This window comes from Chrysemys picta, chromosome 2, assembly GCF_011386835.1.
Source record: "Chrysemys picta bellii isolate R12L10 chromosome 2, ASM1138683v2, whole genome shotgun sequence".
NCBI classification, from domain to species: domain Eukaryota; kingdom Metazoa; phylum Chordata; order Testudines; family Emydidae; genus Chrysemys; species Chrysemys picta.
Window position 1 is genome coordinate 151,856,054 of NC_088792.1, and position 111,695 is coordinate 151,967,748.

Here is a 111,695-nt window from a genome sequence, read left to right on the forward strand (position 1 = left end):
GATCTAGGAGTTTCTCCTGCAGCTCCTAGAAAACCAACAGACGCAGAAGGAAGTGCAGGTGGAGCTACAGATGCAGCAGCAGCAATACCTGTGAGAGATCCTGCAAAGGGAAATCAACCCAGGATCTGCTATGCCCATGGACAAAAAGAGCAGAGAAGGAGAGCATGCCTGGGCTGTGCTGAGAAGGTTAGCCCAGGGAGAAGGGCATGAGAAAGTGTACAAGCGTGGCCTAAGGCCAAGATGGGAGCAAGAGTTCTTTGTTTTGGGGGCAGAGAAGCAGGCCACATCAAAAGACACGGCCTGCTTAGGAAATTGCTGAGTGGCTGAAGGAGGGGCCAGGGCCCTAAGAAGTTGGAAAGAAAGGAGAAGGAGAAGGTGTCCTCTGACACAAACCCCCATGAGGCAGGCAAGGTGGAGGTGGCTGGGGTGGCCATGGACCTTGCAGACCCTCCACCAGTATGTCACAGAGCTACTCTCTGTGGATCACCCCGCTCAATGAGTGTTCATTCTAGGAAGCAAGCCGGCTAGACAGTAAAACAGCAGAGGCTGCTCCCAATGCTACACTCGGTTTCTCAGAAAGGAGTAGACTTTATGGGCAGAAGAGACCGTTAGAGCATCTAATCTGACCCCCTGCATATCACAGGCCTTTCTGCACCATATGGGGCAGGCAGAGCTCTGCCTGGGCGCAGGGGGAATGGGATGGGGGTAGATCAAGGAAAGGGGGGAGGGGAATGGGTGTGAGGGAAAGAGCTCCTGTCCCAGATGAAGGAATTTGGGGGCAGAGGAAAGGACCCTGCTCCACAGAGAGGGGAGAGGGTTTCTGTGAGTGCCAGGGGGCTCCATTTCCCCTTCCACTAGCTCCCCATTTACAGAGAGCCAGAGCAGTACCTGCAGCAGAGAGCGGGAGTTGCTGGTGGCCTCAGAGGCACAGGCCCTGCAGCGCCTCGGGAACCTGGCGCAAGTGCCGCATGATACGGAGCTGGCGCATCACATTGGCCGTGACGTCCTCCTGCTGCAAGGGAACGAGAACCTGTCTGAGACTCAGACGCCTCCGAGGAATCAGGGGGGATTAACGGCCCCTGGAACCAGCAGCATTTCCACCCAGCCCCTGCCCACCTCTGAGGGATGGATTCCCCCTCCTGACCCACAGGATGGAGTCTTCTTGTCCTTCCTAGTGACCTCCAGTGGCAACCCCCCTCCTTGTATGGGGAGCTCCTGCCACTTCCCCCACTGTGCCCCTGACAGCTGTTCCACCTCCAATCCACAGCTCAAGTTCTCAGACCCCTCTCCTCCAGCCCCACCCAGGTTGGGTAGGGAGGGGACTGTAGCGGGGGGAGCAGGAGGGATTGTGGCAGCAGTGAAGTGGGATGTTGGGAGGTTGAGACCTTTCCCCAAGTCACCCCAGCCACTAATGCTGAAGCCGCAGGATGGCAGCCCTGGTGAATGGGACGGATCGGCAGCCCCTGCTGAGTAGGGTTACCATACGTCCGGTTTTTCCCGGACGTGTCCTGCTTTTCGGCAATCAAACGCCCGTCCAGGGGGAATTGCCGAAAAGCCAAACATGTCCGGGAAAATGCCGGCCGGGCACTTCCCCTCCCGCGGCTGCTCTGCTCTGCTCCTCCCCTCTCAGACTTTAAGAGCCGAGCTGCCCGAGCCAGCGCTACCGGCTTCGGGCAACCCCCCCTGCCTCCGGACCCCCAGCCGCTGGCCAGGCACTTCCCTTCCCGGGCTCCAGCTGAGCTGCTCCGCTCCTCCCCTCTCAGACTGTAAGAGCCGAGCTGCCCGAGCCAGCGCTACTGGCTTCGGGCAGCCCCCCCTGCCTCCGGACCCCGAGCCACGGGCCAGGCACTTCCCTTCCCGGGCTCCAGTTGCGCTGGGGAAGCGCCAACCGGGGGCGCAGAGTCTGGGGGCTGCCCGGCAAACCGTGAAGCCGGTAGCGCTGGGGCAGCCCTTTCCCCATGGCTGGGAGTGGGAGGAAGGAGGGGGCTGAGTTAGGGCGGGGAAGGGGTGGAGTTGGGGCGGGGCTAGGGGTGGGGAAATGGGCGGGGCCAGGGTCCATGGAGGGTCCTCTTTTTTTATTTATTAGACATGGTAACCCTACTGCTGACTGAATCCTCCTGTTCTCTCCAGAAGGGGTCCAGCCTTGCCAGCAGCAGGACAAGCGTCCCCTGCCCATGTGCCTCAGCCTTGCCTGGTCAGATGCCATCACCAGTCAGTCCTTGGCCTCCCAGGCTGCCAGTGATGGGAGCAACTCTGGATGGTGGCTCGGGTGACACAGACACCAGACCACTAGGAATTGGGTGCGGCCCTGTGGGACAGGAGAGTCTCGCAGAGGGCACTTGGGGGACTCTCCTGCCCTTCCCAAGAGCGATAGCACCCTGTCCTAAGAACATAAGTCTGGGATGAGGCAAAGCTTGTCATTAATTAACCTGGCTAAAGAGCTGGGTGGAGCTGCTCCGGAGACAAGCTGGCTCGCTCCTGCTCATGGAGGTGAATTCATCTCCCTTCCCAGGAGCACCTGCTCTCCCTTTCATTCCCCACCAGGCTCCTTGTGCCAGGCCAGCGAATGGCCACAGGATAGGAATGAGGCCTGGGTCCCGCCCCAATCTCCTGAGTCTAATGCAGCTGCTCAACTTTTCCCCCCATCAGCTGCTGGGTTTCCCCCAGGAGGGAGTAGGTGACAGGGAGAGAGAGACACACACATTTGTCCTTCTGGTTGCAGGGCTTGTGTCCTTCCAATCCCATTGGTGGCTGCACAGTGGGCAGAGTCCTCGCTGCGTGCCCGGCCCAACAGAATTGTAGGGCGTGGTGTGGAACACAGAAAGAGATAGAGAGACTCATCCTCCAGCCGGGGTCAGTCTGAGAGAAATTGGCTGGGGTCCCAGTCTCACTCTTCTAGCGGGTGCCATTTCCCAGCTGGGTTCCTTACCCCTCTGGTGAAGCAGCAGCTGGTAGAGACGGTAAACCCCCTCCCTGGCCTGCCGGCTGATGTCCTTGGCTGGGTCACTGACGGACAGAGCCAGCTGTGCCATGTGGTCACCCATCCTGGGGAATTCCGCTGAGTTCTAATGGACGGGAGAGGGAGAGGAGACTCCATCAGCATTTTCATGTTAGCTCCCAATCCCCCCCGGGCCAGGACTCTCCTTCCCCTCAGCCCCTCTGCAGGAGATGCTAGAGGATAGGAGCTAGAGCCAGACCCTTAATTTCCTCTGCCCCCAAGGAAGCCTGGAGCACAGGGCTGTGGACAGGGCCCTCCATGAGGACTTGCTTCCCCAGCTGCTCCAGGATGACAGGGAGGCATGAACCTGGAGCACAGTCCCCTTAAAAGCCCAGAGTCACCACTTAACTAGGACAAGAAGAACTTGACTCAAGCCAGGCTCACTCTCTGCTCTGACTCTGCCTCCCCAAGAGGAACACTCCTAACCCACAGCCCCTGCAGCAGCAGATCCTACAGCCCGTCAGAGCCAGATCACCTACCCCTGGAGTCAGGAAGCTGGGGTCAGAGGTCACTTATGTCAAACTCAGGGAGGGTGATGGTGAATCTGAGCAGGGCCGTGCTGCTCTTAACGGCCCTGGCTCTCTCTCGCGGCACCCTGGACACGATCCAGTAGTTAATGTGCTGTGGGGAAAGGAGGCATTGCACTGACTGCCCTGACCAAGGATGCCCACTGGGGGCCCGGCTAGGAGGACAGACTGGAAAATGGATCTAAGAGTGAAGGTAAAATTGCCCCCACCCCTCTCATCGGGCTCACCTCCAAGATGTACTGGAGCCTGTCGGTGTCTGGGGACTCTGCCAGCAGGTTCCCCAGCATGGCGTCCAGGAGGTCTGGCAAGACCCTAGGCAGATCCTGAAAGCAAGGGAGAGCCATGGGTCAGAGTTAGGGAAACTGGGGCTAAACTTGCCACAGGATGGGAAGTGGGGTCTCTGGGAAGCACTGGTGAGACCCCCAAACACATATCCTGGCCTCTCTCCTTCACATCCCACTGCAGGCAATTAGCAAGGACTCATGGCAGGATGACAGCTGGCTCTTCAATCCATGACTTTAGCATGATCTACCTGTACTTGCGCGGTGTCCTTCTCCATGCCCAGGGTGAAGACGGCGTGCAGGGCAGCTCGGAGGAGGTGGGTCTCCAGCTCTGGCTCCAGGGCAGGTGTCATGGTGCTGGCAAGAGAGAGGAGCCGGTATTAGACTGTGCAGTACGGGGATGGGACTGGCACCAACACGCAGGTGAAACTGCAGGGAAATAGGCACAGGCTGGCAAGAAGGGAAACTGAGGCACCGAGCCAGGGAATGACAAGGCCAAGGTTTCTCACACAGACAGTGGCAGGGCAGGAATAGCCCCTGTTCCCTGCATCCTGCTGCCCCTCCTGTATCTGATCCTGGGCGTGAGCCTCTCCCCAACAAAAACAAGAGTCTGTCTTATTGATAAGGGACAGAGAAACTCGACCAGCAGCAGGGGGTGCAGAACACTGGCCTAATGCGGGGGTGACAGCACCTCCGGTATCCTGACATCCCGGCACTTTACATACCTTCCTGGATCCTCCCAACCCCCCTGGTCTGTAGGGGCTGCTACCCCAACCCTACTGATGGGAAACAGGCCTGGGGTGGGGAAGCTACTGGCTCAGGGTCACACCAAGTGTCAGAGCCAGGGATGGGACCCAGCAGTCCTTATTTCCAGGCCCCTTCACTAACCACTGCTGCACACTCCCTCACATAGCTGGCAATTACAACCAGGCCTTCATGTCCGGTCCCCCTGCTTTGAGAGGGAGTGTGCTCCGCTGGAGTGACTGGAGCAGGGAACTGGGAGTCAGGACTCCTGGGTTCCATTGCTGGTTTCCTATTGACGTGTGGGACTTTGGGCAAGTTGCTCCCCGCTCTAGGCTCTGTCCCCAGCAATCAAATGGGGATTTCATACTTTCCCACTATTGGAAAGTGCTGGGAGAATCCCCCAGCAAAAGCTGCTCTGACAGTGCTAAGCAGCATCTGACCATTAGAGGTCAGAGCGCACTGCCCAGGAGGAGGAGTGTTTGGTTCTGGGCTGTTGGAGTACGGGCTTTCAACCATCTGTGCACACATATTATACTAATTGCATCTAGACCACATCTCCCTAGTTTGTTTGTGAGAATGTCCTTATTAACACCAAGATGGATCACATCTACTGTTTACCCACCTCCACTAGTCCCGTAACCCTGCCAAAGAAGGAGGTAGCATTGGTTTGGAATGATTTGTTCTTGACAAGTCCATGCTCACTAGTCCTAAGAACCAAATTGTCCTGTAGGTGCTGACAAACTGATTGTTTAATAAGGAGTTCCAGTATCTTTCCAGGTATGTTAATGGATGGGAAGACGTTCTTTTTCAGGGATCTCTGACGAGAACTGGGGCACAGCACGTAGTTTGTTGAGGCCATAAAATGGAGACAGGCACCTCTTCTCTTCTCCCAGCACCCCAGATACCTAAAAGGGTGGGACTCACATCCCTCAATGAGCTTTAAAAAAGACAATGGTTACAATGTGGCCCCAACCATTTCTGGTTTCTGCAGACTAGATGTTTTAGCAAAGTTTAGAATTCCTTGGTGCTCAACACCATGAAACTCCCCTTTCTCCTTTACAAAGGGCTTTAACACCCCTTATCTCACCCAGGCTCTCGACTGCCCAAAGTTGGAGAATTGTCCCTGTTCCCATTGTAGAGCACTCCCCACGACACACACACAGAGTCCGCCTGGTGGTGGGAGGGGAACAGAGGAAAGGACAAAAGAAGTAAGAGAAGAAGAGAAAGGAGGGAGGGATGGAGGAAAAGGTAAAACAAAAAGGACAAACCCTAATGTCCCCAGTGATTCTAAGGGACAAAATCCCAGGTGGGGAATAAAATTCGGCCACCTTAAGCTAGTGTTTTCCATGCCTAGAATTCAGCTGGTGCCAGATGCATCAGACTGAACAGGTTCCAAACCTCTCGGAGGCTCTTACCTTCTAAACAGGGACGTCTGTTTTCTAGTAAAATCAGGAAAAAGAAAGGAGAAAACTCAAAAGAGGTTCCTCCTGGCGCTCATGTACGTGACCCCTAATACTCTCTCAGTCCTCAAAGAGAGACCTCGAGAAGGAGACTTCCTGAAGGAAAGCTACAGGGGACTCAGAGGTTTCCCTGGCCCTGCGCCTCTGTCCTGCCTGGCTGATGTCAGCATCTCTCTGTGAGGTCACCACCTCCCAAGCACCTTTGACCAATAGGCTGAGGTCCTGCAAAAGGCCTTTGTGATGTCACTCCCACACACACCCCTCCCCTGCAGTGCTAATGTCCTGCCGCAGGCCAGACACTTTGGAGGTTTGAGCTATTCTCTGTGGATCACCTCACTCAATGAGTGTTCATTCTAGGAAGTAAGCCGGCTAGACAGTAAAACGTCAGATGCTGCTCCCAATACTACACTCGGTTTCTCAGAAATGAGTAGACTTTATGGCCAGAAGAGACAGTTAGAGCATCTAATCTGACCCCCTGCATATCACAGGCCTCCTGTCTACCACAATAGCTACTTTTGGGGTAAACACATTCCAGAAAGGCATCTAGTCTTTATTAAAGGACATCAAGAGACGGAGAATCCACCACTTTCCTTGGTAGCTTCTTCCTGTGGTCAGTCATCCTCGCTGTTGAATATTTGTGCCTTATTTGTCATAGGAATTTGTCTCTTTTCACCTTCCAGCCATTCCCAAACCTCAGCCAGCATTTGTAGCTGACAAATCTCACGAATTGTCACAGATTGCGGTGTTACTAGAGGAGGTTTTGGAATTAACTGATAAGTCACTGGGACCAGATGGCATTCACCCAAGAGTTCTGAAAGAACTCAGATGTGAAATTGCGGAACTACTAATTATGGTTTGTAACCTGTCCTTTAAATCAGCTTCTGTATCCATGACTGGAAGATAGCTAATGTAACGCCAATATTTAAAAAGGGCACTATTGGTGATCCCGGCAATTACAGACCAGTAAGTCTAATGTCAGTAACGGGCAAATTAGTTGAAACAATTGTAAAGAATAAAATTGTCAGATACATAGAAGAACATAAATTGTTGGGCAAAAGTCAACATAGTTTAGGTAAAGGGAAATCATGTCTTACTAATCTATTAGAGTTCTTTGAAGGGGTCAACAAACATGTGGGCAAGGGGGATCCAGTGGACATAGTGTACTTAGATTTCCAGAAAGCCTTTGACAAGGTCCCTCACCAAAGGGTCTTATGTAAATTAAGTTGTCATGGGATAAGAGGGAAGATCCTTTCATGGATTGAGAACTGGTTAAAAGACAGGGAACAAAGGGTAGGAATAAATGGTAAATTTTCAGAATGGAGAGGGGTAACTAGTGATGTTCCCCAAGGGTCAGTCCTAGGACCAATGCTATTCAACTTATTCATAAATGATCTGGAGAAAAGGGTAAAAAGTGAGGTGGCAAAGTTTGCAGATGATACTAAAGTGCTCAAGATAGTTAAGACCAAAGCAGACTGTGAAGAACTTCAAAAAGATCTCCCAAAACTAAGTGATTGGGCAACAAAATGACAAATGAAATTTAATGTGGACAACATAAAGTAATGCACATTGGGAAAAATAACCCCAACTATACATACAATATGATGGGGGCTAATTTAGCTACAACGAATCAGGAAAAAGATCTTGGAGTCATCGTGGATAGTTCTCTGAAGACTTCCACGCAGTGTGCAGCGGCAGTCAAAAAAGCAAACAGGATGTTAGGAATCATTAAAAAGGGAATAGAGAATAAGACGGAGAATATCTTATTGCCCTTATATAAATCCATGGTACACCCACATCTTGAATACTGTGTACAGATGTGGTCTCCTCATCTCAAAAAAAATATACTGGCATTAGAAAAGGTTCAGAGAAGGGCAATTAAAATGATTAGAGGTTTGGAAGGGGTCCCATATGAGGAGAGATTAAAGAGGCTAGGACTTTTCAGCTTGGAAAAGAGGAGACTATGGGGGGATATGATAGAGGTATATGAAATCATGAGTGATGTGAAGAAAGTGAATAAGGAAAAGTTATTTACTTGTTCCCATAATATAAGAACTCCATTAGTAACCTCCCTCCAGCCTAACAGTTCACCTTTCAGTACGACCCGTTGTAGTCTCCCCTTTAACCAATTCCTTATCCACCTTTCAATTTTCATATTGATCTTCATCTTTTCCAATTTAGCTAATAATTCCCCATGTGGAACCGTATCAAATGCCTTACTGAAATCGAGGTAAATTAGATCCACTGCATTTCCTTTGTCTAAAAAATCTGTGACCTTCTCAAAGAAGGAGATCAGGTTGGTTTGGCACGCTCTACCTTTTTTAAAGCCATGTTGTATTTTGTCCCAATTACCATTGACCTCAATGTCCTTAACTACTTTCTCCTTCAAAACATTTTCTGAGAACTTCCATACTACAGATGTCAAACTAACAGGCCTGTAGTTACCCGGATCACTTTTTTCCCCTTTCTTAAAGCTAGGAACTATGTTAGCAATTCTCCAGTCATACGGAACAACCCCTGAGTTTACTGATTCATTAACATTTTTTGCTAATGGGCTTGCAATTTCATATGCCAGTTCCTTTAATATTCTTGGATGAAGATTATCTGGGACCCCCGATTTAGTCCCATTAAACTGTTCGAGTTTGGCTTCTACCTCGGATGTGGTAATATCTACCTCCATATCCTCATTCCCATTTGTCATCCTACCATTATCTCTAAGCTCCTCATTAGCCTCTTAAAGACTGAGGCAAAGTATTTGTTTAGATATTGGGCCATGCCTAGATTATCCTTAACCTCCACTCCATCCTCAGGGTTTAGTGGTCCCACTTCTTTCTTTGTTTTCTTCTTATTTATATGGCTATAGAACCTTTTACACCTTTTACTATTGGTTTGAATTCCCTTTGCAAGGTCCAACTCTACATGGCTTTCGGCCTTTCTCACTTTGTCCCTACATTTTCTGACCTCAGTAAGGTAGCTTTCCTTGCTGATCACTCCCATCTTCCACACCTTGTAGGCTTTCTGCTTTTTCTTAATCATCTCTCTGAGATGCTTGCTCATCCAACTTGGTCTACAACTCCTGCCTATGAATTTCCCCCCCTTTCTTGGGATGCAGGCTTCTGATAGTTTCTGCAACTTTGACTTGAAGTAATTCCAGGCCTTCTCCACCTTTAGATCGACAAGTTCTTCAGTCCAATCCACTTCCCTATCTAATTCCCTTAATTTTTTAAAGTTAGCCCTTTTGAAATCAAAAACCCTAGTCACAGATCTATTTTTGTTTACCCTTACATTTAGTTTAAACTGAATTAGCTCATGATCGCTCAAACCAAGGCTGTCCCCTACAACCATTTCTTCTAAGAGATCCTCACTACCCACACCAAATCTAAAATGGCATCCCCTCTTCTTGGTTCTTCAACTACTTGGTGAAGGAATCCATCAGCTATCACATCTAGGAAAATCTGAGCCCTATTATATTACTAGCACTTGTCCTCCAGTCTATATCTGGGAAGTTAAAGTCTCCCATGATCACACAATTCCCATTAGTATTTACTTCATTAAAAACATTAAAGAGGTCTCTATCCCTATCCAAATCAGACTCCTGTTCTAACAGACAGCAAACCCCCCAAAGACAGGGATAGAGCCCAGAAATCGAGATGGTGGGGAAATTTCATTGAAACCGTTTCTGTCCGAAAATCCCATTCAAACTAAACCACTTTGTTTCTTGAAATCATATCAAGTGGCATGAAAATTCTTTGCAAAAATATTTTGTTGCAAAACAAAAGCATCTTCTGTGTCACAGTGTGTTAAATTGTCTCGTCGCACACAAAGAGGAGACACTTAGATCTCAAAAATTAGATAAGATGTTTCAGTCTGAGCTAAGTAGTTGCTGCTCTTAACAATTGCAACATAATAAAATACAAATAAAATAGACTATTTCGGCCATTCTATTATGTCCTAATCTGATCTGAGTAAACGTGATAGGACACCTCATCTTATGCACTGCTCCTAGTGACACTCTCCAATAGATCCCCATCCTCCACCCGTCGGGAGGTAGGTAGGAGCAGATTGTTATCCCTACTTGAAAGAGGGAGAAGCTAAGGCTGAGAAAGGAGAATTGACTTGTCTTAAGTCACACAGCCAGTCCGTGGCAGAGTTGGGAATAGGACCCAAGAGCCCTGATTTTCAAACTAACCATCGGATCTTGAATTTCAGACATTGAATGACCTGAATAAAGTGCTCTCAAGTGAGTTCCAGACCAGCAAGAGTTCATAGTAATTATTCAGCAAGTATTTTAGGAGAACTGGAATGGTAGAGAAAATAATGAACTGCAGAGAAGCAGCAAAATTTGTCGAACATATGACTGGTTATGACTATTTACTTGGTCTTAAAAGAAAACAACAGGGACCTGAGTCTCCTCCCTGTAAATAACCCCCTGCTCAGCCAATCACGGTAGAGACCGAGGGGCGGGAGGATGAGGGTTCTCAACAGAGAGCCCAAAGGATGGCTCAGGTCACCGCTGGGGATCACTGTCTGATCATTATTTCACTGTCATTATTTCAACGCCACATTTTTCGGTGGACCTCCCACAATGGGAGTTGTAGAGCACCCCCCACGACACACACACACCCCTCCTGGTGGTGGGAGGGGAACGGGGAAAGGACAAAAGAAGTAAGAGATGAAGAGAAAGGAGGGAGGGATGGAGGAAAAGGTAAAAGAAAAAGGACAAACCTTAATGTCCCCAGAGAGTCTAAGGGACAAAATCCCAGGTGGGGAATAAAATTTGGCCACCTTAAGCTAGTGTTTTCCATGCCTAAAATTCAGCTGGCGCCAGATGCATCAGACTCAACAGGTTCCAAACCTCTCGGAGGCTCTTACCTTCTAAACAGGGACGTCAGTTTTCTAGTGAAATCAGGAAAAAGAAAGGCGAAAACTCAAAAGAGGTTCCTCCTGGTGCTCACATACATGAACCCAAATACTCTCTCAGACCTCAAAGAGAGATCTCGAGAAGGGGACTTGCTGAAGCAAAGCCACAGGGGTCTCTGAGGTTTCCCTGGCCCTGCGCCCCTGTCCTGCCTGGCTGATGTCAGCATCCCTCTGTGAGGTCACCACCTCCCCTGCACCTTTGGCCAATAGGCTGAGGTCCTGCAAAAGGCCTTTGTGATGTCACTGCCACACCCACCCCTCCCCTGCAGTGCTAATGTCCTGCCACAGGGCTGACACTCTGGAGGTTTGAGCTACTCCCTGTGGATCACCCCACTCAATGAGTGTTCATTCAAGAAAGCAAGCCGGCTAGACAGTAAAACATCACAAGCTGCTCCCAATGCTACACTCCGTTTCTCAGAAATGAGTAGACTTTATGGGCAGCAGAGACCGTTAGAGCATCTAATCTGAACCCCTGCATATCACAGGCCTCCTGTCTACCACAATAGTACTTTTGGGGCAAACACATTCTGGAAAGGCATCTAGTCTTTATTAATGACATCAAGAGATGGAGAATCCACCACTTTCCTTGGTAGCTTCTTCCTGTGGTCAATCATCCTCGCTGTTGAATATTTGTGCCTTATTTGTCATAGGAATTTGTCTCTTTTCACCTTCCAGCCATTGGGTCTTGTTCTGCCTTTCTCTGCTAGACTAGAGAGCCCTTTAATACCCAGTATTTTCTCTCCATTAAGGCACTTCAACACTTCAATGAAGTCCCCTTCAATCTTCTTTTGATAAGCTAAACAGGTTGAGCTCTTTCAATAGCTCACTAGAAGGCATTTTTCTCCAGCCCTCAGAACATTTCATGGCTCTTTGCTGCCCCAGCTCCAATTTCTAGGACCATCTTTTTCAAAGGAGGAAACCAAGACTGGAGGCAGTATTCCAATAGCAGTCTCACTGCTGCTGTGTCACCTCCCTATCCTACTCACGGCTCTGCTCCTACGTCTAATGATGGCTTTAGCCCTGTTCACCACAGCATCACACTGGGAGCTCATGTTGAGTGGCTTCTCCACTCTGGCCCCTAAATCCTTTTCAGAGTCACTGCTTTTCTGGATCCACGTCCCCATTCTGGAGGTGTGGCCGGCGTGCCTTGTTGCCACGTATAGGACCTTGCATTGGGCTCTGCTCAAACTTGTTTTCTTTGAATGGGTCCAGCTGGCCGAATGAGCCAGATCGCTCTGTATCACTGCCCTCTCCCCATCAGGAATTACCACTCTGCCTGTATTTTGTCACCCCCCAATCTTATCCGCAGTGATTCTATGTTTTCTCCCAATTTATTGATAACAATTATTTTTAAAAATTAGTCCTTGAGAGCTTCTTCAGACCCTTAGTACCCAGGACCTGCTCCCCACATCACAGTGAGAAATGCTGTCCAGCCCTGCTGGTACATAGGGGATAAGCACAGAACAAACGTACCTTTAGGAGCTGTGTTGTCCATAGGCTCTGAACAACATGTGGGGGTCAGCAGATTACAAACGCACGACAGACCTGTAGTGTAGACAGGTCCCAACTGTGTCTCGGTTTCCCACCCTGTAAAATGGGGAGAACAAACAAAACCTTGATTAGCTCCATTTGATAGCTGGGGAAACCGAGGCACCCAGCGGTGCAGAGACTCGCTCATGGTCCCAAAGCCAGGAATAGAAAACAGCAGATCTGATAGCCAGGCCTGGGACCTAACCCTGGTTTTCCTGGCCTTGCTGCTCTAAGTTTAGTCACAGCCGCCATGTCTTTTCCCCCGTGTCCCTTAACCCCACGTCACTGCAGAAGAGAGATTTTCTGGTAGCCAGCTGGCTCTCCTGCATGTGGATGTCGTTCCAAAAGACGTGCTCTGGCTCAGTCCCATGCTATGGTTGGCTGAAGGAACCACTTGGTCACATTCTAGCCCTGAGTTATACAGGAGGGGCGACTAGATGCACATAATGGTCCTTTCTGACCTGAACCTTTATCAATCGCTACATTTTCTGCTGCTAGGAAGAGAACTCTGGACCTATTTTCTCTCATTCACTTTCAGTCGGAATAATTTCAATCCAGGCCAAAGGATTTCCTCTTCCATTGTGTCTTCAGCACCTTTGGGAGCAACCAGTTACTGTTACCCACAGGTTTCCAGTTTCAACCTGTCCCTGGGTGAGATGGCCAGGAAAGGGGTTGGAGCTCAACTGCACCTAGCCCAGGTGATGCAGCTCCCTAGGGCGAAGGGAAGAAGTGTGGGGGTCACGTGACAAGATGCAGCCTGTGACTAGGACCCAGGCCTGCTGAGAGATAGAAGGGCAGCCTGTACTCAGCCAGGAGAGAGACCCCAAGGGAAGCAGGCATGGGAGGGGCTTGGAGCGTCCTTTAAAGGTCAGGGACAAGCTGGGAAGGGGCCAGGCTGAGCACTAAGGACAAGGCCCTAGGAGGGAAAGACAGGGCAGTTTAGGAGATGGGGCAGATAGTCCAGTTGGTTTCGGCTCCCAGGACCAGACACCCAGAGGTAAAGGTGATTGTCGGGGCTTCTGTCCTTCTTCCCCAGTGTAGATTTGATAGTGGAGAAGACTGATGCCGTAAGGGGGAAGTGAGTTACCCCAAGGTCACCCAGTGAGTTTATATCACAAATGCATACTCGGAAGGATCCAATAGAAACATGGATTTTCCAGTCTCTTCTTTCTAGGAGTCCCCAGGGCTAAGGTAAAACCCCTGCGGCCCCTCCCCATTCTGCTCACCTCCAAGATGTGCTGGAGTTTGCCTGTGCTGGGGGGTGCTGTCAGCAGGATCGAGACCTCGTCATCCATGTTCTCTGGGCAGGTCTTGCTCAGAGCCTGCCAGCGGAGGGAGACCAGGGGTCAGGAGCCTGCATTACCACCGGTGTGCCATTGACCAAGAGCTGGCTGAGGTAAGCGCCGCCTGGCCGGAGCTCGCACCCAGAAACCCTGCCCCAGGTCGGAACCCCCTCCCACACCCAAATTCCCTCCCAGACCCCACACCCGCACCCCAATCCCCTACCCCAGCCCTGAGCCCCCTCCCGCACCCAAACTCCCTCCCAGACTCTGCACCCCAACCCTCTGCCCCAGCCCGGATCCCCCTCTGGCACCCCAACCCCCTAATCTCCAGCCCAATCCCAGAGCCCGCATCCCCACCGGAGCCCTCACCCCTCCCTGCACTCCAACCCCCAGCTCCAGCCCAGTGAAAGTGAGTGAGGGTGTGAGAGCGAACGACTGAGAGAGGTGGGCTGGGCTGGAGTGAGTGGGGGTGGGGCCGTAGAGAAGGGCATGAAAGGGGTTGGATCAAGGGCGTTTGGTTTTGTGCAAGTAGAAAGTTGGCAACCCTACTTAAGGACCTTTGAAAAGCAGCCTCCTTAGCACCGCTCCTGATACCAGGGGCCAAGGCGCCCCCGGACATGAGAACCACAATAGGCCAGAGCAAAACGCTGCGTTAGAAATCGGAGCTCAGGCTGCCAAGCGAACGATAGCTGACAGACAGGAGATGTGGGAATTAAGGTTGTGCCTTCAGCCAGCAACTGGTGTTCATCCGTTTGCACCACACACACACCTGTAGGCAGGGCCACTATTTCCTTGTCTGTCTGCCTGTTTAGCGTCTCTCGGTCCTTACTGTGCCCATCACCGTGGTGTCTGAGTGGCAAACCAAGGGTTTGACGTGTGCATATGAAACTGCCTGACTGGAAGGACGTGGTTTGGTGTGGATCAGTGACTGCTGGGGCGATTGGTGGCAGAAGGCTCTGAGGGCCTGGCTCATTCCGACCTGGCTCATTCCAATGGCTTCTACAGCTGAGAGCAGCCCAGTCTCCTGCCTGGGTCCGACGCAAACCAGGAAGTACAGGACCACGGTTAATAAGAACAGCTCAAAAGATCATTTTCGCTGACCCAGCCCTGCACAGATTTCCAGCTTAGGTTTGCATTTTCAGCAAAAGTTCTTCTTCATTATTTTCTCCCAACCCCCTTCTGCCTCCATAATAGCCAGCCACCCCGTCAGTCGCATCCTGGGGCGCTCCAGGGACAGCGTATGTGCGTGTATGTGTACGTCTGTATATATATGTATGTGTACATGTGCGTGTGTATGTGTGTACATGTACCCCAGTCAGATGTATACATCTGGATTTCCTTTGAAAGAATTTTCAAATTGAGCTGATCAAGTGCAATGGCAAAGCACCCAATTCCTCTGCCCCCCCCCCAACTGCCTTCGCTGCTTTAACGTACAACCTGCTCCGCTGGCACCTCTGACTCCTGAAAGCCCTAACGCTCCAGGGGAGCAGGCCATGCCCTGCCCTGCCCTGGCTGCCCCGGGTGTTACCTCGGAGGGAATCATTCCAGATTCCAATGAGTGGCAGGTCCAGGGAAGAGCCTTATCTGGGGGGAGGCTGTACCAGACCCACCCGACCCAGGCAGGCTCCCAGGTATTCTCTGCTCGGGGCTGATAGGGCTTCTTAGCAGTTTCTCTCCAAACAAATTCCAGTTCAAGACACCTGAGAGCTCCACAGCAGGGCAGCATCCCCAGAGCGCAGCAGGGCGGGGGTTAGGGGGAGCAGTCGGTAGCAGCACCTGCCCCTCGTACGGCAGGAGCGAGAAGTGCCAGCCTCTCTGAACAGAGCAGCAGCGTTCAGCCTGGGCCAGAAGTGCTGCAGTGATGGGTAAGAGCTGGCTCGGAGAGCCAGAGGGTCTGTGGGGCAGCTCTGGGCCCTTCTGCTCCGCACTAGGGCCGGGTGGGCGTGTTCAGCTGGGATTGGAACCCACCAGCACTTGTGGGTATGAATGCGGGGCTGGAACGCAACGTGGGGCTCTCCCACCTCGCCCGGGGGTGACTGGGGGGGAAGGGCAGAGAGACACCTGGGCTGAGACTCAGAGGAGCAGAGACCCCAGCTCCAGGGAGACAGTCACTCCTGCCCAGCCGGGTAAAATTGCCCAGCTGTGTGACAGCCCCCCCATCCCCGAGGGGTTCCCCCCCCCCCCCGGTATGTCACAGCAGGGTAATGTGCGTACTGAACGGCAGGGGTTGCCAGAGGCTGGGAGAGGCCTTTGGGGATGGAGGAAGCAGCACTAAGGTACATGCCAACCTCCCTACAGAGGAGGGGCCGTGCCCCACAGGTGTGGGGCAGGGAGCTGGGACACTGCGCGGTGGGTCATTGCTGGCCCAGGCCCTTCCTAGATGGAGGCCGAGGCATTTCCTTCAAGTCACCTTCCACTGCAGCTTGGCCACAGGCCCCCATAGCCACTAGCCCAGTCAGGGATCCCAAGTGGGGATTTTCACGGCTGGCTCCTCCCTGCCGCCAGCAGCTCTTCACTGCCAGGGAATTCCTGAAATCCTGTGCGCCCCTCCCCCACCCACCTCCTGGGGCTGTGAGTGCCCCCCCGGACAAACCCCCCCCCCAGAGCTCTGAGTGCCCCTGGCCAGTCCCTCCCCTCAGCCCCCCCCCCCACTTCCTGGGGCTCTGAGTGCCCTCAGCCAGTCCCCCTCCTACACCCCGGGGCTGAGTGACCTTGGCCAACCCCCCGTCCCTTCAGGAGGAACTCCCAGTATCTACCCAGCCCCCACACCTCAGGGTTCCCCTCCCTGCGGCGCTGTGGCCATACCCCCACCAGGGCCGGCTTTAGGCCAATTCAACCAATTCCCCTGAATCGGGCCCCGGGCCCAAGCCCTGGTACCGTGTACCGGCAAGAGCCGGTGCGCTGTATCAGGGTGGCTCAGCTTCCCCGGGGGGCAATTATAGGACCTAGGGCTCCCAGCAGGGGCCGGAGCCCCAGGCCCTTTAAGTTGCCACTAGACCCCCACTGCTGGAGCCCTGGGGTAGGGCTGCGGGGCTCTGGGGGCTATTTAAAAAGTCCGGGGCTCCCGCTGCCTCTACCAACCCGGCCATTTAAATAGCCACTGGAGCCCCGCTGCTTCCCCAGAGCTCCCGTGGCTATTTAAAGGGCCGGGGCGGTAGAAGCAGGGGAGCCCTGGGCCCTTTAAATAGCCCCCAGAGCCCTGGGATAGCGGGGGGCTCGGGGGCTATTTAAAGGGGCGGGGCTCCAGCTGCCTCTGCTGCACCCCGTCCCCGCACCAGCCCGCACCCCCTGCCCTGCCCGCAGCCAGCCCCCTCTCCAGCCAGCCCTGCACCCCCTGTCCGCAGCCAGCCCCTGCTGCACCCCTGCCCTACCTCCAGCCCCGCCACCCCTGTTCTGCCCGCACCAGCCCTGCCCCCCTGCCCTGCCTGCAGCCAGCCCTGCACCCCCTGCCCACAGCCAGCCTCTGCCGCACCCCCTGTCCTGTCTCCAGGCAACCCCTGCCGCACCCCCCTGCGGCCCTGCCCAAAGCCAGCCAGCCCCACACACCCCTGTCTCCAGCCAGCCCCGCACCCCTTGCCCTGCCTGCAGCCAGACCCTACCTCCAGTGAGCCCCTGCCCTGCCTCCAGCCAGCCCCATGTCCACTGGTGCCCTGCAGTTCCCAGGGCAGTAACCCTGCACACCTGCTTCAATGAGGGGGGCTGGGAGCAGCTGGGACCCACACATGTGCACACCACTAGGGTGACCAGACAGCAAGTGTGAAAAATCGGGACAGGGGGTGGGGGATAATAGGATCCTATAAGAAAAAGACCCAAAAATCGGGACTGTCCCTATAAAATCAGGACATCTGGTCACCCTAGCACAACCCCGGGGAGTGGCGGCGACCCAGACACGTGAAATGGAGCTCATTAATAACCGATCAACAGCATATATGATGCAATGTACAGAATATATAATTTTATTATTTATATAGTTATGGAAAGTAAATAATACATGGAAGAAATGAAAGGCTTTTTTTTACATTATTTTTTTTGTTAGTCATCCCTGCCGGGGCCCCACCAAAAATGTTCCAATTGGGCCCCCCCCTTCCTAAAGCCGGCCCTGGCTGTAGTTCATTGTCCCGAGCCATTGCACATGATGGGTGGATCACATACCAAGTGTTGGAGTCATCCATTGTACTGCAGTCCTATTCCTTAGGAGCAAGGAGTTGTCTAGCTGCAAAATTTGTACCAGTTGTGCATTCGCTGCATGTAGACAAGCCCCACTCTGAGAACTGGCTTGAGGGCATTTCCATGTTTGTCTATTCATGCCACCAGATCATCTCTACCTTGCTTACAAGTTAAGTGTCTTTTCCACCCACTTGGCAGATTAAAGCGAAGTTCTGTCTGGCACATGCATCGCTGACAACGATTCTGCAATCAGAACCCAGGTCGGTAGTTCTTTTGATGATGCGTCAGCCAGAGTAGAAACCAACTCACTCTCCCGAAGCGGACATGGTCCAAGTTCACTGCCTGGGGGGAGGGGGAGGGAGGGCCTTGTCAATTTGAAGTGTAAACTGTTGAGGGCAAGGCCCATCTCTTATGTGTGTTTGTCCAATATCCAGCACAAGAGAGTCCCAGTCTCAACTGGGGCCTGCAGGCACTCCCCAAATATCAGTAAGAGTCTGGTCTGTTGCTGTAACCCCTTCCCCCCAAAGCCTACAAAAACCTCAGAATCCTTTGAGCCCAGAAATTCCTTTTCCTTGGCTCGCTCTGGACATTCACTAACGTGTTTATAGGCTAATAAGTGACCTTCCTGCCTCTGCATTTGTATCTGTTGTCCCGTAAGCTCACTCACCATGGGTTCTGCGTACCCTGCCCAAATTTATAGGAACAGTCCCGATATTTGGGGCTTTTTTATATGGGCTCCTATTCCTCCCATCCCGTCCCGATTTTTCACACTTGCTATCTGGTCACTCTAGCCCCAGGGTATGAGAGAGACAAGGTATGTGAGGGACTATCTTTTATTGGACTAACTTCTGTTGGAGAGAGGGAGACAGAGAGACAAACTTTCAAGCCACACAGATTTCCTCTTCAAGTCTGTGTGGCTCAAAAGCTTGTCTCTCTCTCCAACAGAAGTTGGTCCAATAAAAGATATTCCCTCACCCACCTTGTTTCTCTAAACTCAGTACAAGCTTTAACATAGCATCACTGGGAAGACAGAGAGTGGAGCTCAGAGGTAAAGTGCCTCACATATACTGCTTATGTTTATTTGACAACCAAGGGCCCAGAATACTTTGCAAGCCATATAGAACACTGAAGAAATGCAACCACCTCTGGGGTGGAAGGCAACAGCATCTGTAAAACAGGGGACTTGGATGCAAGTGACTATTGATTGATAGACCCCAGTGCTCAGGGGATGCACATGGAGGGGTTTGCTTGAGCAGAGGATGTTTTTCTGTCCATGACCAGAGAGACCCACCCAGTACATTGCAGCTTGACTCAATTTACTCACAGCATCGAGGCAGAATATGCCGCTTCAGTTTGATGCTACACGTGGTCTAAGGGAGACTGTAACTCCATACCTGACACTTCCCAGAATTCAGCCTGGAGGAAATGGCTGTAAGCCTGGAGGGCTGGGCAAAGAGGCACAGCACAACCCTGGACCCTCACTAGTCTTCCTAGATGCAGGGATGGGAGCATCCTTGAACTTAGGTCAGTCAATGAAATCCCTCACAACAGGGTAAGGGATCTCTTGCAGGCCAGGCAGCATAGCAAGACAGCTAGATTGTACCATGGAAATCAATTCGAGCTGTAGGTGCTCAGAACTTCGGAATGTGCCTAAATTTATGTCAGAGATCCACAAGATATTTTAAACAGTCCCTTGGATGAGCCCCTACTGTGTAGCAGGCACCCACAAGGGTCCGCACATATCCTTACGGGCAGGCCACCAGGACTCCTTCACACCATGTGCTCTGCCCAGGCAGCAAGTCTAACTAGATGGTCTCTGACCAGGAGGCTTTATGCTCTTCTGGGAACAATGCACCCCAGCACGGCTTTGCAATGACACCAGGGAACCTTTTCAAAGAAGGAGGGTTTGTTCATCAGCTGGGACTCAGCATTGGGAAGTCCTAAGGTCAGCACAGAGAAATGCAACTTAAGAAAGTCCAACCTGGCCAAGCCAATGCAATCAGCCAGCCAAGCTGCTATGGATTCCGGTCTGTGTCAGTCCCAGGAGAGAACTCTATGTCTCTCAAAGGGGTCATCTTTACTCCAGCCATCTGACACCCCCTGTGTTATTAAGCTGGGGCCTTTGCTCTGCTTCCCAGCCAAGAGAGGGGTATGTGTGTGTGGGGGGGGTGGGGGGTTCTCCTCCTTCTTGGCTGGTAGGTGGGAATGCCCTGGCCCTTGGGGCTCCCGCTATCTTCTCGGATTCTCCATTGATATGGGTCAGTTTGAGCTCATTCCCCAACTACCCCAGACCAGACAGTTAGTGACAGAAACTCCTCAAGCCTCCCGGTTCTGCCCCAAGAGCAGATTTAATCCTTTTTCACCCCCTGGTTAGCACTGCAAAGTACAGAGGGAAACTGAGGCATGAAAAAAATATATTACAAACCATTCCCATGTTGTCACATCTCAGGCACTCCAATTGGGATGTTCTGACCTTGGACTGCAAGCGCTTCAGAGAAAGATTTTACCCTGTCTGTCTGCAGAGCCACATTCACACAAAGTTGCGACGGCAAGAACAGCAGGCAGCCCCTGCAAACCAGACACTGCTCTGTCCAGCCCACCAACCACCAGTCCTACAGTCCTGAAGAGACCAGAGTTGCAGTGCTTGACATATCACTTGCACCTTCCAGCAACTGGACCAGGCAAAAGTGAAAACCCCTTTTATTCCAAGAGTCCTGGCCAGGCACCATTTCTACAGGGTAAGCTGTCAGCCCTGTGAACAAGTGCTACTTCCTTAGAGAGGATTGTAAGGACATGGACCAGTGCACAGCTGGGCCGCTGGAGCATTTCAAGGGTAGACAAGCCCTTCATCTGTAAGGAAGGAGCGGATCAGCTGTTGCTAGCTACAAAGCTAGAGCCAACCCACAGAGCAACCAGATTTAACTTTGGCCACTTGATCCTTCTTTAGAGAGGACTTCAACAAAAAGAGGGCAGTAAAGGAATGAGATGAAAAACAAGGAAGATTGAGGCTCTTGGGCTGGAGGTGTGGAATGTTTCCCCAAAGGAAATATTCCCTTTGGGTTGGCACATTCCAGAAAGAAAGAAGCCCCACTGCCTGAATCACAGAGAGAACCTAGTGTCCCTTGAAAATACACCACATGTTTGTGCCCCTGGACACAGGGTTACAGGAAACTTTCCCGCCAAAAGCCAGGCTCCTCCGTGAAGTTCGCAGCCCCTTCTATCCTCCTCCACTGCCCCACAGAGTCCCACTGCCACCCACAGGCTTCCAGCCCCGAGGCAGAATCTAGTACAGCGTCAACAGGGCTCCTCAGAACCAGGCCTGCCCCATCTCCCATAGTCAGTAAATGAAGTAACCCCTACCTGCTGCCAGCGCACGGGCCAGAGGGAGGTTCCTGCCATCCGCTTTGCCCTCAGCGCTCCTGTTGGCTGGGCCAGTTCTCTCCCCCAACTGCCTTTCCCCTTGAACAGGGCTCCCCACCTCAACTCAGCCCCATCCTATGCCCAGGGCTTGGGTTGCTGAGCACTGCTCCCAGCTGCTGCCAGTTCCCTAATCAGGGGCCCTTGCATTAACCCTTTCCTTGCCAATCACTAGACAGGGTCCAAATGCAACAACCCCACACTGTCATGTAGCTCTGCGGCTCCCTCCGGCAGCTACACCGCCTGTAGGTTTTATGTGTCTGCAAGTTAATGGCCCCAGACACTTCATTTAGGCACCTAATTCCCATTGAAAGTCACAGGGATTTAGGCACCCAATTTGCTTAGACACTTTTGAAAGTCCCACTACACGCCCCAATAACTTTGTAAATCTGGACTTTGGTCCTTTAGCTCAAGTGGGTGAGACTTTTTAGCTCCAAAGATCCTGGGTTCAGTCCCCACAGATGCCCCAGCAAGGGGCCAGGATGCCAGACAATTTGAGGAAACATCTTTTGTGTGTGGACGCAAGGCAGTTCACCACAAAAAAATTCAGGTTAATCTGACCTTCTGCACCCCCTATGTCCTGCTCCTGTTTAGTTACCTGTAAAATGGGGATAGGAATAATTACCTCGCTCAGAGGGTTTGCAACATGTTAAAGTAGCTCAAGTGCTTTGAAATCCTTAGGCAGATAAAAGACCATATTTTTATCTCTGGCCTTATCAGCGCTGCAGGGTTTTTTGCCCTTCCCCATTCATTTTAGCTACTCTGCACTTAGGGTTTGATCTTAGTCCCCTATCAACTGAAAAATTCCCACTGATCTTATTGGAATCATAGAAATGTAGGGCTGGAAGGGAACTCAGGAAGTCATCAAGTCCAGCCCTCTGTGCTGAGGTAGGGCCACATAAATCTAGACCAGGGGTCGGCAACCTATGGCACATGAGCCGATTTTGAGTGGCATGCAGCTCCCTGCCACGGTCCCGGCCCTCAGCCCCACCTCCCCGCCCACCACTCTCCCTTGCGGGGGCAGGAGCAGCCAAGCTTCCCCCCTCCCCCGCTTTTTCCCCCAGCGTGGTGCTTTCCTGCTCTCCGTCCCTGGCCAATCAGCTGATGGCCCTAGAGAGGGGGAGGGGGAAGAGCGGCAGCGTGCACACAGCTCCATAGAGGACCCAGAGAGAGGTAGGGACAGAGCCTGGGGGAAGGGGGTGGAACAGGGCATATCCCTTCCAGCCCCCTGCCATGAGCACCCTACGGGCCGAGCACCCCAGCCCTCTGCCCTGTACCCCCCCCCACCCCAACACACACCCAGCCTTCTGCCCTGCACCCCCACAGCCCCATTCCTCTGCCCTGAACCCCCCCCACACACACTCAGCCTTCTGCCCTGCACCCCCACACACACCCAGCCCTCTGCCCTGATCCCTGAACCCCCCCCTCCACACCCCAGCCTTCTGCCCTGCACCCCCTCCCCGAGTCCTCTGCCCTGACCCCTGAAACACCCGCCCCCAGGTCTGGGGTCCCGGCTGCAGGCCCTGATCAGCCCACTGCCGGTCTAGGTGAACAGAACCCCAGGCTGGCAGCGAGCTGAGCAGGCTGGTGACGTAAGATCAGCATTTTAATTTAATTTTAAATGACGCTTCTTAAACATTTTGAAAACCTTGTTTACTTTACATACAATAGTTTAGTTATATAATATAGACTTATAGAAAGAGACCTTCTAAAAACGTTAACATGTATTACCGGCACACGACACCTTAAATTAGAGTGAATAAATGAAGACTCAGCACATCACTTCTGAAAGGTTACCTACCCCTGATCTAGACCATCCCTGACAAGTGTTTGTCCAGCCTGTTCTTCAAAACCTCCCATGATGGGGATGCCACCACCTTCCTTGGAAGCTAGTCCAGAGCTTAGCTATGCTTAGAATTAGATAATTTTTCCTAATTGGAAAAATTGGAGCAGGATCAAGCCTTAACTCATTTGAAAGAGAATCTGGGAGAGAAGCCAAAGCGTGAATTTTAAATAGTTCCCGTAGATTCATAGCTTTCAAGTCCAGACGGGAACGTTACGATCAACAAACCACCCAGAAAAGCAGGGCAGCTGGGAAATTGGCTGTAAAGGCTCAATAACTCCTTATCCATCCCTTGGGATGGGATTCCAATGGGAGTTAGGCACCTAAATACCTTTGTGAGTACCCCCTCCCTTAGCCCCTCAAGCCCTGTTATATGCCAGGGGGTGGATTTGCTCAGTATCTTGCTTTTTATACTGATTGGATTGCAGCAGCTTACTTACTTTCTCTTTAGTATTAGCCCTTGTAGCGTCAGGAACATATTTACCTGCACTTGCTGGGGCAATCTAAAGTAAACAGATGGGTGGGTAGCTGCTATATTACATGTGAGCGTTATTATTGCTCATTGTTCACTAATTTAGGAGGAAGGAAATGTGAGCTGTGTTCAAGGGCTTTTAGGAATATTAGCATTGGGTTTCCTTTCTGAGAAATTTGCCATAGAACTTCAGGTCAGAAGGGACCATTACGATAATCAGCTAGGGAGAGATGCTTAGTGGATAGCGCACAGGAGCCCTGGGTTCTGTTTCCCAGCTCCGCCACTGGGCTGCTGCGTGACCTTGGGCAAGTCATTTCACTTCTCCGGGCCTCATTTTCCCCCAGTGATAGTGCTACTTACCTCCTTTGTAAAGCACTATGAGATCGATTGATGCAAAAGCGCTGTATAAGAGCTAGGTATCCAGTCTGACGTGCTACAGAACATAGGCCAGAGAATTTTTGCCCAGCAATTCCTGTGTGGAACTTGTGGTTGAACTAGGGCATGGCTTTTAGCAAGACGTTAGCGGCTGATGTAAAGGCTGCAACGGATGGAGAATCCACCACATCCCTTGGGCAAGCTGTTCCAATGGTTAATTACCCTCCCCTGTTAAAAATGTGCAGCTCATTTCCAGTTTGAGCCTTGCTAACTTTAAAGTAATTTAGTGAAGAAAATGTAACAAGTGCATGGCCAAGCAAGTATTTGCAGACTGTTTGGGCATGATTTAGTCAGCAAAGTCAGGCACATTTTGTAACACTGGGATGTGAGGGAGGGTGGGTTAAATCACAGGTGAGTGTTGGAATGGGGAAAGGATCCAGAAGTCAGCTCTGATCCTCTGCCCTGCTCTGAGCTCAGCTACACTTGTCTGATATAGTAACAAACTCTTCCAGGGAGTCCCCGCCAATCCTGACCCGACTGCGTGCTAACAGCTGCCTGTTTGGATAGTGTTGGGCGTGAGTAAATCCATGTCTGATGAGTGATGACATCATAGCAGAATTTCACAGTCCATTGCTAACCTCAAGCACTCAACAGCTGACCTGCCAACACCAAGCTGGTGCTTGGTGCCTGCCTCACTCGCTTGATGTCAATGGAATTCCACCAGGGATGAAATCTAAGCCTTTGGGTTTCGATTGGAATTAAGAGCTTTCGTCGTGACCAGGCATGGAAAATGAGTGGGGCTGGCTCAAGAGTTTGCCAAAGATCTTTTCTTACATCAGAGGCCTGTTCCCTTGTTATAAGGGGTTATATACTCTAAAACGGCTACCCACAACAGGTCTTTATAGCTTAGAAAACTGGGCAGCTTTGTAAGTTTGGCAGGTGGGAGAATACCAAATGCAGCCCTGCTTGTTTCTGCTCAGGGCTAGACTAGTTATGATAAGGAACGAAAACACACACACACACACACACACACACACACACACACACACACACACACACACACCCTGCAGATGCCTGCATTTTCCAGGGGAAAGTCTAAGGCTTTGTTTTCAGTGCAAAAAAAGTGGTTCTTTTACACTGAGGTAGCTATCTTGATGTGAAACCATAGTGGAGACAAGACACAGGTCATTTTTTTCTTGCTGGAGCTAGCTGATGTCAACCCTATAACTCCACACCTGGGATTTTACCTACATTGAGGTAAAAATTCTGCGTGCCTTCCCGCCAGCAGGATTTTAAAACACGCCTCTTTTTGCAGTGGAAACAGCCTGGGAGGCTCGGGAGATGTGGCTCTGTCACACCTGGAGGTGCTTGGGCTGCAGATCTCTTCCATTGCCTTTCTCATGAAGAGCAAAATTCATTTACTGAAGAACAAACATTTCCCTTACACTTGAACTTCAAAGGTTTCCCGTCCCTGCAAAATGTGGCCCCGATGGTATAAGCTGATTGACAGCGAGAAGTGATGCGATTGTCACTCTCATACAGAGGACTTGCTGCAGTGGAAGAAACCAATGGGCCATGAAGACCAGGGGCCAGTCTATAGCAGTGGCTAGGAACGGCAGCTTCAAAAGATGTTGAGGAACGACCGTCGACCACAGTGCCCCTAGCCGCACGGTCCCACCACAACCACATGGGAAGCTTTATCATGACAGCTGCAGGCACTGGCCAAGTTTTGAAATCTCCCGTTGACGCCAGACTCATTTAAATAGACGAATATGGAAACATTCTTACAATGGGCAGCGCTGAAGCAACAGCACATAGAAAAGCGAGCCTGGCTTTATTTCCCACCTTAGATATATCCAGAATATCATGTCTTCACTTGCCTCATCTTGTTGGAGAACTTTTTGCATTACTCAAAGAAACTGGCAGTTTTCTTAGCCTTAAATGATGGGGAAGGGCCCTTCACCCTAAAAACCCTTCTCTAAAGCACTGTTAATAAAAGTGTGAACACTCTGAACAGGACCACTTCCATTTTCAGATAATCAGGTTTCACTTCGTTGCTACTGCTGATGTCAAACTTATTGTATTACCCAATAGCACCTGAGGCCCCAGCCAAGATCGGGGCCCCATTGTGCTAAGCGCCATATAGACATATAGCAAGATACTGTCCTTGACACAAAGAACTTATGATTTAAAACAAGACAAAATGTGGGAGGTGAAACTGAGGCAGACAGACAATGATTGCACAGCCATAGTGGAGTGAGAAATAGAACTGGCAAGCGAAGAATGTTCATTAGTGTATTAGGTAGATACGTGAGGGGGAGAACTAGTGGAGGATTTGGGAATAGAACCCAGGTCTCCTAACTCCCCATCTAGTGCTCCAGCCACTAGACAGCACTGCTTCCCTAAAGCCTCTTCCAGGACTGGGAGGCCCCTGGCTTTCTAATGTTAAGAAAGCATTGACTGAAACGGGATATGTGTGTAAAATCACATTTGTGCATCATACAGAATCAAAAACAGGGCAAACACCCTACTTCTTATCTTGGTTTCCTTTAGAAACATTAAAGTGGCTTATAGAGGATTAAGCAATCCTTGAATGAGAGGTGCTAATCGAGTGTGTATGTAGTTTCTCTTCATACAGCTTGAAATGTACAAACTCCAGCACCAGAGCTTAATGGTCCATGGTATGTCAGGAGGGTCCCACTGTCTCAAACCCTCCCCTACCCTCACTGTGGCTCCAATACAACTAAATGAGTCTGCACTGAAGGGCCTGTATGCTCACAGGGGGGTCTCAGGCACCATCACGTCAGCAAGACACCATGTAGGCAGAAGGGGATGGTCTGTGTGGATCCTTTGAAGGCTGGGCCTTAATTAAGGTTCTGTCCATGTGGGTCTCTTTGCGAGATGAGATTAAGACATTCTGAAATTATTTGAAAAGAACCACACAAGCCCAACCAGATAAAGTTGTGCCTTGGGGAACAGTTTTTATTTGTAGGAATAATCATCGTGCCATGGGGAAGCTGGAAGTACAATACCACACTAAGAAAAATGGTATGAAAAGTACAAAAATAAGGAATCCTATGTACGGCAGTAAATTACTAAAAATAAATATTGTAAACACACAAACAACAGAACAGCTGAAATCTACAGTCAATCATTGCTGCTAATAGCTGAACGATCTTTGGCTTTAAATCAAATCTCCTTCGGCCCCCTAAGGAGCCCATTCTGAGACCTCATTAAGATGCACTTTTCTTTGTTTCAGGCCAATAAAAAGAGTCCAGACTGTCTCTGGGACTAGCTCACATTTTACAGGAAGTCTGTGAAATAACCTCTCTCTATCTGAAATATACTATGAATCTTGCAACACAGGGTCACCTCCAGAAGGTAACGCTCCATCTTTAATGACTGCTTTAAAGCAATAAGGAATAAGAATTCTTATCTCTTTCATAGCACTCTCCTCCATAGATCTCAAAGTGCTTTGCACAAGGATATGCATTATTATCCCCATTTTACAGATGGGGAAACCGAGGCATAGATATTTTTTTTTTAAAAGGCCCTAATTTTTAGTGGGATTGAACATCCACAAAGCCAGCTGAGTTCAGTTGGGGTTTTGAAGATATTCAATATATCTGAGAAAAGGTTATGCAGAGAATCAGTGGCAGAGTTGGGACTAGAACCCAGGTTTTCTGAGTCCTACTATCCACTGGACTATGTTGCCTCTGAAATATTCTACTGCAATTTAGAGACTTATTAGATCATGTGTGTTGCTTAAAGGCAGATTTCACTATAATTTGCCCCTGGCCTAGCTCATTCTGCTCTGAGATCTGCATGTTAAGGTTCTTCCTACCATGCACAATATTTTACAGTTTGTCAAATAAAAAATCCCATCCAAGGTAACAGCCAAATGAATAATTTGTAAGGTAGAAAGAATGATTCTCTCTCTTATACCTGGCAACTAACATCAGGGAGAAAATAGGTGCCGGCTTGCTAAAAGATGAATCCCTGCCTTTCTGGAGAAGAAATAAACCTTACATCAAAGAGAACAAAGAAAATGCATCTTAATCGGAACAAAAAATAAGCCACCCTGAAAAGTGTTGCAAAATTTTCTTAGTGGAGGAGTGTTGAGAATCAACGCCTGTCAACATGATCTGATCTTCCTTTCTCATTTTGACACACATGAATATAACATCCCATTGTAATTTCTGGTTTAGAAGTTACAATCCTGCTTTGTTATGTGTCTCAGTTCCATTTCACATTGGCCAGCTTCTGAACCAAGAACAACGTCCTCCTGAAAAAGCTGCATTCACAACCTGCCATCAGCTATAAATTCTTAATACAGTTCTCCTAGCTCCTAAACTGGAAGGAATGGTAAGACAGCAGCAGCTTTCTACATGTACTGATGCTTTCTCTTTCGATACAGAAATGTACACAAACTGTACTCTTAATGCGAACAGAGGAAATATTCTGCATAGACACAACTGAGCCATATGCCGAAGACGTATTTTCAGTTACATGGTCTGGAGATGATCTGCATGTTTCAAGTATAATTTTTGTTTCAGGTGAACTGGGAACACATTGGATTCTGGTTTGTATCGGAGTCAAAGTGGGCATGAAAAGAGGGCAGGAGCCTCTGCTGCAGCTTAAGTCAAGTGTACCCAGTGCATCCCTAAGAAGCTGTACAGGGAGGTACAACAGGCAGTGTTTTTAAGAGAGATGGGCCCTGAACTATCCACCCCGGATCGAAATTTTGAGGAAGCTTGGAGACAGCCTTCGCAACTAGCCCATTGCTCTGTAACTGGGCAAACCCAAAACTCAGATGGGAATTCCCTCTGAACTTTGAGAAAGTTTGGATCTGGCTCCCATAACTTGGTAGCATAGAGATTTTAAAACAATACTTCCCACATGGAAAGGCTTTCCTTTTGCACTCACGAGCTCCCACCTCTTTGAAGATCTCATTTGAACCTACGTTGGGGAGAAATTCCAGGAGCCACATAACTACACACTTGTCAGGACAAGAAAGCTTGAAGATAGTTGTGAGCTCCTGGGAACTTATCCTGCCGCCATTAAGCCTGTTCCATTTGCAAGAGAGCAGGTAGTTGGTGCTGAGCACCTCCTAAAACGTGCCGAGAAGCCCTCCACTCCTCAAGTCAATGGGAATGAAGGGTGCTCAGCAATTCTGGATCTGACCCTCATTCCAAGAGCCTAATGTAGCTTTCATAGAATATCAGGGTTGGAAGGGACCTCAGGAGGTCATCTAGTCCAACCCCCTGCTCAAAGCAGCACCAATCCCCAATTTTTACCCCAGTTCCCTATGTGGCACCCTCAAGGATTAAACTCACAACCCTGGGTTTAGTAGGCCAATGCTCAAACCACTGAGATATATCTCCCCTCCTTCCTTGCTCACCCAATTAAGTGCCATTGACTCCAATAGGACTACTCACCAAGGCCCAGATCCAGCAAAACACTAGCACCTACTTAGCTTGAAGTGCATGAGTAGTCCCATTGACATCATGAGATTGCTACTATGCACCTACTTCAGGGGGCACTACAGGGCCGAGCTCTGCAAAGCACTTAATCTAATGCCCATTTAAAAAAAAAAAAAAAAAAAAAACACGGTGAAAGGACTTCCATTCACTTCAGTGGGCATTGGGATGGTCCCATAAGCAAGGGGTGAAGGACCATGGCTAGGGGCTGGTTCCATCTTGCAACCCCTTATTCATGCACAGTGCCGTAACAAGGGCGAGGTGAGTGAGGCACTTGCCTCGGGGGTGCAAAGTGGGGGGTGCAGCTAAGCCGCGATCAGCGGTGCTTCGGCGGCAGCTCTACCGCCGCCGCTTCTTTGGCGGCAGGTCCCTGAGTCCCTCTCGGAGGGAAGGACCTGCCGCTGAATTGCCGCCACCGCCTAATTCATTCTTCGGCGGCAATTCAGCAGCGGGTCCTTCCCTCCGAGAGGGACTCAGGGACCCGCCGCCGAAGAGCCTGGAGCTGGCCCTTGCCTCGGGTGCAAAAATTCCTTGTTACGGCTCTGTTCGTGCAAGTCAATCCACTCGCGTCAATGCAACTCCTCAGGTGAGAATTAAACCATTTGCACAGTCGTAACCCACTCTACTGCAAGGAAAGGGAGAAGACAACATTGCCAAGCCCTGGAATCAGCAGAACACTTAAACATACCCTTAAGTTTAAGTGTGTGCTTATAACCCCTTAAGTCACGTGCCCAAGTGCTTTGCTGAACCAGACCCCAAATCAGCTACAAAGAGGGACTGCCCTAGCACCCACTATGTCATTGATTGCAAAGAAAGCATCTGTGGTAAAAATGAACTCATTCACTACTGGTGAAATATAGTGTATTTCAAAAAGAGGTACACTGCTGGATAATCCCTTGTCTTCAAGTTTATAAATATACCCACCGACTGTAACCCTCTTCACTGTACAGTAGATATAATCAAAGCAAAAATGCCTTGATCAGTAGGCAAATACTAGAAATCCCAGTAAAAGAATAACACACAACTGCTTGGTATTGGATTAGATGGTTTTCTGTTTTTTTTTTTTTAAAAAGATAATTTATTTAAATGCATCTAAAGTTTCTAAACTGGATGATACTCTTACATTATTTCTGTACACATCATTTTTGATTTTTCCATTTATTTTATATTGTAATCTTGTAGCTTATAAAAAATATAAGCATTTAAAATGCCAAGAGACACGTGTGGCGTGCTTTAAAATGGCGCTATTGGAATTGACAGCCACATAGAGATTCTTTTGGTAAAGAAGTTACCCCAAGCAGTATAAAAATATACAAAAAAAAACCCCAACCCACACACACACACAAAAATTCTATATCCCTCCAAACTGATGGTCAGTTTGAGGTTTTCACGTGTACATCACCAGACATGTGTTACCTCGTGTTAAATATTTACAAAAAAGTTTATGTGAGTCCTCACGCACCCCCGCACAATTGTGTGTGTGAATTTGCTGGTTTTGGAAACAAGAAATTGCAGAATTTAATCCGTCTGCACGGTTTTCTGTTGGCAAAATTATTAACTCTTTATCATAAAAAGCGAAGTGGTGGGGAGAGTTCTGCTGCACAGAGCAAACCTGCTGTTAGCTTTGGGGACGCCAATTTGGAAAACCACGATTTTGATATTTGGGGTCACAAAATTACCCTTATTTCTTTGCCACTGAGCTCCTGTACCCACACACGTGTTTAACTATAAGCAGGTGAGTTCTGCCATCAACGGCAGTGGGTTACTCATGTGCTTCAAGCAAAACACGGTGCCTGTTTGCAGGACTGGGACCGAATCTTGTAAGAAATTCGGACCTGAACCCCAACTCCTGATGAAGTCAATGGTAAAACTCCAGTTGCTTTCAATGGGAGCTGGAGGTGGTGGCGAAGAATAACGTATATTTGCAGAATAAAATGTTTAACCCTTTAGATTAGAAACAGTTAGGGCCTAATCCTGGTTTATTCCAGTGAGTAAACCAAGGACCTGTTCCTTCACTGCTAAAGTCAATGGGAATTTTGTCATTGACTTCAGTGTAAGCAGAATTAGGATCGTGCTTGCCTCAATAGGGGCCTGCTTCCACGAGCAATGATTACTCGTGAGTCAGAACGAGCAGGATCAGACTCTGAACTGACCAATTAATTTGTTCTCTGGCCGCCACTATTTCTTTTAGTGCACTGAATACATGGCCTTCATACTTCCATTTCCCCTGATGATACAAGACCTGAAATGACTGCACCCCTCCCATATAGCTGTCCTCAGAAATTTCAGTCCTTCCACCCTGCTTCCAGACAGTTATTTTAATTAATAATAATAAAAGAGCATTCTGCGCTAGTCTCTCAAACCACATTAAAACTAGTCAATAACAATCCCCGTTGATGACTATATAAATAAAAGACGTAAGATCTCTCGAAACATAAATACAGTGCATAAATCCAGACGTGACCTATGGGGTTTTTACGAATAAAGATACAGAGCTAGTTCACAGACAAAAATAAAACCAAACTCACCACATCAATTGAGGGCACAGTGTTGAAACCGTTGTGGAAGAGAAACCATTCACTTCAGCGATGGTTTTTTCTATGCACGCATGCGCCAGTAGGGGTCGCCATTGGCTACACATGTCAAGTACTACATTTAATTGATAGAGGAGAAGCTGGGAAATGGGACTACACCCTGAGTCCCCAAGTATTTCCAGGCACATGCTCTGCTGGTCGAATTAAAGAAGCACCTTTAACTCGATCCAGCAGGTACTTTAATATTACTCACCACTCCATACGGACACTTTGTATCCTTCGGCACAGATTCAAACACACTGATTTAAATGCTGCACCCTGTGCTTTTAAGAGCATTACCATGACTTTCATGGAAATAACACAGCCTTGATCAGGGTAAAAGACTAGTGGAGGTCTTTAACCCAATCTTAAAAGAGGTTTTGCTTTCTAGTGTGCTTATGTTAAGACTTGGACATCTACAAATAGGTATTGTTTACTATCAAAGTGACAATGCAGTGTCTTGATTGCTCTGGCATTATCCTTCTACTGCTACAGAACAAACAAACACCATTGTGGCTGGGGAGGGAGGTTTAGTATTTTAAATAGGCTGCGGTGAAACAAAAGGGCTTTGACTGGAAACGTAGCTACACGCCCTGACGACACTTTTAGCTTTACTCGAAAGGTAGTTTGATGGCATGCAATAGAACTCCTAAGAAAATAACTTCGAACACACGGCATCTCAGGTCTCAGTGGTGGTATCTCAATAGAACAAGTAAAGCTAAAAATCTGCGTGTTGAGGAGCAGGAGAAGGGGTGTGTGTTGGAGGGTGGGAAGGGGTCTGCTGGTTTTGCTCTGTTAAATCCAAGCCTTCCGAACAACTCCTCTTATCGCTGCCCGGCCTCCCGGATCCGGCACGCCACCGCTGTGATGAGTGCCGCTCCCTTGCCGCTGCCATCTTCTGACTGGAGGAAGGTCACTTCGCACTTCGGGGTCAGCTGCTTCACCGTTTCGTGCATGATGGAAGAGAAGCTGCAGTGGGTGGTGGAGGACAGGAGTGAGTATATCTATGATGCTCCCCATCTCAACCCTAGATTTTGGCCTCAGTTTATTTTAATCTCGGCTAAGAGGATGGTCAGAAGAACAAAGAACTCCCACAATGACCACCTGCATGAATCAACTGTGGGGAATGAACTTGAGACCTCTGGATCTAACCGCATGGTCTCTACTGTGTAAGCTAAAGGAGTAAGGCACCCATAAACCTCTCTACGTGGGCAGCCAATAGATGGAAACAGGGACCCACTCTGTATTGAGGTGGGTTACATAAGACACCATCTAACAGTATAAACTTGGACCTGAGCAGTCAGGCTGTGGACTAGGGAGATCCTCTGGGACACAGTGAGGAACAACACTTCCCAGTCCAGCAGAGAGCCATTCCATGCCACTAGAACAGCCTCAGGGCTATAGCAGTTGGTACCTGCTCTTCGTGAACGAGAACAACCTAGCGGGTCCATATAGCAGCAGCTCCACTGGCCTCCACGCTCCTTCTACCACTTCCCCTGGGTTGGTAGCTGAGGAGGCTGGGTTTAGCTCAGTGAGTCTCCGGCATGATGGACCCAAGGGGGTAAAGCGCCTTTCGTCCCTGACTTTCGAAAAGCTGAACTTTTCAAAATGGCATCCTCAAAGCTGATCTAGCCCATAATGCACTGCACTAACTGCACAAGCCATCCCGGGGCAGAAGAAAGAATGCTTCCTGAGCCCTGCACTGACCCAATTAGCAATGAAAATGTAGACATAGCAACACAGCTATTCACAAACGAATGTCAGTCATAGAAATCCAAGACCAGCTGGATACAGTCTTTAAAGCATGTCTCATGGTCTCAAAAGTAGATCTCCCAGCCCTTTGCTAAGTGACCAAAGACAAGGGTGCTTCTACCCCTTCCATGCAGAACATATTCCATCATCTAATGGATCACAACTTCACACACACCCCCACAACCCACCCCAGGTTTGGCCTATTAATTTCATCCCACTGTTTTAGGGCTGGTTGAGAAATGGTCGCATATTTTTGGCAAAAGATTTAGAACCAAAAAATCTCAATTTTACATGGATTTTTTACAATTTTTTCATCTCAATAAAGTAATTTGTTTTGATACAAATTTTTCCCTTTCATTCCTCTCCTTTTTCAGTCCCTTGGGAAAGAGAAAGGGGGAAAAACCAATACCCCAAAAGTGAACATTTTTTCATTTCAATGTGAAGCCAATGTTTGGTTTCCATGGGGAAAAAAAAATACCGAACAATATGAATATTTTTGGATTATCCAAAAAAAGGTGGATGAAAAGTTTTCAACCAGCCCTGGTTCTTATGTCTGCCATTGTAGCCTGCTTGTGACTGTCATATCTGCCTGCAACGTCCCCTTTGAACAACCTCTGACCTATGGGGACTCTCACCCAGGGTAACTTACTGAGGATGCAGTTTGTAGAGTGTCCCGTCCACACCAACTGTGACCTTAAGGAAGTCCAGCTTGCGGTTCTCCCGGATTTTATCCACCACCGCTGCCATACCAGCGCCACAGAGCTGAGCAGCACGCCTGGCTACCACAGTGCACACCTCCTTCACAATGATGCTGTCATCACACGTGCTCTCCAGGCCCAGGTGCTGGAGGATGGAGCGGACCTGGAGCAGGGCTAGGCAATCGCTGGAGGAAGGCAGATAGGGCAGGAGAGGCATTAGAGACCTAAAGAAAGCCTTCTGTCAACATCAGAATGCAGACACAGTCTGGACTCAGGATGCCCTTGGAAGTATAGTTCTAATCTAAAGAATGACGTTAATTCATTCCTTCTCGTGTAATAACAGCTTCTGCAGGCCAGGTTCTGCCTTCAGTGCAGCCCCACTGCTTGCACTGGGCGTAACTGATCGGAACTTGGCAAAGAATCCTGTTGATGATGCACAAGGAAGAAGAGATTTTCCAACTCATTCTCCTGCAGCTGAGCTGTCTCCACGCGGCTAAGAGAGTGAGAAGCAACCAGGTCTAGATTTTTAAAGCCTTATGCTTAACAATCTGTCCCACCTTGTATTTAGCTTGGACACTCTGGTTACCACCTCCGGACCTGAGGAAGAACTCCATGAAGCTCAAAAGCTTGTCCCTTCTGCCCATTCAAATTGGTCCAATAAAAGATAGGATCTCACCTGCCTTGTCTCATTTAGATTTTGAAAAGGTATTTAGGTGATGCTCCACTCAGCGCTGCAACACCTAAGAGACTTAGGAGCCAGGCTCATTTTCAAGAGCACCTAAGTCACTCAAAGTGCCTTTCAAACGTAATGCTTCTATTTGTCACTCAGATCAGCAGAGCTGACTGAATACCCAGGAGGCAGATATGTTGGGTAGTAAAGGGGCAGCATTTCCTGTACACTGGGAGTTCCAAAGAGGTCTAAGGAAATTAGATGCCCCAGTCCCACTGGATTTTAATGAGATCTGGGTACCTAAATCCCTTTGACAACTTTGAAAATCCCTGTTTTTCCACTCAGCAGACCTCACTAGCGTGAACTAAGTTTACATCATAATCAGAGTGGTGATTTCATCATAAAGCCCCCGATTATGAGCGCAGAAGTAGCTCCTCCAGTTAACAATAGCTTGTTAATATCTAGTGCAGCGGGAATAGAGAGAACTCTGCACTCACAGCTTGGTTCATCCTCCACCACCCAAAAAACCCACCCCATGGACAGTGTTCACAGCCAGAGCCCTGGGATTCTATCCAGTTATTTACATGTACACCTAAGAATTTGGAAGAATTCTGGATCTAATGTGACTTGGATGAAATTCCACTGACTTCCTTAGAACTATATTACTAGATCACTCCCGGTTGCTGCTTGCGCTGCAGATGTTTGACTCTCACACTAAAACTCCATAAGGGATTCCAATCAGGAATCAGAGCCTCTTCCTACCCATTCCCACCTCCCCCCAGTGCTTTAATGGAGGACATTTTTTAAAAACGGCAACAATTAAAGATCAACACCGCAGCTGAGCAGGACATGCAAGGCAACATCCGTGAGCAACCACACAACAAACTGGAGCGCGTGCGCGCAAGAAGGGAAATTATTTCAGGAAGGAAACAATGGGTCAGTGATATTACAAAAAAATAGAGATTAACAGTCACTGCTGTATGGGGGACTGGTTTTAATGCAGCATGAAAACCCTCGGCATGACATTGCTCTGCAAGAAGCAGATCCTGCAAGGGACTGAGCGGGGTAAGTGGGAGCTAGAATCCAGCAAGCTGATGAACGCTGAAAACCACAACTGGGCAAAATGTTTTGTCTGACACTGGGTGGGGAGGGAAGGCGTGGGGGGCAAAAATAATACAGATTTGGCAACACACAAACATTTCGCCAATCATTTCAATTAAAAAAAAATCTGAAAAATATTCGTGTTTTGTTCCAAAATGTCCTTTAATTTTATTAAAAACTCAAAAAGTTACAAAAAGGCTTGAAATCAAAACAAATTGTTTAGTTTCAGGTCAAATGAAACTTCGGTCAATGAACCGCATAGTAATTTTTTTTTCAATTTTTCCATTTGCCAGCTGTACTCAAGAGCTTGCTAAATTTCACTGGATATACTTTCCCCAACTCAATTACATCCCATCTGTAGGCAAGGGGCAAGAGTCTTCGTTCATCCACCTTCCCAACTCCTCCCTTCTGCGTCTGGAATCTCACCTCTCAATTTGAGACAGGAACTTGGTCTCGAATATCCCCCTGGTCTTCAGCCTTTCGGATATCCGCCCCCGGAACAGCAGCCCCCTCTTGGTGAAGTCGATCAGGATATTTCGGACAATCTCGCCCAGGTACATCCCGCTGATCATTTTCTCAAACCTGGAGTTGAAAAGGCACAGCTGAGCGTGGGGTAGGAAGGACAGGGTAGGGGGTAAGGCAAAGGACTGGGACTCTGGAGATCTTGGTTCCATGCTCAGCTCTGCCACAGATTCCCTGTGTAATCTCAGGCAAGTCACTGAATCTCCCCCCCAGTACCTCAGTTCCCCACCTGTACAATGAAGATAACAATCCTTCCTATCTCGCAGGGTGCTGGAAGGACAAAACCCATTTACAATTGAGAGGCACTCGCCTGCCCTTCATTGCTGTAGTAGCGAAGTACAAAGACAGCTTCAAATGGGGTGATTTGGAGGTGTCATCACATGGGCTGGACTCTGGCATCTGCATCATCTGATGTGCACTTAGAGGTTACTTAGTGGGAGGAGCCCTGCTCAGCATTAAGAACGTGAAATGCTCAACTGCAGTGGGGTGAGAACCACCTGGCTCTAGGATGGGGTTTGTAGAGGAATTCTAGGCTGCCCTTTAAATACTTTGTGCCTCTCACAGCACTTTCTTTCCAAGGATCGCAAAACAATGGGCTGGATTTTCCTGACACTTAACAAGGGTGCAAATCAGTGTAAACGCCACAGACTTCAGCAGAGTTACTCCTGCTTCGCACCTGGGGGCGAGTGAGAGGAGTATCCGGCCCAGTGAGTTAAATCTGACACCATTCCTGTCAAGTTGTAGCATGATCCCACCATGTTGTGGGTGGAAAACAGAGGCACAGAGAGATGAAAAAGAAACATCCCAAGTTCTAGCCTTGGTTTATTTTAAATTCTGCCGAGGTGATGGTCAGAAAAACAGGGAGGAATCTTTATGATGCTCAGGTACCATGTAATGAAGCTAATGGGACAAATCCTAGCCCCTGGCTGGTAGCTCAGGATGTGCTAGGCCAGGGGTTCTCAAACTGGAGGTCGCGAGGTGATTACATGGGGGGTCGCGAGCTGTCAGCCTCCACCCCAAACCCCACTTTGTCTCGAGCATTTATAATGGTGTTAAATATACAAAAAAGTGTTTTTAATTTATAAGGGAGGGGGGTGTCACACTCAGAGGCTTGCTATGTGAAAGTGGTCACCAGGACAAAAGTTTGAGAACCACTGTGCTAGAGAGATCCCTTAATGCCATGTGTTCTCCAAGAGAGTGTGGAAAGCATGACTGTCCTCAAGGCCCTGCACGCACACACACACACACACACACCTTTGTTTCCCGGCATTGAGAGAAAGTTCGTCCACCGCCACATCGAATTCTGTCCGGAAGTCATCCAAGCAGCCGTTGTCCCCAAACGCCCCCCACTCCATGTTAATGCACATTCTGCCCTCTTCACCCTCCACCAGCTCCACGTTCCTCATCTCCTCCATGTAGCAGGCGTTGCTGCCCGTGCCTGTGGCAGAAGAGCACAGAAAGGTCTAAAGGCTCATGAAACATCTCTTGCTTTGAGGGGAATACAAGGGAAAGCAAAAAAAAGGTTGCAAGATAAGAGCTGTACTACTACTGGTAGTTAATAGAGACTCGTTCAGCTCAAGCAGGGGAGAGACCTATCCCAGACGCTGTCAGTGCCTGGTGTAGCATACAGCCGTGATGTCTATAGTGTGCAGTCACCCATCTATTACTATATATGATCTGTTGCTATCATCTTACCTGCTAAATGCTGGGGCAGGGGTGGGGAACCTTTTTTCTATGATGGGCCATTGACCCACAGGAAAAAACAAAAAAAAAAAATCAATCGCTGGCCACACACAAGAATCATAGAATATCAGGGTTGGAAGGGACCTCAGGAGGTCATCTAGTCCAATCCCCTGCTCAAAAGGATCACAAAACCATGCGCTGGATTTTCCTGCCACTTAACAAGGATGTAAATCAGTGTAAACGCCACAGACTTCAGCAGAGTTACTCCTGATTCGCATCTGGGGGTGAGTGAGAGGCATATCTGGCCCAGTGAGTTAACCCTGACACCATCCCTGTCAAGTTGTAGCATGATCCCACCAAGTAAAAAGCAACTTAAATTTAGTGGGTTTTTTTAGAGACAGAAATATAAAAAACTTTCAACTCACCCACCCAGGGGGGCACGGAGGCTCAGGGCTCCCCCCACAGCGGGGCGAGCCGGCGCTCGCAGCACCAGCCCTGCAGGAAGGCACTGGAACTTGCCACAGGCTGGATGAAATTAAGCAGCAGGCTGAATCCAGCCCATGGGTTGTAGGTTCCCCACCCCGTGCTAAAGCTTGCTAAAAGTCACTTTGGCGGAATCTAAATTTTCCATGAGATCATGTCGTTTTCAACAACAAAATTTTGCCAAGGAGAAAATGGACACTATTTCCATTTTGACATTTTTGGAACAGAATTTTGGTTTTTCTTTTCTAAACTGATTTTATATCATCCAAAAATTGGAAAAAAGTTGACATTGAAAGAAAAAGCCATTTAAATTGACCCCAAGCAATTTTTCTCCAAAATTTTTGTTCCATGGAAATTTTGAAATTCGATGTTTTGTTCCAATTCGGAAGAAAAACAAATTTTGAAATAGCAGAAAATTCCAGTTTACGCTCTGCTGAAGGTCAAATATTCTGCTGACAATTCCACTTAAATCAATGGAGCAGAGGGGGAGGGATAGCTCAGTGGTTTGAGCATTGGCCTGCTAAACCCAGGGTTGTGAGTTCAATCCTTGAGTGGGCCACTTAGGGATCTGGGGCAAAATCAGTACTTGGTCCTGCTAGTGCAGGCAGGGGGCTGGACTCAATGACCTTTCAGGGTCCCTTCCAGTTCTGTGAGATAGGTATAATCTGGTAGATCACTGCCCAGTATGAGTTCAGAGGTGCTAAATTAAGAAGTTTTTTTTGTTAGAAAGTGGGCAATAGGGTTTAGGGGTTTTACCATTACTCTGTGCAGCCCTGTCAATGCAAATTTCACAGTCTTATGTGACACCTGTGTCTACTATCTCTGCAGCATCGCCTACACAATGGCCGTTCTCTTGAGCTTAAACAGCTTGGGAAAAAGCAATGAGGGTTACGTGAGCCTCTCAAGAATGAAGCGAGAAGATCACCCTGATGCATTAGGCCTGTCAAAACATGCCACCCACGAAACCTAAAGTATTCACCAGGAGGAATTCTTTATCAATACCAGCATCCTTTATAGTCTTTCACCATGGAAGGTAATAAAGTCACATCTGCTTGTACCACATCTGAATTTGGTTCCAAATACTCAAGGAAATGAAGCTGGTTGGGGGTGAGGAAGGCAAAATATTTCCACTGACTGCCATTTTTCACTAAAATTTCAAATATTTTAACATTTTTCCAACCATTGGTGGAAAATTCTGATGTGTACTAGATCTCCGGGGAATAGCTAAAAGATACAGGACATGAGGGGAGTACAGAATAGGAACGGGTACGGGGAAAAGAGATTGGTTTGTTATGTAAAGCTTCAGTTCTTACCAACGATGAGCCCGACTTCACAATAAGGATCTTCATAACCACAGGTCATCATGGTGCCTACTGTGTCATTCACCACTGCTACCACATCCAGATCAAACTCCTGGGGAAGAAAGGGCTACCATGCATTATTCTGGAAGAACCAGCACCTTTTATGCTCCCTTTCACTGTTGCAATCAGAGCAACATCCTCAACGTGAATGATGCAGAGCAGAAAGGGCCTGACTTTTTGAAGTCTCCCTATGTAGGTTTAATACAACTCCCATTACTGGAATCAAAGCAACTAAGGGTATGTCTACCCTGCAATTAGACACATGCGGCTGACCCATGCCAGATGACCTGAGCTCAGGCTATTAAAGGGGCTGTTTAATTGCGGTGCAGATGTTCAGGCTCGGGCTGGAGCCCGACTATGGGACCCTCCAACTTTGCAGGTTGGGAGGGTCCCAGAGCTTGGGCTCCAGCCTGATTCAGAACGTCTCGCTGCTATTTTTAGCCTCGTGGCACAGGACATGGACTCAGACTCGCAGACGTGTCTCCTCCCCCCCAGTGTAGACTTACCTTAGATGGCCATATTTAGAACTTAGGACTGTTCATCTACAGAGCCAAGCACTTCAGGAAACTAGGCCTCATCCAAAATACCCCAAACAAGGTAAAACTGCCTGTAACTTGGCTCATTTACATTGGCAGGTTGAAGAGCCGGGATGACCTTGCTACGGTTAGAACCTGCAGCTGTAAGAATTTCCCCCAATGCCCTTTTTCAGAGCATGTTATGTGTCCCCGAATTCACAGCAGCACAGCACACCTAAATCTGCTACCGCTGCCAGCTAGGGGACTTAGTCCAATCGCTCAAGCTGTAGAGACCCTTGCTCTTAGCTCTGAAGATCCCGTGTCCAACCCTTAGTGAGGAGTAAGATACGACAGTCATTTAGCCATTTTCTGACCTTATGCTCAGCCAAGTAAATTTCCTTTCTAGCTGCAGTGAGAATTCCAAACAGATCTGGATTATCTGAGTGACTAGTTGCAAATTCTCCCTTTCATTCATGCACTGATCGCTCAGATCAGTGGTCCCATGGATATTCACCTCTCTCCTATGAATAGCTTCTTTCAGCAGGTTCACCACATCTTCTCCTTCACAGCCAGTAGCTTTGAACCCTTTAGTCCATTTCAGGAGTATCCCCTTAACAAGAGAACAAAAGATACAATAAACCAGAGGGGAAGAGAGTGCAGAATAGTTAGCAGCAAGCAAAGACTTACAGTCACTTAAGATCTGCTCTGGTAAGAGTGCTCTTTATAGCTAAATCAGTTCACGTACACGGCTAAAGGGGACCCTAGTCAAGATTTAAGATCGACTCGTAATTTTAGGTGCCCAACAGGTGGTAACTTAAAAGGGTCTGATTTTGAGAGTAGGTCTATTAGCCAAGATGATCAGGGACGCAAGCTCATGCTCGGGGTGACCCTAAACCTCTGACTGCCAGAGGCCAGGAAGGGAAGACAGGGGTGGATCACCCCAGCTGTCCTGTTCTGTACAACCCCTCTCTAGGCCTGACCATCACTGCTCTGACCACTAGGTCTGACCACTGCTTGCATCCCGGCCCACGACAGGAAACTAAGGACAACCAGGGAATAATGTTGTGTTGCACCCTCTTTATCTTCATTTGATCTATTTAGATTGTAAGCTCTTTGGGGCAAGCACCTCTCCTTTGATGTGCCCAGCATTGCTTGTGGGTGGAATTAATAAAAACACACATAGTAATACAATGACATTTAAAAACTAATCACAGACGAGAGTATGACAAGTCACAGGACATCCCTCGATGGAGAGCAACCTGGAAGGGACAGAGATGAGGACCAAGAGAGTACACTTTGTGAAAGACATCCATGGGCAGCTATCCTCTGGTAGGATTTAGCCCCTGGATTGGTGGGGCACAATGAAGATGAGATTAGAATGGTCAGAGAGGTGCAAAGAGAATTTCAATAGTTAGGAAGGTAACTAAGGAGGAGGTTGATGATGGTCCATCTTGGAGCAGAACTGCTGTGCCAACGGTGTTCTGGAAGACTATGGAAGAGGGAACTACAATAGGATGGAAAGGAGTTAGGATATGATCAAAATTTCAGGTCAGGTAGGGCCAAGATAAGGAGAAATGTCTAGAGGTGGCAACAAGTGAGACAGGAAAAAGAAGTTTGAAAACAAGGATGTCATCTTCTAATCCTTCCCTCTGTTTCTGAACAGTGTAGCAATACAGGCTTGTTAGTAGGTACAGATACCAGGTAGCTAGATATAGGTTACCTCATCAAGGTTATTCTGTTGGCAAGGGAAAGAGAAGGTGAATCCCATAGGAAGTGACACGCCCTTCATTCCCATGTATTCCAGGAAGTCCGAAATGCAGTGGACGATGTGATCAAACAGCTGTAGACAGACAACCAGAGGCAGTTGCTTTAATAACTGCAGAAAACTTGATTAAATACCAAGCTACCAGCTAAGTAAGAGTGTGTCTGCTGGTACTAGCAAAGGCCAATGGGCTACCACTTCAACTTAGCTGCATAACCAAGTAGTGAAAAATCCATCTCCATGGAGGTCTTCCTCCTGTAGCTAATTATACAGCGGCACCTATATATATATATTCAGGCATCTCCTAAATTTTGACTAATATTTGTCAAAATTTAGGAGATGCCTGAATCCAGAGTTTGGGGCTGGGTTACCCGTCACCCCATCTGCAATGGGATACAAACCCCACCCCCTCTCAGCCCCAAAGTTATCACCTGAAGTTTCAGGCTTTTCTCCTTCAGCCCCCTTTTCTTTATTTAAAAGATTTGTCTCTGCATTTCATGCACAGGTTAAAAAACAAAACAAAATTCAACATTAATACAGTGTTCTTCACCCAGAGGAATGCAAAAGCACTTTACAAACTTAAGAGACACGTGCCTTATAGTGACAGGTTACAGAAACTCAATCTATTTGGTTTATCCAAGAGATGGTCAAGAAGTGACTTGATTATGGTCTGTAAACACCTACACCCGGGGAAGAGATTTCAGAGAGCAGCCAGTTCTAATCGAGCAGAAAAAGGCAGAACATGATCTAAGGGTTGGAAGCTGAAGCTAAAACAAATTCAGACTAAAAAAAAAAAGTGCTCTTTATTTCTGAACAGTGAGGTTAGCTCACCATTGGAGCAACTGACCCAGGGATGTGGTGCATTTGAAGCCTTTAAATCAACACCTGGTCTCTTTTTAAAAAATTATGCTATAGCGGAAACAGAAGTTACGGGTTTGATGCAGAAGTTATTAGGCAAGGTTCTTTGGCCCCTGTTATGCAGGAGATCAGACCAGATGATCACAACAGTCCCATCTGGCTTTGAAATTGATCAGCCTGTGAATCTGGGGGCTGATCTGCAATGCCGAGGTCACGCTCCACTCTCGCTGATGCAGTGGGTGTTGAGGAGGCTCAATCTCTCCAAAGAGGTGTTTAGCACCTCACGAGAGGGGACATCATTTTTGCCCAACACTGAAATGCAGCCAGCTCTGGGATGGAAGCACACAGCTATTCCACCAGCAACCAGCACAGAGCTACACTAGAATTAAGGTTGTGTTCGCTCAGTTATCCTTATCTAAGGGCTTCTCTACACTATGGGTCTACACCATGGGTCTATGGCATGCTGTAGGAACTTCAGCTCCCCGCTGACTATAAGGTAGGTCAACTGAAGCATCCTTCCATCACCCTATCTACTTCTACCCCCTGAGTTAGGTTGACTTAACTATGGTAGGGTTACCATATCTCGTAAATAAAAAAAGAGGACCCTCCACGGGCCCTGGCCCCGCCCATTTCCCCACCCCTAGCCCTGCCCCAACTCCGCCCCTTCCCCACCCTAACTCCGCCCCCTCCTCCCTCCCACTCCCAGCCAGGGGGAAAAGGCTGCCCCAGTGCTACCGGCTTCAGGGTTTGCCGGGCAGCCCCAGACCCTGCGCCCCCAGCCGGCGCTTCCCCAGCGCAGCTGGAGCCCGGGAGGGGAAGCACCCAGCCGGGGGTGCAGGGTCTGGAGGCTGCCTGGCAAACCGTGAAGCCAGTAGCGCTCGGGCTTTGGGCAGCCCCTATGCCTCCGGACCCTGCGCCCCAGCCGGGCACTTCCCCTCCCGGGCTCCGGCGGTGCAGCGTCCGGAAGCACGGGGGCTGCCCGAAGCCGGTAGCGCTCGGGCAGCCCGGCTCTTAAACAGAGCGGCGGCTGGAGGCTCTGCTCCTCTTCGGCTCTGTGTAACTTACACAGTGTCAGTTACACAGAGCCCCCACGGCTGGAGGCTCTGCTCGTCTTCAGCTCTATAAGAGCCGGGCTGCCCAAGCGCTACCGGCTTTGGGCAGCCCCCGTGCCTCCGGACCCTGCGCCGCCGGAGCCCGGGCGGGGAAGTGCCCGGCTGGGGGCGCAGGGTCTGGAGGCACGGGGGCTGCCTGAAGCTGGTAGCGCTCGGGCAGCCCGGCTCTTAAACAGAGCCGAAGAGTCGGGGAGGAGTAGAGCCGCCATTTTCCCGGACATGTTCAGCTTTTTGGCAATTCCCCCCGGACGGGGGTTTGACTGCCAAAAAGCCGGACATGTCCAGGAAAAAGGGGACGTATGGTAACCCTAAACTATGGCCCCTCAGGGGTGTCGATTTTTCAGCCTAAATTTTAAGTGTACGCCAGGCCTAACTGAAATTGCAGGGGAAAATTTTATAAGCAGTATGAAAATTCTTCTTCAGTACCCTCTTCATTTGCTCAGTGCCGGGCTAAATTCTCTGCTGCCTGAATTCTACCAAGGGCAATGGGTTTACAACAGGAAGGAATTTGGATCATGCTGATTTCCCAACATTTGCTGCTCTATTTTAGAACTTCTGTGATTTACTCTGTAGTGAGGGGTATGGAGGGGAATACTTCAGTGAGTCATTTCAACGCATTGTGGTGGGGAGGGTTAGGGGAGAATCTCCTTTTCTTAGAGCCTTGTTTTGCTTGGTTTTTTCAGATTCAGGTGATGGGTCTATTAAGTTTCAGGGACAAAGCAAGAGCTTGAGCGGTCAGGCTGGCTGCTAGAACAGCTGGATTCCTTGGAAGAAGGCCTTGTGACAGGAGATATGGGCAAGGATGGATTAACAGAGCCACATGGGCATCATATAGTCAATGCAAGATAGGAATGCTGAATGCAGGGGGCTGCTCTACAACAATGGACCTGGGCCCATGGTTTTGATCTTACTCTGCCACCGGCTGTGAAATATTAGCGAGGCTTATTTCTTCTGTCTTTTAACAGGAACAAAGCTACCAGCTGAACTGAGACACAAAATCTCATCTTCTTTCATGGTCTGAATACTCACATGGCGTTAATACATCACACCTACACCCTGCTCCCGTTCGCCTAACCAAGCCCGCTTGCCTTGGTCCCTTATTATCATGATAACAGTGACAAGTGGGCACAGAACAGCAGCATCTTTACACTCATTTTATATTGGGGCAAATGGCAACATAGTGCCCAGAATTTGCTCCAGTGCAACTACTGAGGAATACTACTACACCCAAAACAGCCTGAAATACTTTGCAGAATTATGCTTAAGTCACCAGGTGACTCTGGGAAGTCACTCAACTTCTGTGCCTCAGTTTCCCTACCTGTAAAACACGATCTTTGCCGCTTTTGCGAAGAGTCTGCGTTCTATGGATGGAGAGCACTATTGCAGTGGTATGAGTTATTTGAAATGGTTTTGATGGTTTCTACGGATAGGCATTACGAGTGCATCCATCTTTGGCGTCCAAGCATGTCGGTCTGCTGGACTGTGTAATTTCAGATCCCAAATCACACTATAATAATAGCATTTCTGTAGAACTTTTCATCCATAGATGTCAAAGCACGTCACAAAGGTGGAGCGGTTTCACCACCCCATTTTAAAGACTGAGGCACGTAAGGGGCCTGTCCAAGGTAACAAACAGGCTGCGGCAAAAGCCATGGCTAGAAGCCAGGTCCCCCTGCTCCCACCCCATACCCTAACCACCAAAACACTTCAGGTGAGACGCCACCTCTTCTTTCAAGCTGGCCCTTGCTCACCTCCTCTCCTGTCCCCTGCATGATCTCCTGCGGGATTGAGTAGATCTTATTGTGCATCTCAACGCCACGCCTAATCCCATTCCGCACACGCACCAGCAGCACACGGAAATTCGTTCCCCCAAGATCCAAGGCCAAGAAGTCTCCTTTTTCTGAAACCCAAACGAAGGCAGTTACCACACTATCCACAGCGGCTGCCAGTGAATGATGTGCCCAGATCACCCCAAAGACCCAGCCAGCCCCAACCTCTCATCTACAGGCAGTGGAGCAACCAAGGAATGCAAAGTAAAGGGGGAGTAGGCAAGACAATGGGCCTGGATATGGGGGGGTTAATTCCAACCCGTGGAAACTGAAGTTATGGGAGTTAAACCAGTGAGAGATCAGAATCCTCCCTCTGAACTCTTCTGGAGAATCGGAATGAACCATGGATGACCAATTCTCTGTCCCCATTATGTTATGTACCATGACAATGCATAGACATCTCAACTGAGATCAGAGCTTCCCTGTGCTAGGTGCTTCAATCTAAATGGACAAGACAGAGAAGGTGTGGGAGGGGAAGCAGGGGCACAGAGCATGGAAGTGACCTGCTTATGGTCATGCAGCAAGGTCAGTGGGAGCATCAGGAGTAGAACCCAGATGAACAAAGTCCTAGTCCAGTGCTCTAGCCACTCGGCCACGTTGCCTCGAAAGCTGTTCAGGAACTTTCTTTGCTTCAAAGTGTGCATTGGAAACCCAACTGCATGCGCAAATCTGAAGTCCACAAATCCAGGGCTACAAGTCCCCAGAAGGCCACCCTGTTCCTCAGTGACTCATGTTTGTTAATGCCTAGCGCCAGTACGAGAGTCCACTCTGATATGGTGCCCAAGTGGATTAGGCAGCACATAGGCACCGACTCTGGGTGCTCTGGGGCTGGAGCACCCATGGGGAAAAATTAACGGGTGCTCTGCACCCACTGGCAGCCAAGCTTCCCCGTCCTCGCCTCCTTCCTCCTCTCCCTCCCTCACAGCGCTTCCCAGCCCCCCAAACAGCTGTTTGGCTGTGCTTAGGATTTTCTGGGAGGAAGGGGGAGGAGGCAGAGAAGAGGTGGGGCAGAGGTGGGGACTTGGGGGACGGGCTGGAATGGGGGCAAGGCAAGGGCGGTGCAGGGGCGGGAAGAGGTGGGGGAGGGGCAGGAAGGGGGAGGGGGTGGGGTCAGAAGGGAAGTCGGTGCCTATGAGGTAGCAGATCCAAACCTTTAAATACAAAGGAGCTCAGATTGAAGGTTCTGCCCCCTTTACAGCCTGATGTTCTAACCAGCAGGGGACAGGAGTGTTCACACACACAGTATGATACCTGTTCCATCTGGAGTGGCACACACGTAAGTGGGAAGCATTTTCACAGTGGCGTCCAGGTGCGATGCTTTGCTCAGTCCCCTCTCCATCTCTATCCTCAACCTATCCTTCACCTCCAGCAGCTGCTCATGGCTCAGCTTCAGGGCTTCGAGGGTCTTCTGCCTTGCCTTATGCTGGGCTGCTAGCCTGTAGGCCACCGCCGTGACCATAGCGGCCCCTTTGCCGCTCCCATCTTCCGAGCGAACGAATCGGATGTCACAGTCTGGCAGCAGCTTCCGCACCGTCTTCTGAAGGCGTCGAGCAAAACTGCACAGGACAAAGGCGGGAGTGAGTATCACCCACTCAGTGTGGTACTCCAGGCCCCTCTACTGGTGGCTGGCCCACATATAGACACTGACAGCTCGCGGAGGCTCATGCTTTTAGATCCAGAGGGCCCAGGTTCTATCCCTGTTGCCTACCCTCACCCAGCCCTACACAAAGCTAGACCTCATTTAGGTCTGTAGCCTTGCAAGATCTTATCCATTGATGGACAAGCTTCTGAAGGTCTTTTCCTGCAGCTTTTTAACTTCTTCCATGCCCGCCTGTAAAGCCCTTTCACTCAATGCATTTTTACAAACATTAACACTGGTGGCACCTCAGACTGGCAGGAAAGCTGGGAAAATGGAGTCCCAGAGGCCTGGCACAGCTAGGATTAGAACCTGTTTGTAGGCTCGTGCCCTATTCACTGGACTACACTGCCTCTCAGATTGCAATCTACGAGGGTCCAATTCCCAGGCCATGCAATCTATTAAAAGCTACTTGGCTTATGCCTTAACTGATACACTACTGATCTGGGCTGTGAACAGCATACCGGACTCTCACTGACTTTACTGGGAGTCACAGCCCTTTAAGTGCTCTGGGATTGGGTTGCTTTAAACTCCATCAAGCTGCAGAATGACCCCCGGGGCCACTTCCTCGCAAACTCATTGCTAGCCTCACTTAGGTCCTCAGGCTTACTGGGGGTGCTTCTTGTACACCGAGCCATCCACGCCGACGGTGGAGCGTAGCCTGTCGACTCCTTTGTTCTCCTTGATCCGGCGCAGCACTGCGGCCAGGGTAGCACCACAGAGGTTCGCCGAGCGGGTGGAGACGATCTGGCAGATATGCTGGGTGGCTATGCAGTCTTCTGCAGATGGGTCCAGCCCGAGCTTGGTCAAGATCTCGTGGGCTTTTTGTAGTCCTTCCTTCTCCCTGATGGTCAGGGAACAAAAAAAAGGAGTTCAGTGGAGTAGCCTGAGATACTGTTGAGGTAACTTGAAGTATTATAGACCCAAGGTTTCTGCCAGTCCCACCTCTTATCCTAGAGGTTAATGAAATCATAGAAATGTAGGACTGGAAGGGACCTCGATAGGTCATCTAGTCCAGTCCCCAGCAATGAGGCAGGACTAAGTATTATCTAGACCATCCCCGATAAGTATTTGTCTAACTTCTTCTTAAAAACCTCCGGTGGTGGAGATTCCACAACCTCCCTTGGTAAATTTGTTCCAGTGCTTAACTACTCTTAAGAGGGTGATAAGTGACAGCCAACATGGATTTGTCAGAACAAATCATGCCGAACCAACCTAATTTCCTTTGACAGTATGACTGGCCTAATGGATGGATGGAAGCAGTAGGTGTGATATTTCTTGATTTGAGCAAGGCTTTCGAAACAGTCCCACATGACATTCTCATAAACTGGGGAAATGAGATCTTGATGAAGTTACTGTAAGGTGAGGGCACAACCGGCTGAAAAAACAAACATACTCAAAGAGCAGTTATCAATGGTGGGCTATCAGACTGGGAAGATGCATCTAGTACAGTGGTTCTCAAAGCCAGTCTGCCGCTTGTTCAGGGAAAGCCCCTGGTGGGCCGGGCTGGTTTGTTTACCTGCCGGGTCCACAGGTTTGGCTGATCGCGGCTCCCACTGGCCGCGGTTCATCGCTCCAGGCCAATGGGGGCTGCAGGAAGGGCGGCCAACACATCCCTTGGCCCGCACTGCTTCCTGCGGCCCCCATTGGCATGGAGCAGTGAACCGCGGCCACTGGGAGCTGTGATCGGCCGAACCTGCGGATGCGGCAGGTAAACAAACCGGCCTTGCCCGCCAGGGGCTTTCCCTGAACAAGCGGCGGACCGGCTTTGAGAACCACTGATCTAGTGGGCTCCCCCAGGGGCTTGGGGCTTTTCAATGGAGTGGAGAGTATGCTTATAAAGTTTTTAGATACTTGATGTCATCACTTTGGGGGACAGGATTAGAATACCATATGACTTTGACAAATTGGAGAATTGATCTGAAATCCATGCGATGAAATTCAATGAAGACGAGTGCAAAGTATTACACTTAGAAAGGAAAAATTAAATGAAGTAATAAAATAAAAAAAAAAACCCAAACAAGTGTAGTACCGCAGAAAAGGATCTGGCAATTATAGTGCCTCACAAATTGAATACGAGTCAACAACCTGATGCAGTTGTGAAAAAGGCTATCATCACTCTGGGGTGTATTAACAGAAGCGTCAACTATCAGAAACTGGGCACCACACTTTAGGAAAGATGTGGATAAATGGAGAGAGTCCAGAGGACATCAACAAAAATGATTAGGGCCCTACCAAATTAATGGCCATGAAAAACGCGTCACGGACTGTGAAATCTGATCTCACCCCGTGAAATCTGGTCTTTTTCGTGCTTTTATGCTATACTATACCGATTTCACAGGGGAGACCAGCGTTTCTCAAATTGGGGGTCCTGACCCAAAAGGGAGTTGCAGGGGGGTCTACAACGTTATTTTAGGGAGGTCCTGGTGTTTCCACCCTTACTTCTGCTCTGCCTTCAGAGCTGGGCGGCTGGAGAGCAGCGGCTGTTGGCCAGGTGCCCAGCTCTGAAGGCAGCGCCCCACCAGCAGCAGCGCAGAAGCAAGGGTAGCAATATTGCAACCTCACCTCCCTCACCCCCCCTAACCTTGTGACACCCCCACAACTCCTTTTTGGGTCAGGATCCCTACAATTACAACACTGTGAAATTTTAGATTTAAATAGCTGAAATCACAAAAATTTGCAATTTTTAAAATCCTATGAAATGAATTCCAAGTGACTTTATTGAATTTCATCTCATGGATTTCAGATCAATCCGTGAAATTGACCGTGAAATTAGTAGGGCCCTAAAAATGATCAAAGTTTTGAAGACCTGACCCAGGAGGAGAGGTTAAAAAACTGGGCACGTTTAGTCTTAAGAAAGGAAGACTTGAGAGGGGGTGGGTTGGGGCATGATAACAGACTTGAAATATATTAAGGGCTGTTATAAAGAAGACAGCGATCAGTGGTTCTCCATGTCCACTGAAGGTAGGACAAGAAATAATTGGCTTAATCTACAGCAAGGGAGATTTAGGTTAGATAGTATGAAAAACTTGATAACTCTAAGGGTAGTTAAGCTCTGAAATAGGTTTCCAAGGGAGGCTGTGGAATCCCCATCACTGGAAGTTTTTAAGAACAACTTGGACAAAAACCCGTCCAGGATGATCTAGGTTTACTTGGCCCTGCCTCAGTGCAGAGGACTGGACTCGATGAGCTCTCAAGGTCCCTTCCAGCCCCACATTTCTACAATTTTATCCCTTAAGTGATAACATCACACAGAGCAGGAGGGGGGCTAACCTGCTCACTTCTACTTGGTGTCTACACAATAGATTGCTCACCACTGGCTCGACAGACCTTTCCCTTCACAAGAGCACACGTCTTGAAGAGATGAGGGTGGCCTCCCATCCACTGTGGGGGGCATACTGAGGACAGAACCGTTTGCTCAGGCTCTTTTTACTTACTTTTCAATAGCAGACACATATCCGGTCTCGAAGTGTCCTGTGGTGAGCAAGCTTGGGGTGAGCCTTCCACTGAACAGCAGCTCCTCCTTGGCCATCTTCACCAGGATGAGCCTGACCAGCTCTCCCATGTACATGCCACTGATCATCTTTTCAAACCTGCAGAGAAGTTAAGCACAAGGTTCAGTCCACTGTGCAAGTCATTGTACAGTGTCACTTTAAGAGGCTAACGTCTAGGGCTAAACGTGCAACAAGGTACACCTGAATTGCCCGTGCAAAGCTGCATTCTACACAGGTAGCACACGAGCTCACAAAATCTCAGTGCACCCCCAAATGAGACGGGTAATGTTTGTACCAAGGTCTTGGGACACCTAAGTACTTGATTTAGTTTGCAAGAAAGAAGAACAACTCTCTTAAGCTTAGTCATGCAATTTGCCCATTTAAAGAATCATGAATTATGGCAAGGAATCCTGATTGTCTCTATCTGATTGTCAAAAACAAAATTGTGTCAAGCCAACCTGATAGCTTTCTTTGACAAAAAGAAGAACAGGAGTACTTGTGGCACCTTAGAGACGAACAAATTTATTAGAGCATAAGCTTTCGTGGACTACAGCCCACTTCTTTCTTTGACAGGGTAACAAGCCTTGTGGATGGGGGGGGGAAGTGGTAGACATGATATAGCTTGACTTTAGTTAAGCTTTTGATACTGTCTCACATGATCTTCTCATAAACAAACTAGGGAAATGCAACCTAGATGGAGCAATTATACCGTGGGTGCAAAAACTGGTTGGAAAATCATTCCCAGAGGGTAGTTATCAGTTGATCACAATCATGCTGGAAGGGCATAAAAGTGGGGTCCCACGGGGATTGGTTCTGGGTCTGGTTCTGTTCAAGATCTTCATCAATGATTTACATAACGGCATAGAAAGTACAGGTTTGTGGGCGTTACCAAGGTGGGAGGGGTTGCAAGTGCTTTGGAGCATAGGATTAAAATTCAAAATGATCTGGAAAACTGGAGAAATGGTCTGAAGTAAATAGGATGAAATTCAATAAGGACAAATGCAAAGTACTCCACTTAGGAAGGAACAATCAGTTGCACACATACAAAATGGGAAATGACTGCCTAGGAACGAGTATTGCAGAAAGGTATCTGGGGGTCATAGTGGATCACAAGCTAAATATAAGTGAACAATTTAACGCTGTTGCAAAAAAGGTGAACATCATTCTGGGATGTATTAGCAGAAGTGTTGTAAGCCAGACACGAGAAGTAATTCCGCTCTACTCTGCACTGATTAGGCCACAACTGGAGTACTGTGTCCAGTTCTGGACGCCACATTCCAGGAAGGATGTGGACAAACTGGAGAAAGTCCAGAGAAGAGCAACAAAAATGATTAAAGGTCTAGAAAACATGACCTATGAGGGAAGATTGAAAAAATTGGGTTTGTTTAGTCTGGAGAAGAGAAGATTGAGAGGGGGCATAACAGTTTTCAAGTTTGTAACAGGTTGTTAGAAGGAGGAGGAAGAAAAATTGTTTTTCTTACCCTCTCAGGATAGGACAAGAAGCAATGGGCTTAAATTGCAGCAAGGGAGGTTTAGGTTGGACATTAGGAAAAATGTCCTAACTGTCAGGGTGGTTAAGCACTGGAATAAATTGCCCAGGGAGGCTGCGGAGTCTTCCATCATTGGAGATTTTTAAAACCAGGTCAGACAAACACCTGTCAGGCATGGTCTAGATAATTAGTCTTGTCACGAGTGCAGGGGACTGGACTGCACCTCTTGAGGTCCCTTCCGGTTCTATGATTCTATGATCTCATGTAGCAGCCCAATACAGATACACCGAGATTTTGCTTAAAATCACAGGGGGACATTTCAAAACCTTCGGTAAAAAGACTGATATGCATCCGAAGAAGTGGGCTGTAACCCACGAAAGCTTATGCTCTAATAAATTTGTTAGTCTCTAAGGTGCCACAAGTACTCCTGTTCTTGTTGCGGATACAGACTAACACGGCTGCTACACTAAAGCCAGTAAAAAGACTGGGGAGCTCTAGTCTGGAGAAACACCTGTGCTCTGTAGGAGCTTTGCATTAGCCCCATGGAGTTTATGAGTTCTGTAGGAGTGGAGCCGCAGTCCCTGAGGCAGGATCTACACACAGAAAGGCTTTGCTGGCATAGCTGTACCTGCATACTATACCAGCCCAGCACTCCTAGTGTGGACGCAGCTTATATTAGTATAAATCACTGGTGTAACACATTCCAGCCTCCCCACCCAAGGACAAAATAAGCACAGCTTTTCCCGGCACAGCTATGTCAGCCTGGGATCACAACTCTTCAGCACCCCTGACCAACACCGCTCTGCTAGCAGACACTTGTAGAGTAAACATGGCCTGAGGATACGGTCTTTAGAAGCGCTATGTAGCACTGAAAATCAGCAGGACTTAGGCTCTTAAGTCACTTACAAGCCAGGTCTATGGTACGGGTGCTAATGTGACACTGCTATGGCAGTACAGCACCATAGCGTAGACACTTCCTACAGCGATGGGAGAGGTTTTCCTGTCACTGTAGGTAACCACTGAGCAGCAGCAGCTAGTCAACGAAGCACTCTTCCATTGACCTAGCCATGAATTCACTGGGAGTTAGGCTGGCATAGACTGGCATTCGGGGGTGTGGATTTTTCGTCTCCCTGAGTGACGTTGCTAGGCCAGTCTAAGTTTTAAGTGTGTTCAAGGCCTGGTCCACTTTTCAAACCATCACCCTACAGCCCCGGGGACACGGCCAATCGTCACGTATCCCAGAGTTTTGGTTAAACCAGAGTAACATCAAGGCTCCAATGTAACAATGAGCACATGCTTGTTGGAGGAGTCTGGCCTTCAAATTAAAACTAGAAACACTGCGGAAGATTTTCCAAGATGCACATGGGAGTTGAGTGCCTACCTGCCCTTCGGAAATATACCCCACTTCTCCCATCTTATCTTGCAGTGGGTGAGTTTGTATGGTCTGCAGAATCCTGGGGAAATTACTAATGTATGGGCTAGAACTTCTCCTGTGGGCAAGGTTTGAGTTGCCTTGATAATAGGTGGACTGAACTGTGCGCACAGAAAGAAATGCAACTGAAGGATCACATGCTTCATATATACAGTACATAGAGAGAGAGAAAAATTAAGCCTTCAGGTGACTTCCTCTTCCGTCCATTGTGATTAGAAGTAAACCTGAACCTGAACCAAACTATTTCTGCATCTTGGAGGAAGCTCAGATCCAAGTTTTATGGACTGGGTCCATCTCCAATTTAAAAATCAATCTCGCAGTCACCAAGTGTGATATCTGTTGGTTGCACTGATGGTATGAACACTAGGTGACGCTGTTTGCCTTCGGGTGATGATCACTACACTGAATGGGAAATCCAGAAGTAGCTGTTATTCCATTCATTAGAAGATGAAGCAAAGCAGGGGGATATGGGGAGGGGGTCACTCTTGGCAGTTCATTCAGAAATAACATCCCCAATTTGTGGTACAGTCCCAGTTTGCATTGGTCTAGCCTGCAGCCTTTAGGGTCCTGTAACCCAGTTAACCTACATGAACTCTTCCTCACACCAAAACAATCACAATAGAAGGACAGACAATACAAAATAAACCACCCCCCCACATCTGAGTCACAGCCAGGAATCTGCTTACAGTTGTTTCCCTGGATTGAGCGAACCCATGTCGATCTCACGGTCGAACTCTGTCCTGATGTCGTTCAGCACACCGTCGTCTCCAAAGGCTCCCCATTCCATGTTTATGCACATCCGCCCTTCATCCCCTTCCACCAAGTCAATGTGCCGCATCTCTTCCATGTAGCATGCATTGGTACCAGTACCTGTGCCAAACCGATCACGAGTTAGTCACCTGGGAGAGGGAGTGGTGGGGTCTTCATCACTGCTTCCAGCGTAGAGTTCCTACCCATCCCATAAGTATGGCCTAAAAACTGTGTTCTTAGATGCACACATTTACACTTGGCCATACTGAAATGTATCTTGTTCACCTGAGCCCAGCTTACCATGTGATCCAGATTGCTCTGTATCAGAGCCCTCTCCTCTTCATTATTTACCACTCCCCCATTCTTTGGGTTGTCTGCAAACTTTGTCAGTGATATTATGTTTTCTTCCAGGTCATTCATAAAAATGTTCCATAGTGTAGGACCAAGAACTGATCCCTGTGGGACCCCCCAGTAGAAACACTCAGTGATGAGTCCCCATTTACAGTTCTATTTGGAGATCTGTCAGTTAAGACAATTTTTCATGCACGCTATGTTCATTGTGTATCATTCTAGCTTCTTAATCAAAATGTTGCATGGTACTAAATCAAACAACTTATAGAAGTCTTTGAATATTACATCATTGCTCTTACTTTCCTCGATCAAACTTGTAATCTCATCAAAGAGACGTCAAATGAGTTGAACAGGATCTATTTCCTGTCAAGGTTGCATCGTGTCTTACCAACAATGAGCCCAACTTCGCAGTTGTGATCGTCATAGCCGCATGTCATCATCGTCCCTACGGTGTCGTTCACCACGGCGACCAGGTCAATGTCGAAGTCCTGAAACAGGCAAAGGGGAGAGACATCAAGTCCATGAAGTCAAGTTTGACCCAAACCTCCCATTCCTAAGATTGATTGTGGGGGTTGGGGAAATCGGTACTTTAGCAGATAGAAAGCGCAAGGCTCCAAGGCCAAGATTTGGGATCCGTGCCCACAAATATTCAGCCTCATTTGAGCCAGGATTATCAGATGTGACTAATTATTTTGGCTCGCTCGATTTCTCAGTGCTCAGCTGGAGACACCATGAAGGGGCAGATGTTCACAGGGCAGGTGGCTCAGCACTTATCAGCTCCCTTCTTAACGCATCTCAAGGTCAGCACTCAAAAATTACTAGCTCCTTTTGAAAACCATGGCTCAAGTGGGGGCTGAACGTTCATCAGCACAGATTCAGTGACAGAAGAACATTAATAGGCTGCCTATCTTTAGTAAAAAATTGTTCCTTTTATAGTGCTATTCAATGTCAAAGCACTGCGCAAACATTCATTAAGGATCTCAACACCCTCTTGAGAAGGGTAGCTAAGTAGTCATGTTACTTGGATTTATCTAGACTTCTATTAACCATCTGTCCCTGACTCTTGGTGTTTTTAGAAGACTAAAAGTTATGATACAGGAAGGAAAACTTGCAACAGATGCCATAAACCGTACAGACAATGTCATTACGCTCACAGAAGTAACTTCACATCTATCCAGTCCACAGCCCGCTCCTGCCCCAAAATGTAGGAGGAATCAGTGTTAATTGGTGCTGCGTTAATAAATCTAGGCTCTGGCAGATCTAGACTAAGAAATCCAGGCTCTTGCAGTGGGAGCAATTCTGGAGGAATCGACCCCTCCTGAAAAACTCCTGGCCAACATCCCTACTTCCTGTTTTAGTCACAGGGCTATCAGCTCAAGCAGTCAGCTGAGGAGTCGTACAAGGAAGAGAGGCATAGCCAGATCTCAAGCTGTTTAAGGCTTTACAGGGAAAGATGGGGAAACGGAGGCAGAGGTTACTACATTTGTTTTTCTCCCTATCTCCAGTCGTTCTGGATGCCAGAATAACTGTGATATCAGAAGGTACACCAACAATATGCAATTCAGAGCAAGGGTGAATTCAGTGCTAAAGTAGTTCTTTGCGTACACCCACTTTCACAGCTGATAATGCAGCCTGCAGGAGAACAACATAAGAAAAGAGCAGGGCATGAACATGAGAAAGCACAATGTTTGCTGTAATCCTTGACCAACAGGATCTAACCTGATTAAAAAAAAAAAAAAAAAAGTAAGAGGAAGTTTGTTTGGGTTAAAAAAAAAAAAAGGAGCACAGCCGTCTTGCATTTGTTTCCAGATGAAGAGTGCATCAATCTGACTGACAACCCTTGAGTGTCTCGGGTCTGAAGCCAAGTACAGCCACTGCTGGCATTTAGATAGTGCTTTTCCCATCCCAGTCTATGTGAATACCTTGAAATACAATACCTTCCCCCCTGCGTGGAGGGCTGTACGCTAGATCAAGACCAGGATTTATACACATTCTCTTTGTTCTGTTCCAAAGCCAAACAGAATGTCCTGGGCGGAGCAGCTGATTCCCAACAGCCTGGGAGTTCAGCGCACGGGTAATGCTTACCCCTCGTTTCTTGATGGCTTTACGTATCATGGCAACCACGTCTTTCCCCTCCACGCCACTGGATTTGAACCCTTTAGTCCATGTAACGAGAATACTCTACGAAAAGAAATAAGAACAACCATATTATCAAACCAGAGTCTTCAGCCATCTTTCTCTAAGGCCCTATTGCTACCCTTGGGATTTTTGCAAAAAAAATCCTTCTCCCCTGTAGATCAGCTGCACTGGTATAAGACAAGGGCTTCCACTGATACAACTTTCTGCAGTAAGTTCCTGGGATGGGTTGCGGCACTGTCGTGTGTATGTTATGTCAATGTGATTACACTGGCAAGGAGTCTACGCTATAAACTTACATCGATATAACTACATTGCTCAGGGATATGAAAAATCTACACCCCAGAGCGATGCCAGTTATACAGACCCGGTGTAGACAGCGTTATCTCGACGGGAAATGGATTAATGACACTCCCTTGGTGTTCACACCTGAACTGCTAGAAGAGGGCCTCATCCTCCCTGATTGAACTAACCTCGTTATCTCCAGTCTGATTCTGGCCTGCATATTTATACCTGCCTCTGGAAATTTCCATTACATGCGTCTGACGAAGTGGATATTCACCCACGAAAGCTTATGCTCCAATACATCTGTTAGTCTAGAAGGTGCCATAGAATTCTTTGTTGCTTTTTACAGATCCAGACTAACACGGCTACCCCTCTGATACTTGACTGACATGACAGGCAATCCTATGGACATAGCAGCATCTTTGCTGCAGCTTTTTACGTGTTGACCTGCCCTGAGTCTCAACAAGGCCCAGGTTTCTGGAAATGCCATCAAAATACGGGTGGGATGGGGAGTTAGTCATTTACTTCCACCCGCATTAGAAATGCAAAGCACAGGGTGAGGCTGACCAGATTCTACAGAGTTGAGTTTACGAGGATGGTTCCCAAAGAGCTCAGAGTGTCAGACGACTTCTGATTAAAAACAGTCTTCCATGATTGAGGTTTTCCATACAAATCTAATCATCTGCCATAAGCAGCAGAAGGCACTTTGCAACTGGGACTTCTACTATGATTAGTAGGTTTAAGAGAGATCAATAATAGCAGGAATATCATAGCCACACAGCTGTGGAATTTGATTAGCTCCCACTCTGAAAGGACTTCAGTGACATCTTCTGTTCTCTCTTATACAGAGCTTTTCTTCCCTAGGTCCCAAGGCGCTTTAGAATCATAGGGTCAGAAGGGACCACCAGGGTCATTTAGTCTAACCCCTTGCCAAGATACTCACAGATGGTGAAACTGAGAAAAAGACAGAGCAGTACCTTGCCCCAGGCCACCCAATGAGTCAGTTTCCAAACCAGGAATAGAACCAAGATCTCTTGGTTCCAAACCCCACAGCTTTCCACTAGACCACCCTGCTTTCCCAAGAGAGCAGTATAAGGGGAAAAAAGTTAATAGAAACTCGTATTGTTCCTCGTGCTCTAGCGCAGTGAGGTTAACAACTTGTCATGCAGCATGTGGGCGCCTTTACGGTGGAGTATTCGCTGCACATGGAGGATGTGCCAAAGGGACAGAGAAATACCTAGCTGGCTACATTTCTGAGAGATGAACAGAGTTTTTAGCATTCCAGTTATAATGGCGGCGAACGGGTAGAAAATGAGACACACACACACAAAGATGCCAGGTGCCAGAGGAGAGGGTACATGACAAGCAAAATGACACGCATCCATCCGGAGGGCGCTAAACAAGCAAATTTCACCTTGGGCTCCCGACGCCACAGACAGTCCATCAGGCGACTGAGGTCACCGGAGTCTCTCCATGTAACTAGTCAATTGCTAAGCATGGCTGACAGCACATCAATCCCTGCAGAAGTGCCTGCCCCTGCTCCCTGATAGAAGCGTTGCCGATGACTTCAGTGGGAAGAGGAGCATGCCTGCTATGTTACATCCAGTGGGGCATGGTACACCAGGAATGATGCGGTGCTTGACTTGTCTGTTCGCATGTAGCGAGGGGACATATGTCCTGAGGCATTTGGATCTGCTTTACCTTACTCTGCACACCCTCCCCACCCAGTGCCTGCATTCAGTTCATTTTCCACCTGCCTTGCTCCCATCTCAGTCCTACCTTTATCTCTCCTTCCTGCACCTGGGGCTCCAGATCTGTCTCCACCCTGCCCCCTCTGCCACTAACAGCCTCCCTTGACTTGTGTGATAAACAGCTGCCTTCATCGGCCATCCAATCCTTCCTCTAAAATCCTCTTCTCAGCCAGCGTCCCAGCCCACAGCTAGTGTTATTCACAAAAACAATCCCAAAATATAATCAGCTACGAGCCTTGTAAATAACACTCCCTTTGCAAGCCAGGCTGCCCTCAAGAGCAATTTTACCCTCCCCTTTGTTTCTTGTCCTTTCCCCACCTTCCCCCGATGGTTTCTTGTCATCTCTCATTATCTTGTTTCCCTAATTTGGAGTGTAAATGCCTCAGGGCAGCAATCTTCTTGGTTACTTGTCAGGAAAATGTCTTGCACATTAATGGTGCCGTAGAAACAGATCAGTAATAAGCACCAAAGAGTTGAAGTTCCATGTGTCAGCATGCAAGAGGCATTTCCTTACCTCATGTTAGCTAACACATGGTAACTAGCAAGGTACAACCCTCATGAAGACAAGGCACTTTGTTCAGAATTTTACTTCATATTAGTTACTGTATGGTACATAACGCACCTTTTTTCCTAGTAAAGATGCAGCCATAGTGCATGAAGACATGCTTACGGTCTTTGCCGGTTTAAGGGAACAGATGTAAACTAAACCAAAATCCACCCTGCGGTTGGCACCAGTTTAACTAAATCAGTTTAAAAAAAAAAATCAATTTAAGTCAAATTGGCGCAACTTCCATGTGCAGACCTGGCTAAAACCATTGGGTATGATTAAAACCTAGCCACTTGTCCCTTTCACCTCTCCTGGTCGCTGGCAGCAGCCCAAGCCTCAGTCTGCAGGTCAATCCATCATGGCTTACAAGCCAGAGGAGGTAAAAGCGTCACTTACCTCATCCAGTTTGGTTTGGTGGCAAGGAAAAGAGAAGGTGAATCCGAGGGGAAGTTTCTTGTCCTTCATGTTCAGCTTTTCCATGAAGTTAGCCAGGCATTCGGCAATATGATCAAAGAGCTGTGGAACAGAGATCACCACCCGTTAGACTGCTCAGACCCTGAGTCGCCCTAATCTGTTTATTCAGCGTAAGGGCCCAATCTGGCACCCATTGGAATGGGTCAGCACAAAGTCAGGTCAGGATCATTTCACAACTGAACGCGCTGGATCCTACATTCCACTGGGTGCCACTGACTGTGTTTCACTTGCTAACATCACTCACCTTCGCTCAAGCAATTCAGCTATGAGAGAATAACCCTCCCCCAAGTAAGGAAACTTATGGCCACTACCTGTAAGGCTATCTGTAACACTGGCGGAAACTTTCACAGGCATGTAAAGCATTCCTGATTGTTACTGGTTTGGTATTCTGGGACTTTATAGAACACATTGTAATACAAATCCAAACAGTTATTATTAAGACTCACTTATCAGTTGCCCATTACCATAGTGTCTAGGTGTAGTTTGCTTAGTTTAAAATAAATCCTTAAGCATGTCTTCTGTGTATCAGTCTGGGAGATTTTCAGAGATGAAAACAACTTTTTGGGAAAGGAATTTGTTATCTCGTGGTTAAAGCAGGAGCTCTGGGATTCAGGACTCCTGGGTTCTCTTCTGAGTTCTGCTGGTGACAAGTTTTGACAAGTCACTTCACCTCTCTGCATTTCAGTTTGCCCTCTGTCACAGCGGGGGTAGAAGGAACTAGCTAATTTTTTATCATGAGCTTTGAGGTCTTGGAACCTAGGGTATTAGAGCAAAATATTATGATTCCCTTGACAGTTCAGGATGGTCCAGTCCTTTGATAAAGAAAAAACCTTTCTTACTTGGTTCTTTAGACCTTGACTGCACGGAGGATTTGAAATGAATTTTCACAGAGATATGTTAACACAATAAATGCAACTGAGATTTAGTTATGTCCTCACCAAACCAAAGCTTTGCAGGGTAGCTCTTTTAAGCAGTCGCTGCCTGCCAGTGCAAATCCCTAGCGTAGACAAGATAAACTGCGATAAGCAGCTATTTGCACTGGTGCATCGAACTCAGGTGTCAAGCCGGGGTCAGTGCCAGGGCGCAAATTTGTCTATCTGCACATGGGGCCCAGTAGGTGGCTGGAATGGAGATAAATTCCCAACATAGACAAGGCTCTGCCTGCTGCATCACCCAAACTGACTGTGGATCAATCCTCACTATCCGTTAGTTTCCTTCTTCTAAGTTTTCAGCAGAGAACAGAGCACTGAACTCCAGATCCCTCAGCTGTTTATTCCAAGGAGTTTTCCCCCCCTCTTGCCAGACTGTAAACCCCAGGTAGTGACGAATCTCATTTAAAGCATGAACATCTCTCTGCAAGGGACTTTAAAGTGCTTTCTACACACAGGCTTTAATGAGAAAAGCAAAGACAGCTGGACAGACAGATTACACCAGTTTGTCTTCGAGTGGTATAAAGCAAAGAGGGGGGAAAATGACTGGATTACCGTTTAAAAACGATATTCCCTAGGACTCACACACAACAGTCATCCCCCTTAACAGTCATTTACTATTATCTTATTCTATTTGCATTTATTTTGTGTCAAACTCTATTTTCTCCCATACAATGCGCACTGTTATTTTATTCCATTTATATTTATTTTGAGCCAAAATCAACAGCACAAGGAAAGGGTTAGGAGACAACGTGTTTTGTCACCTGCCTGTCGCTACTTTACACTTACGTAGTTCTTTCTCTCTCCATCTCAAAGCACTTTATTAATGGTGGGCATCATTAGACTCACAAGTCAAAGGGAGAAACTGAGGCACAGAGCAGGGACGGGACTAGCAGGTTGGTGGGAGAGGTGACAATGGAACCCAGGTGTGCTGACTCCTAACATCTTTAATTCCCCCCACATCAGCATCTTGCAACAATACTACAATCTCCTTGCTCTACTCCTGCCCCCCTCTATCCAGAGCGCACACGCCTCATACAGAGCTGCAGAGGATGAACTCTGAGCATGTCATCACAGCACCCGCTGGGTGTCACCCCCCTCACGTGGACAGCGAGAGAGATTTCCCTGGACAAGAAAGTGGCTACTGATTATTACATCTGACCAAGCAGAGGAGCATCTTTCCATTGCATGGTTCCTGCATCGCCCTAGGGCAGATATGATGCTGTGAGACGACATGTGAACTGATGGGCGGTGGTGGGGGGGCTTTTATGTAAGATTTAAACTGGGATTAGGCACAGTTGGGGGAGAATGGAATCAGAGGGGAATTAGAGCTACACGTGCTCTGCTTCACTTCTGTCCTTTCAATGCTGGTGGCTACTCAGGGCAGACCAGAGTATGACCCTCTCTAGGGCCAAGATTTTTAGTGACTGGCAGTTTTGATTGCTCAAAACAAGACACCTTTTAAGGGGCCTAATTTACAGAAAGCGATGAGGACCTGCCTTCTGAAAACAAGGCACCGTTAAGGGGTCTCAAATTGGGCATCCAGGAGAATGGTGGACATGTTGACACTAGGAAAAAAGGTGCATTTAACATGTATTAGAAATCCCTAGTGGAGAGATGGCAAGTTGTAGTTTGAACACATTAGTTGTGAACCCTAGAGTAGATACCTGCCAGCTACCACATGTTAATACACAAACTGGCCTGTCTACACCAGGGCAATGTGTGTTAAAAACCCACCTTTACCAGTGAAGGCAAGGCCCAAGTTACCTGAAATTATTAGTCACTTTTAAAAGCCTTGGCCCTTTGCACTTACACAGCCCCGATGGCTGTTGCATCTGAGCAGGGGTTGTTTCCTTCTCAAATACCCAGGAGAATCGCGTCGGGAAGACCCAGCAGGCTGGGTGAGTCAGCAAGAATGTGCACTCGGGAATAAAAGGGTGTGTGTGTGTGGGGGGGGGGATATTAAACCTACCTGTACCCCGCTCCCACGCATGAGATCCTCTGGAATGGCATAGATCTGATTCTCCATTTCTACCTTCCGCAGGCCGTTATCAGACACCTTCACTCTCAGCACACGGAAGTTCGTGCCGCCAAGATCCAAGGCCAAGAAGTCTCCATTCTCTGCAGGGGCAAAGAGAGAAGAATATCGTGTTAGACTCATAGACTCCAAGGTCAGAAGGGACCATTATGATCATCTGGTCTGACCTCCCGCATGATGCAGGCCATAAAGCCGTCCCTACCCTTTCCCTTGACTCTGCTGTTAAAGTCCCCAAATCCTGTGATTTAGAGACTTCAATTAGCAGAGAATCCTCCAGCTAGCGATCCCCGCCCCATGCTGCAGAGGAAGGCGAAAAACCTCCAGGGCCTCTGCCAATCTACCCTGGAGGAAAATTCCTTCCCGACCCCAAATATGGCGATCAGTAAAACCCCGAGCACGTAGGCAAGATTCTCCAGCCTGACCCTCATTAGCCATTATACTATTTACCAGCGATGGCACGCTGTTCCTTTGACTAAAATCATGTTATCCCATTAAACCATTAGAGGCCTCTGTCTTATTCACACACACACACCTTTAAAATGAAGCTATGGAATGACTGCCTATTTACATGGGCCAGATATGCTACCGCTGGCAGTGGTACTAGGCTGCTTTTAACAATAAGCAATAGTGGTTTCTGGCACTTTACTGGTTTGCTGAAATCTCCCCATTTAGTGCAATCATCCTGCAATCCCTGCTTGGGCAGACGCAGCCAGCCAGCTCCGCCGCAGAAATAAGGCATGGTCAGGAAAAGGGCTAAGTGAGCATCTCTCCAGGCCAGACCCCACTGACACGGCCCTGAATGGAACTTGAAGCTGAAAAACTGCTCTCAAGAAAGAGTGACAGCCATACTGCCAGTGCCCACCCGCCACAAGTGAATCCCACTCTCAACACAGCTATCCCTTTGGGTGGAGGGGGTGAAAATTACCCCCTCAGGAAAGAATCTGACACCCAGGGACCCCTTCAATGAGCTATAATGCAAGCAGCTCTGTGGTGGAGGATGAGGCAATTAGCCAGAGCAAGTTGCACAAGGTAGTCGGGGAACTGTGGCCTGTGACACAAATAGCTCATACAGAGAGTTATGAGATCTTCTGAGTTCACAGAGCAGACAGTGATGCTGTTTTTAAGGCTGGAGGCCACAGGATCTTAGTTAGAGCAGAGGAACTGAGCCAGGAGACCAGATGCCGTTCCCGACTCTTCTGCTGCCTTGCTGCGTGACCTCAGGAGAGTCCCTCCATCTCCATGCCGAGTAATTCAAACCCAGGGGACCGGTTTCAAAGCAGGACTTTTTTGAAGGAAGGTGTAGCGGGGTGGTCACCCGCTCCGGCCCAGAAAGGGTTAAAGCCAGCCCTGGGAGAGGGCTGAGACTGGGGAAGAAAGCCTGGACTGATTGGGGAAGGCAGTAACAGCTGGGGCCACGCCACAATAAGGGCCCAGCTGGTCCCGATAAGAGTCTGCGAGCCAGAAGCCCAAACAGCCTCTCTCTGCTTGTAGAGAGAGAAGGGCCTGGCTGCTGGGAAGCTCAGGGTGCCTAGAGTGAGGCAAGGCTGGGGAAAGGCCAGAGGGGCTGGGGAGCTCCAGGCTGGCAACTCCCCAGGCTGCAGGGCCTTGTCCAAGGCCCCAGAGAGGCACTGGGTTCCAGAGAGGGGCAACAGGTCCAGACCCAACCTTGCCTATGATGAGTGGCTTATACTGCAGTCTGCCCCAGGGAGTGGAGCTAGATGGTGACTGGCAGTAGCCTTACACTGAGGAAAGGTGGGGTTAGTGGGTGGGGGTTCCCTGGGGAGGGGAGACCCAAAGAGAAAGGGGTTACTGCCAGGAGGCAGCCCCCAGATAAAGGGGCACCAGGTCCGGGAGGGACATGGGGACCAAGAGGCGAGGAGGATCACTGCCTGCAGAGGGCGCTCCAAGGCTGGCAGAGCTAATTCCCATGGACGACCAGCAGGAGGCGCTGGAGGGGTGAGTTCACAGGCTTACAGAAGGATTTTGAAGTGTAAATAGGAGAGATTAAGTGATCACCGAGGGACAGAATGGAAAGACGCCCCTGAAACATCACAGGACCATTGCCACGCACTTGGGCAAACTTTGTAAATACAGGACTCCATTCTCCTCTCACCTACGCTAGGTTAAAACCGACACAAAGCCCAGTGGCCAACAGGGAAAATGGGAGTAAGAGCACTGTACTAGAAAGAGAGCCTAAGACATAAGGCCCTGTATCAGAGGCCTGGTGTGAGGCCTGAACTAAAGTAGCGGTCAAGCCTTGCTAATATAAAGCAAAGTTAGCAAGAGACAGGCTGAAAGCAGAAGTCAGGTTCTTCCCCACAGGTTCCAGGTGGGTTTGTACTCGACACGGTTAGGTGCCACCACTTGCCACAGCCCACGCTAGCATGGCTACGCTAGGGTTACCATCCGTCCGGGTTTCCCCGGACATGTCCGGCTTTTTCAGCTTTAAATGGCTGTCCGGGGGGGGATTTCTAATAAGGTAGAAATGTCCGGGGTTTCCCCCTTCCCCTCATGCAGAGTGCGGCGCGGCTGATTGGACGGCTGGGCCTGATTGAAAGCTGCTCGCAGCCACTGGGGCCTCTAGCAGCCAGAGTCCCTCCCCCTCCTCCCCTGCAGAGCAGCACCACCGTGTTTGGCTGCACGTGGAGCTCGCAGCTCTCCCTCGGCCTTGGGGGCGGGGGGGGACGGGACGACGACGGACAGACAGGGAACAGGGTGGGTTAGATTGGTCGGGGGTTCTGGGGGGGCTGTCAGGAGAAGGGGGTGTAGAGAGCAGTTGGGGCAGGCAAGGGACAGGGAGCAGGGAGACTTAGATAGGGGGTGGGGTCCTGGGAGCAGTTAGGGTGGGGGGGGGACTGGTAGGGGGATTCTGAGGGGGGCGGGAAGTGGGAGGGGGCGGGGCTAGGGCGGCACCCCGTGTCCGCTTTTTTGATTGTTGAAATATGGTAACCCTAGGCTACGCTACTGTTTTTAGCGTTCTGCTTCGATGACAAACTAGCATGAGCAGGTCTGCTCAAGCTGGGAATCACACCCCCCAGCTTCAAGTGTAGACGTAACCTAAGATTGTGAGCTGGTCACATCCTATAGCGATGCAGGGGGGAGGCAGAAAACAATGGAAGATAGATATACAACCCTAAATCTCAAGGCTGTCTCCAAAACCCTCATCATTAGAGGGATGCGAAGCAGCGTAAATCATCTACTACTTGAAAGTAGTGTAATCTACCGGCATGACAAGCAGAGAGGGAAAGTGAATCGAGTTTATCTGCCTATTTTAGTTGCCGTTAGTGGAGAGTTACAAACACAAACGCAGGCGAGACAGGCTCAAGTAACACAGCGTGATTTGGCTTGGTCCGTGGAGCGTAGGTTAACACACAGTTTCTCTGGAGTACGGCCTCCCCTTAATTAATTTGCTTTAGGGAGCCTGTAACAAGTGTCACTGAGCTGAACCCACCTCCCAGAGGAGATGGGTAGCTAATTCTATTTTTAAAAAAGCATTCAACTTTATTTTCCCAGACACCACGATGGGCCACCACTGAGTTTGGGACAAGGAAGTTTAATGGCCAGCCTAACTGGTGGAAGCGCCAAGCTTACTATGTTAAATATTGAGCTGTGGGTGGGGGAGCAGGGAGGGGGAAAAAACCCGCTATCAGCACTCTTAATTTCTGAACACACCAAATCTGCTGTGCTGGCTACTCCAGACAGATTACAGTGCCTAGGGACTGTAACGTACCCAATGATGCTTTTATAAAGGGGCTACAGTTGAAACAAAAAAAATGTAGTTAATTAGTATTCCAATGACACTGGGCCAGTTAGTGTCTTCCGTGAGGTCTTCTGCAGCAAAGACAGCTTGCTGTCCGAATCTGAAGGGCATTCAGCAGTAACGATAGCTTGGCTGGAACGATTATGGGGTTGACTTTGCAAAAACTTGGAGTGGGTGTGTGTGTGTGTGGGGGAAATCTGAGCTGAAACAATTGCTCATTTCTGTAAAGCTGCCTCTTCTCCCCCGACCCCAGCCCCAATCTCCTGTTTAAAATATCTTGCACTCCTGGGAAACTAATAACTAGCCAAGATCAGATCTCAGAGGATAATTTCTTTTAAAATCTCGTCTAAATCATCCTTCCACAAGCGATCCCAAGCTGCCACAATGAAGAGAGTTTAAACTTGAGCCAGCTCAATCGCTTAGCGGTAAGGGTGGTGAGATGCCGTGTGGGACACCGGGGTTTGAGGCAGTGGCTGTGCACTCCCTTGTGAGAGATTGGAGTTGGATCTCACTCCTGGGGCTGGCAGGCCTTGCGGGGAAGGTGGCTGGTCACCAAGGAAAGGAGGGAGAAACAGGTGCCGATTCTCAAGGGCACCCTCCTGTCAATCCCTTTTTATCCTCCTCAGCAAGCTAGGAAGCGAAAGCTTTGCCCAGACTGTGACACTCTGGTTACACCCTAATTACTTACACTCATGTTATAAGGAGGAGATGCCAAGCTGATTAGGTCATTATTTAGCAAGCATGGGACAGTCCCCAACCAACCCATCTTTATAAGGATTCAAACAATGCCTCCACACCCGAGCCGAGCAGCAGAGAACTATGTGCTGTTTCAACCTGGGACCCAGATCACAGCTTGTGCCTTCTCTAACAATAACCCAATGCCTTTGAACACCCTAGAGCAGGGAACTGTATGCGAAATGTTCTATTCTGCCTTTATACCATGCTAATCACATTGTGTTCTGCTCCAACATCTGCATACGACAGGCATCTGCTTCCATGAAAATCTTGAGCTTGGGATAGGTGCCGTGAGATTTATTTTTAAAAATAAAAAGTAGCCACTTTAATTTTAGGTAGGGTGAGTGTCCGTGACAACAAAGCTTGGCATAGCACAAATGTCTTTCATCCAGATATCAAAGCAATTTTTAAACATAAACAAAGACTCTCAGCCCGTCTGCAAGGTAGATTTATCTTCATCCCCATTTCACAGGTAAGGAAACTGTGGCAGAGAGAGACATCTTCTGGGACTTGCACAAGGCCACAACAATTCAGGGGCATAGCTAGGATTTGAACTCAAGAATCACAACGTCCATTCTACAGCCATAAAACCCCAACTAGGTACCACTGCTTCTCTCCTTGAGATACCCAATTTGCAGGTCAGGTAGCTTAGATCACCCTTGCATCAAGGTAAGAGGGTCTGAAAACTAACAGAGTCAGGTGGCTAAAATGGAGGCCCCCCCAGCAAGCTTGTTAGTTTCTCTGGTTCTTGCAACAGTCACCAAGACAGCCCTTGTCTATATCTAGGACTCAACCACCAATGGGCAGCAACTGGTGTAACTTCACCAAGACAACCTGTAGGGAAAGCCAGGATCTGCACTGTGTTCAAGACTGGCTAATCCCAATTACAGAGAAGGCCTTTGTTTCATTTCCAAAAGCACTAACCACCCTCTCTTCTCAAGTGACTGGTGCAAAACACCTGAAGGGACATTTAAAAGCTGTCAGGCTCTAAGTATTTTCAACGCCCGTTGTCAGACGTCACCGGTGTGGTGCTCTGCTCTGTTCGGTATTGATAACAGTCGGCTGCATGCGTGTGTTCCCTCTGTCTGCTGCCCCGGCTCTGCAGATCGCTGACACAGTAGACCCCGAGAGAACCCCCAATGACCATAGACCATAAGGTACGAAGGCACCCGGCCAGTTTTATTTAGAGTTACCATACGTCCAGATTTTCCCGGACATGTCCGGCTTTTTGGGCCTCAAATCCCCAGCCGGGAGGAAATCCCAAAAAGCCAGACATGTCCAGGAAAATAGGGAGGGAGTGGCCAGCGGTGCTCGGCCGGGGGCCAGAGCCGCTGGGGCCGGCGGTGCTCGGCGGGGGCTGCTGGGGCCGGCAGTGCTCAGCCGGGGCCCGAGCCGAGCCGGGAGGGAGACGCCGGGGCCAGAGCCTCTTGGCCTAGGCCAGCCGACCGCGAGAAGGAGCCGTTGGGGCCGGACTGGGCCACGCCGCGCCCTGCCCCAACCCCAGCTTACCTGCTGCCTCCCTGTTTCAGGCTTCCCGTGAACATTTGATTCGCGGGAAGCAGGGGAGGGGTAGGGGGAGGAGCATTCAGGGGAGGGGGCAGAGTTGGGGCGGGGACTTTGGAGAAGGGGTGGGGAAGGGGTGGAGTTGGGGCAGGAGCAGAGTTGGGGCGGGGCCAAGGCCCCGTGGAGTATCCTTTTTTTAAATTAAAATATGGTAACCCTAGGTTTATTGCCAAATGAAACACAGTCTCTAGCTTCCCGGATCAGATGTCTACAGTTCTCCTAGTACATATGTGCTCCCTCACAATGGACCGGCTCAGTCAGTGTGGGACTTTCCACTGCTCCCTAGGCCAGACAAAGGCAACTCCTCAAGGGTGCATTCTTATACACAGGTACAAACAAGTTACACATTACTCCTGACGTATTGAGGTACAACCCCTCTACGTAGTAAGGTGCCGCCTCTCACCTTGCACACGTTGGTTCGAACAAAAACAACTCTATCATATTACCCTTTTGCCCCTGTCTTTAGGGTAGGTCCGCCTGTTCTTTGTTACCTGTGTGGAATGTGCAAGTATCCGAGTGTTCTGATATCATCCTGGCATATGTTTATATCTCTAGTGTCCAATACCTTTTAGTTATGTGCATTTTTGCAACATCAACCCTTTCTTTGCCAGCATCTGTCAGCAGGGCCTACCTCTGGCTCACCGTTTAACTTTGCTTTATGTTAACGAAGTCTTGACCATTACTTTAGTTCAGGCCTTAGGCCTCATACCGGGCCCCTGATACAAGGGTTTATGTTTCAGGGCCTCATCTTACCACAAGCCCCTTGTGGGAGGTGCTCATAATCTGGCAGGATCGAGCCTTTCGATTGTAAAAGTCTATAGTTGCACAGACCAGAATTTCCTCTAAATCCCATACTGCACCTTGCACACCAACAGCAGCTAAGTATCCAGGTCACACGGTCTTACCAAAATAGCTTCCATCCAGGGAGCAACTCAATCCCTGTTGCCATAAGAGACACTGAGACACAGTAATTATAGTTGATACCAGCACAGGATTGCAAGACATACTAGCAGCAGCAACAGAAGAGCCACCTCTGGGGCTTTTTGGATCCGGTTTAATGTTAAGGTGTTATAAAGCGTCCGATGGATGGGACTGGTCATCCAGACCGACTCTCAGAGTTTTGGGGGGAGAGAAAAGTGTTCTGGGTTGGGGGGGGGTTGTTTTTTAGGGGTAGGAAAGAGTCTTTTTTGGCAGGATGTTTTTACTAAGAGCAAAATCCAACTATGATTGGAGATGCCAATTAAATAGTATTCTTTGCATTATGGTAGCGCGTGGAGGCCCCGATGGGGATTGTGGGCCCATTATGCTAAATGATGTAGACGCTCAGGGTATGTCTACACTGCAATCAGAGGTGTGACGGCAGCACGTGGAGATATACCTGAGCTGGTACTTGCAGTCGCTAGCTGAAAGCCAACAGCAGTGACGCTGCGGCAGCATGGGCTGTACAAGCCTGCCTGGGACATTGGGTCATTCTTCAGGCATCCAGTCTGTGCTGCCCCAGCCTCACTGCTATTGGTAGCTGAAGCTTGTCTACACTACAGCAGCACAGCTATGTGGCTGCAGCTGTGCTGCTAATACTGTAGTATTGATGTTTCCTACCTTCTTTCTGTCGGCCTAGCTGCATCTACACCACGGGGGGTTAAGTCAACCTAACGACCGTGTACAAAATATATCGGAAGGACAGAACAGGTCGTGCAGGGGGGGGGGGGGGAGTGGCACTATATGTGAAAGAAAATGTAGAATCAAATGAAGTAAAAATCTTAAGTGAATCCACATGTTCCATAGAATCTCTATGGATAGAAATTTCATGCTCTAATAAGAATATAACATTAGGGATCTATTATAGACCACCTGACCAGGACAGTGATGATTAATTTCCCTTAGCATTTCGAGAGGCTATCAAAATTAAGAACCCAATAATAGTGGGGGATTTCAATTATCCCCATATTGACTGGGAACTTTCACTTCAGGATGAAATGCAGAGATAAAATTTCTCGATACTTTAAATGACTGCTTCATGGAGCAGCTGGTATGGGAACCCACAAGGGGAGAGGCAACTCTAGATTTAGTTCTGAGTGGAGCGCAGGAGCTGGTCCAAGAGATAACTATAGCAGGACCGCTTGGAAATAGTGACCATAATATAATAGCATTCAACATCCCTGTGGGGGGAAGAACATCTCAACAGCCCAACACTGTGGCATTTAATTTCAAAAGGGGGAACTATGCAAAAATGAGGGGGTTAGTTAAACAGAAGTTAAAAAGTACAGTGACTAAAGTGAAATCCCTGCAAGCTGCATGGGCGCTTTTTAAAGACACCATAATAGAAGCCCAACTTCAATGTATACCCCAAATTAAGAAACACAGTAAAAGAACTAAAAAGAGCCAGCATGGCTTAACAACCATGTAAAAGAAGCAGTGAGAGATAACAAGACTTCCTTTAAAAAGTGGAAGTCAAATCCTAGTGAGGCAAATAGAAAGGAGCATAAACGCTGCCAAATTAAGTGCAAGAATGTAATAAGAAAAGCCAAAGAGGAGTTTGAAGAACGGCTAGCCAAAAACTCCAAAGGTAATAACAAAATGTTTTTTAAGTATATCAGAAGCAGGAAGCCTGCTAAACAACCAGTGGGGCCCCTTGATGATCAAGATACAAAAGGAGCGCTTAAAGACGATAAAGTCATTGCGGAGAAACTAAATGGATTCTTTGCTTCAGTCTTCACGGCTGAGGATGTTAGGGAGATTCCCAAACCTGAGCCGGCTTTTGTAGGTGACAAATCCGAGGAACTGTCAAAGACTGAAGTGTCACTAGAGGAGGTTTTGGAATTAATTGATAAACTTAACATTAACAAGTCACCGGGACCAGATGGCATTCACCCAAGAGTTCTGAAAGAACTCAAATGTGAAGTTGCGGAACTATTAACTAAGGTTTGTAACCTGTCCTTTAAATCGGCTTCTGTACCCAATGTGTAACGCCAATATTTAAAAAGGGCTCTAGAGGTGATCCTGGCAATTACAGACCGGTAAGTCTAACGTCTGTACCGGGCAAATTAGTCGAAACAATAGTTAAGAATAAAATTGTCAGACACATAGAAACACAAACTGTTGAGCAACAGTCAATATGGTTTCTGTAAAGGGAAATCGTGTCTTACTCATCTATTAGAGTTCTTTGAAGGGGTCAACAAACATGTGGACAAGGGGGAATCCAGTGGACATAGTGTACTTAGATTTCCAGAAAGCCTTTGACAAGGTCCCTCACCAAAGGCTCTTAAGTAAAGTAAGTTGTCATGGGATAAAAGGGAAGGTCCTTTCATGGACTGAGAACTGGTTAAAAGACCGGGAACAAAGGGTAGGAATTAATGGTAAATTCTCAGAATGGAGAGGGGTAACTAGTGGTGTTCCCCAAGGGTCAGTCCTCGGACCAATCCTATTCAACTTATTTATAAATGATCTGGAGAAAGGGATAAACTGTGAGGTGGCAAAGTTTGCAGATGATACTAAACTGCTCAAGACAGTTAAGACCAAAGCAGACTGTGATGAACTTCAAAAAGATCTCACAAAACTAAGTAATTGGGCAACAAAATGGCAAATGAAATTTAATGTGGATAAATGTAAAGTAATGCACATTGGAAAAAATAACCCTAACTCTACATACAATATGATGGGGGCTAATTTAGCTACAACAAGTCAGGAAAAAGATCTTGGAGTCATCGTGGATAGTTCTCTGAAGATGTCCGCGCAGTGTGCAGAGGCGGTCAAAAAAGCAAACAGGATGTTAGGGATCATTAAAAAGGGTAGAGAGAATAAGACTGAGAATATATTATTGTCCTTATATAAATCGATGGTACGCCCACATCTCGACTACTACGTACAGATGTGGTCTCCTCATCTCAAAAAAGATATACTGGCACTAGAAAAGGTTCAGAGAAGGGCAACTAAAATGATTAGGGGTTTGGAATGGGTCCCATATGAAGAGAGATTAAAGAGGCTAGGACTCTTCATCTTGGAAAAGAGGAGACTAAGGGGGGATATGATAGAGGCATATAAAATCATGAATGATGTGGAGAAAGTGGATAAGGAAAAGTTATTTACTTATTCCCATAATACAAGAACTAGGGGTCATGAAATGAAATTAATAGGCAGCAGGTTTAAAACAAATAAAAGGAAGTTCTTCTTCACGCAGCACACAGTCAACTTGTGCAACTCCTTACCTGAGGAGGTTGTGAAGGCTAGGACTATAACAGAGTTTAAAAGAGAACTGGATAAATTCATGGTGGTTAAGTCCATTAATGGATATTAGCCAGGATGGGTAAAGAATGGTGTCCCTACCCTCTGTTTGTCAGAGGATGAAGATGGATGGCAGGAGAGAGATCACTTGATCATTGCCTGTTGGTCCACTTCCTCTTGGGCACCTGGCATTGACCACTGTCGGTAGACAGGATACTGGGCTAGCTGGACCTTTGGTCTGACCCGGTACGGCCGTTCTTATGTTCTTATGTTATTGGGGCGTGAAATTTTTCACAGACCTGAGCAACATAGCTAGGACAACTTAAGTTTTAGGTGAAGATCACCAAGGCTGCAGTTAGCTAGATTAAAGCTAGCGAGAGTACACCTACATGTGATACAATTACACCTCTGACTGCAGCATAGACATACCCATAGCGAGAAAGAGTCCCTGCCCCAAAGATCTTACATGACATGACCCATGCTTGTGTTAGCTTGAAAAAATAAAACTGAAGCCCCGAACAAAAAGGGGACTGAAATCCTGTGGTTTACACCATCCTCGACCTGACCTGAGTAAACAGGTGCTGGGACAGCAGCTCGGGAAATGGATGTTTTTGCTTAGCTTTAAAATTTACTTTTAACATTTGTTTTCACTCCATTCTCCCCACCGTACCCCTTGTACAGAACTTTAGAATTCCATGACTGTGCAGACTAAGACTCCACTGATTCACACGCAGGTTTGTTGAAGTGATCTGGAATATTCAATCTAGTCAGCTTAAAAAAAAAAAAAAGAGAGAGAGAGAGAAATTGGAGCCACTCCAGACTTTGTCCAACATGGAAACAAAGGGGGGAGGGAGGTGGGGACACACAACACAGCTTTTTCAATGACTTTTCTGTGCCTGTTACAATCTCATTGTTGTGGATCCACCAACTAAACATATTGCTGCAATTATTCCATAAAGTTTAGATCATTCTAGGAAAAGAACCAGCCTGAAAAAAAGGGTAAGCATTCTAAACTTCAACGCACCTGTGCCAAATTAGGTTACAGAAGTAGCCTAATATTGCTTTCATGTCAGTGTAAACATATGGAGTAACCCCAGGGTAAACAGTCAGTTCAGAATCAGGCCCAGTAAGTTTAAGCAGTTTAACCTGACAATTAAAATAAAAACCTATCATCAGATGGGAACTACTTTGTTCGGTTCTATCAGTACTGAGTACAGTACGATACCAGAGCTGAAGTTTCATGCAGATCGGACATTCTCTATAAACTACAGTATAATATATTTAAAGTCCTTCACACGTGGTGTGACCTGGCTTTTCCAGGTGGGGCAATCACACAGTTCTCCCATTTACTTCAGTTATGTGTGCTCAGCACTTGGGGGAAGGGGGGGGGGGAAATAAATAAATAAAAATCAGGCCTCAAGGTACCTAAAGTCCCCTGAATTTCAATGAGATTTAGGTATCTAACTCCCTTAGGTTTCTTTCAAAATCCCATTCTAAGTACACTGATCTGCTTGGGGATTCAGGCATTCCATTGCATACTGTATTGTGTTAGTCTAACTCCTATGTGGGTATTACACTGATGTGTATATGAAATGGCGTATCTGTCTATGGTAACATGGGGAAGGATGTAACATTAAGAAGAAATTACATCTTCAGAATGAAAGAGACATTTCAGAATTCCATCCCATAGGGCAAAGCAAAGGAGCAAAATATTCCAGTAACCTGGCTACCACAGATTTCAAGGGGAAGTAAAACAATCAGCTGGCAAGGGATACGAACTGCCTACCCTATTGAGAAAACAAACCGAGCCTCTAGAGATTAAAACCTGGTAACTGAACATACCATTCTTTCCAGCAGGACTGGTGTTTGCTCAGGGCCTAAGCAAGAGGACACAGGAATTGGGTCTCCTCTCGCTTACTTTGCGGTGCAAGTCAGGAGAAACGCTACTGAAGTCACTGGAGTTGGACTAGTGAGAACAGAAGAGATTCAGCATTGCTGAGAGCAAGCTGCATGTTCATAGCTTCCAAGAGCCATTTCACTTAGTAAAGAAGGTGTGGCATAAAATGGTTATGCAACTATAACACTGCACCCTCCTGACTAATGCTTCCTCTATTTCAGGCCAGCAAACAGAGAGAGACGGGGAAGAAGGAAATGGACAAATGCCACCCACACTTTCAAGTGCTGGGGGGGAAACCCAATGTCTATTGCACAAAGCAGAGAGACATATTTAGATCAGACTTCACTTTCCATAAAATGTGTCACTGGATTTGCCTTCGATTCATTTTCTCTATTGCAGCACGTTGTTATCAGTGTCTCAATTAACCCCTCATGTGGCAAACAGGCAGTATGAGTGGCAGAAGCCTGCTTATAACGTTCTCCATCTGGGTACAGAGAACAGCTGCTTGTTCAGATGCAGCTGACCCATCTCAAAAGCCCCATATTTCAGCATATGGTATTCAAAGCAGAAAATAGGTGGCAAGAGTGCCCGGTGACCAAAAGGAGCAGTAAGGATTTCCTTTAAGAAAGATCCAGCTTGAACAATGAGAGAAACACAGAGCTGAGATTACAAGGTCAGTCGCCTCATCTTTGCTATATTACATATGGGGAGATTGCAGCCTAGTGAATAGGGTGTTGGACTGAGTCAGGATACAGGGGCTCTAGTTCAGGATCTGCCACTGCCAGGATCTGCCACATGCCTCAGTTTCCTCATCTGTGAAGTGGGGTTAATGATGCTTCCTCGCCTTTGTAACACGCTTTGAGATCTACAGATGGAGAATGCTATATAAAAGAACTACTATTGGTCTTTGTCTATAGGGGAAGCCTCCTTTAGCCCTAACACCAATTCCCTCTAAGCTAAGACTCCGGAGACTCTGCTGCCCATTACAATATGTTGTAACAAACTGAGAATTGCGCTCTTTTTCACTGTCCAACAGCATCTCACTTGAGTAGGTGCCAATGTATTTGGGAACCTGATCCTGCAAGATACTAACAGCCCTCAACTCATCCTGAAGAGGTGCTGTGCAATGAGTACCATCAACTCCCATAGGGCCTTAAATTTGTAACATCTGGCTGCTTCCGAGCAAGACTGAGTGGATTACAATTGCTTCTAAAGTGTGGAAGGGGCACTCATGTTAAGTATTAGACAACCAAACAATTCCATCTAGACGCTTATACAGCCCCAATCACTGTAGTAGCTGAGCACTGCACATTCAACATCCCATCTTCACATCACCCCTGTAAGGGAGGGAGGTATCCCCATTTTACAGGGAACCATGGCTTAGAAATGCCAACGGACTAGCCCACATCCTCAGAACAAGGAATTGAGCCCAGCTTTCACGAACCCTAGGCCACGGCCTTACCCACAAGACCCAGAGCAGAACCTATGATGGAAATATATCCCCACCCTACCCCGCCCAGATTAATATTTAAACAGGACAAAACACGTGAGCATCAATCACCAAAGAAAAAGAGCAAATGGAGTGGGGAAAGTTTGTTAAGAAGTTTATGATGGGATTTGTCCCTTAGTGACACAACAATTCGGCGACTCGGTATTAGTGATCGATTTGAACCGAGCTCTCAGTTTGGACACGTGCAGCAGCAGCGCTAAGCTGACAGCAAGGGCCAGATTCTGCTCTCACTTAGGCTGACGGCAACAGGAGTAACTCCCTGGAGCCGACGGAGCGAGAGGAGAATCAGGCTCTAAGACGTTCAGGCTGCCTAACTCTCAGATCCTTTTTAGGCTATGGGATCTCAACCACAGGAACAAACTGAATCTAACCAAAAAAATAATATTCACCCCTGCTGAGCAGTTAAGAGATGGAAGAACCTGTATGATCAGACAACTCCTCTCCCTGCAAAAGATATAGTTCCCCTGAGAGAAATCCCTCTGCTGAATCTTTGCCCAAAGGCATAGGAGCAGCAGTAGACTGGCAAGTCACTATGCATCGTTGGATGAAACATTACATAGCACCCAGGGTAAAGTTTAGAGCTTTACTGTTTAAAAAGCAGAAGATGCAGCAGCTCCAGGAAAAGCACCAAGATTCCTTTGACACTGCAGTTACTAGGAAGGCTAGCGAAACCAGAGACCAGTTCCGGATGGGATTTGGCATAGGGTCCGTACGAGTACATTGATATGGCTAGCAGAAACCCACGGCAGCAAATCTCAGAGCTCGGGTCTATGGCACTAAAAACAGCTACGTAGACATTCGGGCTCAGGCTGGAGCTCGGGCTCTGAAGCCCGGGGATGAGGGTGAACTTCACAGCCCAAGCCACAGTGTCTACACTGCTGTTCTGAGCATTGTGGCGCCAGTCCCGTGAGTCTGTAGACCCGGACTCTGAGACTCACTGCTGCAGACACACCCTATGACAGCTCGGTGTCAGTGACACCAAAGTCACAGGAGCTGTTCTCATGAGACTGTAACCCAAAGACATAGACGCTCCGGGGCTCAGCTGGGCTTGCCAGATGCCTGCAACGCTGCTCAGAAAGGTGGATGAGTCACAGCGATGGAACAAACCCTTCCATACATGCTAGGACATAACAGCATCGTAGCTGTGCTACACTACAGTAGACAGGACCACAGACAGAAGCAGCGGGGAGGGGGGAACTCAAAGCAGCAGCAGAGCAGCTGGAGATGGGAGGAGAAATGGAGACAGGTGCCTTCTTCTATGGCTCAGTTCCTCCTCCCTTTCCCTCTCCTGGATGCTGGCCACCTGGTCCCAGGTTGGTCGTTTCTATTCAAAAATCTTTATAGTGGTGCCAGTGAGGTCACCACGCTCTTTGGGCCAAAGAGCCACTCTGGGACACACACAAATACAGGTCCAGTGAAGTCAGAGTGGAATTTGCCCCATAGTCTTCCAGATCCTCTATATACCCCAAGCTCACCCAGCTGCAGCTGATCTCCTGTCTCAGCAGTCGCAGACCCATTCCCCACCCCTTTGCCTGCACAGCTGCCGCTGGTTCAGCTCTCCCAGAGCAGCAAGGTTGGGAGAACCAGTGTCATTAAGACACCAGCTGCTGCCAGCATCTCAGCCATCATGTCTCCTGTACTGTGCAGGATCTGTCTAATCAACAGAGTTACTTCACACCCCAGCCACCTGGCTACCTTAGGGCTCCCCAATGTTCAGCTCTGCTGGAGGGATGTCAGCAACTGCGGGAAACCATTGCCAAATTTCCTTCTCGTGTATCCATTCCATGTCACCCTCTGCACGTAATTGACTTTAAACCAGAAATCCTTCTTTTCTCCCTAACCTAAGCCTCTCAGCGCTCTCTTTAAAGGAACAATCAAATCCTACACCCGGTTTCCCTACAGTCATTTATCTAGAAACTTTACTAACAAAAACAATGAGGAGTCCAGACTCCTCGTTTTTGTGGATACAGACTAACAGGACTACCCCTCTGATATTTACTAACAAACACGCTCTGCTCATCAGCACTGCTGTCACTATTATTGTAGGTTAGCACCCAACAGCCCCAACCAAGATCAAAGACTAGCCATGCACCTGTAAGACCCAGTCCCCTGCCCTGCCCTGGAGAACTTTGAGTTTAACAGCAATATGCTCCCTGTATCTTATCTTTTGATCTGCAGTTTCCTTGTGTTTGTATCAAAGTTTAATCAGATGAGAAATGCCTTTGATTTTTATCTGAACAATTACGGTACAAAGCTATGGCCAGATCCTGCAGGGTGCTGAGTGCTTCCTACACCGCACAGGCTTTCAAAAGTAGAAGGCCCTCAGTACTTTACAGTTTAGGGGACCAAGCCTGCAAACGGAGGCAATGTATCCTAGTGGACAGAGCTCTGGATTGGGACTCAGGATATCTGGGTTCTGCTCCTGACTCTTCCACTAGACTGCTGGGTGACCTTGGGCAAGCCACATTCCCCTCTCTATACCTCATTTTTCCCCCATCTGTAAAATGGGAATAATGATACTGACCTCCTTTGTAAAGTGCTTTGAGATCTACTGATGAAAAGCTCTGAGTAACAGCTCGGTATTATTCTTATTTTTAAGGTGGTCATGGGCCTAATTCTCCTATTAAACCAATTTCACCAAGATAAATCTACTGCATCTACACTGACATCAAACTGATGTAGTCAAAAAAAAAATGCTTGCCAGGTGGTTTTTCCTCTGTCTAGTGGAGAGCCTGGAATTGGGATGAACAGTCTTCGCCCAGGATCCCAGCCGTTGTCCTTCAATCTGTCGGGTATTTGTGAACCACTCAGTGCACAGCAGAACCTTGCATCTCGGCAACTCCGGCATACATAAGGGGCATTTGGAACGTTGCTGAAAGACATCCAGATCCTGTCCCAGCACGCAAGGATCCAATACCAAGTCTCCTAGCCAAAAGACTAGTTTGCTCCTCACTCACAAATCCCATAATTTTCCTTGCCGGGCGGTGAGCAGCACGTTTTCTAACATCTCTCAGGACCTCAACCCCAGCTGATTTATTTATTCCTGATCCTGAATGCTTTAGACAGATGTTACATCAGCAAATCAGTTTTAAAGGTAATCTGGTGATTGCATGGAGATCACAACAATCGGAAAGAGAGTAATAAGCTGCCACGGCTAGCAGATCTGGGAGAACAAAGCTGTTAGCCATGGGAGGAGTTTGTTGCATCTATCTAGGCTCTTATATCAGCACCCATCGTTGTAATAGCTGAGCACTTTCTGGGCACTCCTATGCTAGGATAGTGATTCACCAAGATCTTAGAAATCTGTCTTTTTTGGGGGAGGGATAACTCAGTGCTTTGAGCATTGGACTGCTAATCCCAAGGTTATGAGTTCAATCCTTGAGGGGACCATTTAGGGAACTGGGGTAAAAATCTGTCTGGGGATTGGTCCTCCTTTGAGCAGGGGGTTGGACTCCTCCTGAGGTCCCTTCCAACCCTGATATTCTATGATTCTATGATAGTGGCTGGCAGGAAGCGTTCAGTTAAAAGGCTTGACTGTGCGTGTGTATTATGGGGAACTAAGGTTTTTCCATGGTCACTCTGAGGTCAGTTAGCCTGCTGGCACTACCAGCCCCTTGTGTTCTACCCAGGACTGTTTCTGTCCTGCAAGAAGAGGCATTCTCAGCTTGCAACCCCAGTGTGAGTTAGGAGCAACTCTCTTCAAGTCAAGAGAATTACACCACCAGGGCAGGTTGGAGAAGAACTGAGCCCTTCATTCTCCAATTCAAACACAACAGGAGGACAAAACAATCGGGAAAAGGGTGTAGAGAGGAACAAATAAGGAACAGAAGAGCTCATTCCTCCACCCCCACCCACACTGTATGCAGAACAAGCGATTCTTTGCAGCACTTTACCTGTCCCATCTGGGGTTGATCTCACAAACGAGGGCAACATTTTCACTGACGCTGTGGGGTTGGTGTCCGCTCCGAGACCCTTCTCCATCTCCTTTCGGAAGCGCTCAGACACCTCTTGGAGCGTTTCATCGGAGAGCCGCATGTGATAGAGGTATTTGTCAATCTGAAAGGTGTAGGAAAGCCAGTGGGTCAGCGTGGGGGTCAGGCATTGTGGTTGGACCCATGAGAACATTACCCAACCACGGTTCATCGGTGGGGACTGAACCAGAGACCCTCAGCACCAGTGCACACAGACTTCTCTCAATGGAGCAAAAGGAGTAACTCTTTTGGCAATAGTAGGCTATTGTCCTCTCTATGGACCAGCCACTAGCATGGTACATTTCCAAACAGATGTAGCACGGTGTTTGAGAAGGATCAAATCAACACCTCAACTCATATCACAACTCATCCGCTGAATTGAATCACTACAGATAATACTTTGTGCTTCCCACATGCCTTCCTTCTTAGCGTTGCAGCGCTTCTCACATTAAGGAAGCAAGCCTCACAACCCCCAGGCCGGTCAGGATTATCCCCATTGAATAGAGGGGGAAACTGAGGCACGCAGCCACATGGTCTGCTCTTCAGAGTTGCCAAGCACCCGTCGCTCTCACCAAACATTAATTGGAGCTTCTGGTGCTCAGCACCTCTCAAAAAATCAGGCTCTCTGTTACTCGTCTGTGGCCACGCAGAGAAAGTGAGGCAGAAGCAGGAACTGAATACAAGATCCTCAAAGGCCATCCAATGCCTTAGCTACCAAGACTCTCCTCCTTAAGGCCTCTGAAACTAGCCAGCCTGTCAGTCTCTAGGGGGTGTCAATTTTATAGCAGCAGGGAAGGGTAAGCTGCTGGCCTCTCCCTGCAGCCGAGAACTCCATGGCAAAGTTAGGTTCAGACTTTTCCACTCAGGGCTTCCTTTATTATTAAAACATAATAAAACAGTTAGAGTTGCACAACTAAACCCAGTCTTTTCCCTGACCCTAAGATGGAGATGGCCTGCCCCGATTGAAAACATCCCTCCAGTTTAATTACTTGGTTTAAACAAATTAAAAAGGCAGGTTCAAGTGTCGGGGAAGTCAGAGGAAAACTCCACCCACTCTGCTCACATAAGGCAAAGAGGATACTTCACCAGAAATTAAGTGGGAGGCTTTTAAAAGCGCTGTATTGAAAGAGACAGTTGGCATTCCATAGGCCAGCAACATCCAGCTGGCTGAGAAGTGACCTCATTCATGGACGTGGCCATATGACCACTAGGGTGAGCAAAAGAAGTATAATTTTAAGGGCTGCTTTTTTAAAAAATTCCTTGTGCGTTTTTGGCCACACTGCTTCCTAGTTGCTGATGCATTTGGGGCCAGATCCTCAGCTGGTGTAAGTCAGCTTAGTTCCATTCAAGTCAGTGGCTGTACACCAATGTACACCCCTGTGGGAGCTGTCCTTTAAATAGCAAACATATCTTTGCTATCCAGCCAGAATAGTCTTACTTCCTAAGGAAAAAATCTTGTGAGCTGAATAAAGTCACAAAAAGAGGCCAGCGGAGGACAAGCTGACAGGCAGATGTGAAAATGCAAATAGTGACATCTGAAAGGGCTTCTCAGAGCAAGCTAGACAGGATTCCTTTATGGGGCCTTTAAATACCATAAAGCGGGGAAGCCAAATACTTACCTCTGCTTACCCAGCTATGTACTTTCACTCACAGGAAATTAGTTCCAACACAGCCCACATACCAATGCTACGGTAATAGCCTTTAGTTATGTGCCCCTCCTCCCACTCGGAGTGGAAAAAAGCATGAGAGACAAAGCACATGCCCAAATCCACATTTTGCAAGAGTTCAGGATCTAGGGCTCTGGGCCTGTCTCATCTCCAGACTGATAAGATGTTTGGACATGCTGGAAAGTCAAAACAAGAGCACAGCCGGGGCAATTGGGAGCGTGCTTGGTTTTTGAAGTCAGATTAGCCAGGCTGTTTGTAACACTTCAGCCTTCAAAGCCTGCAGGAGCATTTAGCAGTTTATGCATTTGACACAGGGCAGGCGGCACAATATTATTTCTCAGCCATGAGCTTAATGCAGGAGTAATGAAGTCATTGTAAGTACCCCGCACCGCGGGCGGCTGGTGTTCTTCAGTTGTGCCCTTTTGTAGTCTCCTTGGGAGAAGCCAGCTGTGCAGTTAACCAAGAACTAGGGTGACCAGACAGCAAGTGTGAAAAAATCAGGACAGGGGGTGGAGGGTAATAGGAGCCTATATAAAAAAAAGACCCAAAAATCAGGACTGTCCCTATAAAATCAGGACATCTGATCACCCTACCAAGAACGAACCCATCCTAGACGCAATCTAGCAGGAAGATTTCACATGGGGTTTTCATCATGAGAACTAGACTTGCACCCCAACACCCTCAATTCTTGAAGATCCATTATCATCACACCCTGGTCCGCTCTTTAGTTAGCAGCACAGGCCATTTCGGGGAGCCCAGTCAGGCCATCCTCACCAGAGACGCACCCCCTCCTTCCCAGGCCAAAGTATTTATTTTTCCTCCCTTTCCCCACTTCGCTGCTGATCATTCTCTCTCCCGTTGCCCCACAATATTTGCTCTTCCACCTCCACCTATGGCAAGGTACGGCGAGCAGAGAGCATGCAATATGCTTGCCCAACAGCAGACGCCGCCGTGCCCAGTTTGTGACTACATGGTGTTGCGCCTTGGCTGATCCCCACAACTCTCTCTCACTACACGTCTGGTGCTTGCCAAGATCCTCATGTGCTTACGATTCCACAGTATTAAAAATAATCAGCAGTGTCAAGAAGTGGGGTGACCTTCCTCTAATTCCACAAAGCTCTTTAAAGCCTGGATCCATCAGCTCCTACACATTTAGACTGAGGCTACTAGCCATTAGTCTACCTTCTAGCTAACACAGACAAGGCTGTAAACCATGCTATCCCAAAGCCAATCTGGGGAATAGCATTAAATGTTTTTTTTAAAAAAGAAGAATATGTCAGCAACTACATGAGCTAGGTTAGAGAAATGGCCAAGTTTGGTTTCAAACTGAGGTCCCATCCAGCAAATAGTCCACGCAGCTGAGGTATTAAGGCCCCAATTCAGCAAAATACTTCAGCATGTGCTTTACCCTAGTGATTTCAGGGACTATGCCGGGTGGAACATCACCAAGAAACCATGACTGACCATTCTCATGGAGCTCAGAGTTATAAGCAAGTGTTTTGTTGAATCAGGGCCTAAGGATATGTCCACACTACCCGCCAGATCAGCAGGTAGCAATCGATCTACCGGGGATCGATTTATCGCGTCTCGTTTAGACACGATAAATCGATCCCCGCCGCACACCCCGTCGACTTTGGAACTCCACCAGAGCGAGAGGCGGAAGCGGAGTCGAAGGGGGAGCCGCGGCCATCGATCCCGTGCCGTGAGGACGGGAGGTAAGTCGACCTAAGATACGTCGACTTCAGCAACGCTATTCTCGTAGCTAAAGTTGCGTATCATACATCGACCACCCTCCTACCCCAGTGTAGACCAGCCCTAAGTGATGACTCTGGACTCCAAGTAAGTTATAACAAAGCAGCATTAGTGGCTATTCAGACAGCACTATGGGACGCTGAAGTGCAAAACTATTTGGGAATTGACTATGTTATTTAGGAACTACCAGGAATGAAACTATTTGGCAACTAAATATATAACCCCACAATGCTATGTTGTTCCAATTAGCCATCTGTATTTACTGTAAGTAAATTTACATCTAATTATACAGGTAAGATCTAGCAAAATGGGAGAATTAGTCTCTGACTGTGGGAGATGAATGCCTCGGGGGAGGAACATCCTCCTTGGGTGTTCTACCTTTTCAAGGTCATTGTCAATCTGGAAAAGGAAATTTCTTTGGGATGGAAAAGTTTCACAAGTTCATTGCTGTGTCCAAACAGCTGCATTTCTGTAGCATGTGGACTGGTTATAGAAACCCTGTGCAAAGTCCAGTGTTATTGCTAATATGTTACGACTGAAGCCTCCATCAAGTTATAGAGAAAAGGGAAATGAATATTTTAAATATATACTTATTTCACCTTTAGATAATGGTTGGATTTTTGGGGGGTAGGAAGTGAGGAATGATTGATACAAAACAGGGGAGCTCATGGCTAGAGAAAAAGTCTCAGCTAATTTGGGGTGGCCACTTGGGGACAAGTTGTAAGGTTTCTCCTTTTCCTGCTAACTTGTCTCCCTCCTCTTGAGGACATTAGACTAGCAAGGGGCTTGATTCTGTATTTATTGTACACCGTAAGGGCCTGACGCTACAAATATTTAAGCGTGTGGGGAGTTTTGTTCAAGTTCAGTGCAATGATTTCATGTGGAAAGCGTTAAACCCCATGCTTGAGTGTTTGCAAGATTGGTCCCATAAATGCAGCTACTTGTAAGAGTAAAATCACTCAGACACACAAGTGCTTGAAGAATCAGCAACTCCCATGGAGTTAGTAAGAGTACTGGGAGCAAAAGGAATGAAGAATCAACCTAATGGTTAAAGATTAAGGGGGACATTGTATGGATTGAAGCAGTACTCCGGTTATGTGGATCTTTTGTCTTGTTTTTGTTTCCCCAATCGAGTGGCAATGCTTATCTGACTACATCTGAGTGTTTTGTAAATCATGGCATGATAGTAGCTTCCTGTTAAGTACAAGCACTTCCTGCATAGCAAAGATAATGCAGCATGGGAAGTACTACAGAGCTGTTTATTTTAATGCAAAAGAACCTGGGAACATGGTTGTTTTAAATTATTTTTGCATGCTGGCCCTCGGAAGGAGAGCAACGCCATTTGCCTTTTTGCTATGAATAATCACTTCATTTTTTGGCTGATTTTTTCAGATCCACGGACATGGCAAGAATCAAACTCAGAATAAATGTCCCAGCTCTACAGTATTTTCTCTTTATAGTTCTTAGATCTGCTTGTGCATTTTAGAAGCACTTAGAGAATTTAATGTGAAAAAACACATTAAAGGCCTTTTTTGTGGTGGGTGACAAAGTTCGGTGTGTTAAAACGAGATGTGTTTAAGTTGCAAAGTTTGGATCTGGATTTAACAGGTAATCAGTTCAAATCTGGGATTTTGGTTTGGCCTGCTCCACTGACAAGCTATTTACCATAGCCAGCCACAGATCAGGGTGTCAAAAGTTCTCAAATTCTGAAGCACAAAATAATACTTTGTGATCCTCTGATGAAAGATACTGTACAAACATTAAGCAATTATCAAAACATCCCTAAGAGAGTGGCTGATGGATCACCTGACCCACCACTAAAATGCAATCACTTTGGTGGGGAATGCAGCAACTGTTTAACAGCGCATAGTGATACTGCCCCCAGTTTAGGACAGGAAGCAAATAAATACTCATCACCCATCTAGCACTTTGTATCATCAGGAGCTTTCAAAGTGCTTTGCAAAATTGGTATCTTTATCCCCATTTTACAGAGGAGGAAACTGAGGCACAATGAGGTGCAAGCGACTTGCCCAAGGTCACATTCTGAAGTAGCGGCAGGGCAGGGAACAGAAACCATTTCCCAACTTAGGCCTGTTGCCACAGCTAAGACCATATCCAAACATACTAGTAAATTTAGGTAGGCAAATGTGATCACATACGTGAGCATCAGGGGCTGGACTAGCCTTCCCCCACTTAAAATCTTAGGGACAAAAGGAAGAAATTCTGCCAGCTACTAAATTACAAGTCACGAGATGCTGCATGACTGTGTTTTAGGTGTGGATTGCTAGTATTGACCCTGAACCTGCAAAACACTGAGCACTTCCTGGAACATGCTGCCGGCCCTCACCTCCAACTGACTGCGCCAGGAGAGCTCAGCACTTTGCAGAAATAAACCCCATTGTGAACTTACAAGAGAAGCAAAGCCCAGCACTCCTCCCGGATCCTATTGCAGCACACTATAGTGTGAGTCAGACAATTTCCTGTATGGCTGGTTCCTCCCCACCCCCATCCCTCAAGAGTCATTTTACAGGACACAGCGTGCGAACTGGGCGCCTCGAGGGGTGGGGAGTAAGGAACCGATTACTAAGAGAAGTCATGCTGCAGTGCATCAGCAAGGACTGGCAGACTCAGTCTTGCCCTCACCAAGTATTTTACGAGAAACCAGCTGCTGTTCGCGGCAGCCTAAGGGTAGCCCCCAGGAAAACCCCCACCCCAGCGCAGGGAGCATTTTGATGCTTGTGGCTCGGAGCACAGAAGCTACTGTGTATTCCAGCCAAGCTTCCATTCAGCTGCTATCAGCTACTGCTGTTGCCACAGGACAAGAGAGGACAGACAGAGATGAAATGTGATAAAACAGCCTCTGGTTTTTGTTACCTCATTCTCCCCCCCGCTCCCCATATACTTTATATTGTGAGCTCTTACAGCCAGGGAACATCTTTTATTGTGTGTTTGTACAGCACCTAGCACCCAGGGGCCCTGATCTGATTGGCGCTATTAGGTGATAAGATAATACAAATGCATATTAATAAAATAATAACTATACCTAACGCTTTTCATCAGTAGATCTCAAGGCACTTTACAAAGGAGGACAATAACATTTTGCCCATTTTAGAGATGAGGAAACTGAAGTTCAGGAAGGGGAAGTGACTTGCCCATCATCATCCAGCAGGTAGTAGAGCTGGGAAGAGAACCCAGGTATCCTGAGTCCCAGCCCAGTGCTCTATCCACTAGGCCACCACTATATAACAAGACAGAAAATGAACCAAGTGCTAAATCGACAGCCCTGGAGGTTTACATCTTATCCAGCCAGAAAACAAAACGGACAGCATGGGTAGCAGGATGACCCCACCAAAGACCCTCTACCTTGACACAAATACCATTGTCTAGCTGGCTCATTGTGCCCCCAGGCCACTCCGCCAGAGTGTGGTGGGACTCTATCCAGTCCTGAGATGGCAGGTACCCACAATGCAGAAACCATCACAATTGGGACACTGAGCAGAGAGGCCCTTAGAAGAGCTGCCTGCAGGGCAAAGGTGAAGGTTATTGGCTGGGTATTATGAGAAAGCTTGCCAGCCACAGACATTGCTGGACTCTTTCAGTAGCTGGAAGTTGCCAGTTTCCAGGGAACCTCCGCCCACCATCCTTCCCAGCACAACTGTGCAGTCACAGTTTAAATGGAAGAGACAATGACACTGAGATTTAAGAACAACTCCAAGCGACAAGGGGAAGAAGATACTTAAATCCTTCCTCTAAGCGAGCAAAAGAATGAGCCAGTCACGTCAGAAAACGGTCAAATGGACTGATCTCCAAAGGAGAGTGGAAGTTTTACAACTCTGCAAAAGATGGAAGGTCGACGACTTCCACATAGCCGACTTCACTTGAAGAGACAGACAGAGACATTGTACTGAACGGGAGGCCTCATTATGAAAGTAAAATTAAACAACAAACTTATCCCTAATTAGTACCTTTAGCTAGAAGGAAAAGAAAAACATACCAGCCCAATTTTTCAGCTATGAATCACAAGTGTCCACATGCAGTTAGTACTTTTCCTAGTATTATTTCTGCCACAAATGACATCAGTTTAAAGCATAATGGTTCTATCAACATTAATGTATGAGACACGCAGCACCGGCCCAGTGAATGTGCCACATTCAAATATGATTAGTCCTAGCGTTTTTAAAGCACCTTTCATCTGTGGATCTCAAAGTGCTCTGCAAACATTCATTAAGTTTACACAACCCCTTTGAGGTTTGACAAGAGTGACTTCGACCCAGTTTACAACTGGGCAAACTGAAGGTTAAGTGACTTATGCTTAGGGCCCTACCAAATTCATGGTCCATTTTGGTCAATTTCATGATCATGGGATTTAAAAAATCATAAATTACATGATTTCAGCTATTTAAATCTGAAATTTCCTGTTGTAATTGTAGGGATCCTGACCCAAAAAGGAGTTGGGGGGTGGGGGAGGCGCAAGCTTATTGTAGGGGGGTTGCAGTACTTCTACCCTTACTTCTGTGCTGCTGCTGTCAGCAGCCCTGCTTTCAAAGCTGGCAGCTGGAGAGCAGCAGCTGCTGGCCAGGAGCCCAATTCTGAAGGCAGAGCCACCACCAGCAGCAGCGCAGAAGTAAGGATGGCATGGTATGGTATTGCCACCCTTACTTCTGCGCTGCTGCTGGTAGGGCTCTGCCTTCAGAGCTGGGCACCTGGCCAACAGCTGCCGCTTTCTGACCACCCAGCTCTGAAGGCACCACAGAAGTAAGGGTGGCAATACCGCAACACACACCCCTAAACTAACCTTGCGATACTCCCCCACCCCCCACGTAACTCCTTTTTGGATCAGGACCCCCAATTTGAGAAACGCTGGTCTCCCCTGTGACGTCTGTATAGTATAGGGTAAAAGCACATAAGAGACCAGATTTCATGGGGGGAGACCAGATTTCACGGTCCGTGATGCGTTTTTCATGGACGGGAATCATGGCAACATCATGGCAACTGGGAACGGAACCCAGGAGTGCAAGTTCATGGACTCCAGCTTTAATCAAGAGACAACACTACCTCTTGAAAAGGACTGTGATCAGGAACGGTTTCCATCAGCCACGGTTGGAGCAACAGGATCAATAACCTGCTCAGATTTTTTTTTTTAAATATATAAATACTCTGTTCTTCCCCAGTCAGTTCCATGAAGATGCAAGTTAATGAAGTGTCATTTCACCAAATCAGTCGGCCAAGGTTATTGCTGCTTCTTGCTTTACACTTGTGGTCTGCGGAGGATGGGCTGCCTACCTGGATCTCCTTGATTCCAACTGCTAAGGTGCATTAGAAACAGCAAAGAGATACATTCACTATTTTCCGAAGATTACTTTCCCGTGCATGCAACTGCAAATGGGAGACGCGATGCAGTCCACACTGTGGAAAAGCTGGAGTACCTATGCGTTATTACTGTTTGATTTTATAGTGCCCAGAGGCCCCCAAGTAACATTGGCGGGGGCCCACTGCAGCCACATCGCAAAAGACAGTCAAACACAATCCACTGTCTTGACAAAGAAACAGCACAATCGGCGTTTAAAGTAGCGTGGCCATTAACTAAAGGATTTGTTTGTTTGTTTGTTTGTTTTTTAAATAAGAGGGTTCACAGAAGGGTATTTAATAAACAATTCTGAAAGAAATCCAAGTCTGGAAGCAGTTATTCAGGAAAAGTATCTGTAAACCTGTTTCATCATACATAAACACAGCCAGTGTAGCTGAACCGTCTTGTTGAGTATTTCTGAGAGCCAATTATTGCTTGAAGAACAGGAGTACTTGTGGCACCTTAGAGACTAACAAATTTATTTGAGCATAAGCTTTCGTGGGCTACAGCCCACTTATTGCTTGCAACTTTTTCCCATATCCAAACAATAACCTTTGTTTGCTCTCCCTAGCAAGAGTAGTTACTGAAACAGAGGGACAGACCATGCTTTGCATACCATGTTCCTGGTTTGGAACCAAGTGAAATTCCTTAAGAAAGAACTTTATGCTAACTTACTGATAAGAGCATAGCAAACTGAGAACAGCAAGGAAAACCAGAGCTAATGCACCCACACTACTGGCCTACCTCCTGCATCTTGCTACACTACATATACCATAAGAGCTGATTCCACTGTTACACAAGCCCCATTATATCTAACTGCAGTGGAACAAGACAGAGGCCTAAACTATTTCTTTACATATCAATTTGATTTTTGCTAGGTATTTTTACTTCCAATTTAATGCAGCCACCACCAGGGACATCAGAGGCATGGTAGTTTCTTAGTTTTACATCTGGTCTCCCTGGCGAGCGGGGTCTTATCTCTGTCACTGTTGCTACAAAGGAAATCCATGGTACTAAAATGAGGAAGTGATTTTTTTTCTCTCTCTAAAAAGGAAGCATTAATTGGAGTTTAGAAATCCTGCTCAGCAGCTTCAGATGAGCTAGAGCATCTGTGTGCATGTGTACACAGTAACATGTGACTGTAGCACTTAGAATTGAGCTTTACTGGGTGTTTTTTTGTATTAATTTTTTTTTTAAAGAAAGCAGTGTTGATATCTTTGCCGCTCACTTTCCAGACAAAGCAGGAGGCAGAGTTAAAATTTTTGTTTTCTAATTGGTATAGAAAAAACACGTTAATATGTAACACAGGTTTGCTGGGGACTAAAATTGGATTCAAAGCTCCCAGTCACAACATAGTTCACTCTCCCTCCCCCCCACCCCCACCTCATCAAAAAGCCATTTGGTTTGCAAATCCTGAGTGATCTAGGCTATCTCCTCAACCCTGCTCTCTTACCCAAACCGTAGGGCAGCGCTGACATTCGGCATATATCCACACTGTGTCACCATCCAGCTAATGCGGACACCCACTGTGTCCCCAGTTAACCTCCCCTATCCCACAAGACGAGGGGGAAAGGGAAAGCATTGAAGACACCACTGAAGAGCCCTCTTTGGGCTTGCAGGGAGGAACCCTCCAGGTAAGGTTTTCTCATAAATCTAAGCATCCCACTCGGACATGTCCTAAAATAACCCTCGCTCTTATAGACAGGGAGCCTAAAGCAAAACTTTAAATCGCAGCCATGTGGCTCAAGCTAGGCCTGGGGATCAGTAAATGTGGTTTCACCTGAGCTCTGCCTTGGCCTTCCTATGGGACCTTGGGTAAGTTACAACCTGTCCCTCACGTCCCCAGCTATAAACTGGGGGGAAATACTTATCCCCAGTCACAGGGGGTTGTAAGAGCCTTGGCTGGAACAAGCTACAGGAAGGTTATTGTCTATAACGGGCCAAAGCAAAATCTCAAATCCAGGGAGCGAGGAACTTTGGGATGCTTTAAAAGAAACCATTTTGTTGACTGGCAGGAAAGCGCCCCCTGGTTTCCCAGCCCCCCCCACCTACCCCGGGGCCGGGAGGGAGGGAGATTTAGCAGGCACTGAAAGGGTCTGGTGGTCAGGGACACGGCTCCAGTAAAACCCAGCAGCAGGAGTGGGAAATTAATCTCAGCGCCAGGGGCGCCCCCAGCCATCCTGCTGGGCCAGGCTTTGGCAGCAAGACAAGGGGAGCCAGAATTCCCTCCCCACAGACACTTTGCAGCCGCTTCCTTTCCAAACGCATCCCGGCTGGAACTAAACCCCCGGGGAGGGGGAAACGCCTTCAGAATCGGCCCCTCCCAGGATCAGGTCACATCCTTCCACCCACCCTTAACCCGTGGGCAGAACCCCCCAAACCAGAATCATTTCACCCCACGGCCCATGGGGAGCTGGGGTGGGGACATGAAGTCAAGGCAGTAGAGAGACCCTCCCCTTCCTCCAAACAAACCCCTGGGGCCGGGGACCCCCTACTCTCGCCATAAAAGCAAGGCAATGGAAAGACCGCCCCCCCCCCCCCCGCAGCTGCGGCCCATGAGGTTCGGGCACACCCCCCTCCCCGCCTGCCGGGTTTGCAGAGCGAGACACAGGACGTGAGACATCATGCACGGAGTTTCCCGGAACGGGACCTCCCAGGAGGGACCCCGAGCTGCCCAGTCCATCCGCCGCCCGGGCTCCCAGCCCCGGTATCGGGGGGTGGGAGCCCGCTTCCCACTCCCACTATTAGCCCTCCCCCCCCAAAAAAAAAATAAATCGAAAGAGACTCTCAGCCGAACTCTCAGCCATTCAACCGGACCGGGGGGGAGGGTTAGTGCACTGCAGCCCCCCCCCACAAGGGGCTGGGGGGACGGACCCCCCCCCGCAGCCAGGCATCGCTCGCTCCAGTCCCCGGACCGGTGAGTTCTCTCCGACTGACAGGCACATGCCTCACGTCTCGCTAACCCCCGGCTCGGTGTCCATACCCACCGCAGAGCGGACCGCTCCTCCCGCCCTCGGGTCCCGCTCTGAGCCTCACTAACCCACCCACTCGAGGTATCGGCACTCAGGTATCGATGGGGGGGGCACACCCACCTTCTGCCCTTGGTCATGGTTGAGCTCGGTGAAGAAGTAGGCGAGCAGGTGGGACGCGATCATCTTCCGCAGCGCGGGGGAGCCGATGCCGGTCTCGATCCGCCGGCCCCGGCAGCGCAGGAGCGAGCAAGCGGGCAGCAGCCGGCACGTTAGTTACTTCCCGCTGCAACAATGTGGCTCATTCAAGAGATTCCCCCGGCCCAGGAGTGACGCGCCCCCGCCGCCCGGCTCCCATTGGCCAGGGTGGGAGGGTGTGTGCGCTGCGTGGGGCGGGGCTTGCGCCTCTATCTGTCTGTCTGAGCGAGCTGGGGGTCTCTCGCCCAGCATGGGTCTGTCTACACTGAATGTGGATATGCACATGGGTCTGTCTGCACTGCCCCTCTATGCATGCGCCTGTCCACCCAGCATGGGTCTAGGCACAGGTCTATCTGGCCCTATGCATGGGTCTGTGTGTCTGAGCACAGATGTGTCTGTGTGCGCTTCATGTGTCTGTGCATGGGTCTGCCTGTCTGAGCACAGGGCCCTGTGTCTGTACACGCTGCACGTGGCTATGCCTGGGTCTGTCAGAGCATAGGGCTTTGTGTCTGTCTGCACTGCATGTTACAGAGGCAACTTGGGGGAGGTAATATCTTTTATTAGACCGACATGTCTGAGCACAAACAGGGCTGTGTCTCTATCTGTGCACTGCGTGTATCAAGGTGTGGGTCAGTCCATCTGAGCACAGAACTATGTGTCTGTCCGTGCTGCATGGGTCTGTGCATGATCGGCTTGAACAAAGAAACCGTACAGACAACTATATACAAGAAACCCAGGGACTGCCACACCTACCTTCACAGATCCAGCAACCACCCCAAACACACCAAAAAATGTGTTATCTACAGCCAGGCACTCAGATATCATAGAATATGCTCTGAGCAGAAAATCTGAGATCGATACATGAGTACACTTAAAACTGTCTTCACCAAACGAGGACACTCCACCAGAGAAGGAGATCACATCATGAAACAGGCCACCCAAATACTGCCAGACAACCTGCTTCAATATAGAAATAAAACCCTCTCCAACCACACACCCCTAGTTGTCACCTGCCAACCAACGCCGGAGCCCATATAAGGTATCATCAAAAAATTACAGCCCACACTCGATGGAGACCCCATCCTGAAAGAAATCTTTCCTGAATAATGTCTGCTGGCCTTCAAACAACCCTCCAGCCTCTCCGAGCTCATCATCATAAGCAAGCTCCTCATAGACCAGAACACACCAACTTAAAGTGGTACCAGACCATGTCAGAACAACAGATGCAAAACCTGTAGACACATCTCCATTGTTACAATGACAAACATCCCCCCACAACACCCCTTTCAAGATCCATGGGTCCTACACATGCCTATCACAACATGTGGTGTACCACATCCAGTGCACTCAATGCCCCAATCACAACTATTTGGGTCAAACAGTCACTACACTCTCGAATAAACTCACACAGAGAAATGATAAAATACAAAAACACCCTATCATCTGTGGGTGAACAATGTTCACAAAACAATCACTCTATATCTGACCTCTCTGTCCTCATCCTCAAAGGAAACCTGCACAACATCTTCAAAAGACGAGCCTGGGAGCTTACATTTATAACAACAACAACAAAGAGTCTGGTGGCACCTTAAAGACTAACAGATTTATTTGGGCATAAGCTTTCGTGAGTAAAAACCTCACTTCTTCGGATGCATCCGAAGAAGTGAGGTTTTTACTCACGAAAGCTTATGCCCAAATAAATCTGTTAGTCTTTAAGGTGCCACCAGACTCTTTGTTGTTTTTGTAGATACAGACTAACACGGCTACCCCCTGATACTTGACTACATTTATAACGTTGATAGACACTAAAAATCACGGATTGAATAGAGACACTGGGTTTATGGCTTATTGCAACAATCTCTAACCCCTCCAATTGCCCCACACCACCAGCTTTCCTCCAGCCCTGCCTATGACTGAGAGGTGTTAACGGTCCACTTCACTTCGAATGGTCCCTTGAAAAATGTGCTAACTATTTATGCTAAATAATCTGTTCCACCACTCTGGGCTTGTCTTCATGTACAGTACTGCACCAGCAACACTGTAGTGCTTAAGGCCTTGGCTACACTTGCAGCCAGGGCCGGCTTTAGGCCGATTCAGCCGATTCGAATTGGGCCCCGCGCCAAGAGGGCCCCGCGCTGCAGCTGTCCACCCCGCCCCCAGCTCACTTCCCCGGCCCCTCCTCCCCTCCCCTGAACGCCCCGCCCCCTCCCCTGCTTCCTGCGAATCAGAGATTCGCGGGAAGTCTGAAAAGCAGCAGGGGCGAGCCAGCAGCACAAGGTAAGCTGGGGTGGGGGTGGGGGCGCGAGAAGGGCTCCGCGGAGGCTTGGCCCGTTCCCGCAGGCCCCAGAGGCTCTGGCCCGGCCCGGTCCCCGCGGCGCGGGTCCCCCCCCCCCCTCCCGCGTCATGGGTCTCCCCCCCCCCCCGCGGCGCGGCTCCCCCGTCCCGTCCCGCGGCGCGGGTCTCCCCCCCCGTCCCCCCCGCGGCGCGGCTCCCTCCCCCGTCCCCCCCCGCGGCACGGCTCGGGTCTCTCCCGTCCCCCCCCGTGGCGCGGCTCGGGTCTCTCTCCCCCCCCCCCGTCCCCCCCGCGGCGCGGCTCAGGTCTCTCCCCCCCGTCCCCCCCGCGGCGCGGCGCGATTCCTGGGGGCGGGGCTTGCAGCAAGCCCCGCCCCCAGGAATCGGGCCCCGCTCTTGCTAAAGCCGGCCCTGCTTGCAGCTGTACAGCACCGTGAGTTAAACCTGTATTCTTACAGCTGAGTAGGGAAAGCGCTGCAGTCTGTCCACATTGACAGCTGCCAGCGCACTGTCGTGGCCACATTTGCGGCAATTGCAGCGCCATTGGGAGCGGTGCATTATGGGCAGCTATCCCACAGAGCACCTCTTCCCATTCTGGCGCCGTGGGTTGTGGGAAGGGGGCGTGGGTGCGGGGGATTCTGGGTCCTGTCCCAACGCCCCGTGATGCATCGCTTCACATCCCAGAAATCCCTTTGTTTCCGTCCACCTTTGGCGCCATCTTTCAACGGTTTTGTGCAGCGCGAACTGTCTGCGGGAAATGGAGCCCGAACTGCTGAGGCATATGCTGACTTATCTCGCCAGCACGTCATGTTTGGCTGTCGAACTATTCCTTAAGATCCAAAGTGACAGTGAGAGTGAGGAGTCCAACGATGCTATTGAGCCGTGTAACGCGTACGACACGAAATTGCTTGTGGCATTCACGGACATGCTCAGCACCGTGGAACGCCGCTTTTGGGCTCAGGAAACAAGCACTGAGTGGTGGGATCACATCGTCATGGAAGTCTGGGATGATGAGCAGTGGCTACAGAACTTTCGGATGAGAAAAGCCACTTTCATGTCTTGCATCTGAAGAAGTGAGGTTCTTACCCACGAAAGCTTATGCTCCCAATACTTCTGTTAGTCTTAAAGGTGCCACAGGCCCCTCTGTTGCTTTTTTCATGGGACTGTGTGAGGAGCTCGCCCCCACCCTGCGGCACAAGCACACGAGATTGAGAGCTGCCCTGCCAGTGGAGAAGCGGGTGGCTATTGCAATCTGGAAGCTGGCAACTCCAGACAGCTACCGGTCAGTCGCAAACCAGTTTGGAGTGGGAAAGTCGACCGTTGGAATCGTGTTGATGCAAGTTCGCAAGGCCATTAATCGCATCCTACTCAGAAGAACTCTGACTCTGGGTAATGTGCAGGGCATAGTGGATGGCTTTGCACAAATGGGTTTCCCTAACTGTGGAGAGGCGATAGATGGGACGCACATTCCTATTCTGGCACCACCCCACCTAGCATCCGAGTACGTTAATCGGAAGGGGTATTTCTCTATGGGTCTCCAGGCGCTTGTGGATCACCGTGGGCATTTCATTGACATTAACACAGGCTGGCCAGGAAAGGTGCATGACGCACGCATCTTTCGGAACACTTGGCTGTTCAGGAAGCTACAGGCCTGGACTTTTTTCCCAGAGTGGAAGATCCCAGTAGGGGAAGTTGAAATGCCCATTGTGATCCTTGGAGATCCCGCTTACCCGTTAATGCCGTGGCTCATGAAACCCTACACAGGGAGCTTGACAGCAGCAAGGAACAGTTCAACTACAGGCTGAGCCGGTGCCGAATGACTTTGGAGTGTGCCTTTGGCCGTTTAAAGGGCCGCTGGCGATCTCTGTATGGGAAGCTGGACTTGGCCGAACACAACATCCCCGCGGTTATATCCACGTGCTGTACCCTCCATAATATTTGTGAAGGGAAGGATGAAAGCTTCACTCAGGCATGGACATCCGAGGTTCAACACCTGGAGGCTGAATTTGCACAGCCAGAGAGCAGGGCTATTACAGGGACCCAGCGCGGGGCTGCAAGGATTAGGGATGCCTTGAGGGAGCAATTTGAGGCTGAAAACCAGCAGTGATATCTGGTGCCCTGCACGGGAGTGAAGTGCAGTAGTTCCAATCTTTAGGAACCAGTGTTTGCTAAGCAGACTTGCAGTGCCTGTTTATTTCCTGGGCTAAGGAATCTTTTACTTTATGCAATAATAAAGAATGTTTTCAAAGCCAAAAAATCCATTTATTGAAAAGAAAATTTATTTATTGCAAAGAAACACAACTGCTTGGGAATCAGAAAGGGCAAGGGGGTAGAGTGGGGCACAGTATAATCACAGATTCGCATATGTCCTATCTGGTGTGCTGTGCAGTGAGTGCTGCACTTCAGGATAGCTATACTGCATGGTGATGGGGGTTGAGTGCAGAGGGTAAGGGTCATGGTGTTCAGGGCTGGATGGTGAAGATACTGGTGTTGGAGGCAGCTGGTGGTGTGAAGAACCCGGAAGTTGGGGAAAGTGGGTTGGAGGTAACAGTGGGGCACAAGGGAAAGAGTTTTGGGACAAGGGCTGGGGGGGGGGGAGCGTTTGCGTTTGCGGTACTGCTCCTTCTGCATGGCTACGAGCCCCTGGATAGCATCTGCTTGGCGCTCCAGGATGCTTATGAGCTGATCTGTGCTTTGCTGCCGGTGATCTGTGCTTTGCCGCCGGTGCGCTGCGTTTTCCTGGCGGATCCTGCTTTCTCTCTCCCTCCAGTTCTGTGCTTTTTCATTCTCTTTAATAGATTGCTGCATCACTTCTTGCAGGCATGTCTTCTTTGGTTTTTCGCGGTCTCTTCCTGAGTCTTTGCAGTCTCTGAGCAGGCGATAAGAGGGACGGGCTGAGGTCTCAAGGTTGTTGCAGCTGTATAGGCAAAATGCAACATTTAACAGAGGTAGCATTGTTTATACCAGACAGAGTAATGATTTCCCCCGCACTTAAGGAGGGCACACACAGAGTCTACACAATAGCATAATTTTCCCGTCCCAAACAGAGCACACATAACCCACGAGAGCCTCAAAATGGTGGTTAAGGGGGACTGATTGTTTCAGGGCTGTACTGTCCTCTGGGTTTCTGTGCCTTGGGGAGAGCCAACAGCTGCAGGGGGCACCTACACTGAACACTGTCCCAACATTTTCCACAGGAGTTCGTCCTAGACGATATCTCGCTGCTGAGGGTGACCTGGGAAGCAAGGGAGGGTCTTCTACTGCAATGCAGCTTCCGCCCTGGCCCATATGCAGCTTGCCTGTGTGCAGCAATGGTCCCCCCACCCCTCACGGCACAGTGGCGTGGACACGTTAGCCTGGCTGGGACAAGGACCACGGTGGCTCTCCCGATAAACCTGAGCAAGCGCATTGCACACGTTCTGGATGAGACATTCGAAGAGATTACCAATGCCGATTACCACGATGTGATAAACCACATCAATGTACGATTCCGCATCTAGGCATGCATGCCTAACCCTCCTTTCCCAAAGAGCCCACACCAAAAAAATTCCTTCCAGAAAAAAAAACGCTTACCGGGAACCTGCTCTTCTGTTTGTCCTCCACCGAGTACCGGCCGCTGCGACTAGCTACCTTCCTCCTGGCTCGAGACGAGCTCCTGGCTGCATGCCTCCAGGGATTCCAGGGTGTCTCCATCCGCCCCACCACCCTCCCTCCCGTTTTCCTCCTCCTCCTCCTCCCACCCCGGCTCTGAAGTGTCCATGGAGGTGCTCGGAGTGGAGGTGGGGTTAACCCCAAGAATCGCATCCAGCTCTTTGTAGAATCGGCAGGTCGTGGGGGGAGCACCCGAGCGGCCGTTTGCGTCGCGGGCTTTACGGTAGGCACTCCGCAGCTCCTTCACTTTAATCCTGCACTGCAGGGCATCCCGGTCATGGCCCCTTTCCATCATGTCCTTTGATACCTTCCCGAAGGTATCGTAATTCCTACGGCTGGAGCGCAGCTGGGACTGGACAGCTTCCTCCCCCAAACACTGATGAGGTCCAGCAACTCGCCATTGTTCCATGCTGGGGCTCGCTTGGTGCATGGAGGCATGGTCACCTGGAAAGATTCGCTGATAGCACTCCACGCCACGCCGGGCTGAGCAAACAGGAAGGGAATTTTAAGGGCGGGTCACATGGTTGGTTACCTGAGGCCAGGGCAGTAGAGTTTGAACTGATGACCAGAGTGGCTAGAACAGGCATTGTGGGATACTGCCGAATACTTCTGGAGGCCATTCACAGCGCATTGGGCGGCCACACTGGCGCTGCAGCGCTGCAGCGGCGGCGCAATACATGATATTCCTCTTGGGGAGGTGGAGTACATGCAGCGCTGCAGCCACGGAGATACAGCGCTGTAAGTGCCTTGCCAGTGTGGACGGGGAGTGAGTTACAGCGCTGGGGGAGACTTTATTGCGCTGTAACTCGCAAGTGTAGCCAAGGCCTTAGTGAAGATGCTCCTTTGCCCATGGGAGAGCTTCTCCTGTCTGCACAGTTAATCCCTCTCCCTGAGAGATGGTAGTTATGTCTACACCGTGGGTTAGGTTGGTGTAACTACATCACTCGGGGGTGTGGGTTCACACCCATGAGTGACGTAATTATACTGATGTAGGTACGTAGTGTAGACCTGCCTTCTGACTACATTTCCCAGGAATATTTTGTATGTGTGTGATGTGCATATTTTGCATCTGTGTGATATTTCTATGTCTACATTTGTGTGTGTGTAGGGGAGTTGTGCATGACATACATTTCCCAGACCAGAAGAGGTCTGTGGAAGCTCAAAAACTTGTCTCTCTTACCAACCGCAGTTGGTCCAATAAAAGATATCACCCCTCACCCACCTTGTCTCTCTAATATCCTGGGACCAATACAGCTACAACAACACTGCATATGCATAGGTCTGTCTATCTGTCTGAGCACAGCGCTGTGTGTCAGTCTGCACTGCATGTGTCTATAGGTGGGTCTGCCTGTCTGAGCATAGGGCTGTGTGTCTGGGCTGCAGGGTCTGTCGGAGCGCAGGGCTGTTTGTGCTGCGTGGGTCTGGTTTGTCTGGCTGTCTATGCATGGGTCATCTGTCTGCGGATCAATCACTGCAGGGAACTCTCAGCCAAAGGATCTGTACATAGGAATGCGTGTGTGTCAGTTATTGAGTGGGTCTGTTTGTCAGAGCTGGCTTTAGGGTTTTGGAAGCCCCCAGCAAGGTTATTCAAGGGGAGGGGAGGGAGGAAGCTGCTCCCTTCCCTAGAGCAGGAGGATCATCCTGTTACAGCACAAGACAGGCAACAGCAGAGCCCATGGTAGTCTCACAGTAAAACTGCAAGTGACTCACAAAATTGCTAACAGGGCATGAGCACACACACACACAAACACATGGACACAGGGATGTCATGTGCAACACAGGATAGCAGGGGGCTGCGAGTTCTCCTGGAAACACGTCTTACGCTCCTCTCTCTCCTGTTAATTCAGGAGGAGTCAGCCTGCACTGCCTGTATCATTTCTACCATCAGACGGGTTTTAGCAGCCTCTTTCCTTCATGCCTGGAGATGTGTGGGTGTGTGGTGACCAGACAGCAAGTGTGAAAAATCGGGACAAGGGGTGGGAGGTAATAGGAGCCTATATAAGAAAAAGACCCAAAAATCAAGACTGTCCCTATAAAATCGAGACATCTGGTCACCCTAGCGTGTTCACAGTGCTTATTTAACCATTATGGATGCTCTGACCTCTTCTCTGGAAGCTGTCCTTTCAAACAGTCTTAAGAAACTCAAACTGTTAACAGATGTGTCGTACAGTGATTACTCAGGGAGGGTATAGAGCCAAATTCCATTTCAAACCCTTCTACCGGTGAAATTCAGGATTTCAAAGGAAGCATGGACATTGTCCAATGCAGCCAACAAAGCCTGCTTTCCTCAGCCAAACGCCGTCCTTTTTGGTTTTTTGTGGATAAACCAGGCTTTGGCTGACCTTATTTCATCATGCAAAAGTTAGAACTAGGCGTGTGCCTCTTAAAGCTGGAGAGAGTTGCGTCAAGAGATGATTCCATATAATCTTTTCAGCATGACTCCATTTCATTGACCCCCTCATCCAGCTTTTGCTAAGCACCAAACTCTTTGTAGTTAGGGCAAAATTAAAACACAGTGCGGGATAAAAATAACTCAGCACATCTGTCCCTTTTCTGCCTGTGTTGGCGGTTGAATCATAAAGGGAACATGTGTCTTCTGGAGGTTAGAACAGGAGCCTTGAAGCCAGGAATCCTCTTCTAGATCTTATTCTTGCCTTGCTTTGCCTGGTCAGTGCCTCACTTAACTTTTCTGTGCCGCAGTTTCATCATCTCTGAATCAATATATTCGGGTCTGTGGTGGAGTGGTTAGGGCACTAGACAGGGAGTCAGGAGACCTGGATTCTATTCCCACCTCTGCCACTGACCTACTGGGTGACCTTTGGCAAATCCCTTTGCCTTTCCGTTTCCCTCCCACCCTGTGTTTATCTTGTGTATTTAGCCTGTAAACTCTTCAGAGCAGGGATTGTCTCTTGCTATGTGTATCCACAATGCCTACCACAATGGGGCCCTGATCTTGGGTTTCAATGCATGCAATATATGTTATGTTTATTTCATGGCACAAGTTCTTCGGGATCCATTTCCTTTGCCCTTGATTCTGCTACCCTTACTAACCATTTTTCTTCGGGTGTAGCCCCATTGAAACCAATGGGATTATATGCAGAGTAAGAGATTACTCAGTGTAAGTAAAGTTAGTATAATCTGGTATTAGATTGCTTTATGACATTCTAAATAATCCCATTTTCAAACTATATCTTGAAATAAATTATTTTAGAATTCCTTTCACACAAAACAGCACTTCTCAGCTGCACAAAGAGACTGGTAATCAAGCCAATAAACCCTGACTAGAGTGAACAATGATTCAAAGGCATTTCAAGCTGCACACTTCACCAAAACACTGGAAGCAGACAAGAAAATTATTTAATTTGGTGGCTGGTTCATGAAATTGGATAATGTTAATAAAAGAGCTATTTCCGTGTATACCGACTGCAGATGCAGAGCCGTCGTATTATAGTGACAATAACTTCTCCTTAGCGTTGAAGAAGGGAGTGTTGTCTAATGATTAGAGCAGGGGTTTGGGAATCAGGAATCCTTGGTCCTATCTAATGCCATCACTGACACACTGTGGGAGCCAGAGGCAAACTGGGCCTAATCCAAAGCATGCTGAAGTCAATGAAAAAGACTCCCATTAAGGATATGTCCATACTACCCGCTGGATCGGCGGGCAGCGATTGATCCAACGGGGGTCGATTTATCGCATCTAGTCTAGATGTGATAAATTGATCCCCGAGTGCTCTCCTGCCGCGAGAGGCGCAGGTGGAGTTGACAGGGGAGTGGCAGCAGTCGACTCACCCCGGTGAAGACACCATGGTAAGTTGATCAAAGTACATCGACTTCAGCTACGTTATTCATATAACTGAAGTAGTGTAACTTAGATTGATTTCTCCCCTCCACCCCCAGTGTAGATCAGGCCTGACTTCGATGGGCTTTGGATAGACTCATTGTACCTCTGAACCTCAATTTCCCTATCAGTAAAATAGAGGTTCATTAACTAATGTTTGAGGTCCTTGAGTACAAGACGCTCTAGAAGAGCAAAACATGGGCCAGGTTCTGAGCTAGGGTAAATTGGCGTAGTAATGGAGTTACACTGGTTCCCCCCATCTAAGGATCAGACCCTCTTATAATTCTCCCCCCCCTCCCCAGCTCTCCTAATTTGCTTGAAGGAATCTTGGAGATCACATGACAAGAGCAAATACAACTTTCAACTGTGCCAATGTCCTTCACCATTGCTCTCCAACCAAACAGAACATATTGGACCAAATTCAGCATTCCACTAAGCAGAAATATTAATACATAGTTCTTACATAGCACTTTTCATCCGTACATCTCAAAGCAGTCAGTATCATTATCCCCATTTTACAGAGGGAGAAATGAAGGCACAGACAGGTGGAGTGACTAGAACAGAATCCAGGTATTGTGGATCCCAATGGCCATTGGTTTTTGCACCTCTTTTCTGCAGTGCTGTAGGTGCCCCGTTCAGAGGTATTTATGTGCTATTCATTGAATGAAACTAGCTCTAAAACCCACTTGGCTGAGGGTGGTTGACACTTAGGATTATCTCAGAGCTGGAGGAATTTCAGAAGCTGCACCCAATAAGTTCTTGGGGTGTATTGGGGACAACTTTTTGTTTCAGAAAGTGGAGAAAGTAACCAGGAAGACAGCCATTTTGGACCTGATACTGACCAACAGGAAGGAATTGGTTGTGACTTTGAAGGAGGAAGGCAATTTGGGTGGAAATGATAGATTACATGATTCTAAGGAAAGGAAGAAGTCAGAGTAGTAGAGTAAGGACAATGGATATCAAAAAATGGACTTTAACAAATTCAGAGAACTGATAAGTAAGATCCCATGGGAAGAAAATCTAATGGAAAAAGGAATTCAGGAGAACTGGCAGTTTCTCAAGGAGATACTATTAAAGGCACAACTGCCAAGTATCCCGATGCAAAAGAAAGACAAGAAGAATAGTTAGAGGCCAATATGGCTCCATCAGAAGATTTTTAATGACCTGAAAACTGAAAGGAATCCTACGAAATGTGGAAACATGGACAAATTGCTAAGGAGGAGTACAAAAGACCAGCACAAGCATGTAGGGACAAAATCAGAAAGGCTACGACACAAAATGAATGATGCCTAGCAAGGGACATAAAAGACAATAAGAAGAGATTGTTTAAATACATTAGGAGCAAAAGAAAGACAAAGGAAAGTGTAGGTGTTCCGACAATGGCCAATGCCAGGTTCCCCAGAGGGAATGAACAGAACAGGTAATCATCAAGTGATCCATCCCCTGTTGCCCATTCCCAGCTTCTGGCAAACAGAGGTTAGGGACACCATCCCTGCCCATCCTGGCTAATAGCCATTGATGGGTCTATCCTCCATGAATTTATCTAGTTCTTTTTTTAACCCTGTTATAGTCTTGGCCTTCACAACAGCCTCTGGCAAGGAGTTCCACAGGTTGATAGTGCATTGTGTGAAAAAATACTTTCTTTTGTTTGTTTTAAACCTGCTGCCTATTAATTTCATTTGGTAACCCCTAGTTCTTGTGTTATGAGAAGGAGTAAATAACACTTCCTTATTTACTGTCTCCACACCCGTCAAGACCGGCTCCAGGCACCAGCCTGGCAAGCAGGTGCTTGGGGCGGCCGCTCCGAATAGGGGCGGCACGTCCAGCTATTCGGCAGCAATTCTGCGGAGGGTTCCTCACTCCCGCTTGGAGCGAAGGGCCTCCCGCCGAATTGCCGCCGCAGATTGCGATCGCAGCTTTTTTTTTTTTTTTTTTTTGGCTGTTTGGGGCGGCCAAAACCCTGGAGCTGGCCCTGCACCCGTTATGATTTTATAGACCTCTATCATATCTCACCTTACTCATCTCTTTTCCAAGCTAAAAAGTCCCAGTCTTATTCTCTCCTCATACAGCAGCCATTCCGTACCCCTAATAATTTTTGTTGCCCTTTTCTGAACCTTTTCCAAGTCCAATACATCTTTTTTGAGAAGGGGCAATCACATCTGCAAACAGTATTCAAGATGTGGGCATACCATGGATTTATAGAGAGGCAATATGATATTTTCTGTCTTATTATCTATCCCTTTCTTAATGATTCCCAACATTCCGTTCGCTTTTTTGACTGCCACTGCACTTTGAGTGGATGTTTTCAGAGAACTATCAAAATCAGCCTAATTTCCTTCTTTGGCAGTGTTACTGGTCTAGCAGTTGGGGGGAAACAGTAGGCACGATATATCTTGGTTTTAGGAAGGCTTTTTGGGCAATCCCACATGACATTCTCAGAAGCAAACGAGGGAAATGTTGTCTAGATGGAATTACTCCCCATGTAGCAGAGAGAGCTTGGAACAGGGGGCCTTGTGCAAGACCTGAGGCTGGAACCACAGTCAGCAAAGCCAGGCCATGCTATGAGCCAAAGTCAGGCCCTGTCATAAAGCAGACTGTTGTTTACAAGTTCACAATCCGGCACATGAACTTGGCAAAGGTACGGCAAGAGTTGCTAAAACACAGGCACTCCTAAGTACTCGATATTCATGTAAGCACATTCCTGGGAGATGGGCCAGGAACTCACTGGCCCCGAGCAAGACAAGGATGGGAGGATAGGATGATGGATGGAGACGTTTTGTTTGAACTAACAGGTACAAGGTATAGGGTTCGGAACTACGTCAAGAGTGTTATATGGAACTTGTTTGTATCAATGTATAAAAGAGAAATCATAGGCATGGCACCTTTGTCCAGCCGAGAGGGCAGCAGGAAGTCCTGATGCTGACTGACCTGAGTCCGATGTCATGAGCATATATGTGTTAGTGTACTTGTAGAGACTATGGGGCACAAGGACTGTGCTTCATCGGCAAGAAACCTGGCCGAGCGCCTTCGCCACCCAACCGAGTCCAGGGTCTTTCTGGGTAGTACTATTGAGGTCTGCTGAGCCAGCTATCTGCACAGAGCTGGGACGGCACACAAAGAGAACACACGCACACACACGCCAACTGACAACACCCCACACTGGCCCCGAGAGGGCTGAGTTGGGCCAAGTGGGCCCAATCAACCACTTAGGCTGTAAATGTGGGAGACTTAGGCTAGAGCAGGGGTGGGAAAACTTTTTGGCCCGAGGACCACATTGGGGTTGCAAAACTGTATGGAGGGCCAGATAGGGAAGGCTGTGCCTCCCCAAACAGCCTGGCTCCCGCCCCCTATCCTCCCCCTCCCACTTCCCGCTCCCTGACTGCCCTTCTCAGAACCCCCGACCCATCCAACCCCCCGGTCCTTGTCCCCTAACCGCCACCTCCTGGGACCCCCTGCCCCTAACCACCCCCCTTAGGGACCCCACCCCCTATCCAACTCCCCTTCTCCCAGTCCCCTGACTGCCCTGACCCCTATCCACACTCCCGCCTGCTGACAGGCCCCCCCGGGACTCCCACGCTTATGCAAGCCCCCTGTTCTCCATCCCCTGACACACACACCCAGAACCTCTGTCCCATCCAACCCTCACCCCCGCTCCCTGTCCCCTGACTGCCCTCTGGGACCCCCTGCCCCTAATCCAACACCCCGACCCTGGCCCCCTTACCATATCGCTCAGAGCAGCATGTCTGGCAGCCATGCTGCCTGGCCGGAGCCAGACACACTGCCACTCTGCTCCGCAGGAGCTCGCAGCCACGCCACCCAGAGTGTTGCCCATGCAGCAGCGTGGCTGCGGGGGAGGGGGAACAGCGGGAGAGGGGCTGGGGGCTAGCCTCCCTCGCCGGGAGCTCAAGGGCCGAGCAGGACGGTCCCGTGGGCCAGATGTGACCCATGGGTCATAGTTTGCCCACCTCTGGGCTAGAGGAAGCTGATTAGAATGAAGCTCACCTGTGAGGGAACAGACGGGGCTTCTACAAAGGAGGCTGGCAGCAGTAGGGTGACCAGATGTCCCGATTTTATAGGGACAGTCCCGATTTTTGGATCTTTTTCTTATATAGGTTCCTATTACTCGCCACCCCCGTCCCGATTTTTCACATTTGTCTCTGGTCACCTTAGGCAGCAGGGAGGAAGGGAAGTAAGGGAGAAGACGCCTAGTAGGAAGGAGTCCGGGGGTGAGAGCAGGACAGGGTGTAGATGCAGGCCTGAACTGTTCACTACAGGGCCCTGGACTGGCACCCAGACCAGAGGGTAGGCCTGGTTCCCCTAACGACCACTGCAGAATGGTGTTGCTATGGGCAGTGAACAGGAAAACTGCTCGAGTCACTGTAGGAGTGACAGGGTAAGGGCAGCGAGCATGAGGGCCGCCTCACACTGCTTGGACAGAAGAGACTTTGAAAGACTAGCCTGGAAGGGGAAAACATGCTGAGTGACCTGGCTGGAGGGCTGAGTCCTGAAGAAGAAGCAGGAGCTCCTAGAGCAAATGAGGGGCTGCAGATTGAGTGAGAGACGGAGTGCAAATGCAGAAAGGTGCGTTGGCCTGGACTAATCCCCAGAATTGCCAGCAGGCGGCACTGTGCAGTGGTGAGTAGAGGACCCCGTCACGGTGCATTCACAAGTGGTTGAAAGGCCATACTCAAAAAGTAGTTATCAATAGTTCACTCTCAAACGGGGAGGGTGTGTCTAGCGGGGTCCCCCAGGGGTCAGTCCTGGGTCCTGTACTATTCAATATTTTCATTAATGTCTTGGCTATAGGAGTGGAGAGTATGAGCATAAAATCTGCAGTTGCCAACAAGCTGGGAGGGGTTGCAAGCATTTTGGAGGACAGGATTAGAATTTGAAACGACCTTGACAAATTGGAGAATTGGTCTGAAATCAACAGGATGAAATTCAAGAAAGACAAGTGCAAAGTACTGCACCTAGGAAAGAAAAATTGAATGCACAAAATGGGGAATAACTGGTGAGGTGGTAGTGCTGCTGAAAAGGGTCTGGGGGTTATAAGTGGATCACAAATTAAATATGAGTTAACAACGTGATGCAGTTGCAAAAAAGGCTAATGTTATTCTAGGGTGTATTAACAGGAGAGTTGTACGTAAGGCAAGGCCTGCACAGGCAGTAATTGTCCTGCTTTGCTCACACTGATGAGGCCTCAGTTGGAGTACTATGTCCAATTCTGGGCTCCACACTTTAGGAAAGATGTGGACAAATTGGAGAGAGTCCAGAGGAGAGCAACAAAAATAATAGGGAAGGTTTAAAAAAAACCTTGAGAAAAGAAGATTGAGTGGGGAGACCTGATCTTCTTCAAATACATGAAGGGCTCTTATAAAGAGGACTATGATCAATTGCTCTCCATGTCCACTGAAGGTAGGACAAGAAATAATTTAGGTTAGATATTAGGAAATACTTTCCAGCCATACGAGTAGTTGAACTCTGGAACAGGTTCCCTAGGGAGATTGTGGAATCCCCATCACTGGAAGTTTTGAAGAACAGGTTGGACAAACACCAATCAAGGATGGTCTAGGTTTACTTGGTCCTGTCTCAGTGCAGGGGGCTAGACTTGATGACTTCTTGAGGTTCCTTCAAGCCTGACACTTCCATGATTCTATGATTTACTCGTATTCAGTCACCTGCCATAGACACATCTACCCATTGCTGCTCCAGATAATTTCTGACAACATCTCATTAAGCCCACATCCACACACACCCTGAATTTAAAACGGCCATTTATTTACATTGCATTTTCTCATACATGTACCGGAAACCTTTAATTCTATGCACAGCCAGCTCGTGTTACACCGTTTGAAATAGAAAACCGATCTGGTTACTTTTGTTTCTCGGGCAGACGTCAGACAAAGCATGTGACCTTCAGGGTGAGCAATGGAACATATCCATCCCTCAGCTGTGCTGGAAGGCATAAATCCAAGATCCTGCTGATCTACCAGCCACTCTGCTATGACAACCCTTACCTGCCGGTAGTGGGCGGGGCGGAGGCACAAGGAAGGACAGAGTGAGGGCAGAGGCTTCAGCAGATGTTACTGAGCATGCTCAGTCCATGTGATCGTGCTCAGTAGAAGCCAAGCCGTTAAATCTGGGGGCATGCTCCCCCCACCACATATTGCCTCTGGACTAGCTAGCATGGAAACAGGCGTGGGAGCAAAGGCTGGCAGGAGCAGGAGGAGTTTGTCAGCACTACTGGGCAACACAGGTGCTGGAACTAGGGGTGCTGAGGGTGCTGCAGCACTCCTGGGCTTGAAGTGGTTTCCATTATAGACAGGGTTTGCGATGTATATACATGTGTATATACAATGGCTCTCAGCACCCCTAGTATACAAATGGTTCCAGCACCTCTGCTAGACAATGGGAGAGTTCCCAGTCAGGCAAAGATACTAAGGTGACCAGGAAGGAAGACTGCTTCCCTTGGGATCCTATATAGCAGCCTTGGGATCACCTGGGTGGATCCTTGCCTGTGGATTGGCTGAAGAACCCTGGCGTGCGGCCTATCAAAACACCTGCTGGTCATTGCCTCTGACTCATCACACTCTGTGGGTCAGGCTCAGAGGTGACTCAGGAATGACTCATCACCCAATCCCCACTCAGCACAATGTCCCCTCCAGATTCCTAAGGGGTTGTCTACACTACAGACGCGACAGTGTGGACCCTTGCTACGGTGACACCAGGGGTTTTGTCACTGTAGTTAATCCACCCCAACATACTGTGTTCATTTATGTGTCTGATAATTCTGTTCTTTACCAGAGCTTCAACCAGTTTGCCTCATACCGAAGTCGGGCTTACTGGCCTGTTATTGCCAGGATCACCGCTGGAGCCATTTTTTAAAATAGGCATTACATTAGCTACTCTCTAATCATCTGGTACATAAGAAGGGCCATATTGGATCAGACCAAAGGTCCATCAAACCCAGCATCCTGTCTTCCGACAGTGGCTAGTACCAGGTGCTGATTTAATTTAATAGTTTACATACCAAAGTTCTGTAGTTTCATATTTGAGTTTCTTTGGAACTCTTGGGTGTATACCAACTGGTCCCAGTGACATATTACTGTTTAATTTATCAATTTACTGACACCTCAATCTGGGATAGTTCCCAGATTTGTCACCTAAAAAGAATGGCGTGGGTGTAGGGATGTACACCATATCCTCTGCAGTGAAAACCGATGCAAATAATTCATTTAGCTTCTCCACAATGGCCTTGTCTTCTTTGAGTGCTCCTTTAGCACCTCGATCGTCCAGTGACCCCACTGACTGTTTGGCAGGCTTCCTGCTTCTGATGTACTAAAAATAAATTGCTGTTATTCTTTGTGTCTTTAGCTGATTTCCCTTTACATTCTTGCTTAGCATGCCTTATTACACACGTGACTTGTCAGAGTTTGTGCTCCTTCCTATTTTCTTCACTAGGATTTGGCTTCCAATTTTAAAGGATGCTTTTTTGCAACTAACTACCTCTTTCACTCTGCTGTCTAGCCACAGTGGCATATTTTTGGTCCTCTTACTGCTTATATATATATATAAACATAATTTGGGGTATACATTTAGTTTGAGCATCTATTATTGTGTTTTTAAATAGTTTCCATGCACTTTGCAGGCATTTTACCCTTGTAACTATGCCTAATTAATTTTGGTTTAACCAGCTTCCTCATTTTTGCATAGTTCCCCTTTTGGAAATTAAATACTACTATGGTGAGTTTCTTTGGCATTTTGCCCCCCTACAAGGATGTTAAATTTAATTACACTATGGTCACTATTACTGAGCAGATCCACTAGATTCACCTCTGTGATCAGATCCTTGTGCTTCACTTTGGTCTAAATCAAGAGTTCTCTCCCCTTCTTCCCCCGCATGGGTTCCAAGACAAGCTGCTCCAAGAAGCATTCATAATGGTGTCTAGAAATTCTATCTCTGCATCCCTTCTTGAGGTGACAGACCCAGTGAGTGTAAGGATAGTTGAAATCCCCCATTATTATTGCGTTTTCTGCCTTTATAGTGTCTCTAGTCTTCCTCAGCATTTCACAATCATCTGTCACCATGCTGGTCAGGTGGTTGGTAGGCTATTCCTACTGCTATGCTCTTATTGGTCAAGCGTGGAATTTCTATCCATTGAGATTCTATGGTACAGTTTGAAGAATTTTACTATATTTGACTCTTCGCTTCCTTTCACAAATAGTGCCACTCCCACACCAGCACGACCTACTTGGTCATTCCTATGTGTATTGTGTGAGAGGGGTGTATGATCCCAGCGTCCCTAGTGCTTAGGCCTTGGCTACACTCGCGGATTCACAGTGCTGCCAAGGCAGCGCTGTGAAGCGCGAGTGTAGTCGCGCCGCCAGCGCTGCAAGAGCTCTCTCGCAGCGCTGCAAGTATTCCACCTCTCCGAGGGGAATAGCTTGCAGCGCTGCGAGCGAGCGTGCAGCGCTGCAGGCGCTGATTACACTGGCGCTTTACAGCACTGCACTCGCTGCGCTCGGGGGGGTGTTTTTTCACGCCCCTGAGCGCAGCAAGTGCAGCGCTGCGAATTGCCAGTGTAGCCAAGGCCTTAG

The 111,695-nt window shown here is 48.4% G+C and overlaps 1 protein-coding gene across 3 annotated transcripts; it reads right to left on the reverse strand.

The window, feature by feature from the left end:
* Window positions 1–30,636: 30,636 nt before the first annotated feature.
* Window positions 30,637–93,442, reverse strand: LOC101943345 (hexokinase-2). Of its 3 annotated transcripts, none has more exons than XM_005285230.5 (18): window positions 93,242–93,442; window positions 81,306–81,468; window positions 63,661–63,809; window positions 60,682–60,801; window positions 57,652–57,747; window positions 55,955–56,054; window positions 55,152–55,335; window positions 51,487–51,642; window positions 48,660–48,893; window positions 47,665–47,969; window positions 46,336–46,484; window positions 42,573–42,692; window positions 41,367–41,462; window positions 40,290–40,389; window positions 38,065–38,248; window positions 36,715–36,870; window positions 34,469–34,702; window positions 30,637–33,036 (listed from the first exon to the last, which is right to left on the reverse strand). In XM_005285230.5, exons 1-18 carry the CDS (start codon window positions 93,302–93,304, stop codon window positions 32,892–32,894), a joined length of 2,754 nt encoding a protein of 917 aa, XP_005285287.2. In that variant the 5' UTR covers window positions 93,305–93,442; the 3' UTR covers window positions 30,637–32,891. The 3 variants fall into 3 exon arrangements, 2 of the variants coding, with proteins under 2 accessions (XP_005285287.2, XP_042696194.1); XR_010598599.1 differs by having other exon boundaries at window positions 32,049–33,036; window positions 38,065–38,298; XM_042840260.2 differs by lacking the exons at window positions 41,367–41,462; window positions 42,573–42,692; window positions 46,336–46,484; ... (8 more) ...; window positions 81,306–81,468; window positions 93,242–93,442 and having other exon boundaries at window positions 38,065–38,298; window positions 40,290–40,387.
* Between the last annotated feature and the right edge of the window lie 18,253 nt (window positions 93,443–111,695).

Coding starts and splice junctions, on each gene's coding strand:
- LOC101943345 (XM_005285230.5), bottom strand. CDS start 93,304: ATGATCGCGTCCCACCTGCTCGCCTACTTCTTCACCGAGCTCAACCAT. Junction 55,336..55,954: donor CGAAGTTGGGCTCATTGTTG/GTAAGACACGAT, acceptor GGTTTGGCACAG/GTACTGGTACCAATGCATGC. Junction 36,871..38,064: donor CTCAATGCCGGGAAACAAAG/GTGTGTGTGTGT, acceptor TTTCAACTCCAG/GTTTGAGAAAATGATCAGCG.